Source organism: Plectropomus leopardus, chromosome 5, assembly GCF_008729295.1.
Source record: "Plectropomus leopardus isolate mb chromosome 5, YSFRI_Pleo_2.0, whole genome shotgun sequence".
NCBI lineage: Eukaryota > Metazoa > Chordata > Actinopteri > Perciformes > Serranidae > Plectropomus > Plectropomus leopardus.
In genome coordinates this window covers 32,036,329-32,170,899 of record NC_056467.1, presented here as the reverse complement: position 1 = coordinate 32,170,899, position 134,571 = coordinate 32,036,329, and the positions used below count along the sequence as shown (strand labels likewise).

Genomic DNA, 134,571 nt, shown 5'->3' with positions numbered 1-134,571 from the left:
TTTTGTTGTTGTTTTAGGTCTGTTTTTTTGCTTAAACAAAAAAGATTTTACTCTTCAACAAAACTGTTGACTTTAATTCTAACCATCATGACAGTCACGTTGGTTGCTATGTGCTGTTGTGTTAACATAACCACAGTGCTGCTTCATCCCACCATGTGTATTTGTTGACATCACAGTAATGGCATCACAGAGTGTGAAAAGCTGACGTATAAGAATACCTAAAAAGCAGACGCAGAAGGTCACTGACAGAGCAGCACCAAGTGATGAATTGGGATGAGAACGTGTTGGAGAATGAGTGTTTACATTGCAGCCTTTTGCACCGCTGCAGGCTGCAGCACTTTGGATCAGTACTGGACCAATTAAAAAGAAATGTTGTTTCCGTTAGTCACTAGACAAAAAAACCTGAGAAAAATGGGTCCAGGTTGGACAATAAGGACGTTACCTTTTTACATTCTATGATTAGTACAGAATCGAACATTCAGGGTGATCACTTGTAACACTGATGTTTGGTTATGGCAGTAATTTAGTCCTTAGTTCATGAGGTATTTTGTCAGTGAGTTACGGATCATCAGAGTCATTAGGATCTGTCTTCCATGCACCACAGATGTCTCTATTTCATGAAACTCCATTCAACAACTGTCCAGATCCAGTTTTTAAAGTAAAGCATTGGACTGACAAGTGAGAACATCTCAATAGCCCCAGTGCCAATGCGACCCCTGCCAAGTCCACTCGTAACATCTCCGTTCATGCAAGTAGACATTTTTCAGGGAATTGGGTGACGCTCTCCTGTTTCGCCTTTTGACTTTATTCTTTTAAGGCATTTATAATGAGCTTTTATCATAAGATGAGCCGGCTGACAGCCCGTCAAGGGGTACATTGTGCCTTGTGATGATTTTATAGTCGCTGCTAAAGAAGATACAGTAACGAGATGGTCTGTGAGCCTGACAGCGGTTCCTTCTTCATTACTTGCCCTCCCTTGACAAATAGTGATGCGCTCGAAGTGGTTTAACTAAAGAGGCGTATCTCCCTTGGCTTCTCTTCAGCAGCCACAGAGGCGTGATGAACTCTCTTCTGCTACAGGAAAAGGAATTTGTCAAAATGCAATATTAAGTGCTGCATAAAGCCTCAGAAGCCCTTTGAAATGCTGTAAGTGTGGGACTTTGGACGAGGGATGGGGATCTTTATTGATACCATTATCAAGACTCCTTAATGATCTGAGTCCTTATCAATACCTTTATCGATACTTCTGTTACTTAGTGTTTTAATATTTTGATTTAAATATTTACAAAATCTTGGCATCAGTGGTTTTAATTATGTATTATAAAATGATTAGAGCTCTTGATAGGACGTTAAAACAGGTTGTAATTCCATCTTTACTATCCATTGTGTATTGCTGGGAAAACAAATTTCTCACCCAAACAGCTGCATTTCTCAAGTTTTCTCAAAAAGGAAATTTTCTTTTTTTGGATTTTTTTTTCTTTTTAACCCAAAGACAGTGGAAGGTACTACATTTAGGTTAATGTGATGCCCAGTGTTGATGTGCTTGGCCATGGAGGCTGGCTTGGGTTAGTACCTGTTTGCATTTCTAAAGTGACTGAGTGTATGAGCTGACTGTGATTTGGATGTGAAAGGGATCAGGGATAGTGTGTCATCTAGGTAAGATGCCAGCCCAATTTTTGACACCAACTGACAACAACACAGGTTGTGATTCGACAATTCATTGTTGCATTTCCAGCAGTTTTTCAGGCCTCAAATGTGGTTGTTTTTTAGGGATCCATGACTGCCGTAGCAGACCACAGCTGAGTGGGTTTTGTAACTAAACATAGCCCCACATTAATCCTTTAAAACCTGGATCAACATCACTTTTCTTCTGCTGCATTCACATACCTTTTATAAGCATTTAAAGCTTTGAAATCTGAGAAAATTGGTTTGCTTTTTTAAAAAACATGGGAAAAAAGGTCATGAACATCTTCGCTAGGACTGCTACACAAATTACATTTTTTAAAAAACATGAAGCCTATTTGCTGGGGTTTCAAAACATTGTTGCAAAGTATCCCCTGCATAGTGATGTGCAAATGTAATGCATCTGTGGTTTTTCAGTAATATACCATGACAACCTTTTTTTTCTGGCAATTCAGTTGAAATAACTCAATTTATTCACCCGTATATTTATCTAATATATGAAATGAAGTGCTTCCATTAACCCTTTAACACGTGGATTGTCATTAGTTTTCTTGTGCTGTGTTCGGACACCTTTCACAACCATCTAAACCTCTGAAATCCGAGAAAATTGGTATATATATATACGTATTTAGAGTTATTCTACAAAACAAAATAAAAATAAATTATATAGTACTTCCTTACGGTCAATTTAGTGTTTGTTTAGTGTTTGTTTTACTTCTCCTTTTTGTTACTTATTTTCAGGTAATTTTTTGTAAATTTTTGTACATTTTCTGCTAATGTTTTGGCCATTTTTTTGTCATTGCCTTCTTCCTCTTACATCTTTAAAAGAAATCAAGCCAATTTGCTAAAGTGTTAACACCACTCTTTCTCGGTTTTCCTTTTCCTTATTTCTTCTGCAGGGATTCCTCTAAACCACTGTTTAGACCTTGGCTCACTAAACCAAATAAAATTATTAGCTTGGGTCACTGGCAGGGAGAACCAGTGTTTGTCTGTTGTGAGTATCAATCACACCGTTTCCGTGTGAATGTTCTCAGCAGGGTGAAAGGTCTCATAAACAGCCTGTGATACATCAAAAACACAGGCAGTTAAAGGTGAACACAGGGCAGTCCACCCCGACTTCTGACTGGCGCTACGATCACTAAATAAATGGCAGGTGGATAAAGTGATACACTGCTGTGTGTGTTTATCTCTCTGTGTTTCACAGATAATCCTTTTCCTGGTGGGCTGAAAAGCCACTGAAACAGCATTTAGACAACGTGACACTAAACTCTCTGGATCGGAACGAACATAAATGAAATTCTTTGAGCCAGAGTGTCAGTCTCTCTCTTTAAAATGGTCTCGCCTGCCGAATCTTTGGTGAGGGAAACATTCTCTCAGGCGATAACACACTAGTTTCTCCATAAAAACTGATTCTCAGCCTTGTTTGTGTATAAACACCATTTCCACTGCTGCACTGTAATCCTTCACACTCACACAGTGCCACATATTTACACCCTGGAGATGTGCTGCAATTGCAAGGGTCATTTTATTTGACTGCCTCATTCAGAGCCAATAAAAATGTAGCAACTTTCAGGTCACCAACTTATATAACCTCATCACAGTCCTCTCTGGTGTAAGAAAGTTTGAGAAAGTTTTGTTTTGTCCTCAGATAATTTGAAGTTCATCCGACCAGTTCTCACTCTGAACTTCTGACACTTGTCTTCACCTTTTGTCTGAATGTGGTGGGTTGCATCAGGTGTTCCGGGTTGCCTTTACTGTAATGCCAACAAATGCACATGGTGGGATGAAGCGGCACAGTCCATATGTTTACACAGCAGCGCAGACAGTCATGATGGTTAGGATTAAGCAAAAAAGTCACAGACGGTCAGCTTTAGGCAAAAGTGGTACATGGTAAGGTATAGAAAAAAAATCCAACGCATCCACATGGAAAACAAACTCTGAACTCCCGCACGAAAGTCTGTTGTTTGTGGGACCCATCCATCCACCCACCTGCTTGTCCTACAAGCACACTCATGCTCCTTATATAACATGATTACCAGCAGCGTTATAACCTGACACTGTCCTTCAGCGTTTCATGCACACTTGTCTGGTTCCGTCTAACTGCGTTGTCAAATGACAGCACCCGTGCACATTGCTAGACCTGCCTGGTGCTGTCCAGCTGTCCACCAACATGCAGTGACAATGTCACTGGTTCTAGCCAAGCATGTTCTCATCTGACACCATCCAGCCACTTTCCGTTTGGACATGAAAAATGGCTTTTGGCGTCACGCTCGTACACAGAAAGCACTGACACGACAGAGAGCGCTATTTGACGGGTTTGGAGTGAAAACCAGCTGAGGGAGTCCACTGCAAAGCGGCAACATGCGACAACTTGGGATGAGAACATGTTGCAGATTTTTATGGAAGGCCAACAGAAAAAAGTGTTGTCCTGCTTTTTATGAAACAGACAAATAGTCGGTTTTCCCAGCAAAGACAGTAACCCGATTGCACAACAACACACCCTCAGACTGAAGCTCTTGTGAAGCACTCGTCACTGGCATAGTGCATGCAGCTCGATAATTCTTTAACACCTCACTCAAACCCTTTCATTGTACTTGCAGATAGATGTCAGTGTTGTCTGACCTCTGCAATCTACCATCTACTGCCTTTGCAGCACTGTAACTTTATATTTCTATATAATGCTCGAACATACCAACCGTGACGTCCTCTGTCAATCTGCAAACATTCCAATACCCCAAACTGCGGTAAAGCTTCCATTAATAAGTGGTTCATTGTTGACAGGCTAAAATAATGTTTGCGGTTAAGGGTAAACGCTGCAGTTGCGCCTGCTTGGAGCAGATGTAGCATTAGTGAAAAGTAATAACCCATTCTGCAGACAGGCACCATGGGAACAGCAGCACCACTCTGTCATTGTCAGAGTGGAGTTAAAGTGGATCTGACTGGCCTTCAGTTTGCATATTTTTATTCGTTGATCTAGTAGAATGTATTTTTCACAGGCAGCACTGAGGCTGTTACAAACATGGAACGTTCTGCGTGAGTGTATCACATTCGAATGAATGAGAGTCAGTGTCATTTTGTTTGCACACTGAAGTCAGTTTAGTTTGTCTTGCAACATGGCGCAAAAGCATTTAAATAACAAATGCAATACATATGAAATTCATCTATTTATGTCAGTCTGCAAAAACACGCTTTAGTACTCAGGTGCAAAATGTACTCAAGTGACAGCGGCTGACGGATTCTAATATTTCACAGAAAATGCCAGTTTTATATAAATCGAGAACAGGCCAGTCTCTCGTGGAGACCTAACAGGAGACGATGTGCCACTCAGTGTTCATCTCTAGACTGTTCTTTTCATGCTGCAGGAGCTGTGCAGCACCTTGCTGAGTGCAGTCAAAGACTCTCTGATCTGAAGCTCTCAGTAGCGCTGCCTCAGGCGTTGCACTCGGCTCAGATGTCATACTTTGCCACTGCACTCAAAATTTACAATATTTGAGCTCTAACCACATTTACCGCTGACCTTTCAGAGTGAATCCAATCAGATTACAGAAAAGCTTAAATTTAAGACAGTGCATCAGAACTAAAAGTCTGATTTAAAAATGAGTGCGTTGGTTCTTCCTCAGTGTCATAGAAGAAGTATTACATGAATAATAATAACCATATAAATGTAAGGTTCTGAGGCTTATTATCATCCATAATAATTTTTCTACAACACGTAGCATAAATAAAACAGCCCATGTTTATTTTTGATATAACTTTCTCGTGCTGCTCATGTGCAGACATCCTTTGACTTTGACAAGAATAAAGCCAATGACAGTGTGAAATTAGCTGTTGGGGCTATAATCATCAGAAAAAAAGATGCTGGCATTGTACACTTCTGAAAACCACAGATATGTTGCATTTGTATGTTCATATGTAGTACATATGTTGAAATTTTTTATGCTTTAAAAATGTTGTGGTTATCATGTGGTTAGGTTTAGGCACAAAAACCACTTGGTTATGGTTAGAAAAAGGTTAAGTTTTGCTTATAATAGTTTTGTGCTTATAATATTCCAGTTTTTGGTGGCAATATCCCAATTGGAAATGCAGGAATATCTCAGTAGGTAGTTTTCCATTAACCCTCAAATTGTGCAAATTGAAATTGCAAATATAAAATTTGCTTAATAGAAACATTAAGCATAATTTAAAAATTGCATTGCATGAGGTGGAATTGCAGGCTATTTGAAAAACCACATTTTGCAAAATTACAATGGAAACACTTCTTTGGCTTTTATTAGGTCACATGATGCTATGGTTATGTGCTTGTCATTAGGAACTGGCTCCCTCAGGCATGATGCAGCAGGAGCTAAAAGATGCGTTATTGCATCACATAACTCTTCAAAAGTTGTGCAGATCATCCGGACGTTTTGACTCCACAATTCCTCTGTGAAATTATGGACTGTCACCGCCAAGAAATCCCTCATACGTGGCCGCTCCCACGTATAAGGGGCTTGTGACGAAGATGCATAACATCGCTCAGTGAAAAAGCAGTCATCTTGCAATTGTGTTTCATCAACATTCCGAAAAAATTGCTTCAGATTTGCACAAATCTGTAATGGAAACCCACCTACTGAAAAACAGCCACTTACTGTAGCACTAACCCCGCTGGAAAAACAGCAACAGTCCACCTAAGTACACACAGGCTCAGCCCTCTACTGGACTATATGGGTAATTCTCCTCTAAATACAAGCAATCATTTGCACAAAGTAGAGGGCTCTGCCTGTGTTTAAAGAACTAGATTTAGAAACTGACATTTCTAATAGGTGTCATGATCCACCATCTCATTCATATTTTCTTCTGCCGACTGGGCTGTTGTAAAGCTTTGTTGAAAAAAAATGTTGTATGAGGGAAGAAATGTACAACTTAATTAAGAAGTATTTTGCTGATTAAACACCTTGTTTCAATTATAACAACATTGAACCCATCAAAATATACCCAGAGATTTGGGGATGCAGAAAGAAATCTGGCAGATATTCAAAAAAAATCATGTTGGACAAAGTTACTTGAAAAATAAAAATCCCAAATATCTGCCACAGTTTACAGACAGACTTCTTGGTTCAATTTAGACTTAACCATACTTATTGCAATGAGGGATTATTACCAACACTACATTACTATCCTAACACTGCAGCTCAGCAAAGAAGCTGTCCTGCGAAACAGACAGATTTCCATATTAAGTACCTCTTTGGAGATCCCCACTTAACTCTGCTAATACGCTGCTTCGTATTTCCTTCAGCTGGTATTGAGAAGTATTTTCATACAGAACAAAGAACGTGGATCTTGTTCCTCCTCTCTTACAGTGATGTTTGTGAGGTATCTCTTCACAGCTAGTAAGTACAGGAGGAATAATTGCAGACACTAATAACTCCTTCAGTTTACATGTGTTTTGTTTTGAGACAAACTTTAAAAAGCTTCAAATCTTTCAAGGGCAGAGGGTTTGTAAATGTGTGTGGGAAGTTAAAGTTAAAATGTCATCAACTGGGAGAGAGGAAAAAGCTCCAAATGTTTCTCTCCAGCTGAAGATGGCAGTTGAACTTTTCCAACACTAAACTCTGTTGAATGACATTTATGCTGCTGGACTTGTGGAGTCTCTCTTGGCTAACATATTTCAGTGGGAGTGCTGAGCAATAAGTCTCGTTTAGCATGTTAACTATACACACACGCAAAGTTGCTCATTACATAAGCTGACATTTGCCTTCGCAATCATTTTAAAACAAGCGTTCATTCCCACGCGCTTTTAATAAATCATTTTGTCATGTTTATGTAAATATGCAAATACTTTTTAAACAACATCCCTCACATCTCCTCTCTCTCTTAATTTCTGTCTGTGTCTCGTTGTGTTGAAATTACCAAAACTGTTCGACATAAATCCCAATACTGTGATAAAAATGCAAAAGCTACTGAACGTATTTTCTGATTTTTACAGATCTCTTACTTAGAGATAGTTTTTACCTACATATATTATATTTTATGGCTAAAATAAAATTGCAGTAAACACAAAGTTTTCATAGCAAATCAGCTGTTTTTATGCTGATTTCATACTATAGTGGAAAGTCTGCCATCCACTAGGCTAATTTATGCTATGTTAAATGTCTTAGGTTTATGCTTGTAATATTAGCTTGTGAGGAAAACATGTCAGGACAAGTGTTGGTAAAGACTCTCAGTCATCCTGGTCATGGTAATTCAAGGTGCTATCTCGTAGGCGAGTGGACTTGCTTGAGTTTGCTGACTTTTAATTCTTTGCAACCAGAAAAAAGTTGCAGAACTCAGAAGACACATGAAAAAAGTGGTCGTTACATCCCGTGGTTGGCTTATCAATAGCGCAGTATTGCGATATTGTATTTATCTCTACAGCCCTGTAAAGCCGACACGATGACGTCATGATGACATTTACTGAAGACGACTCTTCCCTACAGAATATGCTTTATAGAACAAGTAGAATAAATACAGCAAGCAATGTTTAACACTCATCACGGACTGATTGCAAGTGTATGCAACACTATGCTTTTATTGATCAAGACATAAGCAGGTTTCCATTAAAGATTTGCGCATAACTTAAGTGATATTTTCAAAATGTCGATAAAACATGAGTGAAATATGACTGTTTCCATTGAGTGATGTTCTGCATCTTCTCTAGTGATAACATTCTAAGAAGCATGGTGATGGATGTTCAAAACATCAGCAGCTTTACTTCTATTGCAACCACCGCACTAGCCATCAATATTTCCAATCAATGGTGTTGTAGGCGTGTTACGGAGTGATAATGGAAAGGCGAGCCCCTTTAACATGGGAGCGGCCACTTATGAGGGATTTCTGGGAGGTGATACTCCGCAATTTCACAGAGGAATTCACTCAACTTTTGAAGAGTTATAAGATGCAGTAACACCTCATGTAGCTCCTGCTGCATCATGAGGGAGCCAGTTCCTACTGACAAGCACATAGCCATAGCATCATGTGACCTATAAAAGCGAGAAAAGAGTTCTGATTGCAGTTTTGCGAAATGTGGCTTTTTTGAAATACCACTTTATACAAGTGTGAAAACAGTTTTACAATAAATTGAGGGTTTTTTTTTTTGTTGTTGTTGTTTTTTTTTAATGGACGTGTTTCCATTAAGCATATTTTATATTTGCTATTTCAATTTGTGCAGTTCGAGGGTTAAAGGAAACCTGCTTACTTGTGAACTATAGAGGTTTTTCTCAAATGATTCCACTACAACCTCCATTTATTTCCTTAGGCTCAGCTGTCGTCCATCATACTTTATTGTATTTTACTCACCAACTGAATTGTTTAGATGTGTGGGTGATGTACAATGCGAGCACACAATAAAACTAGTTTGAACAAATCCCCAAATTATCTCACCTATCTCACATAAAAATGTTTTAATTCAGAAGAGAATACATTATTTAAAAAGCCAGTTACATCTACGTGTGTAACTAAAGCAATCAAAAGTTGAACTAGAAAGTAGGTTTTACAAAATGTAATGGACATTCACAGCAGACAGCCTCACTCATAAATTAAATTTGCTTGTTGTGACAGCTCTTTTTTTTGCAGGGTGACCCAATTACAGCTAAAAGGATTTTTAGTTTTCATCACATTTAATAAGAAACATACCAACAGACTGATTCAGATTCAGTCTGTCAGAAGAGGATTGATGACATTCAGAAAGCGTTCACTCTCCAGCTGGTTAAAGCTGAAGGTCTGACGACACAAAGGAAGCAGCCTTGAAGCCTTTTATCGGTGCTCGGCTGCACCCTGACGCCCCGCGAGGCTCTGCGGTTTCTATATTTCCACAGTGTCGCCCTGGTAGACTCATTTTCTTGCGACGGCTGTCTCGACCTCGCCTCCTGCGTGGACCTCGGCCGAGCGGTCTGGTTGTTCAGGCTGATTAGGGCCAGCAGTGTCGGCCTGTTAGGAACAACAAACCCTCTGAAGCCCTGACCTGCGGCTGCTCTGCGAGGGAAGATGGGAAAATAGTGGCTGTGCTTCCTTTGTGTGTCCATCCACCTGTTACCACTGTCATTTTATCTGGACTTTTCTTGGCACCTTATTCTTAATTTTTTTGGTGGAGCTTTTTTTCTATTTTCACCTCTACTCAAACATAATGTTATCTGTCCGTTTTCTCCATGTGAAACCAGATAAGATAGATTGGATCATATCAGCAGATTTCAGTCTACAGGATTTCAAATGAAAACTAAAATCTGGCTTTTTGGTTGTTATTTTTTTTACACATTGTGGACCTTGGAAAGTAGTATTTATATTGAGTGGAATATCTAAAAGAAAACAAAAGTGTCTAAATCGACAGAAAAACCGCCATGGCTGTAACATGAATACTGGGTTTTGATAATTAGACCGATTAGACTAGTATCCTTGACACATACAGTATAATCTTGCCAAAATGATCCATCTTTTCAGCCTTTCCCAATCAGTTTACCTGACAGTCTATCACTCTGCCCTCTCTCTGTTTCATCTCTCTCTCTGTGGTGTTGTGCTGAGCACAGGATGTACTGCAGAAGTGTTGAGGTGTCATCTTTCCTGCTTCTCATCTCCTCCATCTCTTTTTTCATCTTTCCTTCACCCCTCCTTCTCTTTTTCTCCCACTCATCTCAACCTCTCATATCTCCCTCCTCTCTCCACCCCTCTCCTCCTTTCTGTGATTGATCTGCTCTCTTGTCATCTTTGTTTTCTCCTGTCGATCCTCCACCTCCTCCTGCTCGTGAGGAGCTCGCTCAAGAGACACACACAAGTAAATATGAACACACATGTGCACATTTGCATAATTATGCTGCATTCATGTGACGTCTGTGAAGGTCAATGTTTCTGTGTTGGGAAGACGTTCTTTCGACTTTGTTGTGTTCATGTGCTTTGAGGTCGTAAAGTGGGAACGACATGGAAGTTACAAAGAAGATGTGTTGCATTTGAATGCTAAGAGCGTTCAAACGAGGTTGATAGCTGTTTCCAGTTTATTTACATTTTCTCATATTGTTTTATTTTTCTATATATTTTATATATCATATATATTTTTTGTATTTATTCTCGGTCACTATGCATGGACAGCAGTTAACAATAACAGCATAACGCACTTAACATGTGATCAAAATGTATATTTAATGAATTAATAACAAAAAGTTTCTTGCCATTGACCAAACACTGACTTTTGCCCGCCATGTTTATGCATTTATGACATCAAGTCGGCAACTCATGTTATGAAATAATGTTATCAATATTTGTATACTCTCCTGGCATGATTTATAGTTAAAAGTTTGCTTGCTTGCTGCAGCTAATACCTTAAGTATTATATTTCCGAGGAGCACATGAAGGCAGCATTTCTCTGCAGACATCCACAGTGAGCCTATGAGTGCTGATTAGTGTTGCTGTTTATAAATTGGTGGCCGATGTTAAGAAAGGGGGTATCTGCAGAACAAGAGGAAGCATGTTTGGAATATAAATATGAGCTGTGCTTGTGCAGTGTTTCATTTGAGTCTGTTAGATCTGTAGGAACAATGTGTGTGATGTGTGAAACTCCACAGGAAATAAGTGAAAACAAAGATTCATGGTTAGAAGGAGAGAGACGATATGTAAGAGCCAGTGGGTGTTATGCTTACTGCCTCATGAAGCCCGAATTCTGATATGATAATCCACTTTGTGTTTGGTCCGCAGTGTTCTGTTGAGCTGCCAACTCTTGACATAAAAGAGTTGAATATAATTTTCAAACCAGCTGACCATGTCGTGGCATTATGCAGCCGTCAGTTGGTCTCACAGTGACGATCCCAGTCAGCTGTGACTTGGTGATTTGCAGGACAGCAGTCATCTTGACATCAAGATCAAACTGGATAAATATTATGGGAAAAAAAATGGATAAGCATAATGCAAAAATTCCACAGATAGTGCCACCTGTATTTGGTTTTTACTTAAGCTCTCATCTTTGATATGTTAATGTTTGAAATTCAAGATTTTTTATTTTGGCATTCAACCTGTTTTCTATGAAATTATTTCTTTTATTTGTGTCTTATCTGCCTATAAATGCTGTTACTCTTTTCATCTTCATTTTTTAAATGAGGTTAATTCTCTTCTCCACATTTTATTCACTTATTAGGAAATTGTATTTTTAACCTTACACCCTCAAATGTTTCTGTACACAGTGCTATCTTATTATTTGTGTTTTAATGTTCCTAATGTTCCAAATTTTGGTTATGTCAAAAGGGGCAGGGGAGGGGCTGCATGGGTTTGTGACACTGATTTTATTATGTTAACCTTTTCAATTAAGAAACACTTTGCGCTTAAGCTTGAAAAGTGCTTTATAAATTAAGATTATTATTTTGTATTATTATTATTAATGGAGTTTCCTCAGTGTTGAATTCCTCAGGGCTTTTTTGTTTCTCTCTCTCTTTTTGACATTTCGAATTTATTTCGACCTGACGGTTTCATGGTTGGATACACTTTTACTTGTTTAGGTTTTAATCAGAGATATGTGCTCAAGTTAGGGCTATACACAACAATTAGATTTTGTTGTAGTTAAAGACTATTCTGAGACAGTCTTTTTAGTTGAAGTTATATTTCATTAAAATGGCTATAGAAGTGCATGTGATGGACTGAGTAGTAGTGCAGAGTATCTGGCCTAAATACTTGACACAACACCAACTAATATTTGAAAAATAGGATGAGCCAGGAACTACAAAAAGTAGTCTCATTAAAGTCCAACTACAGTCCAAGTATGGTTACCTATTGGCAAAAACAAGGCAATTATAGGGAGGCATTATCAGTGCAGTTAGGAGGCATTATCAAGATACTTTCCCAAACTTATCAGGAACCAGCTGCACCACGTTTTGATGGAGTACAGTATTATTCTTCCATGAACCCTTAAACCACCCAAAATAGAACAGAATGTAATAAACATGTTTTTCAGAGATAAGACATGATCAGAACAGTGTATGATTAATCAAAAATAAAAACAGGAAAACCACCACAATTTGGCAGTTCAATACGAATATTTGCAAATATTTAAAGTTTGAACGGGGCTCAGCAGGACGTTCAGTGTGACAGTGGCATTCGCATAATAAACACGAAGTACGTAGTATACAAGGCAATGGCGCTGACGACAGATCAAAAATGTGCAACATTTTTTGCCGACACTAGATATCAAACAAAAGCCAGAGACTGCAGCTTGTTAACGTTCTCTCTCACAGTGGTGGTGCCAAGTATCTTCTCTGTGCAGCATGTCAGCTTGAATCAAAAAGTTGCTTGAAAGTCAAAAGCACCACTCACTCTGCAGCAAAATCTGCAGACAAAAATGTCCCCTGAAGTACACTGCACAGCACACTGACTTACTTTTCTTTAAAAAAAAAAAAAAAGACTGCTCAACTTGAAGCTATCTCAGTCAACTGATGGGTCTCCCACTAATGATTTGAGTCTCCGACTTTAAAGGGGCAGCCCTACCAGAGTCACCACCCGATCACCAAAAATGCTGGAACTGGACATGATAAAGTAATGCACCCAAATTTGTACATATCCCACATAGGCCAGTAACTTGTGCATAATCCACGAGTTTGGAGGGCTGTGATCATGTGACCAATTTGCCAGTGGGAGTGAGCGATCCAGTTAAGTTAAGTTTGGGGTGGTGAATTGGTCACAAAACACAGGACTTTCACCTGGAGACGTGTGTTCCTAACTGTAAGAACTTTATGTGAAGGGTAATTTTAAGGTACATCATCACCCTTTTTTTTTTTTCCTAAACTTAACCGCTTCAACCTAACCTCTGTAACTTCCCATTAATTGCGTAACTTTATGCTGAGTAAGTGACATTGTTCATGGGGCTCTAATTCTCGGATGTTAAGCAAACCATTTTGTGTGCATTTTTGCTGGATATCATATGAACCAGGATACCTTGAAATTTTATCTCCAAACAATGCATATGGTTAGGTTTAGGCACTAAAACTGCTTGGTGATTAGGAAAAGATCATTTTATGGCTTAAACTACATGGTTTTGGGGGCACAATATCTACCGGACAAGCAGCACAAAAAAAAAAAAACAGCTGCACTTTCCCAGTAGGGAGCACAGCGATGTCTCTATAAAAAAGAAACAGTTGCTTTCTGTGTCCACCCTCCTAGAGCTACAGCAAAGTCTTCTTAAAAATCAACCACTTTTTGTGGCATCACCCCCTCAGGAAACATAGAGATGTCTATGACAAGAGCGACGCTTTTGTGGTACTGTCCCGGCAGGAAACGCATTAGTGGAAAAACAACTGCATTTTTGTGGCACCCTCTTCTGTGGAAACACAGCAATGACTCAGTAAAAAAGCAACTGCTTTTGTTGTTTGTTGGTTTTAAAAAGTGGTCTGCAGCCTGGCAGCCGTCTTGTTCCATCCCCTCCACCTCCCCAGGACAAAGTCAGCTCATATATCACGTTAGAAAAATTGATCTTATATGTATGACATGCAAACATAACCTGATCATAGTTTGCAGAAGTGCACAATTCTGACATTTTTTTTTCTGGCTGTTGGGCTGGTACATGTCTACTGGCCACTGGCCTGCTTTCAAACCTTTATACCCAGTTTTTTGAAAATACTTCGGACACTAAAAGATAGTACTCCAAATGTCGGAATTGCACTGTAACAAATGTCCCTGTAAAATTACAGTAAATTACCTGCAGCTGTAGTTCTCAGCATCCTACTGTTATTTTAGAATACTTTATTAACACAATATTATTTTTCAATTACAGAAATAATACCACTTTCCCACCCAAATTAGCATGTGCTCGCAGGTTTTTTAAACATGGGTAAACCCACTAAATATGAGTGATTGGATGTATTTCCGCTGCCACTGAACTCCCCACTGGAAAGCGAGTCGGCCTCTCTGTCAGCTGGTGTGTGTGTGTTGTCTTGTTGTTGGTGTGTCCGTGCGACATCACAGACAGGCAGGAGAATAGAACAGTAGACAGCAGCAGGAACAAAGATCTCTGAAAACTTTTCAGTGGTTTATTCCCTGTTACTTATTTGTCTCTCTTTCAAACTCAGTGCAGACGTATTTGGATCAGTGTTTTAGCGCTGTTTAGGAGGACATGGACAGTAATTAGTGGCGTTGCGTTATTGCATCTCGCCGGTTCATGAGCTGACATTACCTTGTTCACCTGAATGTTGTGTCCCCATCAATTCCGATCATAGCTGGAGGCGATAAAAACCCAGCGGGTGTTGACAGGTTTTTTTGTGCAGTGGGAATGAGGCTTAACATTATATCACCATTCAATTTATTTTAATGTTTTACAGTTGAAAATATGTTTACTGTGTAACATTGGCTCCAAAAAGCATCAAGATTTTTAGAGTTTTACTGTATTTTGGAAAAACTGCCGTTAGAATTTGGCGGTAACATTCATTGCAATTTGTTACATTGTAGTTCTGCATAAAACCCAATACAATTGAACAGCACCACAAAGCCTCCAAAATGACCATAAGGTTGAACCTGCTATAAAGAGCTTAAGAAAGGGCTGTTGGCTGGAACTATTAGTTTCAGCTACATGGACCTAATTAACAGGCAATCCAAACATCTGAAAAGCTTTCCCTTTTTCTTCATAGCCGAGTTTTAACTTTGAAGTTTAGATGTCAAATTATTTCTCACTGGAGCTGGTGACTAACTGTTGATTGTCAGAAAGAAAACCCACTGATTATTGAAAATTGAACTGGGGATTCTCCTCCAGCTGGACTTATTTCAAAATGCATAAATGCTAATGAGAGTAGAGTGTTTGGATTCTTAATTCTGTTACTGAGACTCTCAGTGAGAAAGCAATAACAAGAATGATTTTTTTGCCACATCCATGTGCCCTTCACTGGTGATGATGATTCCCAGATGAAGCCAGTTATGATGAAGAGAGCAGCCAGAGATGAGACTTTTTTTCTCTCTTTGCCCTTTGCAGCATCTATTAGATTAGATTTTACTGAAAAGTACTGAGTATTCTTCTTGGAGTAAATGAATCAGAAGCTGAGCTGGGAAATGGGATGACTCAGCCAAATCTAAATTTAGTTCTTTTCAAAAAATCTTGCTTAATATCCAGTTTACCTTCAGCCTACGAGGAGGCCGTGAGGAGCAGGTGCAGGAGCATATGTCCTCGCATTCATCTTGGCAGAGATATTTGTCGTCTTGATTGTTCCACCTCTGTTGTAGAAGGTGAAAGTTGGAAATGTGCATTTTTGGCAGAGTTTACGGTCATTTTCTGAATCTGAAAATAATGATCATCTGGTTTCTTCATTCTGCCAAAACATGGAGACAATATTAAGGAAGTGTGGGTGGTTTGTATTTTGAGTTCCAGGGAGAGCTGAACTACTACCCCTGATTTGTCATTGCCTTCCTCTACCTTCTAACTGTAGTTCCATCAGTGCACATCGTCATATGTCTAATACTGGAAAGTAGTAGAGAAATGTAGAGCACGTAATATCGGTGTTGTGAGCAACAGCAGGATGTTAGCTGCCCAACAGCAGCAGAGTGTGCAGCCGCCTGCAGCTATAAGTCCAGTTTTAACCTTTTTCTTTTTGCTCTTCATTTTTTGATAATTATGGCTGTGGTCATGCATTTGGCATACATTTTTGTAAGAGTGTGTATTTTTGTTTCAGCTTGGGATTTCCAGCTCAGCTCCTACAATAAGTCAAAAATACACTGTAAAAAAATTGTCACATTCATGTGCAAAAAATGCGCCATTGAAATCCCAACCAATTTTTGATCCCAAAGCTGTCAAAGATTAAAAACATGTATTGTATTATTTCTGGGTGTCATTCTGGAGTTTTAGCTTAGACTTTGTCATTTTTACTATTTTCCGCCCAATGACATCTTTTTTTTTTTTTTTTTTTTTTTTTTTTTACCAAGGCATATGGAGAAAATACACACTATTTCTACTAGACTGCAGTAGTGTACACGAGGGCAGAATTCAAAATGCTGTCAAAAATTCAGTTTTTGATTTAAATTCTCACACACATCTAAGATGACAGCAAAATATTGTTTATTGTATTATTTAGCAAGGCGGCACGGTGGCGTTGTGGTTAGCACTGTTGCCTCACTGTCTGCGTGGGTTCTCTCCGGGGTCTCCGGTTCCTCCCACAGTCCAAAGACATGCAGCTCAGGTTAATTGGTGACTCTAAATTGCCCTTAGGTGTGACTGTGAGTGTGTGTGGTTGTTTGTCTATATGTGTCGGCCCTGCGATAGTCTGGCGAATTGTCCACGGTGTACCCTGCCTTCTGCCCGATAACAGCTGGGATAGGCTCCAGCCCCCCCACGACCCTTATAAGGACGAGGTATGGCATGGGACTGGGGCTATGTGCAAAGTTTGATTTCTTTAATTATTTTTTTTGTGCATGGGAAGAGATCCCTAAAAAAGAACAAATTAAGACCAAACTAAGACACTCTAAAGTACCTGCAAAATTAACACTGAATATTGATGTTCTTGTCTGACAGTTTGGTCATGCTGCATTTGACGCCACATTTCTGCAATTTATTTGACTCTTTCATGTGGAGCAACTTCAAGCATGTGCAGCAGCGGCATTGAGCTACTCGCCAGCTTATGTTAATGCATCTGAGCCGCTAACGGCAGCCAATCAGACGGATTCTGACAAAGACGCCAGCGAGACGGCACAGAAACTACACTGTTAATGCTATCTACAAAGATGCTCTATTTTCCTTTTCTGTCAGTTGCTCGTTCCCTTTGTCCTCTCATTCTTCTGTCTGTCATTGCCATCTTCCTCATCCGCATCCTCCTCCTCCTCTCTCTCCTGCTCCTCCTTTCTGCTGCTGCTGTTTCGTATTGACATGATAATCCTCTTGTCAACTACAAACGGCAGCCTATATTTGTAGAAACAGCAATAAGCAAGCTTATCTGTCAGGTGTGTGTTTTGTGTGTGTGTGTGTGTGTGTGTGCTTGTGTGTGTGTGTGTGCGTGTGCTTGTGTGTGTGTGTGTGTGTGTGTGTGTGTGTGCGTGCATGCATGCATGTGTATGTGTAGTACATGTTTTTATGTATTTGTGTGTTTAGTTTCTGGGATTTTTCTTGTACTTTTGTTTGTGTGTGTAAGTATTCAAACTTCAATAGACCTGTCTGTCTGTTTACACCTGAACATATTTTTTATTCAGTTCCACAAGCTTTATTGTCATGACAAGTCTGCGTTCCATATAAAACTAGAGCACAGTCCTTGTAACGCGAGGAGAAATATTGAATATGTTGGTGAATAAAACACTCGACAACTTCAGAAACTATTCAGACATTCAGTCAAGCTGACACACACAAGCAGAAACACACAAACTACTGCGTTTACAGCCACAGCTATCTCTCATTTTCTTTCTCAAATTGTGTGTGTGTGTGTGAGAGAGAAAGAGAAAGTTTCTGAAGTGGCTTCTTTTGGACCCAGCCACCAACCCAAACTGCCTCCTTACGAGACCGCTCTGGACTGCTTCCTTTTTCACTCCTGTCGGCACATTCGTCATGTGATCGCATCCTTTCAAAATCCATACATGAATTACAAGCTCACGATTATGTAAGATGTATATGAATTTTGGTGCATTGCTTTTAGTAGGAAAATGTTTACGAGGAGAACAACCTGGTTGAACATATGTTCATTTCAAGTCCTCACTGTAAACATCCTGCTGGTGTAAATTACAGTTTTGTGTTCAGTTTAGGAATGATAACAATTAATCTGTCATTAAAAATGTGGTCAAACGTGAAATTTAAGTGATTAATCGATAGGCTATGAAATGCTGTCAAAGTATTTGCAATATATTGCTTTTAGCTTTGACGGAGGAAATTTACAAAATTTACTTTTGTTTCTCAAGTGTAAAATCACAAGAATAAACCGCAAACTACATAAATGTGGTGTTTGAACAGTTCACACACAGCCACCGATGCATTTTATTTGGGGGCTTGTCGGGATGGTTTCCCACACTGGCTTGTTTTCGGAAGCTTGCTTTAAGCGCAGAGTGCAGATGAAGTGCTGATGGCTTTTTGTGTTTCACCTCAGTGTTGTGGCTGTGTGTTTTTCTTCCTGCGCAGTTATTTGTTGGATTGCAAACTGTGTCATTGTAGCTTTTTTTCTCTTTAGCTGTTAATTGATGCGTAGCTTGATGCTGGTGTGTTACACTGATGCTTTAGTGTAGCTTGCCCTTTCTTCTCGTTGCCTATATTTGATTTGTGTGTGTTTTGTGCTGCTGTGTTGTACAGTGTTTTTTTTTTTTCTTTTGCTTGCTTCCGTTTTTTTGTGTTGGTGTCTGTGTTGGACCTCTTTTCCTTTTTTTGTGGTCTTGACTATCTAATGTTTGCTCTCCACAATGAAGTGTAGTCTTAAAGAGTTTGATGCGCCACCAAGCGTTGATAAATTTGATGATAAATGTAGTAGATACTGGAAAAATCAACATTTCAGCAATGCTGTGGTTAACGTTTGGTGAGGTGTAGGCTCAAAAAAACATTATAATTGGGAAAACGGTAAACGTTTTGGTTTAAAATACCCAGTTTTGGGGGCTCAATTATGGCAGGTGCGGAAATGTCTCAGTAAAAGACAAGCACTTTTCATGCCACAAAAAATCGTGACAAAATATCCATGTTTGGTTACAGTGTCTTGCCAAAGTCACTTTCTTCATGTTGATATTAGACGTACGAAGTGTACAGATGTAACCTATTTCTGGTTTGCAGAATTGTACAATACCAACATTTTCTTAAGGCCACTGAGCTGCAGACGCACACTTGGCCTCATCCTCTCACAGAGCTAGACTTGATTTTGGCAATAATTAAGTTGTTTTAATCTTCTTTTTTTCTTTTATCTGACACGTAGCACTTTGGAATGAGTCTCTTAACACCCCACACACACACACACTCACATTAGCATTAGCCAGCAGAAAACGCATTCTCTGCAGAGAGCTGATTGGTGTTTCAAATGTCGGCTTCATTCCCTCTGTGCTGTCTTCATTCAGGGATTATGTAAAATTATTCAAGATTGACTCCAAAAGACAACCACACACACACACACACACACACACATACCTACACACATAGGCACAGACAATCCTGTATAAACAGCAGCAGCACTCATAATTTAACTTGTAAAATTATTTAAATTCAGTATTCCCAAACAGGCACATGATTGGATTGTGAGTTTTTACATGTATACACACACACGCACAAGTGACATTCAGGGATATAATTAAACAGGGTCAGATCACAACAACACACTTAGTCACATAATTAGACTGTCTCTTACAAAACACATGCACAGACACACACACTAACACAATGCTTAAAATCACGTACTGTTGAAATGTTGAACACTCTTGTGGTATTTTAGCAGACTCTCTCTGCTGGGACCTGGCTGCTGCTTCCAGAGTCACACTGAGACGGAGATGAGATGAAGTGATCTGACTGATGACTCTGATTGTCTTCACCCAGCCACGATACACACACACACACACACACACACACACACACACACACACACACACACACACACACACACACACACACACCCTGTTGGGAGTGCACAATTTTCCACAACCCCCTCGAGTCACCTCAGCGACAATCTGAAATCTTTCAAATAAGCCTTTCAACCGAGTTGTTAGTTTACAAGGAAAACTGAGGGCAAACCACTGATCCCTGTGGTTAGGAACTGGCACAGGTGTGTTTGTAGGTGTGTGTGTGTGTGTGTGTGTGTCACACACTCCCCCGCTGTACGCCTGAACCTCTGTTTGATTAGGACGGTGACTGGCAGCAGTAATGGTGCAGCAGTTTGTCAGAAGACGAGCGGAGAATCTGTAATGGGGTGATGATGTCACCACAGGGGGTCCTGCAGGGCATGCTGGGAAAGGGAACATCTGTCTCGCATGTTGAGATACTTTTCCACCAATGATTCTGTTTGACACCATGTGATTACTGCTGTTTCATGAACATTATTGAAGTGGATCTAGACTTACATATATGTAAGTCTTTCTCCTCTGCTGAGTAAATATATGTTAGTCCTCAAATATTTCACAGCTTTCAGTGCAACAAACAAAAACTCATTCTTAACAAGCTAATTCATCACTGTGTAACAGTTCAAACAAGTAACACCTGTTTTGGCATATCATACGTGGATTTGGTTTTAAATGGAATATTTCACCCACAAAATCATTGCTTTTATATCAGTTACTTAACCAGTGAAATCATGAACAAAACGTTGTTTTCTTGCATGCCTCCATAAAGAAAAAAGAAATTAAAAAAACAAGAAAATTCTTTATGAACTGAACCGTAGTCTGTATATAAAGATGCATGATGTGTCCCAACTTCCCTCAGCTATGCCTGAGTGAAGCTAAAATATCTGGGATATGGCCGGCCGCTGCCATATTGCACTGGTGATGACGTTTGAAGTCGGCGTCTGCGTAGTAGATCATTCGCGATGGGGGAGTTCCCGCCAAAACATCTGTCCAACCAATTGCAATCATGGTGGAAAAATTCCCTTTTTGTAGAATTGAATAACTCATTAAAACCAAACTAATCATAAAGACGATCACTTAATCAAACATCAGGGTGATAAGAACTACCTTCAGTGACAGACACCATCTTTGGTAAAAGTGTATTTGCTGTGTACTTTGAGTTGTTAGTTTGGCCTATGTCCCATCCACTAACATGGAGGGGGAGGGCTTAATGACCGATACTGCAGTCAGACACCAGGGGGCAATCAGTCTATGAAATAAACTAAAAGGGGCGTCTAACAACAGCAAAACTAATGGAGTTGAATTCAGCGTCTGTGCACGCAAATTTGATCAATAAAGCTGCATGATTCTGATTTTTATTTTGATTCTGATTCTGATATGGGGACCAGGTTCCTCGGGTTTCCAATATAGATAAGGTCCTCACATGGAACTAGGCCTCTCTCTCAGTAGAAAGATGCAAGTACTTTTTCAGTTAGTGCTACATGGAGGACTGGCATTCGCTGCCAGAAAAGCAGCGAATGCCAGGCATTAAAGGTGTGGCAACCAGTGCTAACATGACATATAATATACTCGCCTGCAGCACACTCTAAACAGTTTTAAAGGCATAACATGTCAATCACAATCATTTACCTTTTCTGTGCCACAGAAGACCTATATGCAGAATTTTGATTTATATTTCATCAGCGTTGTTAAGTTTTAGCGTTTAATCCTTTTTTTTCATCCTCCATTTTCGCTGTGCAGGAAGCAGTATGGTGCCCACGTTCTGTTCACAGTCCTTCGCTATTACAGCTGAACCAGTCACAAGGGGGGATCTGGGGATCTAGGCATTGGTTGATGATGTTCTTTTTCTGGAGGCCAGGAGTGGCCCCCAGAGACTAAAGTCCCCCCTTTATACCGCCCCTGCACTTTTACACAGAACCAAACAATGCTGGCATCATCGCCAGTGTGCGATTATACACTGCATCACAGCAATCCCGCCCTCAAAAGAGGGCATAACATGACATATAATATACTCGCCTGCAGCACATTCTAAACAGTTTTAAAGGCATTTAAAACATGTTAATCACAATCATTTACCTTTTCTGTTATGTTGTGGCAGATCTCATCCTCTGCTCAGAGGATTAAGAGCTCCCGAATCTCAGTGTTTTTCCAGTTTGTTGAGATTTTCGGCCACTCTTCTTCTTTGAATGCTTTTTAAATCTCCCCTGGTTGGTCGCACACACAAACGCGTCATCAAATCGTCATTTTACAGAACAGGTTTCAACACTGTCTCATCTAAGAGGCGAGAGCACTCTGTCCCCCTTTTCTACAATCGGATGTTACATACAATGGCAAGGCAGCAAAATGGCAAGGTAGCAGAACAGCTTAATGATCCCACTTTGAACAGGCAGTGTAAATGCAGCTTCAGCCCTATCCCTAACCCTAACCCTGGTATAAGTTGACTATCTGTTCGTTTTCTAGCATCAAACACAGTTTATGTGAAAAACGGAAGAGCATCTTTTAATCTTAAAAATTAAACAGCTTCAGCTTTCATGGTCATATCAACCAACACCTCAATAATTTTTTTCTTTTGAAAAGTCAGCACATTAATCTGGTGGCTGCATCGTCTCTTCAGTTTATTATTATAAAATGCACCGACAGAGAAAAACATATTAGTCAGTGTTTTACTTAATGTAGATGTAACTTTGAAATTCATGCAGGTGGTAAAAATAAATAGTCTGAGCTGATAAAAAGAAATCTGAACTAATTTCAAGTTTCGTATTGCTCTCAGCAGTGAGGGAGGAAGCAATCTTGGTAGATTTCTAATGACAGTGTGTGATCTCAGTAGGCTTCAGGACCCCTCCAGTGACATTATCACACCATTTGCATTTCCCAGGCTCCCCTGGGAACAGCTCGTCTCCTGAACAAACAGGAATACTATTATCACTGCCAGCCACCAGCCCAATCAGAACGGGTATAAGTTGGAGATGGTGATAGTTCACTGATATCAATTAGAGATGCTCTCATGCCTCCACTGAGCAATGAAAGTTGTGTTAATGCATCACAAAAATATAAACGGAATGATGGGATTTTGTCTTTTTTACACACCGAGGGGAGTTTGATTCCTCTGAAATATTAGACATTAGATGAACTAACTATCAGGACAATTAGTCTTGAGTTCAGCAGCTAAAGGGCTTCCCATACATTTATTACTCATTTATTTGCAGTGGCCTGCCACATTTAATTCCTGTACCAACACAAATAGATTTTTGATTTTTTCGAGATCAACTGTCCATTAGGAGCACTGTTTAAATGTAAGTACTGTTTGGTTATGCACATAGACTGTATATAAAAAATGGACAACATGAAAGCTCCCCCAAAGTGTAACTTCTCAAACTTGATCACTTCCTGGTGTCTGACTGCAGTATGGATCATAGAGCCCACCCCTCCATATTAGTGAATGGACATAGGCCAAACTAAAAACTCAGAGTACACGCCAAATAAATTTACTACTGAACTGCTACTGAAGGTAGTTCTCATCACCCTGATATTTGTTCAAGTGTTTGTTTTTATGATAAGTTTGGTTTTAATTTATATACATTTTATTATTAATAGTATAATTTTTAAGTTATACAAAAGGGGGATTTTGCACCATGACTGACAGCTGTGATGTGTGCGCTCGCATTCAATGGAGCTGCTCAGGACTAGTCGGACAGGTGTTTTGGCAGGTACTCCCCCACTGCGGATATCGCTACTGCACAGTCTCCGGCTCTCAATGACATCACCTTTGCAAGATGGCGATGCCCGTATCCAGCATATTTTAACCTCACATCAGCACAGCCGGGATAAGTTGGGGCATGTCGTCCATCTTTATATACAGTCTATGGTTATGCATCGCACCACACTCCAGTGGTGCAGAGAGTACTGTTGTCAGACAGACAGACAGACAGACAGACAGAACAGCAGAACACAGTAAAACTGAAACTTACTTACTGGCTCATAGAGCATGTGTCTTATGTTATGTGTTGAGCATGTGTGAATCACTGCAGCCGAGTGTGCCCAAGGGTGGCAGAGCGGGTAACTTCCGCCGGCGGAGTGACCAGCTTCTGGATTAGGGCCTCGCTAGCTTCAATCGCGGTCTAAAACGTCTAATGCTGCGGCTCTTATAGACTTTCCAGATGTTACTGAAGATAGTGGTAGGAGTCGTTTTGCGGGGGTTTTGACAAAAAAACATAAATCATAACAAAAAAGGATTTACTGATTTACATACATCTTTTTCCCGATGTATGTCAATGGGGAAAATATTTTTCTGGGCCAGTGGGCATCACGTGACCAACTCAGACAGTTTAATTCCACTGTTGGCCACTATGTAAAATTTGCATCAGAGCCTGCCACACTTCCTGGGGGCTTACTCTGTCAAGATGAAGCCACATCCACTGTCTGAAAGGGGCATGACCATGGATTTATTTGCATGACCAGCCAAAGCTCATTTGCATCTAAAGCTACAGGCACAGAAACATCATTTTTATAGCGCTGAATCAAAGGGTATTTGAACATGCTGAAGCATGTGATCTGAGGCATGTTTTGGGGACCTCTTGAACTACACACATTGTCAAAAAGAGGCATAATAGAGCCACTTTAAGTAGCCTTTTATGTACCAGGGTGTTGCCTCAGATCAATAGACGCAGCTCTGCTTGTTGTCCCCTGTTCTCAGCCTGTGACCAAAGGTGATCGCACCTTTTCTGTCAGACCCCCAAACTGTGGAACGCTTTGCTTACTGAGTTAAGACTCGTTTCGTCATTAACATCTTTTAAATGGCTTCTTAAGACTTCCTTTTATAGGAAAGCATTTATGAATTTTTAATGTTGCTGTTGCTAGGTTTTATCATTCCATTGACACTACTTTTTATACTTGTTCTTTTTAAATTTCCCAGTATTCATATATAATCATTGTTGTCTGCATTTTATTTTATTGTTGTTTTAGTGCTACCTTGTTTTTAACTGTTGCTTTTCTAAAAAGCACATTGTAACCTTGTTAAGAAAAGTGCAATATAAATAGTTTAGTATTATTATAACATGTTTGGCTTGTTAACAGCTGGACTTTTTGTAGCTGCTATGTTGCGTTCTTTATGGGTGTGTTATAGCAGTGGTGTCTTACAGCCACGGGAGCGTCTGTGTCAATTTGTGTACTTGCCATATAATTTGTGTTCATGTGAGCCTTTTTACTAAATGATTTATGTATCACAAATTATAACTTTCCAGTGCATTTCATGGTGTGTATCGTTAGTGATGAATTTATTGATAAATATGTTGTTAATATTGGGGGGGGGGGGGAAAGGGTTGCTGCCCCTTACTTCCTGTATTTTTCAGGATGGATTGAGCACCCACTCGCAGAAACATATATTAGCACCTATGTTCAGGATGAGTTTTGCCTGTGCTTCCTTCACTGACCCACAAAAATGTCCAAACTTAGAGAGGGAGCACAGACTGAAAACAAAAACAACTTGCTTTGAGCACAGGTAATTGAGTAGACTTTAGAGACTGTTTGATTATGAGTGAAGTCGTAACAAATATTTAAGTTTGGCCCAATTTTGTATTTATACACAAAACCCCTACACTTAGGCTAAAATAAGCAGCAAGGGCATTTTTTTGTCACCACAACTAATTAAGCATTTAGAAAATCAGTAGCATATTAAATGTGCACAGAGATGCGTGTAATGTAACCAGTGGTACTTTTGAAGAAAGTTTTTCAGTGCCCTAAATCTTTTTAAAAAGGGAATAATTATAATAGATAATTTCAGTTACATTTTCTATTTGAATGTATTATTATCATTTAATTAATGTATTTATTTATTTTTCAAATATTATTTTATGGCTTGGAATATTGCACTTGAACTATTATATGTCAGATTTGATAGGGTTTGGGATGGATAAGGGGTGTGCTGGGTGGGTATATGGGTTTTGGTTTAGGGTCATGTTTATGTGTCCGTGTTTTTTTATGTATTTATTATGTGTGGACCACAGGAGGAATAGTTCCTACCCTTGTAGCAACCAATGGGGATCCAATTTCACAAATAAACAAATAAATAAAACATATATAAAGAATGACTCTACACAAAGCCATGGCTGTTTCCCTTGAAAATGAAACACAATGTACACTTGGCCTTTGCAGTGTTACCTCATACCATCTGGCTGCCCTTGATTATTACCACAATAAATCTTGTCCAGGTCCAGTGGAGCTCTAAACCGCTGCCCAAACCCTGTATCTGTGAATGTGAGAATGTCAGTGAGGTTTAAGTGAGAGGCAAACTGCATTTTCAGTCTACCTTCCCAAAAATATAAAAGAAAAAAACTCCACATTTATCAGAGCGGCTGGGTGCAGGCAGTAAACTTCCATCCCATTATTCGCTGCTCTGAACAAGGCACACGCCCCCAAATCACTGCTCACATGCTTTTCCTGCGATCAAACAGGAGCAAACACAATGAGCTCTCTGGACAAAAGCCAAAAATCACTGATTTGGAGAAGTGCAATGTGCGATCAAAGGTTTATTAAATTGAATTTTTATGAAAGGCAAACATTATTTTTTGTTTGACTTTGATCTTTGAAGCCTTTGAGGCAGACTCCTCACTGCTGGTGAGCTGCGTTCACAGCAAGCAGAGCTGCCGGACAAGGATCCTGGCTGCAGTGGCACTAATATGGCACTAATATAATATGTTTAGATATTTATGACCACAGAGAAAAAACGAGCAACAATGATGGACACCGTGTGAGCTTGCATGTGTATCCACAGTGTGTCCTCTCTCAAATAGATGTCCAGCCTTGTAGATAATAGAGAAACATTTTTTTAGCTTTCAGGACTTTGTCTGCTTTTTCTAATAAAGCAAAACATTGATTCCCTCCTCAAAAAATCTTGCTTTACTGACTTGCTTATTTGCTGCAACTATCTCAAAATACCTGACTGATCCATTAAACGGCACTGTAGTACTTTGCTGTGTAACTAAAATTACCTCTGTAAAATCTATTTTGTTATGTAACTGTTTTTCAACTATGCTGTGGTTAATGTGGTTAGATTGAGGCACAAAAACACAGTTTCTTACGGTTTGGATAAGATCATGTTCGGGATTCAAGAATCCAATTTTTATGGCACAATCCCAATCAAAGTGATGTCATTGTGAAAATACCCAACCACTTTTTGTGGCACTATCCCCATTGGAAAAACAGCAATGAGAAGCTACAAAGACCCACCCATGTTTGGATTCCTAAAAAGCTGCTAGAAATACAGCAATAACTTACTAAAGTAAACACCAATTTTGCTGTTTTGATGAAGGTTCTCAGTCTTATGAGGAAAAAATGTTGTGAGCTAGGGATTTTATGACTCAGGAATTCAGGAGACTTCGATGAATTCCACACAGTATTTAATAAAGACTCAATCGTGGAGAATCACAGTTAAACATACAGAGTGTGGCATGGTATATGCCGTCTGTCCAGAGATTCTGAAGGTGTCTATGTCATGGTCTAGTTCTTAACCACAACAGTCCTCCCTTGGAGGACACCACTTGTTCCCAAATAAGGATATTGTGCATTCATCCATGCGTGAGAGAAGATTCTATTGGACCCTAGGTTTAAACAAACAATGTGATCACCCTGCGCATCCCCAAGAAGAGACACTAAATCTAATGAGACAGATAAAACAAGATAAAACTGGCAACCGTGGGGGACAAGTATCTGACCTGAATGCCTCTTATAGGCTAGGTATTGACCTAACTATTGCTTCACCAAAAATTCTCTTATCACAGTCATTCAGGTCATGGTATCCACAGGTGATATTTCATTGGCAATTGGACTTGTTTCAGTTCCTTAAAGACCTTTTGCCACTCATCTAAGAAGCTTCTTCAGTTTGTGCCTTACTAGAACTCTGCCTGACAAATACGGTCTGGGGAGAAGGTGGTCCTGCTGGACAGGTTGCTGTCCTGTAATGGGCGTTTCTTCAGTCCAGTGTTATTTCTCTTGCCTTGTTGGCGAAAACCTGTGAGTGTTTGAGTGTGGTGCAGTGTTGCCAACCAAAGGAGCTAGGATACTGGTGTTTTGAAATCTTGTAGATAACTGAGTTGATGCTGCTGATGATGGGTCTGAATGTTGCTCCTGAAATGTGTATCTTGGGGAGTCCATAGATGCATGGGTTGGCTTCCCCGGGGTACAGTCAGTAAAATGATCTTCCAGTTTTTGCAGATATTCTATCACCTTCTTCTTGTGGTTGCTGGTAGGATCATGTCTCAGAGTCTCATAGGTGGTAGTATCACTCAGCAGATTGGTGACTTTGGTGTGGTAGTTTGCTGTGGTATCTTCTGAGTGATGCCAGTGCCTTTCTTTCCTCAGTGGTGAGGTTGGATGGGGGTGATACCTTCAGCTGTAGTTGTTCTGCCTCTGTGTTCGCCAACTTGTTGTTTTTAGTCACTGACTCTGTTGCTGTGCAATTTTGCAGTTTTTCTCCAACAGTGAGCCTTAGCTACTTCAATTTAGAAATGCTGGTATGATACAAATGTATCTGTACTCTGTACCATCTGCAGAAATTTATGCCAACATGTTCTTCTGGCGACTGAGCTAGAATTGCCCCTTTAGAACAACACGCACCAATGGCATGACCAACCCGTTCTCACTCCAAACTCTTCAAATATGTCCACTCTGTTAGAACTTTTTGGCGTACGAGCATGACGCCCTATCTACATGAACACCCAGGTATTTGTATGAGGAGACCACCTTGACTGACTGTCCTCCAATCAGGATGGGGTTTGCTTCCACTTTTTTCCACCTAAAAACATTCAAAGCAGTGTAGAGCCATGCCTGACTCAGTAGTAGATTTGCTCCAGTGTATTCAGTCTCACAATGCCAAAGCATTGCAAAGAGCTACTGCATGTTTTACATTTCATTGGATGTCTGCAGAATTGCTTTATCCCCATGTGGATTCTTGTTTTCATTTCAGCTGTAAGGGGATAATTGAGTTTTATTTTTGCAGTAGTCTGAATCAGTCAAAGCGCCTTAGGGATTTTTTTGAAGGTTGAACCTGCTGATGGTCAATATTTTGTGCCAATATTGACTTGGCTGATTTCAAAGTTTGGGCAACTTGATGCCAAAACATTCCACACAAACAAGGATGGAGTGTTTTTCTGAGACTGTAATCTTGGCAGGGTGGAAACATCCGAGTTTAGATGGGTGGTTGCCAGTCTTGTACCGCTGAGTCCCAACAGAATGCAGGTTTCAGTCTAAATAAGCTGCCGCAGTTCAGGCCTGCTGACTAAGAGGAGAGACATGTGACAACTCAATACATGTTGCTTTGTTTGTTTTTTAACACCTCCTCGCTGGCAACAGCCATGCCCGGAGGCATTATATTTTCGGGTTGTCCGTCCCATTCTTGTGAATGTGATATGTCAGGAAAGCCTGGAGGGAATTTCTTCTAATTTAGCATAAACCTCCACTTGGACTTGAGGATAAACTGATTAGAATTTAGTGGTCAAGTGTCACTGTTACCTTACAAAACATGTTTTAGGCCGTAACTCAAAAATTCATACAGAACCTATTTTTATAGTTGCTTTTTTTTTTTTTTTTATAGCCTAGCGGGTTCATCTGTGTTTAAATAAAATGTGCATACATGTGCATGAGGTTTTTTTTTCACCCAAAAATACACTGAATACCTTTAATTGAATTCTGTCAAAGTCTGCATGACATATTATACAAGTCTGGACAGACATGGATGTAAACTGCAACTCGACTGGTTGGGAGGGACATACAACCAAGAGGCTGTAATTCTAGCTAAAAGATCTGGTTGGTTCCCATTCCACTCTGGAATGATGAATATGATTAGGAATGACTGGTGGCATGGTAAGATTTGGATGGTGATGGGTGTTTTGGAGTCATCCCGTTCCTCGCTTAATGTCCTGGCATAAAATTAAATATTCAATGATTGCAGGAGCAACAAATTTAGGAAACAATATCATAAACATAACCAGCAGGCTGACTGAGAATGTGACAGATTAAACGTGTGAGATCCTCTCGTTGGTTTAAATGGAACCGAATGATATTGATTACAGCTCACAGTTAAAGTATGCAGCTGCCGGCTTTACCCAGTGTGGCTTGTAATGAGCGTAACAGTGATGACTTTAGAAATGAAGTGACATTTAAATATAAATGACAGTTTCCGTGACATACAGTCTACCAGTGTATGCAGAATCCATTAACATGTCATTGGTATAAATAATAGTGATTGATGCTAACTGAAACGGCCATTTTTCCTGCCGGCTTCTCCTCTGCATTCACACATACACGCGCACACACACACACACACACATACACATTAAGATACAACATTAAATAAAGTTGTGCACTATTAGTGGATTTTTCCTCCTCTAAGATGTAAAAATGTAGTTTTATCCATAAATTCCCGATATGAGTGCCCACTGTCATCACTGAAAATAAAAAAAAATGCTCATCAGAAGAAAATCATCATTTTACATTTCTGCAAACCATGAATATGTTACAATTCCACATTTCATTAATATCATTTACATGTTCATATGTATCATATCATTGTTTCTAAAGTGATATAATAACTGAGCTGACTTTAGTGTGACTCCTAAGCTGCTGACCTGCTGAGCTGCAGAGCACTGTTCGCGCCCAACAAATAACAAAACAGGTTGTCATTAACTGAGTCATCGCTGTGTTTCCAGTGGGGATAACTTGCAACTTGATTTGTTTTACAGAGACATTGCTGTGTTTCCTGAGGGTATAGCTGCACGAAAAGCTTTTTTTTTTGTTTTTAAATCAAGGAATCACTTCTTTTTCAGCTCGGATTGTGACCTCAAAAAGTAGGTTTTTTAAACACGTTCTCATCCCAACTCGTCACATGGTGCAGTTCTTTCAGTGACCTTCTTGCGACCTGGGTCTACAAATGATGTTTTAGGTATCTTTCTGTGTCAGCTGTTTATGCTCCTGGATTCTGTTAACGTGATGTCAGTAAATGTGCATGGTGGGGATGAAACAGCCTGTTACTCTGATGTTACAGCAGGAATGAACATGGTCCTTATGTTTACACACTAGCGTGGACGGTCACGATGGGTGGGATTAGACAAAAAAGTCACGGACGCGTTCTCATCTGACCCCGTCAAGCTGCAGTTGGACACGGAAGGTGGCTTTTGGCGTCACGCTTGTATGCGGTGCTATTTGACGAGTTTGGAGTGAGAACAGGCTGGAATTTTACAAGCAGCAACCTCAGAGGAAAAAAAAATGAAGCCAGTGCAGAGGTGCCAAAAACTGCAAATCTTCTAATGTCTACTTGAGGCTGGCTCCAAAACAGAGTCAATTTGCACAGACAGATAGGATTAGGAAAAAGAGGTACCTGGTAAGGTGTAGGAAAAAATCCCATCACATTCAGATGGGAAAGAAACACTAGACTCCAGCATGAAAGTCTAGGGTTTGTTAGACCCGTCCCCCACGCCTCCCTCCAGTCCTAAAGGGACCTTTGTGCTCCTTATATAATGTTGCTACTATCAACATTTCATCCTGATGCCGTCATGCCGTATATTATGGACACACAACAGTTTCCGTCTGGCCGCGTTTTTTAAGTAACGCCATCCGTTCGCTGGCGTATAATAACACAGCTGCTTCTGTCCAGCAGCATTCTCACCTTACGCTGTCCAGCAGCAAATCATGTGGAATCAGGTGGTTTTTGCCTTCACTGCTTCAGATTTGAGGTCTGAATAACAACGTTGCAAGTTCTTGCAGAACAATATTTTTGTGATGATATGATTCTGAGATCCCCATCATTAGACATCAAACTTAATCTATAACTGCTGCCTTTATGTAATAAAATTCTTACAGTCGGGTCTTCTTAGTTGGCGCACATCACTTTCTTCACAAGTCATTTTATCAGTGAATCATAGCAGAGTAAATGATGAATTAAAGGCTTCTGCCTGGAGCTGTTGCGAATCGTTTGTGCTTTACCAAGTGCTTTCTAGTTACCCGTGGAGATGATTGCTTTGCTGGACTATAGCTTCAAATAAATCACCCGTTCTTTCTGTCTATTATTAAAGCCAGAGTCTTCCTGTGGAGCTACTCTGTGGCTGACAGTTGGCTGTGCTCTGCAGTGTGAACCACAGCACACACACACCCAGTCAACAACACACACATTAAAGGGTTATAACTGTGTACGTGGCGCGGTCACCAATTATTTCATTTCATTTTGTGCTATTATTTCTGTTCCATTAGGAAATACCTGCACCACCTGACACTAATAACATTCATCTGTGAATGGTAAAATACAACCTTCAGGCATCAGATGATATTTGAGCTGTGGACAGAAAACATTTTCCAAATCACTTCTGCAGATAAGTTTCTATTGACATGTTTATTTAATTAAATTTAATGATCCAGATATGGATAATTCTGCAAGTCAAGTCTCGTCTTCAGCTCTGCTAGTTTATTATTGTAGGTTTTATGTACTTTTGATGCCGCTGTTGTCTGTTAATTGTGTTTTTAGTCATTCTTTGGCATTAATTTACTTCCCTTGTCATTATACACGAGAGTAATGCACATTAATCAAGCTTTGTATAAACGTCCTTTTAAAAAAACTAATTTTCGCTGGTTCAAAAAGGGGAAAAAAAAACGTTTAGTGTTAAAACCAGTGGTGGAGGAAGTATGCTGTTCCTTCACTTAACTAAGAGTATTAATTGCATATTGTGAAAATACTCTGTTACAAAGTCAAAGTCCAGGATTGAAAATTATACTTTAGTAAAAGTGTGTAAGTATAGCAAGAAAAATATACTTAGTTTTCAGTAAATGTACCCAATGCAGAAAATCCCCAAAGAGAAAAACAAAGCAAAATGAATTCAAATTACCACATAATAAATAAATAAATAAATAAATAGAAATAGAAAAAAAACTCAAATGTTTACCAAAAGTTGGTAATTAATTTCTGGCATTTGGCTAACTGAGTAATCAAGTAGTGGTTTTATCTAAACTTGTGTAAAGAGGGTTTATTTTTTTGACAAAAAAAGCAATTTAGAAACTCTCCCAATATTTTTTGTTTTTTTGCAAAAATATTAATTTGTAAAGTAACAAGTCACTAAAACTGTCAGATAAATATAGTGAAGTAAATAGGTACAGTATTTCTCTCTGAAATAATAAGTAAAAACGAAAGCGGCATGAAAAGAAAATACTCAAGTAAATTTAAAGTACTTTAAATTTGTACAGTACTTAGGTACTAGCATATGTACTTAGTTACATTCCACTACTGCTTAAAACCATTCAAACAAAATGTAGTTGCCAGAAAAACTTAATATACAACTCCTCAGAGGCTCTTTAAGTACAACCAAAAACTTTTTTTTTGGCAACCAAAACATTATTTTTAACTTTGATGAAGTAAACACACAGTGAAATAGTGGCAGCTACAGCTATGCCTGCACTCTGGGAATCTGGGGATACACCATGGTTGTTACTTAAGGCAATACTGCCATTATGTATACTGTAACTTTAAGCCTTTTTAACATTTAAACATTATATATAAACATCAGCTCTCTGCACAGCTGTCGTGAATTTAGCAATAGTGACCTAAACCGTTGTTTTTTTTTCATCATGGTTATTTCTGCTGTAAAGTTGTACAGTTTAACAAAGACATCTATGCGGATTTACTTTGTTTTGGAGCCAGCCTCAAGTGGACATGAGAGGAATTGCAGTTTTTGGCACTTTTGCATTGGCTTCATTTCTCAGCCCTGGAGGTTGTGGCTTATAAAGTTAGTAAGTCACACTATCCAGATTTGTGTTTCATGTGTATTCATGAACCTCAGGGAGACATGCAGCCTCATTAGAGCAGCTAATGGGGCTCATGCAAACAATAGCAGATTATACAAATAATTACATACATTCAGCATCATCTGGACTGCACAGTTAGAGCAGAGACTACAGCTCCATTCTGTCTGCAGGCATGTCATCGGTATGAATGGTGACACACAGACCGTATTAATATGTATGACTCCTACTCAGACTTGCACCAGTGCAGCAGCAGCAGCAGCATCATCAGCAGCTGGCCCTGTGGATGTCAGTTATTATTGATTTTAATCCCATTTGAAATGCATCATTCAAGCAGCATCAGCAGCAAGCTGACTGAGGAAGAGCAGCACTGTGAGAAACACACACAGATAGACAGACACACACACACACACATGCACACACAGACACACACATATACACACGCAGACAGACACACACACACGCACACACAGACACACACACACAAACACACACAGACACACAAACACACACATATAGACAGACAGACACACACACACGCACACGCGCACACACAAACACACACACACACACACATACAGACAGACAGACACACACGCATGATGTGGCAGATGTGTTTGGCTCAGTTTCACAGTGCCTGATTTGAGAGGGTCATGATCACATCATCAGTCTGTAGAATAACGTGTGACACATGAAACTTTGCGGACACGCTTCAGCACTTTGTGAAACCACGGTCTTTGTTCTAATCTAGTCGCGCTATGATCAGACAGAACTTACTTATCAAACTGAACACCAGGGGGAATATTACACGAGAGGACATGAATAAAGCATCCGCAGCTCTTTATGAGCTCTAGTGATGAAATATTGTCACATAAATGACAACAGTAGAGCAATTAGTATTTCACAATAAAATCCAATGTGGCTAATCATCATGCATTCACAAGTACTGGAACCATCAAACCTTTGGCAAGCTTTGTTTTGCTTTCTTTTAAAAATATGGGTAAAGTCAATGAGCAACTTGGCAAGAGGTGTGTCAAAAAATTGCACGATAAATAGTAGATATGATTTTTTTTTTTTTTTAATCTAGGGGAAAATGTCCAAAAATATTTATGTATAATTATTATAATTATATATTTAAAATTATTTTTACAGAGTTATTATTGTTATAAATAGTAATAGTAGTAGTAGTAGAAAAGCACCATTTTTTAGGTAATTTCCTTGTTGTTGTTGTTGTTGTTGTTGTTTTGTTTTTTTCTTTATGACTTTTTTGTTGTTGTTGTTGTTGTTGTTATGTTAATTTTAGGTAATTTTCTTGTTTGTTTTTCTGTATTTATTTTTGCTTACTTTTTGGGTAGTTTCTGAAGTTGCTTAACTGTATTTTTCCCATTTTTTGTGAAGAAATTAAGCCAGTTAGCTTAGGTTTCAAAGTGTTAAAGATGCATGACTTCATCCATTCTTCTTTTGTACATCTTTCTTTGCATGAAATAGCATCTCTTTCTAAACCTTTGTCAGAAACTCTTTCCTCTTCATTACTGTGGCAGTAAGTTGTGCAACTCAGTTTAAAAACACAGCAAATATTTAAACTCTGTGACTAATGTTTGATGGATTAGTTGCACAATGACTTTGAGTGTTTCAGAATGTCGTGTTCTGACAGATTCGTCTGTCGGCGTTAACTTGGAGAAGATGTGCCTTTGTTAAGAGAAACTTCTCCATGTCAGATAAGCTGTGTTCAGCTGAGTGTTGTTGACTTTAATGCTGCGGAGTTGATGCTTATTCACTACTTTGCGATTTTAATTTGGCTAAAATCAGATTAGTTCAGCCATGTTAGCCTCTGTGAGATGCAATTGGAGACATTTTCTACTGTGAACAAAGTTTTGATTGTCAGAAGATTTTCCTTCTGTATCTTTAAAGGATTAAGTTGATGTTATTAAAGTTTTCTTATATGCCATAATTTTACTGAGGAGGAAAAATAACAGCAAATGTATCTCTCTTACATGTGTTGTGTGTGTATCAAAGCCTGATATCATATTCCTCTGTGCCATAGAGCTCTGCTGTTGTCCAAAAACTTAACCCTTAGAAACCTGGAGCGACATCACTTTTCTTGCGCTGCTTTCAGACCCTCTTTCTTTTATAAACATAGGGAAAAAGGGCAAAGAGCAACTTGGCAAAAAAGTGTTCCACATTTTGCAAGAAATTAGTAGAATTAAACTTTTTTTTTAAAGAGTTAGGGAAAATTTTCAAAAAAAATTGCATTGCTAATTTCTTTTAATTATATTTTCTAAAACTGTTTTACAGAATTATCTAAATACAGTTTTCCAGATCATTACCTTGTTTGTTTGTTTGTTTGTTTGTCTTTTTTTTAACTATTTTTTTCTCAGGTATATTTCTTGGACTTAATATTTTTTAATGCTAGTGTTTTGGTCATTTCATCCTAAGTTGCTCATTGCCCATTTCTTCCCTTTTTTTGTAAGAAATCAAGCCAATTTGCTTAGGTTTTAAAGGGTTAAAAAAGTCGAGTTGTTGCATATGGTCAGCTGATGTTGTTTATTCCACTCAGCTCATCAAACTACAGTGTTAACATTTAAGTAAATTCCTGAGCATGCTCGGTGATGTCTAAACTATTCAGATCCAAGTTCAAGTCAAGTCAAATTGTTTGAGAATTAACTTCATGAGACAAAAGAAAGATTTGATCATCTCAGATATGGCTGCATTATCAGGAAACACCTGTGTGCAACAAATTATGTTAATATACAGCTCTTTGCTATCTGGATCGTGCACAGTGCCTTCTTGTTTTAGCAACCCAGTTAGCAGAAAAAAATATAGGCAATGTATGTTTCTACAAAATACGGATACATTACATTTGCATGTTACTATGAGGCAAAGACTTTTCAACAATGCTGTAGTTAGTGTTAGGCACAAAAAATACTTGGTTAGGGTTTAGAAAAGATCATGTTTTGGCTTGAAATACACACTTTTTGGGCACAATCCCTGCTGAAAAAGCGGTGATGTCTCAGTGAAAAAAATCAACTGCTTTTTGTACCACATGTTCAGCAAGTTGCTTCTTCTTTTGGTGCCTAAAGATCACAACTGGTTTAGTTATTTGTTGGTCTGGAACAGTGATCTGCGGCTTGCAGGTGTCATTCCAAGGTGGCACGCCATCCAGCTCATATCTCTTTATGTTGTTGACTCGCTCCCTCAGCGTCAGAAGGCCGATCTCAACAAGTTCACTGCAGTTTTTCAGACAAATGGAACAACACTTGCGATGGCGGCGGGGAATACCCCTGAGGGCAAGTGCCAAGGGGAAGTCAATGAGGGCATGTTGAATAACTAATGAAACGCAGCACAAGCATCTCAACATGAACATTAATCACGCTTTAGCTGCAAGCAAATTTTGTAGGAACAACTAAATGAAATATGTTGTCAGCGAACAAATTGTTCTGGAGATAATTGTGTGGATAAAGAAAGGTCATGTGGGTGGCATGAGGTCTCTAACAAAACATACTCGCTGTTGAAAATTAGTTGTATACAACTGTAATAACTATTAGGATGTGAAAATGACGGCAGGGGTAAACTGGATACAAGAGAGTAGAACTTAAAGCCTCTGGGGACCCAAATCACCAAAAACCTTTATAATATGTAATTTAGCATCTTAAATGCATAATAAAAAGCATAAACAATTATCAGACATTGGTCTCAATCCAAATTTGAAATATTGTCATTTTATTTTTTTCACCATGGGTTGATTTGGGTGTGGTCATCCCTGATCCATAATCATGTAATATGAATAAAACCGATCAAAAATTCAAAGTCAGTCAAGTTTGACTAAAACAGACGTCTTTGTATTCATCATCTCTGTGGCAGAGAGAGACTTTTTAACTGCAGTAAAAGGTGGTATAGAGCCACTATAATCATCAAAACTCCATTTTCATAGCCTTTTTCTGCTGACAAATGCATGCAGCAAGCAGAAAAAACGTTTCTCTAGATATGCTGCGGCTGACACGCTGCTGAGAAGCACCTGAGAAGCAAAAAAAACAGGTTCAGCGCTGCTTACACACTGCTGCCGCGTGCAATATGAAATGGGCCTGGAACAGACAAAGCTGTACCACCCTGACTCTGCTTTGCTCCATGGCTGTCTTCGTGGAGACGAGAGACAGTTGACAAAGATGGGATCCAAGGCGGTGTCAATCAAACCGTGATCTGCCACGCCCACACTCTGCAGAAATGCTGTTATCCTCAAAATGAGCTGTTTTCAACTTGGTTTTCTAATAGTTGGGAACATTTATTTTCACTGAGATTTTCGGAGACACTCGGTGAGACACTCAACTTTGACATAAGATGTGCATTCTCACTAGTTCAGTATTTCAAGCCTCGTTTCTAGAGGTTTTAAACCACAGAGCTGCAGAGGGGTGTTTTATTCTGCACACTGTGACATGTGCTCGCCACAGCAGCGTGTGATGTATTCGGCTACATGGAGCATCTTATGGGTTACAGCAGCAGAGAGCACGCATGAGATAATGAAAGCAGTGGAGTTAATTGACATGGAGAAGAAAGAGTCTGGAATATTTACATTGTGGTGAATGTGAAGTGGTCCTACTCCCGCTGTTCTCTGTTTCTCTCTGGGTTCAGTCTCTGTTTCTGTTCCAGCAGTGTACAGCTCCTTTTACCACAGTGGCCTCCCTTTTTCCCTTAGCCTTGAGAGTGTGTGTGTGTGTGTGTGTGTGTGTGTGTGTGTGTGTGTGAGCACATGCGTGTTTGCGAGCACATGCGTGTTTGCATGTGTTTCAGTCTGTGAACGTGTCCAAAGATGTGGCACAACATCCCCACCAACTGGTTGAAAAATGCAATTTCTGCAACATCAATTGGCAGTTTTCTGTCTTGCTCAGCCTCCTCTCCCTCCTCTCATCAGCCTCGTCCTCCTCCCATCTTCCACTGTTTCCTCCTTCTGTCCTCTACAAAAACTCTTCTCATCTCTCCTTTCCTCCATTTGCTTCCTCAGCCTGTTTATTCCCTCCTTTTCTCCCCTTTTTTTCCCTTTCCACCCTCTTCGGCAGCTCCGTGTTGATTATCTCAGACTCTACACCGACATGTCAGCTGAAATAATTAGCTGGCACCTCACCTGTGTGTGTGTGATTGTGTTTTCTGCTTCTTTTACTTTGAGTTTGTGTGTTTGTGATAGACAGCGTTAATAAGATGTGTTGTCTCCGCCTACAAGCAGTAAACATCCTCTCGTCAGTCGACCTCCTAACCCCGCAAATGTAGCTCAACTTGTTCCGCTGTCGGCGCCATATATATTATATTGTTTTTGTTACTACAGCACTAAAGCTGCAGATGTTGTCGTCAACATTTTGTCGGTCAAAGAAATGTTAGATTAAGAGTTAGTGGAAGTGAACTCGCTGCAGACTGCATGGCGGCAATCTGTGCATCCATGCTCATCTCCATTTCTGTTTTTGTTGGCTTCTTCTGGCACGGCTAGATCCGCAAATCTCCAATTGACTTGGATGTTTTTAGCAACAATAGCAGCGGGGTGTTCGTGTTGGTGAGTTCAGTCAGTCTACCACTTCGTTCCACACTAAATTATCGCAACAACTATGGCATGTCACAGGAAATATTTGTGATTATAGGAATTGTCATCTTGTGCCCTATTTAGTTTGAAATGTTAGGATTTAACCCTTTGAAACCTCAGTTTTCCGGTCAGTTTTCTTCTTTGAAGACTCAGTTTCATTTTGCTGCTTTCACATGCTACTTGACCCTTTAAAATCTGAGCAACAGCATTGGTTTGATTTATTTAAAAAAAAAAAAAGAAAACATGGGGGAAAATGCCAATAACCAAAAACCAACCTGGCAAGACGTGTCCAATGTGACAAGGAAATGACCTTAAGATTGGAGATAAAAAGTAAGTAAGTAAAAAGAAATAAAGAGGGGAAAAAAGAAGGGGGAGTGGCAGGGATTTGCATGCATATTTAAAAAAAAAATATTATCTGATTTTTTAATTATTTGACAAACAAATATACATATATTTTCAGCGCTTTTTTGGGTCATTTTCTTTTAATTGCTAGTTTTCTTTTCTTTCTTTTTTGTTTATCTTCAGATAATTTTGTCGTAGCATTTTTATTTTTTTTACAGATTTTTTACACATTTTTGGCCATGTCTTGTTTAGTTGCTCATCGCTTTTCTTTCCCTGTTTTGAAAGTAATCAAATCAATTTGCACAGGTTTGAAAGGGTTAAAGTAAAATGTCACAAATGTTTGGCTTGACTGTGATGTAATGTGGTTCAGACCTTCATGCAACCCCTCAACAGTAAATGCAATAATTTTATTGATCCTCTGACTTTTCATCAAGTATTAGCTGGTCAATCCTTATTTTGTCAAATACTTTCAGAAAAGATGACGTTCAACCTCAACTGTGGTTTGGCTGTAGCATGTTAAGCTAATGAAGTACGGGGACATTAGGACCGAGAGTTGCCAGTTTTTTCGCCTCAGATGTTTTCAGAAACGTGTTTTAGCTTACTGTTTGAATGTAATATGAGATAATTGCTCGCTGGCCAGATGCCATTACTTGGCATAGTTTTGCATTATTGCTGCATTCATGTGATGTTGAAAAGTTGTGGTTTCTGAGTTGGGAAGTCGTTCTTCCGACTTCATTGTGTTGTGCTTTGAGGTTGTAAAGTGGGAACAACATGGAAGCTATAAAGAAGATGGGTTACTTTTAAATGCTGAGAGCGTTTAAACAAGAGGTTGGAAGCTGTTTCCAATTTATTTAAATTTTTACATATTATTTCACATTTTTTAATATATTTTATATGTTATATATATTTTTATATTTAATTCAGGTCACTGTACATGGACAACAGTTAACATTACTACCATATTACACTTAAACTACAAAACTTGATATTTGTTATTCGAATTAATAAAAGAGCTTCTTACTTTTGTCCAAACATTGACCTTTGTTATGAAATTACGTTGTTATCTATGTTAGTATACTTGCCTGGCATGCTTTATAGTTAAAGGTTTGCTTGCTTGCTTGCTACAGCTAATAGTAGCTCATACTAATAGTAAATAATAGCTACTTGGACCAAAATAATGAAATTTACCATCAATTGTTAACACTGTTTTCATGCTTTCCACCATTTCTGCTGCCCTGAAATGTCACGCAAACGTCACAACTCTGCAACTCAAATATCATTGAAATTCCCAATTCCCCACTCCTGATTATGACTTTGGAGGGCTGTTCATGTGCTTGTGACTTGTAGATACGATACTCCCAAGGAGCATGTGAACGCACCATATGTCAACCACTGTTCTGTGGCACAGTGCATTGTGGTAGTTGTAGGTTTTCTACCTCTTGATCAAAAGTGTGCTTTTTCTCTGTTTTCTCTGTTCATGTACCACCAATTTTCAAAGTATTTGTGCTTTTCTCCTGCAAAGACATCCTAGTTAAAAGTCCATCTTTCCAGCAGTGAATGCTTCTTTAAAGTAATAATATTAAGATGCACAAACTGTGAATTTATTGCTCCACGTTGTACCCGCCTCTTACCCACTGTGAGCTGGAATGGGCTCCTGCCCCCTGACACCCTGCTGAAGATATCTCAGTGAAGTTAGCAGAGAGATGACGTAACTGAATTTCATGTGAATTTCATAAAAGTATGACTAAACATGCAAATACTCTCATTAGTGCCTCTGTAATCTTGGAAGTCAGTGTTCTTCTGAGGAGGCCCAGAAGTCATGAAACTCAATCAGCATGTAAATTAACACATCAACTCTCAGTCACACATTTCATTATTGTCTCTTGCATGTAGCCAGGATGTGTCACTCAGCGTGCTCTCACCATTTTACAGATCCCACATGTGTGGGAATGTGCATATAGACATGTATTATTAATAAACATAGCGTGATGAAATATGAAGGAACAGAATAAAAAGAAAAGGAGGATGAAAGAGCAAGATATCAGAAGGAGAGATGCACAGAGAGATGGAGGTAATTCGGTGAGACGGAGGAATAAATGATCTTATAGTAACAGAGATGGAGGAACAGATACAGACCGATGGATGGAGGCAGTTTTTCAGACAGAGAAAAAGAGTGATGAGAGGATGGCTGCAGAAAAGAATGGAAAGATGTGATATGACAGGAAACAGCTGAATGGAGCTGACGAGAGGATGCAGACGGAGACTTGAGTGGAGGGATGGAGAAAAGGAGCGATGCAATTGCAATGTGAAGCGCTTTAAGCTGAGGAGAGAGAGCAATGAAAGGACGAAGGGGAGGGTGCGGAGATGGAGAGGAGCTGCTCCGCATTTTTCTCACGCTGCGCTGACCTGACTAAACAAATTAAATCTGTTCTCAGAGTAGCAGTGTTCCTTAGAGACCCAGCGCCACACTGCGCTTAAATTCCACTCCGAAACGATCTCATCTTCTAAAGCCGTTAATACTTTGACAGTGATAATTTGCCAATAAATAAGCGAGTCCGTGGTGGAGATGATCGGTCACCTCTGTCTCACACCTGCAGTGTTTTCTGGAGCTCTTTACATGCATCTCACAGAAATGCCTCCACTTAAAGAGATGGTTCACCCAAAAATATCTACTCACTTTCTTGGTGATGGAAAGTCGGGTGAAGTTTTATAGTTCACAAAACACACTGCCGGAGTTTCACAGGGAAAAGACGTTGCACTCATCTTCCAAAGAATTGAAGCAAATGGTTGCCAGGATTTTAATGTTTAAAAAATATATAATAAAACCACAAAATGTCTCTATACTGCTCGTCAAAAGTAAGTGTCCTGAAGCCCCGACATGCCAAGTTGTTTTGAAAACATCCTGGGCATCATGTTTTTAGCCGTGTTTTTAGCCGTGTTAACCTGTAGCTCCTACTTTGGATTCACGAATGTGCACTACTGCAAGACCAACAGTAGCTTGCAATAGCAGATCATTGTATAAAGATCCTTATTTTGTAAACATATTTTCTGATCAACAGCATCCCACCGTGGACAAGTCGAAATTATAATTTATTGAACTAGCAGCTTTGCAGCTTTGATGAGTTGTAGATGTCAGTGTTTTTTTTGCCTTTTAGATCTCTTTTAATGCAAATTCTTCGTGCTTGTGAATTGCATTTTGTCTCCTTTTGTGTCTCTTTAGTAATATCATTGGGACCAACCTGATTAAATAAAGGTTCAATAAAATAAATTAAAAAATGTGGAACTGTGAAACTACTTCAACTTGCAACCCAATCCCCAAACAAATTGCTGGCTTTGAAAATTCCTGTAAATCCTGGAAATGTCACATTTGTACATTGTTATGTAGCAAATACATTGAAACTACATTTTAACAATGCTGTAGTTAGATTCAAGCGCAAAAACCACTTGGTTGTCGTTAGTAAAAAATCATGATTTGGCTTAAAATACAAGGTTTTGTGGCACAATTTCAACACATTCTCATCCCAACTTGTCACATGGTGCTGCTCTGTCAGTGACCTTCTGCGTCTGCTTATGACGTTTTAGGTATCTTTCTGCATCAGCTGTTTATGCTCCGGGATGCTGTTAATGTGATGTCAGCAAATGCACATGATGGGATGAAGCAGCACATCCTTTTGCTTACACAACAGCGCATTGCAATGCAGACCATCACGACAGTTGGGATTAGGCGACAAAGTCACGAATGGTGAGGTTTAAGCAAAAGAGCCACATGGTATGGTGAAGTAGAAAAAACATCACATCTACAAAGGAAGTGAACACCAACTCTCACATTAAAACCAGTTCTGTCCAGTCGTCCTCTCATCTGATGCCGTCCAGCCACCTTCCAGGTGGACACGTTAGGTGGCTTTTGGCACCACGCTTGTACGCCAAAAGTACGGACAGAGTAGACGTATTTGACAAGTTAGAAATGAGACCGGGCTGTAAAATTCACACAAGGAAAGCTGCGATGTCTCTGTACAAAACACATTTAATGCCAGTATCCCCAATGGAAATACAGTGATGTGGTGCTCCAAGACACCCATGTTTTTACCCAAAAAGCTGCTGCATTAAAACATATAGGTTGCTAAAACACAGCCAATTTTGTTGGTCTCTACCAGTGATCTTCAGCTTGGCATGCATCTTACTTTGGTGCCGTGCCATTCACCATCCCCTCAACCACCCGATGACAAAGTCAGCACATCGCTACACATCCATTAAAACAGGTACACATCATACACATGTGGTTCGTGGTTTGCTGAAACACACAATCCCAATGTTTCCCTCTGGCGTCTGGGTTGGCATTCACCCTCGAGCCTGCCTGAAACATTCTCACTCAAGTGACAAATCTGTGGATCTCAGTTATGGCTCATTATTGCCCGCATGTCCTCTGTGCTCCCGTTCCCGTCATGTGCACACTCTTCAATTACCCATTGACATTTGAGTGTAGTCTCAGTTGGGTTTTGAATTATCCCGATCATTTCCACCGAATTTATCTTGTTCCATTACATCGCTGCCATTACTTCCTCGCATGTGGCCCGTATCCTGCACTCTACCCTGTTATGGGGACATGTGCAGACTTCCTGTTCTGTATTCTGCTCGGCAGTTGAGGCACACTTTGAATATTTCAGCACCGTAAATAAGAGAGCGTGTTTCTTTCCGCTGTTATTTGCAATCGACCTTCCTCCAGTCACTCGGCAGCTAACTCAGGGGAACCTTTTAGAGAGTGTGCACATGTGAGAGTACACACACATGCATGAATGTGTGTGTGTGTCTGTTTGTATGTGTGTGTGTGTGTGTGTGTGTGTGTGTGTGTGTGTGTGTGTTGGCGTGCCTTCCTTTTGCGTATGTCATCCCTGCTTATGTGCGTTTTCTTTTTCCTCTTTGTGTGAATTTATTCTAGGCTCCCCTGAGCTGAATGGAGAGAAATCAGTATCAGTGTAAATGTATTCCTTTATTGCCTCGGCTGGAAAACTTTAGTCACATTTTTATGCACAAAAACATCTATGGAATTTATGAAGCGAGGCAGATAATTTGTGTTCTGTAATGTTCTCTAACGTTGTAATCATGAGAGTGCAGTGAGCTTAATTGATCATATAAGTAATGTTTGCTTCCACTTTCCCAGGACAACTTACTCTGCAGAAAAAAAACACAAGCTGCACCAACTTTAACTTTAATTTACCCCCTCCCCTCGTCCCTCTGTCACCCCCTGCTCTGCCTCCCTCCTGCCTGCCCTCATTATTCGTCCTCTCCTCTTTCATGAAGCATTTATAATACTTTTATTCTGGAGGTTCTGGGCTCCTTGTGTCTGCAAAGAAAGCATAAAGGAAGGATTTCTATGTTGCTATATGCTGCAAAAAGTTTATAAAAGCATAAAATATTCCCTGATATTCACAGAAACTTCACATTTTCTGCAACTGTTATCTCACATACTGTGTCACTGTGTGAAATAATCTTTATTTTACAGCAGTGGTACTCAACTTATGGACTGCGGTCCAAATCTGACCCCTGACAGGGTGTCAGGTGACCTCTGCACCCACCCACAAAAGTACTAGCTAAGCAATGTTCCCAGACATGTCCTAAAATCCTGAAAACATCCTAAAATCCTAGAAATGTCCCCCAAATCCTAGGAAAGTCCTCAAATCAGAGAAACTTTCTAAAATCAATCAAAATTCTAGAAATTTCATAAAACCAATAAAATCTTCTTAAATCCCAGGAACATCCTTAAGTCCTAGAAATGTCCTAAACCCAAGAAACGTGTGGGGCCACTGTCATTTTGCAAAAGTGGCCAAGAAGCAGAGTAAGTAGAGTATCCCGATTTATATAGCGGGGGAAAGATGACTATCTTTGTCAAACAACAGAATCTTTAAATCAAATTGAAATAAATAAATAAATAAAATTAAACCTTGAAGTAATTTACAGTCCCCCTGCAAGAGTTTCAGCACCCAGTTTGAGAGCTACATGTACTAAGTTCTGCTGTGCTCTGCTTCTCTCTCTGTATTGCAGCAGGACAGTAGCCATGGATGTCGTCTCGTCGCTGGTTTGCCCTCTCCTCCTCTTTGTCCTCCTGTCCTCCCTCCCCTCCTGCACCTCCTCCATGCTGTGTCCGAAGCGGTGCACCTGCCAGAACCTGCTGCCGTCCTACACAGTGCTGTGTGCCAAGACGGGCCTCCTCTTCGTCCCGCCCAACATCGACCGCCAGACGGCCGAGCTGAGGCTAATGGACAACTTCATCACAACGCTGAGGCACCGCGACTTTGCCAACATGTCCAGCCTGGTCAGAGCTCACTCCTTTACATTCATGTTTTGCTTTGATTTGCACAATCGCCATCTTCTGCCAAGCAGTTTGATCGGATGTGATCCAACTGCTGCCTTCTTTCTGTGTTGTTTTTGTGGTTGCCAGGAAGCTGCTGTAGTCAACAGGTGCTTTTTTAAAGCTTAAAGTCAGTTGTATTTGGAACAGCAATTTACTGAAAAAATATAGAAGCTATATAGAAGCTAAATAATGTTGCAGCTGTTGATAACTGCGGTTATCCCAGGTTTACTCAGTTGACAGTTTAAATGTTGGCATTGTATGTTACTGCAAACCAATGATATTTCACATTTGTGTGTTAAAACTTAATGTTTCTTTCTGTTTTTAAGATGCTGTGGTTAACGTGTGGTTAGGTTTTGGTGCAAAAACCACTTGGTTATGGTTTAGAAAAGACAATGTTTTAGCTTAAAATACCCGCTTTTGGTAGCACAATCAAGGCATGAAATGCAGCAATGTCTCGGTAAAAAACAGCTTGGCGGCTGAGCTGAATTATGGGTACTTAAATTTCCTGCATATAGAGCTCACAGTCACCATCATGACTCAAACTTCATGCACACTAGCTGACTTTTATTTTTTTGTGATTGACTCAGTCATGGGTCAAGGCTTTACAGAGATGTTAAGAGGAAAAAAAGCTTTAACCCTTTGAAACCTAGTTTGACATCTGTTGTCTTGTGCTGCAATCAAAGGCCTTCCACAAGCATTTCAACCTCTGAATCTTGAGCAAATGGATTTCATTTCTTTCAAAAATGCGGGGAAGAAAGCAATCAGCAACTTGGCAGTAAAAAAAAAAGAGAGAGAATATAGTTTGAGAAATATCAAATAACTAATGCGCTTTTCAAGGTGTTACCCTGTTTTTGTTTTCTTTTGCTTTTTTTGTTGTTTTTTGTCGCTAATTAAGGTAATTTTTTCATAACTTTTTACTAATTTCTTGCTCATTTGGAGGTCATTTCCTGTTGTGTCATTTATTGTCTTCTTTCCATGTTTTTGAAGGAAATTAAGCCAATTTGCTCAGGTTTCAAGGGGTTAACCATCCAAAAGAAGAGGTCTTTTGACAGCGGAGAATTAACATGTGGTGCATTTGACTTTTATCGAGGAGAATGGACTTATTTTAACTTTATTTCACCAAATCCACCATATCTGAAGAACTTTCATTTATTTGCCATAACAATAATGTTAACTGAACCTCTGGAAAACTCTAAAAACATGAGTTAATAGAGGACTTTGCAGTAACAAATACCAGAATTTTCTTCTGGTGATAGGGCTATTTTAAAGTTTTTTTTCTGGTCAGGTGGCCTCTGTCTCTTTGGCAAACAGCTCTGTGAAATGGCACAGCTGCAGGAGCTACAGCTTTAGCTACTTGGACTAATAGATTAATAAAAAGCTAGTTACTAGTTTCAGTGAAAATCCAATAAATTGTGACCATTCCTTCCATTAATGGACCCAAAAAATGTGTTGCATCCTAAAATTATTGACAAGCCTTTACAAAAAACAGTGTTCACAATTCACTAATGACAAAAATGTACTGTTATTATCAGTGACCACTGTTAAAATTCAGTTTTTTTAGCCCAGTGACAAACCAGGAATGCATTACAATTTTTACGTATATTATTAACATTTCTCAGGGGTGAGGTGTATGAGCTGACTCATTGGGAAGTGGAGGTGATTGTGGATGACGTCAATTCAAACAACTTTATTAATCCCACTGGCAGCAATTAGTTGAGAGCAGCATGTTAAGACTCCAAATACACACACAAAAACACACAGAGCAGCTTTCACGATATACAACCAGGCAAGTGCACCAGGAGCCAAGGAGTTGATATAATGTACAATATAACAGTATAATATAACTCATATTGTATACAGGTGTAAATCACCTACAGGGAATTTAAAATTCAGACTGCTGAAGGGATAAAAGATTTGGGATGGTGGTTCATTTTTAACACAAGAAAAAAAGAAGCACATTCCAAACCGCAACTGAAAAACTTTCCCAGGTGCACGACACAAAAAGCAATGTATGACAATAATGTCCTTTTCAGATACTTTTAATTCTGGGCTCATGACAGCAACATGACCAACGTGTTTAAACCAACAGTCTTCATCAGCGTTGTGAGCAATAGATGGAAACGACCCCTATATAAAGGAAGTGTGCTTACAAAATAAAACATCAACAACAAATAAATAAAAAACCATTTCAAAAATGTCTTGCACGGTAGGAGTAGCAACCAGATAGACCAAACATGTTAAAGCCAGGTCCTATTTAAAAACCTCTCACGTGTATATTTTTGGTCACTGCAAATTTGACAATGTTTCTCCACCAATAACAACAACAACAACAACAACAAATAGAAGCAGAGGAATCATGCTGTGTCTTCACTTGTACAAGAAATGTATCCCTAATAAATCAGTATAAAGCTACAGAGTGCATTTAGTACAAGATATCAAATTACAGCCTTAACGGCACCATCCAGTGGCCAAAGACATACACACATAAAAAAACAATACATTTTTATATAAAGAGAAGAATGTTCTCTCTCTTAGACTCCCACTAAGACACATCAAACATCAAACTACAAAGGTGTTTAGGATTCACAATACTTATGACGTGTATGCTGTTGTAGAGATAACTGGGGTGCATTACAGATTCCCCAAAACCAGAAAAACTATGAAGAACAGATGAAGCTCAACCGTACAAAGTATCCATGTAGGGCAAATAAGGTCATATACAGTAGAGCTACAGCATACATCCAGTACAAGATATCAAAAAAGGCAAAAAGACATACACATCAAAAAGAAAAAAAATAGTTATTTAAAAAGATATTTGAATTTTTCTTGCACACATGTGAACAGAAAACCTCCATCAAAGTGTAACTTTCTGTAAGGGCTTTAAGTCTCCTGTAGGTCTGCTATACGGTATCACAAAAGTTTTATCGTATCCAATGTCCTCAAGTGTGTGTGCTCTCGGCCACTGCAGAACTGACTGAGGTGATCAATCAGTCAAACCCAGAAAATGTGATCAGAATCAATGTATGCTGCTTTGCTTTGACTCACACATAGAATGTAACCGTACAGGGCATATAAATAGATATAAAACTACAGAGTACATTCAGTTAAAGATTACCAAGCACAGCCTGAAACAGCACCAAATAGTGGCCAAAAACACACACCACATAAAAAATAAATAGTTATATGTGCAGACATTGGTTAGTTTTTAAGCCAAATCGTGACCTTTTCCTTAACCATAACCACATGTTTTTTTTTCCTTAGCCTAACATGTTAACCACAGCATTGTTGAAATATTAAGTTTTAACATATCTGATACATAATTCCATGCTAATGTATAATGTCCGTGGTTTGCAGAAATGTACAAAAGGGCACCAGGTTGGTTTTTGCCTTTACAAAGGACATTAAACATTTATTTCTATATGTCTCTTGCAGTAAATATGATGTTATCCACACCTGGAGGAAATTTAAACCTCCATTTGTAATGATACGGCCAGCTCGCACACTGCAATAAATAGCAAGGATGTGCTCAGATGTTAAGCAAACAACCAATATTTATTAATATGAATTAGGCAAAAGGTAGTGGGATGTGGACATGAATATTAGGGGTGAATGCAGGTGTATGGATGCGACGATCATGTGTGGTGCGTGTTATAGAGGTCAAAAGAAACAAAAGGAAAAGCAATGTAGGGCGGCGTGGCTGGCCGACAACGAAGCAGAATGACAATGGGACCAACAGCAGCACGGCTTAAATAATCAGAAGCACTGGCCAGGTGCCCCTGATTAGGCAGTCAGCTCCACGTGGCCCAGGACCTGGAGACACAAAATACACACAGTATACATGCCCAGAAGACCAAAACCGCTACAACCCCAGGCCCTGACTCTGGGGTCGTCACAGTAAGCACAAGGTCGTGTAAGGACTCTCAGAGGGCATTTGTGGAAATGAACGATATCTCTATTTGAAGTTTAAGGGCACGAGGAAGACTCGGACAAATGGTGCTCAAGAGTAAATTGCACCACTCGATATGAGAGTAACTTGCAGGATGAAGTCAGGAGCAGCACAGTTGATGAGTAATGGTGTGATCGTATCTAATGAAGACTTTTCAAGCATTCAGCATTAAAGAGAAACACAGCCAGGAGAGACTTTTCATGTTTATTTCACACCAAACGCACCAAACATTAGGAACATCTGTTCCTTCCAGCACAACATATTGACTGAGGTGAAATCAATGATGTCGTACGGACTTCGCCAATTAATCCTAAAGTAATCATGGAATGGAGGTGGAGAGGCCTCACTGTGTGCAGCATAAAAAGAAAACCACCAACATCGTGATATTTTAATGCCAAATAGTGACACTCGTCGCAGCTGGAGACTTCCGTCGTGTTTTGAAAAGTAAGTTTCCTCTCCAGTGTGATCACAGCAGCGCAGATGATGTTTGCTCACACACAAGGCAACGTGGGAAATGAGCTTTTAATCATTCGCTGGCGAGCGTGACAGAGCGCCACAGATGTCTCTGGGCGATTCAACAGAACAGGCTTACAAAGGTGCAAGTGTAGATTGACCTTTTCTCTGGTGTATATTATTAGTAATATAATTGATCTAATTGAGCTAAATAGTTTGATTCTTTCTAAAACATGGGTTAGAAAGGCTATGAGCAACTTGGCGTGAAATGTCCTTCAAATTACAAGAAATTAGTAGATTTAGAAAAAAAAAAATTTTATATACAAAAAATGTCAATCATTTTAGAACATTACTATAATACCTAAGCATTTTTTCCAGGTGATTTTCTCTTTTTTTGTAATTTTCAGGTCCTTTTTTTTCATTTCATACCACTGGTTAGACAGGGGGTACCAAGATAGAATTTTTTTTTTTAATTAAAAACTGTATTCATTCTTAATTTCTTTTCATTTCAATTTTTTTCAGCACTTTTTTGGGTCATAGGATTTCTTGTTTTTATCTTTTATTTTTTATTGTAATTTTATTGTAACTTTTTACTAATTTCTCACTAATTTTGGGTCCCTTTCTTGAAACGTTGCCCATTGACTTCTTCCTGTGTTTTTTGAAAGAATTCAAGCCAATTTCCCCAGGTCTCAAACAGTTAATGAAGCTCAGCGCATCTATAATTCCATGTCTCACCTGAACTGCTGTGCTCCAGTATTAATTACTAATATTATTATTAATGAAGGGTGACGGGGTGTCGTGGTGTTCAAAGGCCATCCTGTAACCTGACTGCCGGTCTAATCCCCACAGCCCTGAGCGTCCAACCTGCTGAACTGTTCTTAAGTGAAACATCAAATCTTGATCATCTCTGGGGTGGTGGCCTATCTGCTCACCCTGACCTTTGACCTCCCTGAACGGGAGAACAGAAAGAGTGTCACTCTAAAACATGGTTAGTGTTTGACAGTAGTGAAACATTGCTTAAATTATTGCTGATATAAAATTTATTTATTTAGTTTATTTAATTGACAGGGACAATGCAAATTAACATTGTATAACTTCAGCCTGTTACAAACAAGCCACAGTCACGTATAGAGATTATAGATATTGCTGGTTTCCAACTTCTGTCCCCAGTTAGGCTTTTAGCAAAGAGGAAGAAAGACAAGCTATCAAGCTGAAGAGGTCTTATGACGATTGTATGATTGCTGCTTGCTGTGCCCCTGGTGTGTCTACTACTATTTTGCCTGCTGCTGATAAATTTGAATCAAATATGCAAGTTTTGCAGACATTTGAAACAGTTTGAGAGACAAGAATTTTGAAAAAGTATCAGACTGAGCAAATTGTACTGCTTTAGTAGGTAACAGTTATGCCATCTCGTGTTTTTCTTAATCCATTATTTGGGTGGCATGCAACAGGCTTAATTGTAGTCAAAGGGGCTCCACACTGTAACACAATAAGAAATATGTGAGAAAAATCATTGCATGCATGTACAGTTGTGTTGCTTTGATTGGTATGTAATCTCTAATTAGTTTGGACGCAATTTCGTTTTTTACCTAGAAAACACCAAAAAATTTGCCAGTTATATTCTAAAAGTTTTTGCCCTTTGAAACCTAGAGCAACATGATTTTTTATGTGCCTCTTTTAGACGCCTTCCACAAGTAATAAAACTTTGAAACCCTGAGCAAATTGGTGTGATTTCTTTTACAAAAAGGCAATGAGCAACTTGGTGAGAGATGTTCCCAAGGTTACAAGATATTACTAGATTTAGAAAATGATTTTTAGAAAGTTTGGGGAAAATGTCGAGGGGGAGAAAAAAGAGAAAAGGCTAGGGAATAAACATATTTATAATAATAATTAAAATTATATAAATATTAATATAAAATGTATTACATTTCTAAGCCTCCTTTCCCTTTTTCTTTTGTTTTTTGTGTTTGTTTTTTATTACTTATTTTCAGGTCATTTTCTTTCTTTGGGTCATTTTTTCTTCCATTGCTCATTGCCTTTTTTTATCATATATTTTTGAAAGAAATAAAGACAATTTGCATAGGTTTCAAAGGGTTAAGACAAATTTCATGTGCTCTGCGCAAACTAATCTCATGTTTCTCTGTGTGTTCAGATCCACCTGACCCTGAGTAGAAACACCATCAGTCAGATCCGGCCGTACGCCTTCGCCGACCTCCAGGACCTCCATGCCCTCCACCTGGATGCCAACCGCCTCACCATCCTGGACGACTCGCACTTCCAGGGCCTGGTGAACCTGCGGCACCTCATCCTGGCCAACAACCAGCTTCACAGCATATCAGAGGGAGCCTTTCAGGTACCAACACGACACATGACATAAACAAAATAATATGTGATACCAAACAACATGTTCTCGTCCTAAGTTGTCACATGTTGCTGCTTTGCAGTGGACTTCAAGCCTCTACGTATCACATTTTAGGTATTCTTCTGCATCTGCTCTTCGTGTTCTGGGATGCTGCTGTTGTAAAGTCAATGCACACGGTGGGATTACGCTGCATTTGATAAATGTTTAGGCAACTCAAACACATGGCAACCAACATCAGAATGACAACAAACATAAATGCTGGCATGGATGGTTAAATAAGCAAAAGAGGCGCACAGTAAGGTGTAGAAAAAGACATTACGTTCAGATTGGAAGCAAACACCGGACTTTCATGCAGAAGTCCGAGGTTTGTTGGACCCTCCCACACTTTTTATTGCTCCTTATACTGTGTCTGTTAGGGACCAAGCAGTCGAAGTACAATACCTCGGGTTTTTAAGTTCAAAAAAGGTGTGTATATTTTTCCAAATTATAGATTTAATAAAGCAAGTAACTGAGGGCGACAAAATTGTTATAGGCCCTTAAAAGAGATCAACAAAATACGACTGCTGAAAAATGCAGCTCACAAAAGTAGATGTTAACTCAGCAAACAAACCTAACAGAATGAGACACTGGGACAACATGCTGAATATACTGGCTGATTGGACCAAATTAAACACACATGGGGAAACTACATGGACTTGATCAAACACTTTTAGTGTTTACTTTTTCTTGTTATTTGTTTTGTTTTTTTTTTAGTCATTTTATACATGACTCAAGAATATCTACAGGTTCAGTTAGCTGACAAAAAAAGCACAAAAAAAACATGCAAACAAGACATAAGAAAAACAAAAAAGATAAAACAAAGACAAAAACCAGGCAGAACAAACTATACATCTATATACATAAAGGGTATTGAGCCAAGGTATCAAACAGAAATATTTAAAGTTTTACAAATGTCCAGTGTTTTCTCACCTTTGCCATCTTTCAGTCCGTGTAATGTGTGGATATAATGTATTTCTATTTTGAAGTCCTGTATTTTTGGTTTCTTTTGAATCCATTTCAATGTATGAATGTAATATTTTCCATACAAAAAAAGAAATACATTCAAAGCGAATTTTTCCTGACGAGAAACTCCATTTTTATCATACAAAAAATATTATATCAATAGTTTGGCCAAAGGAGTTGTAGTTAACTTAAACAACACAAAAAAACCCTGACGCCACGAAAATTTCAGAATTATTTCAGACAAAAAAGTGAAATCTATTCTAATCTAATCTAATAGTGTGGGTGAGTGTGTGAATCAGTCATGCTTTTGTGCAGCTGTGACGCCATTCTGTGGCATATCACACGCATGCGACAGAATCCATCCGTCTGCATTCTCAAGTGAAGCGGCATGCTCACGTATCAGGCTAACACGGCAGGTAGCACCCACCGGTTCGGCAGTGTGTAATAAAAATTCAAATGGTTCTTTCAGGCCTCATTCTCAACTAATGGCATCCAGTGACGTATCGTGGATGCAAAAGGTGCCTTTTGGAGTCAAGATCAGACGCCGGAAGCACTGTCATAGCGGCGGTATTTAACAGCTGCGGAATGAGAATAGGCTGAAACAACAGAATCATCATTGCACGTTTCTGCAATCCATGGATTATGTTACATTGTTCATTAACATGGAGCTGGTATTTTCAAACACTACATTTCTTTATGTTTAAGCAACACTGTGTCTAATGTGTGGTTAGGTTTCTTCACAAAAAGCACTTTTATGTTTATGCTCAAATTAGCTGTTTTTTTTTGTGGCACAATCCTGGAAAGACAGTGCAATGATGTCACTGGAAAAAACCAATCACTTTTTTTTACATTAGTCCTACATTTGGTAAAAAGCCACAAGAATTGCAGCAATAACTCACTAAAAAAAGCACAATGCCAACATTTTTTTCTGTCATTTGGACCGGTGCGTGCGTGCGTGTGTGTGCGTGCGTGCGTGTGTGCGTGCGTGCGTGTGTGTGTGTGTTGTGTTGTGCTCGACTCCACTGAGAAAGCTCACATGGTGCTGCCAACAAACCTTCGTCACCCAAACATTCAGAGATGGAGTGTCGTTTGCCAAGTTTGAAAAAGTTATTGCAAAAGTCAATTAAAGCTCTTCAAACTAGTTGTGGCACTGAGGGTGAAGTGCTGTGTAAAAGTGGCGCCACATTTCTGGCTCTGACTCTGAGTTCCAACAGAACCAGCTGGCCACGCCCGCCTCCTCTGCTCAGCTGGACACCTATTTAATAACCCGGCCCTAAAATAAACTGTGTTCCCCTCTTCATTACATGACACCATCCTCTCTCTGCTCATTTAAAACTCAGTGCTGAAGCACCAAAGTGTCCCCCCAGGACGGGTTCTCAGACCTCTGCAGGCCTTTCATGAAGAGACGGCAGAGCGATGTGAACTCTGAACTCACTAATGGACCAGACCTTCTGCACCTCAGCCTAAACTTTGCCCTCTCTCTGTCCTGCCTGCTGCCTTTGATTGTTCAGCCAAGATTCTCACAGATTTTAGTGCTTTTGTTTTATTTATAGATAAAACTATTTCCTTAAAGGGTTAGTTCATCCAAAAATGAAAATTCAGTCATTTATCTCCTCACCCTCAGGATGCCGAAAAGTCAGGTGAAGTTTTAAAGTCCACAAAACACTGGCGGAGATTCACGGGTAAAAGACGTTGTACTTATCTCCCAAACAATTAAAGCTAAAGGTGACCAGGATTCAAACGTTAAAAAGATACATAATAAAACCACAAAATGCTTTCACACTGATTTCTGAACTTATTTGAGTATCCTTAAACCCCGGCGTGCCAAGTTGGTTTGAAAAACGTCACTGGCAGCATGTTTTTAGCCTTGTTGTAGCCTGTAGCTCTTAGTGTGGGAGCTGCATTCATGTAATCACACTTGTGTGTGACCAGCGAGAGCTGGCGGTACCAGTGTTTACATGCTACCTGGAAGCCCCCCCACACACACAGAGAGACTTGTGGAGTTAGCAGCAAGCAACAAGTCCCTTTGTTGGATTTAAAACCACTGTGTGTTCCAGCACATTACTATCTCAAGTCGCCATATGTTGCCACTTTGCAGTCGACTTTAACGTCTACAAATTTCGCTTCAGTAATCCTTCTGCGCCTTCTACTGTGATGTCAACACATGCACATTCTGGAATTATGGTGCATGTGGTCATGTTTAGGCATAAAAAAGCACATGGCAACCAACTCGAGGACATCAACAAAGGCACATGGTGGCATGGATGGTTAGGATTAGGCTAAAGGGCACATGGTAAGGTGTAGAAGAAAAACACCACATTCTGACAGAAAGCAAACAAACACTGGACTTTCGTGCAGAAGTCTTCCTCTACCTGCTCTGTAGAGACCCTCGTGCTCCTTATATTACATCATTATCGGCAATGTTTCAACTTGACGCTGCCCATCGGCATATCATGTGGACGTAACAGGCTCTTTTCGGCCTCGTCTCACCACTCCGACCATGTTGCGGTGCTGCAGCAGGTGCCCTCTGGTGGTCTGGCCATCTGGTGGCGTACAGTGACATTAAGAACAGCTCAGTCCGGCCACATTCTCAGCTGCGTCAAGCTGCGTATCATATGGATGTGAAAGATGGCTTTTAGGCGGAAGCGCTGCAAAAGTGATGTTTTTTTTGACCTTGGAATAAAAACGGGCTGCCATTTATCTTTTGATGTCCGCGCTACTGCCGCCTGCCACTGCAGAGGTCATTCCTCTCACGCATGTGCAGAAAGTGCGTGGCCTAGTCGGCTGTTGCCTGTAGTTTTTGCGGTTTGTTCAGCGCAACTCTATGGCCGAGACACAGGTGATGTGAGGTGATACCTTCGTCCCACAGTTCTTTAATGTCAATTTGGAGTGCCTGGGTCTTTCGTCTCCTTATCTTAACTAGACTTGAGCCCTTACTCAGTTTTCTGGGGACTGTAGAACCCCAGTGTCCAGTCTGTTAAAGCCGATTGTTTCATACACCCATCCATCCACCCTGAGACTGAACATAACCATGAGTCACTGTCAGAACTTTGTACAAGAAAAAACAGCACAGTCATTTTGTTCTGGAGAGCGCAGTCATGCATTTTAGGCCATTTAGGACGGATTTCCTGCTCACAGAGCTCTTTGAACTCCTCCCCACAGCTCCTAAAGTTTTCTTTTGTCATTAAGAAATGAGATTGTCTTTGTTCAGAAGGCATTAAAGCGCAGATCATTGTAATGAGAAGTGAGGCATTGTGACATTCAGACTTTGTCCTGATTGTGTGAATTATGAGAGAGCAATTACTGCCGCGACAACAACACTTTGGCTGATCAACAGGCCGTTATCGCTCTCCTTCAACCCTCCCTTCCTGTTTGCCCCCCCCCTATTTCCCTCTCTGTATTTTTGCTCATTGTAATGTGTGCTGACTCGTGGCATTTCAGTGGTGTACTGATTGTGAGAATTGTATGGAAGCAATTAGAGAGACATGTTTTGAGTGCGCAACATTGACCAGGGTAATTGTTTTCCATTTCTGTCTTTCTCATTTCCTGTCCTCCCTGTTTTCCTTGTATTTCCCTTTCTTTCCTCCCCTTTTTTCTTCCTCTTCCCTCTTTGTCTATCCAACCAAGCCCTCTGTCCGTCTCCTGAAACGTTTTACTTAACACTGCCTCTGCGCAAAGACAACATGATGAATCCATTAAAGCCCAGATATTTTATGGGTTGGCCTTTTTTGGTCGGTTTTTTTTTTTTTTTTAAATTGGTGATGATGCTCTCTGCTCACAGTCTCCGTCTCTGCCTCGTCCTCCTTCCTCCTGCAGGACTTCCTGGAGACTCTGGAGGACTTGGATTTGAGCTACAACAACCTGGTGGACATCCCCTGGGAGACCATCGCCCTGCTAGTCAGCGTGAACACCCTCAGCCTCGACCATAACCTCATAGAAAGCGTCCCCGAGGGAATCTTCTCCAACCTGCACAAAACTGGCCAGGTCAGAGTCATGTCAAAATATGTAACTGTGTGAGTTGAACAGAAAGTGGTAGAAAGCTCACAAAGGCATGAACGTTTCACTGGAAATCCAAAACGAAGTGTTTGTATTTCGCACCTTGCCTTTAGATTAAACTTCATTTAGAGCCCACAAATACTACACTACACACTTTTTGCACATTTCGGTAAGATGACCTAGCTGCAGACACATGGACAAACGTAAGCACATGCGCAGTAGACCCCTGTCTTCTTGGTTCTTTGTTACCCCTGAAGTAACAGTCGGAATCAGACAAATGTGTAAAGTTTATTAAGTTCTAAAGGTTTATAGACGTTCTATATATTTTAAATTGCAAACTTTGCAAGTGATAAAATATATGTTAAATTGAGAAGTTAGTTACATTGGATCTCAAGAGTCTCTGATTAGATTTTACAAGTTAGTCAAGTTATTTAAATCATTTATTTAAATTTTTTGTTCTAAACAGGGTGACTAGATTATGCCTCACCGGAAAACTATGAATGCATATATTTAAAGACAGAATGAATAAAAAACATTTTAAAATAATGAAATTATTTATTAAAATGACAACAGGATTCAAACAAATGATGGGATGTACAAGTGCATTTACACAAGCACTGTATTTTAGTCTTCAAATAAAATACCATGTAGTTTTAGCTCAGTGACCTCATCACGCTCAGTACAGCATGGCCTCCTCCTCTCCTGTCCTCGTCTTCTTCGTCAGCAGCACAGTTAATACATCCATGATGCTAACGTCTCTGTGTTCTTCATCTTCATATAAGACGCTAACTTGCAAACAGCAGCTACATTTGACTCAAATCAACAACAATTCCATTAACAACGATTCCAACAATTCCAACAACAACGAAAAAACAAAAAAGTCCACAAAACTCCAAAAACTAGCTCAAAATACTTTAAAAATTTACCCAGTTATCGCTCTCTATTTTCTCCTGCTCCTTCCGCCTGTGATTTCCTGGCCACCGCGACTCTTGTGCATGCTCCTGTGGAGATTTCTACTGCGCATGTGCCTACAGACCTCCGCCGTGTCTGCAGCCAGGTGCATTTTGACCTTCACTAAAAATCCAAACACTGTGACCTTAGATTATGTTACCAGTATAAGCATTCAGCACTGCAAAGGGGGAATGATATAAGATACAGCTATAGCTTTGTTTATAGTTTGATAGATGTTTTTAGCCTCCTTTAAATCACGGTTTTACAGCACATGCTCTGTGTGATGCAGTCTCAGCCACTTTCACCGAACCTTATTGGCAGTTTGTCTTCAAACAAGCGCTCATAAACTCACTGTTAACTACCAGTGCACCACCAGACAGACAAACTCAGAGACCAGCTGGGGAAGAAAGCAGAACATTAAGATGCTCAACCCACTGGAAAAATAGAGAACAAGAAAAAAGAAAGAAAAAAGAACAAGAAGAATTACCTGAAAATTAGAAAAAAAACAATGACAAAAAACATAGACACATACAGATAGATAGATAGATAGATAGATAGACAGATGGATATAGAGCTGCAGATGGACCTCACAGAGACGTATAAAGAAACCCTACTACTCTACTCCGTTACAAAGATGCATAAAAAATGGGTATAAGTATTACTGAAAGAATATTCAAAAGCTGCAAGTGATTCTGCATATGAACTCTAAATCTTGCAGAGACCAAAATATTTGAATAGATCCAGAATAAAAGGCTCATCAAAGAGCTTCAACGCGTCTGTCTTCTGGGAGTACATCTCTTTAAAGGGAATTTTTGTTGTGACTTAAGCTTCCGAATTAAAAAACCATTACGAATTATGTTTTGTTCAACTGTATCGGTCCCCCTGATGAGCTGCTTTTTTTAAATTTAATTGATTTTCAAACCAATTACATATAAAACTAAAGCTTCAGGCAAGATTCAACATAACAGAAATCGCAGCAGCAGCAGCAGCTTGCTCCACATGCCCAGTGCGACCAGGTCTGTGCTGCAGATCCATTGGAGCAGCTGGGTCTTCAGCATCCTGCCTGGGGTCACATCGATAGTAGATGATGGTAAATGTTGCAGCCTTTACTGACTTCCAGACAGGATGGGGATTAGTACCACTGACCTCACACTGATGATGTCGTGAGTTGCAGTCCCGGGTGTTTTCTCAGTCAACCAACCTCAGCCAGGATGGAGAAATACAATCTACAGAATATTAGAAACTAAGACAAAAAGTCAGAACAATGAATTTCATTACATTACATTATTTTATTACACACACACACACACACACACACACCGACCTGGCACTGAATAAAGATTTGGCACTGAAGAAAGTTACACTCACAAGTTCGTTTTGTTATTTTATGAATAAGTGACATAAGAGGATACCTAGTGTGTAATGAGTAGAGAAAGGCACTGACAAAGCGGCGGTGTTTTTGATGACTGTGGAATAAGAACAACAGGTTGGTCATAGTGGACAAAAAGGTAAAACATGAAAACAGCACAATAAGAAAGTTGCAACGTGTTCTCAGCCCCAAAATGTCAATTACAACAGCTTATTCAGTGGCCCTACATATCAAACTATGCTGCTCTAGGTGCACCTCTAGCTTCACTTAAGGACGTGTCAGTTTCTACTCTTTACATGCTACAGTGTCTTCTAAAGTAAGCTTAGCATCTTCATAGGAGATGTAGCTTTCTCCAGCAGTACTACTTCAAGTTTAGGTAACAAAAATACTTTGTTAGCTTTAGAAAAAACCGTCATGGTTTAGGTTAAAATAAGTATAATAACTAAACAAGTGTGTCACTGGACAACTATCGCATCTGACATCCGCCAGTAACTACGTTAAATGATTGAAAAAGCTAAAGTTGCCCTTTGGTTTCACACAGGTCACACACACTTGTCTCCTTAGTGAAAGTCCAGTGTGTGTTTGACCAATACTTTTTTCTTCCTTCTACTACATTTGTTTTTAATAAGTAATAAAGGGCAGTACAAAAACAATAACAAAAACGGGGTATTGTTAGGCAACCTAAACATGGGGGTTGATATATAAGTGTATATATATGTGTGTGTATATATATATATATATATATATATATATATATATAAATCAAGTATCTCAGGGTTTTGTTCACAAGTAAGGGTAGGATTGAGCATGAGATGGACAGGCGGTTTGGTGTGGCATCCGCAGTGATGTGGATTTGCGTAGGACTGTTGTGTTAAAGAGGGAGCTGAGCCGGAAGGCGGAGCTCTCGATTTACCAGTCCATCTATGTTCCATCCCTCACCTATGGTCATGAGCTCATACAAGCAGCCGAAATGAGCTTCCTCTGGAGGGTGGCTGTGCTCAGCCTTAGAGATAGGGTGAGCAGCGCGCACATCCGGGGGAGGAGCTCAGAGTAGAGCTGCTGCTGCTCCTTCGCATCAAAAGGGGCCAGTTGAGGTGGTTCGGGCATCTGATCAGGACGACTCATGTGCAGTGATAACAGAAGCCCAGAGCCCCTGACCAGGCTGCTGTATTTGACGCCCTGGGAATGACAACAAGTTGGATAATTATATTCTGTGCAGGATTGCTATCTAGCAGCTGCTGTTTAACCTGTGACACCTCCCTTATTAAAGAAAATGTCTTTTACTGTCTTTCACTTGTTTTGTGTTTTATTATTCCTGCCTTCTGCCCTGTTAAGCACTTCTAGTTGGCCTTTGTGTTTTTGGAAATAAAGATTGTTCTTATTAGACGTGGTTGCATCTGTGCAATGAGTAATTTTACTCTACCGGCACAAAATAACATTTCAACCCCATTAACAGTAATCAATTTCAATTTACGCCCAAACAACCAACAGTCACCGACGTGCAAGATGGAAAATCAGCCAGGTTTTTGATAAATAGTCAAGCATTTATTAAAAAGGGCTGAAATGGGTTCTTTTTGCCCTGGAGACACAAAACTTATGGACCAGCTTGTGTAACTCTAAATCCATCCGTGTGTACAGGTGAGTGTTTGCTCACACACTCACAAATGAACACACCACGCGGCTGCTGCCCATGAAATAACATAATTGAAATTTGTAAAGTGCAGCATGGTCGCTGCTCTCAACAGCTATTAACTTCTTGTTAAGTCATCATTGTTGTTGAATATTTCTGCTGGGACTTTGGGAGAAAATAGACTTCCCTGTGTTTGTTGCTGACGACAGTGAATGTTTGAATCGCCTACATTATTACCAGTCATCAGGTGCAATGTTTTGGCCGACAAATTGCTGTTCCAATTCCCAGAGATGGTGCTGTGGCTGAATGACAAAAAAAAAAACACCCTGGAATAATTGTCTACTGTTAGATCTCATTAGTGTGATGTTATTTTGTGATGCGGTGCAGTTTTACTTTTCGTGTGAGCCCAGTTTCCTTCAACCTGCCCCCCATCTTGCTTTACTTTAAATTAGATATGTTTTTCATGTTGGTCAGAATGCCTCAGAGAAGAGTACAATCATCTCCAACTCAGCTGCTGATTTTGCATGTCTAGCTGGAGAGAGATAGTTTGAACACATTAATATGTACTCCTTGTTCACAACACATTATGTCATGGGCCACATTGCATTCCGGCACAGTTTCTGCTGATAAAGACATCTCTTCTTCCTCTACAGAGGACTTTTCTTCCTGCATAAAGAGTACTTTGATCCTTATGGTGAGATTGACCTTAAAATCTGACATTTAAAGCTGCATTAATTGATCCTGGCCTCAAGGGGGGCAGAATAACGCTTAAACATGCTGACAGACACGTAGCCCTAACATATAATCACTTTCTAAAGTTGTTATCGATAATGTGTTAACAGGCGATTGCCTTTTAACACATCCAGCAGTTTCAGAGCAACATTATCAATCATCTGGAGTGGTGTTGGTGTCAACCTAATGGATCTAAATCCAATATTTACTTTACTTACTTTTTTAGCATTGTTTTTCAGTCTGCGCTAACTCCTGAGAGATGATTCTGGTTCTTTAGCTGCTAAATGCTTCACTATGTACAGCAGCTCGTCTCTAACTGTGTCTGTCGGCCGTTTGGTGCTGAGCAGGTAGTGTGCAGGGGGTTCATGAGAGTTTGTTTATTAAACTAAACTGAATGTAACACCAAAACTAGAAGCTGAGTGAGAAATCAAAAAACTCTGAGTTTGTCACCAGGAGTAAGCCCCTCTGATGTTAATGTCATTTGACTCATTGAAAATGAACTCTTTGAAACCTGGACCAGCATCACTTTTCCTGTGTTGCATTTAGACACCTTTTGCAAGTGCCTAAACCTTTGAACTTTTGATTTGTTTCAAAAACATGGGGAAAAAAAGCAGTATGCAACTTGACAAGAAACTTAAAAAAAAAATAGCAAATTTAGAAAAAAAATATTGAGCTAGAGGAAATTGTCCAGAGTTATATATTTTTAATAAAATGTTATCAGAATTATATATTCCTAATTATTTTTACAAACTTTTAATCATTTTATTCATTTTCTTGTTTTATTTTATTAATTCATTCATTTAATTGTTTCTGTGTGTCTTTATTTCTGTCTTTATATACTACTTGGGAAAGAGGATGCAATTTATGGCCCAAAAATGTCCTTTATTTCTTTGGGTTTTTTTTTTTAATTTGGCTGGCGGGTGGATGCTAATTTCAAGGGAATTTTCTTGTGCCTTCTTTTTTTTGGGGGGGAGGGTCATTTCTCATTAAGTTGCTCATTGCCGGCTTCCCTTGTTCTTGAAATTTGCCCAGGTTTCAAAGTATACATGGGTGTAGTTAATTTTTAAGTTCTAGTAAAAAAAAAAAGGAAAAAAAGTGATATGTTCTCCAAATTTTAATTGTCAAGTACATTTGCGATGGTGTGAGTGTCTGGATCTGCCTGCCCACCACAAGGCTCAAAAGGAAATGACCGTTATAGACTGATTCCTCTTCATCTGTCTCTGTCTTTATCTCTAGACTGGACATGACATCCAACAAGCTGAAGAAGATTCCTCCAGACCCGCTGTTCCTGCGGATTCCGGTGTACGCCAAGATGAAGGGTTCTCCTCTCACAGCGCTGGTGTTAAGTTTCGGTGGGAACCCGCTGCACTGTAACTGTGAGCTGGTCTGGCTCCGCAGACTGACCCGAGAGGATGACCTGGAGACCTGCGCTTCACCCAAAGACCTGTCTGGCAAATACTTCTGGACCATTAGAGAGGTTTGTTTACATTTTTGCTTAAATATCTTAAATGACCATCACTGGGTTGAACTAATTTAAAACTTCAGCATTGTTTTAGGACACTAGTAGCTTGGCCACACAATTGCCCCAAAAAATGATGGCAAAGTACCATTCTGGATATGTTACATTTGCATATTATTATGTAAAGCATAGAGCATCCAAAAACCATGTGATGCAGGTACTGGACAAGAAGAATACCATTTGAAAAAAGACTGCTATTGTAGCGCCCCTATGTGTAGTTAATTGTGACACATTCACGAGTGACCTTTCAAGCTCACACTCCTCTTCAAACTTAGTTTGACATGAAAATCAACGCTGGATCACGTGACAGTCACATTGTGTTACAGGTGAAAACAATATGATGACCTGATTTTATTTCTTATGTAGTCAGAGGTATTTCCTACAATTTTTTTTTTTTTGGGGGGGGGGGGGGTTGTTTATATTTTTTTATTTATTTCTTTTTTTTTTTGTAACACACATACATCTCTATATGCAGGACTTCTGGGTTTAATTTGCTGGTGTATATGTTTTATACATGTGGTTTTTCTCAGCATGTGCCATTTTAAACTTTTAAAACATGTATTTGTAGATATTGTATATGTTATGTGATGTATTTTAGCGGACTTAATTACTGTATATATTTTTTTTACCTGTAAGAGCACGTGACTGTCAACAGTCAAACAAAAATCAAACAAGTAAATGACCCGGGAAAAGTGTTTAAAAAATATAATAATTATTCAACTTAATTTTTTATATGTAATTATGATAATTACAAATACAGTTTTTCCTTAGCTTTTATCTTTTTTTCAAGACCTTTTTCATAATTTTTAATTTTTTATAATTTTCTAAAGTTTGTTGTTGCCTTTTTTTCCATGTTTTGAAAGAAATCGTGTCAATTTGCTCAATGTTAAATACCTGTAAAAGGCATCTAAAGGCAGCACAAAAAGTGATGTTCTTCCAACTTTCAGAGGGTTGAAGGTGTCACTGACAAAATGTATATATAGAGATGAAGATTCAGCATTACGGTGATATTTAGATGCCATGTGTGTTACATGAACCACTCAAGCTGGTTTTTGGACAGGATTTGTTGAGTCGTGGGCCTGCTTTGATAATCGTCTGCAAACAGAAGAAATCTAAAGCGGCCTCTGGTTCATCTTGTTACCTTTCTGGGAATAATAACACAAATATTCTTCTTGATAACAGGAGCCCCGAGTCGTCATTACCCTGCTAATTCTGTCACCTAAAGAAATGTATGATTTAAACATGGTGGTCGCAGAAATTGCATTCTGTGTGTTTGGTTTTATAATCCACTAAACCCTGCAGCAAAATGTGTTTCTGCTGTCTTGACTTCTCGCCCTCTGTGGATGCATGATCGCTTTGTTTCTCAAGGACACTTTGAGCAGGGCAGATGGTTGGTGTCACAGAGGAGTGAACCTTCTGGTAAAAGTGTGGAGTCATGGAGTTTGATATGCAAAAATGCAGCAGAACCATGACATTGCATTATGCATTTATCCCTGATATCGTAAACACGGTCCCTTCTATAGTAGAGTGTAGAGTGAGAAGACAGAGAGGGAGTATTCGAGGCTCTGTTTAATGCTGCAGTAAATACCCCGGATCTGCTGTAGAATAACAGAATATAAATAAAATAAAATGATAAAATGAAGCCATATGAGGCAAACGTGAAACGCATGTGGTCACACTTTACACTTTTATACACATAGCTTTATTTATGTATGTGTTTATGTAACAAGGACAGTGCACATTAATAAACATTATTGGAGTGTAGCATTAAAGCTGTTTTCCATCAGAAGTCCCCAGAGACATGCTACAAAAGCAACAACAAAATTATACATACTTTTTTTTAGATGTCCATGAGAGAGCATTTTTTATATTTAGCTTCAAGAAAACAAAGTATAACTGTTTTTTTATTTGTATTGTTCATTTCAAAGTTAAGTGGGAAGCATGCAAAAATACACAATCATGGGCAAAGTGGCAGCTCCTCTGCTGTAGTGATGGTAGTAATAATGATGTAGTGATAATGATATAATAGGTCCTGGGATGGTGTAAGGCTGGTCGGATGTACTGCCAAATTTTCGTAAACAACATTGGAGTCAGCCTGTTTTAGTTAAATAAATGTGCAGTTCATATGCAACATCTCTGATGGACATTTTCTATAGTCATCATGCCAGAGGCACGCTCCATCTGTGGCATTATGTATGCCCTATTATTATTATAATATGGTGACCAATCAGAGACACATGTACAATAACCATGTTGTTTAATCAGCATCTAGACATAACACAGCTGTCAGGTGGAAAATGGATTTTATTGGCAAAGTGCTCGCCACAATGGAATTAAACAAATTCGTGGGCAAACATTAATGGCAGAAGAGTCTTTTGTGTGCATAGAAAATTCATTTAACCCTTTGAAACCTGAGCAAATTGGTGTGGTTTCTTTAAAAAACACAGGAAGAAGGCAATTGGCAACTTAACAAGAAATTGCTCCAAAATCAGCAAGAAATTAGTAAAAAGTTACAAGAAAAAAAACTAAATAAAAAGCACGAAATCCTATGACCTAAAAAGTGCTGAAATACTATATATATATATATATATATATATATATATATATATATATATATATATATATATATATATATATTTTTTTTTTTTTTTTTTTTTTTTTTTTTTTAAAGAATAAAGAATGAATATAGTTTTCTGGAGATTTTTCGCTATTTGTTTATTTTCTATCATTATACCCTCTGGCTGGTGGTATGATACCATGCCGGGCAGCCGGACAGCATCAGTTGCAGCGGTATGATATGCCACCAAACTGTGTCACTTATAAACTCTGAGGGTAACAGTGTAAAATAAGGAGCTGAAAAGTTCCTTTTTTAAGTTCCGGGTGGGAGGAGTGGAGGATGGGTCCAACAAACCCTGGACTTTCACCCAGGAGCCCGCTATTCACATCCCATATGAATGTTGATCCAAACCATGATTTTCTGCATAACATAAATATGAAATGTTTAAAAAATGATTCATGCAGGCACATATTAATGAAAATGCGGCATCAGGTTGTCCTGTCTCCTTCATTCTATTTGAAAAAAAAATGAAAGCAAAAATTTTTTTTTTGTTTTTTCACCCATTTTTCTTGAGTTGAAATAAGAGATTAACCATTTCAAAAGTAGATCAACATCAGTATTCTTGTGCTGCATTTCAGATGCCTTTTACAAGCTCTTTGACCCTTTGAAATGAGCAAATGGCTTTGATTTCATAAAAAAATAAAATGGATTTGCAAAAAAAAGTATAAGTAATAAGATAATTATTTTCTCTTTTTTTTCTCATTTATGTCTTGTGAATTTTGTCATTGTCGTGTTTTCAAATCTAACCAATTTGCTTAGGTTTCAAAAGGTTAACAAAACTTAGCTAGAGTGCCTGCTAACTAGAGAAACAGCCACACTGCTGCACTTTTGCTTTGCTGAGGAGTGATTTTTGAATATTGTTGATATACTGATGTTCGATTTCTGCCATATTTTGAAAACAAGCAGCCACAAAAGCCTTAAAGAGCAGCTCAAATTGTACAAGGCAGTGTTGCTGCATATTGGAGTTAGATGTTGTCAGACTAAAGGTCGAGGAGCCGCAGAGAGATCTTTTCTTCACCTGCTGAGAAAATAACGGTATACGATCGCAGAGCTATACTGATACTCAGAGAGATAAAAGAATGAAGTGGTGGAGTTCAAGATGTTACCCTAAAGCGGGTGATAAAGAGGGTCTCGCCTCACCTGGAGATCTTCAGGAGCTGACCCCTCTGGGCTATTTGAGAGCTCCAATGATAAGTGGAAGTGCACCATGAGATAAAGATGGGATTAATTGGTATCATCTCAGAGAGGATGATGTACAGACCTTTGCCTCACCTCGAGTAATAGTCGTGGACCTCCCTCAGAGAGGTGCTGTAGGATCACTATAAGAGGATTAGCCTTGTAAAGAGGTCGATCCAGAGACCTTTGTGCCACCAAAGTGTCCAGGCTTATTAATACCCCGAGAGTTAATAGCCTCCTTCCCCCTGCAAGGACAAATGAGCCGCCACTGCATCTATCAGAGGTCAGACACCAGCCATCAGCCGCCAAGGGCATTCCTGCTTTGAAATCGATGAAAGCTGCTCGGCTGTTTATTTGCATCTGCACCATTTCTTCTCCGACAAAAAGCTAAAAAAACATCAGTTTTTCAACATTTTTGAAATAGGTTCTGTAATGGGGGTAGTTGATTAATTCAAACAACACATCTCTTATGTCAGGTGTCAAATTTCAATTCAAATATACATCTTAAAACTACAATTAATTAAAAAAAAATGTTTCATTTTTTTCAAAAAGAAACCTGATCAAGAAGGAGAGAGTGTTTTTGTGTGTGTGTGTGTGTGTGTGTGTGTGTGTGTGTGTGTGTGTGTGTGTGTGTGTGTGTGTGTGTGTGTGTGTGTGTTATGTTCCAATAAAAAAAAAAAAAATAAATAAAAAATCCTGCATTTTTAATCATTTGAAACAGGTCAGTTTTGACATAACAGGAAGGTTAAGACAAGAAACATTTTACACTCTTTCCCCTCCAATGGCCATTTTCACATTCTCAGACTTTCACACCTCTACACACTCACATCAGGGAGCAGGCCGGTTCAATCAGAGCCTTTTACTCGGAGCATCACGGGAGCAATTGAGGGTTAGAATGTAATACAAGACTAAAAGGCACTGGTGATATATTTGAAGCTGCAGCCCCAGCGGTCATCAGGTCAGCAATCTTCTCTGCTGGGAACAAGACCCGAGAAGGGCCCAGAATAAGGTTTGAAGATGCACTGAGTGGTAGAAATGATGAGTAAGCCCTGGTAAGCTTTGGTAGACCCTGCTTGGCCTCGCAATAATACTCCACCAGGGTTTTGGCTGGCTTTATACTGGCTTAGGTGCCAGTGGGTGGGTTTTAAATATTGTGAGGGCAGAAAAACTCACTTAATCTTCATGTGCGCACAATTGAACTCCTTCTGAAAGTCTGCTGTTGGAAGCAACACTACTTAAAGCCAATTGATTGACGTTTTCTCTCAACACCTCAGATATTTTGTCTTACTTCTACACTCTCTCACTGTTGCTCGTGTTGGTTTTCGTGGTTTCGTGGTTTTGTGAGTTTTAATCTCCTTTGACTCTTTGAAAACCTGGATGGACATCATTTTGCTTATGCTGCATCCTTCCACCAGCACTTAATCCTTTGAAACGTGAGCAAATTGGTTTTGATTTCTTTCAGAAACATGGGCAAAAAGGTAATCAGCAAATTATCATGAAATGGACCACAAATTTAAAAAAAAATAGTAAAAGGTGACAAAAAAATGAACTTCAAATTAGCCCATAAAAAGATCAAGAGAGAGAGAGAGAATAATTAGAGAGTTATCAAATTAGTAGGAGAAAAAATCAAGAAAACTATATGTCTCATTATTAAAATTATAAACTTGAAATTAGGTTTATTATTATTGGAAATTTAGGTTTAATAGTTGTATTTATTATTTTTATGTTATTTTTATGTTATTATTTTTATGTATCCAGGTGATAGCATGTGCTTGTTTCATTTTTTTTTGTGGTAATTTCAGGTAATTTTCCTTACTTTCTACTAAATTCTTGCTAATTTTGGGGTCATTTCCTGTTGTGTTGCTCATTGTGAAAGAAATTTAATTCAATTTGCTCAGATTTCAAAGGGTTAAATGATCAAGGACAATCCACTTGATTATACGGCAGGTTTACTGCAAATGTTTTTAATAGAGTTTGAGGATTAAACTCTTAAAGTTCCACCAGCTGAAATCTTTGTTTGTTTTAAAGTCTGGAAACTTATATTTTTGGTCTTCTGTGTGTTAACAGGAGGAGTTTGTCTGCGAGCCCCCGATGATAACTCGCCACACCTCCAAGATGTTTGTGATGGAGGGTCAGGAGGTCAGCCTGCGCTGCAAGTCCATCGGAGATCCTGAGCCCTCAACACACTGGGTCAGTCCTGACGGAAAGCTGATCGGAAACACGTCCAGAACCGTCTGCTACGAGAACGGCTCTCTGGACATCCTCAAGGCCTCCGTCAAGGTAGAGACGTGATTTTATTGTAAAAACTGAAATACCAACATTTATTTTGCAGCTTTTTATGATCTACTCTTTTGTTTGGAGAGCATTTGAAAAAAAGTGCTTTCTTGAGGGATTAGAAATACATTTTTGGTCATTGTAAAGCATGTTAAAAGCTTTTTTTAAACTAAATTTATTCATTAATATGATACAGTCAACATTTTCTTTTACCAATCAAAGTTCCTAAGAAGGAAAACTTATTTCAAGATGAAAGCAAAAAGGAGAGAAAACAAAGAAGGAAGGAAAGAAAGGAAATCATTTAGTCAGATACAGAATTGTAGGTTTCCCTCTCTGTATAAAAATGTCCTTTTTCATTTGCAACTGTGTGGTCAGTTTTTTCATAATGTGCATCTGTCTCAGTTTTCTAGTCCTTTTATTCACAGCGGGGGGGTGATTTTGCAACCAAGAAATAGTTATCATCTTCCTTGCAATTAATAATGACACCTAAAACATTTAAATGATGCCCATAGAGTATGCCTCTTGACATACATCACAACATATAATACAGTCGAGTCAACAGTAAATCAACATCTTAAATGTCTGATATTCTCCCCAAACTTTTGCAGTTTTGAACAGTCCCAAAAAAAATGTGTATGATCGCCATTCATATACAAATAAAAATGAAAAGCCTTATTGTCATTGTATAGTCACTCATTTAGGTTCAAAAAAAACACACACTGCATACAATATTAGAAACATAAGGCACGCTGCAAAAACCACATTGCACACAGTATAAATGAGAAAGCTATAAATGTGTCAGAATCAATAAATGTAAAGCACCAGAGTCAACACATTGCACATTCCACAGTAGTTATTGCACATTCCACGGCCTCTCGAGCATGAGACAAACCCAGACACCACTTGAGGGCCCCGCTTTAATATTACACACACTCAGATCACTCTGCACACAAAATGCGTTTCTCAATATCAAGCTTTAAAAATGATTATACAATAATATAGTTTTCTACTTTCATTGAGTTTATTTCTTTTATCTAACATTAATTAATTTCTTTGGGTGATCACAGCCTGAGATATGTCAGTGATTAGCAGCAACATTGACAGCGCAGTTAGTGGAAATAGCATGTATTTTCTACATATGCCAGACATGGTAAAAATGATGTCATCAAGTGGAAAATAGTAAAAATGACACATGCCAAGTCAAAAGCCCAGAATGACACTCAGAAATAATACAATGCATGTTTGTATGCTTTGATGGCTGTGGGATCAAAATTTGCAGTTTGAATGGGTTTCAATGGAAAAAATGTTTACCTTTACAGTATGAATGTAAAAAAATTTGTTTACACTGTATATTTTAGACTTATTGTAGGAGCTGAGATGGAAATTCCAAGATTAAACAAAAATACACGATATTGCTAAAATGTTTGCGATATGTATGAAGACAGCCAAAATTATTTTTAAAAAAAGGAAGAATCAAAAGCGCATAAAATGTGCCAAACAGACCCAAAGGGTTAAAGCTTAATACCATACAATTGTGTTTATTATCAGGAATATTGGCATATCAACTGGTTTGCTATTCGTTTTCCACCAAGAAATCTTATTAAGCTCCACTTGTATGCTACATTTATCAGTGTGAAATCTGTTACAAGAAAATACATCTTTGTTCAAATGGTTTTTGACTACCAAAGCATCATTGGGAATTAGGCGAAATTAAAAAAAATAAGGGATTGTTCATTAGAACTGGTTTCATAGGGAACTCACCATCAAAATAAAAGTGAGGTTAAATGTTGGGTCTTCTCTCTTCTTCAATGGTTTCCAGGATTCAGGAAAGTTCACGTGTATAGCATCTAATGCAGCCGGGGAGGCCACCGCTCCTGTTGAGTTAGTCGTCAACCCCTCACCACACTTTGACCCTAAACTGGACCCCGACCCGGGGCCTTCGGACATCCCCACTTCTATCAAGTCCAATGCCAGTGGGGGTCAGGCCCGGTACGACCAGCAGAGGGTCAGTGTGTCCGATCTAACGTCCAGTTCTGCTACCATCAGATGGCCCCCACAGAACCACATACCAGGAGTCCGCATGTACCAGATCCAGTACAACAGCTCCACAGACGATATCCTCATATACAGGTAAGACGCTGTGTGTGTGTGTGTGTGTGTGTGTGTGTGTGTGTGTGTGTGTGTGTGTGTGTGTGTGTATGGCTGCTGCAGGTTTGATAGTGTGTTTGATTTCATTCTGCTCTTGAACTGATAAGCACGCAGAAACCTTCTCCTGAATATTTAATTAGAAAGTGTTCAGAGTATTTGTCCAAATATAAGACAGCAGGTGTACATTTAGATATAATTGTAAGAAACCTTTTGAGAAACAAAGATCTGCATGAAACACATAACGTTTCCTCCGTGCATAATAGTAATGCAGTTACTTAAAAAAGGGGGATGATCCTGATTGACCAAGAACAATGATCAAGTGATTTTTGTGCGTAAACTCATGTCAGCTGAAGTGTTATTAAAAGGTAAACATAAAGTTCCTGCCTATCTACAAAATGACATGAACATTTAACATATCCATGGTTTGCAGAAATGTACAATGTTGACATTTTTTGGTGAATGGGTTATGATTGTCTCCCCCAAACTGTTAGACATTACATATTGAACAGTAGCGTCTTTGAGAGTAACCCACCACTCAGAACAGTGGGAACGAGTGCTTGTAAATGACAAAGAATTGCAGTGAGAAAGAGAAAGGTGCATCTCTTCTGGCAATCATATTTGTCTAAAATATTTAATAAAACAGTTTCTGCCTCGTGGCTGGCGAGTCTTGATGCTCTGATAAGTGCAGATTCAATTTACATGCCATAAATTGAAATAACTGTAAATAGAGCATTGTCGTCAGCTCCAAGAAATCCTCCTGTTCCACACGGTCCCACAGTTACACGCATGTTTTTATCATCATGTTCCAGCTCTCCACTGAAGCTTTATCATATCAACACTGAGTGAAAATTCAAACGCAAGAATTTATGTTTGCACTACATTGATTTTCTGGGTGTCTGTTGCATCATTGTTGACACGATTCCCTAAACTCAGCCTGACATATTTGGTGTAGTTGGAAACTTTGTGATGCTTACTAGCTTTTAAAGTAAAGCTCTGTGGGTTTGAATGATGTTTGGCTGTACAGAAAAACTGTATTTTTCTTGGTATATCTGAATCTATGCGGGCAGCTTTTGGAATATAGTCTCAGATGGCTTAACCCTCTAAAACCTGGGGCAAATTGGCTTGACTTATTTAAAAAAAAAAAAAAGAACATGGGAAGAAGAAAGCAATGAGCAAATAAACAAGAAATGACCCAAAAGGTAACTAAAAAAAATTGTAAAAAAGGACAATAAAATTACCTGAAAATTAACAAAAACAAACAAACACAAGGAAATTACCTGGAGAAAATTCTTAAAAATATAATGCTTCTGTAAAAATGTTTTAAATATATAATTATGATAATTATATATATTTTCTTTTTTGGGCAATTTTTCCCCAGGTTTTAAAGGGTTAACAAGCAAAGGGAAGGATGTTCTGAGTCACATATGGCCGTCATATTGGAGGTATCATATTGGAGGTCACTGCAGTAACAGTATGAACCGCTGATAGTATTTCTAACATCTAAAACACGGTCTCTCCTATGTGCATGCGCGAATGTGTGTGTGTGTGTGTGTGTGTGTGTGTTGTTTGGTTGTTTGACTGACAGATGAGTTTGTTTTGTTTGTGTGTGGTTCTGTGTATTTGGCCCGCTGGTCATGTTTATGTATTTATATGTTTGAGCCTTTGTGCTTTACCAGGTGGAGAAAAAAAAAAGATTTTTGCACGATAAAAACAGGTAGAGGAAGTGTGTGTGAGTAGGATTTCTGCTCCTCTCTGTCTGTCTTTGCTCCAAACACATATCATCCCTGTGTGGGTAGTTATCACCAAGGTCTCCGTCGTGTAGGAGGCAGTTTCAGGTTGTTTGACAGTGAGCAATAAAAAAGAAATGAGTAAACTGGGAGGAAAAAATGTGATTTGGCCTTCAGGCAACACATATCAGATCAATTCTTTAGCTACCAAAACATTGTTTGAAAAACATGAGAATTTTGGTATTATTCTCCTAATTCAGAGCTTAAACAGTTTGCTTTTTGAAGTGTAAATCCATTCTTTTACACAAAAATCAAGCTTTAATCCTTGGTGAGGTGTACAGCTAAAGTCCTGGAGGGAAAGTCCACCCAAACACAAACAAGACCAGGGTAAAACCTAGTATTTGGCTGGATCGTGTACAGTGGTTCCCAGCCTTTTGCCTTCAGGGACTTCTTTATTATCACTGAGTAAAGAAGTTTTGGATCTATGGCAACCATACCTAGCACCACTGAGCTAGCTGAGGTTACAGCTCAGTCGATGACGATGACATTAATGTTTTAATTAAATTAATGTTTACATCTCGCTCTGTCACGAGCACCAGGATTATTTTGAGAAACTGGATCATGATTTCTGGAAGGAAGCATTGCCATTGAGTTTTTGAAATTTGATTTCTTCTGGGGTCGTGAAAACCATAAGCCAAGTACTAATTAGTTCCATTATATTTGAGAGAAGTCAGACAACTCTAAGACTGATATCTCTAACACTCAACAGCTCACATCAAAACTATCTAGACTGATAAATAGCTATAGAAAATAGATAAATAGGTAAGAGCAAAATAATTTAGTTTTTGGTGTGATCTGTCTCATTGATTAATCAGACAGTAATCTGCCTCACAGCTTTGCATCAGCAGCACATGTAACTTCTATACGTCTCTTGACTTACACTGTCAGATGGATCACACCATTTCACAATGCAGGGGTGGGGTATCACATGAAAAGTTGTAATGTGTTTTATTTATATATGTGTGTATATATATATATATCATGTAAATTTGTACATTTTATTTTCAGTGATATGAGTCAGTAAATAAACTGCTGTACTAGGGCCTATTTAATGATAACTCTCAATCCTCTTGCAGTTCATTTTATCAGAATTTTCTGTGAAATTAAAAAACTACTGGCAGCTAGTTGCCAGCATCCTCTTATTATTTTACAGTGTCAATACGGTAAATTGCTTCAACAGTATATTGCCATTAAATGTATTTATTATTTATTATGGTATTTACTCATAAGAGCATCCACATTTACAGGGTTTTACTATATTAAAAAAAAAAGAAAAGTGTACAGTCCTCCTAGAATTTGGCTGTATTTTACAACAATTTGTTACAGTTTACATTTCTGCTTAAATCAGTATTTACCAGCGTTTAACATTATTTTACAGTGTCAATACTTTTATTTTTCAGTGATATTTTATTTTATTTTTTATTTAGTATATTTCATTTTACAATATCAAAAGTTACTCTGACATTATATTACTATTACATTTATTACAGTATTCTACAGTATTGTGTTTACAGTGCAATAATTGCTCCAAAAAAAGCATTAGATGTACAGTGTTTCACTGTATTTTGAAAAAAAAAAAAAAAAAAAAACAACAACATCTGTATATTAGAAATAGAATTTTTGTTATTTTGTTGTATTTTTACAGCAATTTTTGTACAGTGTGGTGTTCGAAAATTGTGTCAGAGTTCGGGGGTCTGCACAGGTGAAGACATAGAAAACAAGAATCAGCATTAAAAAAGAGCTGATTTAAAAATTGAAAGTAAAAGATGTAGCAGCATTAATATTGAAATTAATGAATAAAGCCAGACAGAGCATTAAGATTAATGTAAAGCAGTCATTTTCTGCTATTTTAAAGTGAATACTATGCAGAAAAAGGGGGTGAAAAATCAATGCAGCAAATAGAAAAAAAAGTCCATGAACCGTGCAGAGAAAAACAAATACATCTTACATAAAATATACTGTCCAAACACAAAATTCACAGCAGCGCAAATTAGAAAGCCATAAATTAAAGAGAACAAACACTGATGCAATAATAATTTATACTAAACAGGGCATTTGTGAGAGTGATGAAACTTCCCTGAAGGAATCTTTTGGTCCGTCTCCAAACTCCAAGTCCCGCCGGCAGCAGCTGATTTGCACACCCCAATCACCAGATGTGAATTTCAGAGCATGTTTCAGGCTGCAGCTGCCAAGTGGCTGAGTGCGGACCCCTCCATCAGCACATGATACAAAGTGACCACTGGATGGTCCCATCAGCCACTTAGCCAGCTCCGTAACCTAGCAACGTCATTCAGGATGTATAATTGAGTGTTATTATGAAGCATTTGGAGAGCTGACAGATGACTGTTTGAAATGTGTCCACAGCCTCAATTCTCATTTTAACCAAAAACTAAAGGCACTCAAGTGACCATTTTCCAGGCTTGAATTGGAGGGAACACGTGGTCAAGTGCAGAGCGTCCAAATGGATCATTTCAGACTGAACCACGGGGGTGACCTAATGGTTTCTCGATGACTGGGAGGGTGTTTTGCTCGCAGCAGACTGTTAGAAGCAGGCAGCCGGGTGTCAGCAGGCTAAGCAAGATGACTCCCTACAACTTCTACGCCCTGTTTGACCTATCGTGCGCTGTAATAACAAGCAGCCAAGTTGTGATTTCAGAAATGGTTATCACGTATTTTCGGAGCTGCCCTTTTACACATATAGCACTCAGCAAGAGACTGTCAGTGTCAGACGTGTTCTCACATAGTAGAAATTTGGTTTCGGTGAGGGGTGGCACCTGGATACAGTGATCAAGAACGTGGACATGACGCAAAGAGGAAATAACACTCAGTACACATTTACATGCACAGTTAAGTGGAGCTATTATAGCTCGAATAGGACATTTAACTGGACTATTGTCCTTGTCCTAGTATACAAGCACTGGGGGAGAATCTATTTGTCGACAGAATTGTGTCCAGCTCCACTACAGTGGGTGGAGATATGCTCTTTTAGCTAGTTGCTATTGGACCTTCTTCTGGTTGACCCATTAAATCACAAACCAAACAAGTTAGCAAGCAGCAAACAGGTTGCATGTTGAATCTGCTACATAATAACGAGCAAATGTAACGCGATTTGCAGAACCATGGAAAGGCCAATGTTTATTGTGGCTTGGTTGGGCATATATGATATGATTAAGAAATTGTACTTAGTGTATTGAAGTCTTTTGGAAATGTGGCTTGAAATAGTCAGAAAGCACATATTTGATCAAAGTTGAGTGTCTCATTAAGTATCCACAAAAATCTGAATAATTGAAAAGAATAAATGTTCCCAACTATCAGAAAACCAAACAGATAACAGCATTTCTCCAGACTGTGTGGGCGTAGCAGATCACGTTTTGATAGACACCTTTGTCAACTGTCTCTGGTCCCCACAACAACAACCATGGAGCAAATACAGAGTCGGCGTGGTACAGCTCTATTGGTTTCAGCCCTCTGACTCTGGCTGCGTACCTAAATCCAATCTGACGCTCTGCACTAAAATGAGAGAGCTGTTTTTCAAATTCCAACAGCACTGAGCGGTTAAGGTTACATGTATCAATACTAATGAAAGGAGCGTTAGCATCAACTGACAGCTGAGTTAACTTTTTGATTGGCTTCATCCATATTATGTAATATGGATTGGGGGATAACCACGCCCAAATCAACCCAGCTTCAGGAAACTGTGAAAAAAAAAAAAACTAAAGCGGCAATATTTAATATATAAATAAATATTTTGCAATATAATATATTTTAGATTTGGATTGAGGCTAATGTCTGATCATTTTGTATGTTTTTCATTATGCATGCAAGATCTTAATTACATACTGAGAAAGTTTTTGGTGATTTGGGTTCCAAGAGGCTTTAAGACAATAGAATGCAATAATCAGTGTTACATATTAGAGTAATATGATATATAAGTAGCTAATTTAATCCTCATCACAATCTTTTCCCTAGCCTTAACCAAGCATTTTTTGTGCCTAAAATTAACTGAACGAAGCACTCAGAAATCACGTTGTTCTACTGATAGGAGGCATCACATCAGAAAACACAGAATATACTAAAAAAAGTAAATTAAAAAGAAAAAACACTCACTGGATCATTCTGGAGCCCCATAACTAATGATGTACTTGGTCATTTCATTTGGGGGAGCAACCGACCCACATGAGTGTTAGCAAATGTTGGAAAAATGCCGACAAAGCCACAATTACATCTAACAAAAAAGAAAGGAAAAAACCTCTCAACACAATCCGCTAATGAAACGGGAGCTGTACTCTATTTCTTTGTTCTTATGTTTGTTTCCAAACTGTTTGTTTCTTTTATGGTTTTATTTGTAATGAAACGCTGATTAACATCATAAAGGAATTTCTAATTTATGCTTAATTAACATTAATGTTGCGTGACCCACATTTCTCATTTATTTAACTGATAAAGGCTTTAGATTGTTGGTAATTAAAGATGAAAAGATGAAAGCAGATTAGTTCGACTCTGTTACTTTTGTCTCCGTAACAGTGCGATGCGAACAGAGAGGGAGCCAGTTCTGAAGTTTTCTGTGTGTTTCCTGGGGTTCTACAGTATTTACAACAGGTGCTGCCGGGCCTCTCTCTTCACTCTGAGACAGCCTGAGGGCACAGAGATGCAGCCTTCTTGTGTTTCAAAGGTCAACAGTTTGATTCTCGGGCTTCGCTGGGAAAATCGCAGTATGGGAAGTGAAACAAAATCGTTCTCTCCTGCTTTTATGCCGTCTGTTGTTGTTCCTCTGAGCTCTGCATTTACACCCTGCAGTTGCTCCACTGGAGCCTCCAGCAGATTTAGTCTGAGGAGGGATTGAGCAGCACTCAGTTTGTTGATGAAAATGTAAAAAAAAAAAAAGGAGCCTGTCTGCTCATCAGAGCCATCTGGATGAGAGAGTGGTGTTAAGAAAACTGAAGACTCAAGCAGTTACAAGATAGCTTTCTCTCAGAAAAGCATTATTGCTGAGATCAATGCCATGTTTTTAATAACAGTATTGTTTGTCATCAATACATATCCCAAAACAGCAGGAATACTCAACTTACTTTGCTTTGGGGCCACTTTTGCAAAATGACAGGAGGCTAGGGGCCAGTCGCAGTGCCCCATACAAGTTTTTAGGATTTGGGACATTTCTAGGACTGTAGGATGTTTCTAGAATTTTAAGAAGTTTCTAGGATTTTAGGACCTTTCTAGGATTTTAGGATGTTTCTTGCATTTTAGGACACTTCGATGATTTTCAAATGTTTGGAGGATTTTAGCATGTTTCTGTGTTTTAATGATGTTTCTAGGATTTTAGGACATTTCAAAGATTTGATGATATTTCTACTTTTTTAGGATGTTTGTAAAATTTTAGCACATTGCTAGGATTTTAGGACATTTCTTGGATGTTGGGATGTTTCTAGGATTTTAGAATGTTTCTTGTATTTTAAAGCTGTTTCAGGACTTAAGGTAATTTCTAGGATTTTAGGACATAAGGTGTTTAGCTAGGTCCTCTTTCAGGGGTGTTAGGGATCCTCCACGGGGACTTTTTTGTTCAACAAGCTTTATTTTGTTGCTGTTTTATGCACTAAGGCACATTATGTATACTTAAAGTAAAAAACCAATTTTCAGAGTGAATCACTTTATTTTTATTGTGAACTAAAAAATGTTGGGGGGGGCAACCGTCACCCTAATTTGGCCCGGAGGCCATAGATTGAGTATCACTAATGTAGGCCCAAGCAATATCGCTGAAATCATTGCCATGATATTAATATCAATATTTTTGTCATCAATATCACAATGTGTCAAAAGTATCAGAAAAAAATCAAAAAATCAAATGGATGCTCTTGAACTCATTTTGTATATGATACAGGTCGCATGACACTGATCCAGTGTTTTCAGGGAAACTTTGTCCCTGCAGGCCACCATACTCTCTGTTTCTTTATAAACCGTCAGCTTTTTCTTGCTGTAGCTTTTTTGGCCTCCCTTATAATCCATGAGTCAAGTAAAAGCACCCATTTTAGCTCACAGTGGCAGTGCTAATACTTTTGACTTTACGTGAAAAACATTTAATAACATGATTGGAGCTCTCTGGCAGAGTTATTGGCCTCTCCACTGTACACTGTAATAGGAGAGACTCAGGACGCCCACTCTGCCCTCTCTGCCCCGCCTCTGCAGTCTGGTGCTGGGCTTTACTGAGACTCTGCCAGTCACAGCAGCTTCAGCACAGAGCTGTTCATCATCACACACTGAGGCACTCACTCTACTCTGCAGCACTGCACATTCATTGTCATAATTACTGTCACTTTATGGACTTTATTTGCTGAGCCTCACCACATTCTTTTCATCTCAGGCATCTTTAGTTCCCATGAAATGACATGTTTGTACATTTGCATGTTTTTATACAGCAGATTTGATACAACTTTCTATTTCGCTGTGGTTAATGTGTGGTTTAGTTTAGGCACAGAAAACACATGGTTATAGTTATAGGAAAGATCCAGTTTGGGGTTGAAAACAGCCAGTTTTGGAGGCACATTCACTGCTGGAACCACAGCTGCAGGTTGTTAAACAACATCCATGTTTAAGGACTAAAAAGCTGCAGGAAAAAAGAGCTACAGGCTCCTGAAAAATACCAATGTTTGGGGACTCAAAAGCAGCAAAAAGAGCTACAGGTCCCTAAAAAAAGTCCAAGTTTGGGCGTTAAAACACTGCAAGAAACATAGCAATAGCTTGCTAAAAAATAACCTGTTATTTTGTTAGTCTTGAACAGTGCTCTGCAGCTTGGCAGGCGTCTCGCCTTGGTGACACAACATCCACCGTCTCCTCCACCTTCCAATGAAAAGTCAGCTCATAGATTTTGTCTCTTTAGAAATGTTGCTTGCAGAAATGCACCATGGCAACGTTTTCCTCTGACATTGTTGGTGTGAGCGCTCGACTCGTCACATGGTGCCGCTCTGTCAGTGGCCTTCTGCATCTACTTATAGCATTTTAGGTATCCCTCTGTGTCAGCTGTTTACGCTCTGGGATTCTGTTACCATGATGTAAACAAATACACATGGTTTAATGATGCTGCTCGGTCCTTACGTTTACACAGCAGCACATAGCAACCAACGGGACCGTCGCCATGGTTAGGTTTAGACAAAAGAGGCACATGGGCATGTGACAGATTCCGTCCGGCCGCGTTCTCAAGTGACGCTGCCTGTGTGAGCCACACGTCTGCGCACCCAGTGCCATTTGCCACCGTATAATAACGACGCAATTGGTTCTGTCAAATCGTGTTCTCATCAGATGCTGTCTAGCCACATTCCGCTTGGACGCAAAATGGCTTTTGGTGTCACATTCATACGCCAAAAGCACTGACAGACCGGACGTATTTAACAGATTCGGAGTGAGAACAGGTTGGATGAGGTCAACTTTTAGTTTTTTTCAGGAGCTGTGTGTTTCATTAGGTCACCAAAGTGGCAATCTCCAATTTTGTTATCATCCCTAGCAGCTAGTTGTAGATGTTTAGCTGTTAACTGTTGATTTTTGTCTTGTTTAGACCCATGATGTTTCTGGGACGGTGCACTGTCCTCTTTGAGCAGTAGTGGTGTGTTGGTTGGTTATTGGGCATTTGGTTTGTTTCTCAGTTATTTGTGTTTATTCTATTTGAATTGGTTGATTGATTGGTGAATTAATTATTATTATCTTTTGATTTCTATTGTTAAAGTAGTTGTATTTTTGTATAATCATTAACTTACTACTTACTGTTTGTTTTTGTTGAACTAGCTTGTCACCTAGGCTTCAGCTAATAGGGATCCTTATAATAAACAATAAATAACCTCAACAGAGAGCTGAGAGGAATTGTAGGCTGGTGGATGGTGGTATAACCAAGCTGTAAAAAATATGTCCAGCAAAGGTAGGACACTTTTTGTCTTCTTTAACAGCTTCACAGTGCAACAAAAAACTGAGAGAACTGGCTGTAGATGCTGAAAGCAGCAACTTTCAGAATGTTCAACAATGTAAAAAATGCTAAGCCATAGTTTGTTTTATTCCTGAGGACGTTTTGTCAGCCTTTTGCTTGCATCATAACCATAACGACATAATAGGCAAAGCATGTCTCAAAGTTGTGTGTCTGTACTACATGTGCCATTTCTACAATAGCAGTACTTCATAACAGTGGATTAAAGTGTCCAAGAATGAGTCTGCCGCAGAGCTTTTGAAACCTACATGAGAGGCTCTCTGCACCTCCTCTGCAGCCTGCCCTGTCAGAGCACAAGAAGGAGGCATGCAATGGGAGTGTGTCTTTACTGTGACAAGTCTACAGCTACAGAGAGACATTTAGTTCAGTTTTTTATGTGGACAACATCAAAGTCAGAACTGCAGTGTCAGCAAAAGCAATGAAACCTGTGATAAAAATACCTGCTCGGTTGAGTTTCATCTCCAGTGCACATCCAGTTACATGCTATTTTTCTGTTTTCTTGGCTCAAATCTTACCAGTTCTGGTTCAGAGACACTTCTATCTTTTCCAAGCCCTCATTAAAATACCCCCCCACCCCCAGTGTGGATGCAGTCAGCTTCCCCACAAATGGCTCGCTCAAACTGTGCAGAGCTTTTTCTAACCTTTATCTCTTTGGGGAAAGTCGTGCAAGCGTGCCTGCTTCACATTCACATTTGGGAGCTGTCCAATACTGCTGAACTGCAGTAACTGTGTGAACTGAGCGGCTGCAGTCTGCTGGTTGTGCAGCAGCTCTGGGGTTCAACATGGAAGTTGTTGAGAGGTGGCAGGAGGGAGTTGGGGGTTACTGCTGCTGATCTCCCGGTCGGAAGACGTCGGCTCTTCCCTATAGGCTACTGCTGCCCTATCATTATGACATGACAAATGGGGCAATGAGATTTTTAGAAGTTCACGGAGTTCAGTGACCATCATCATGGTTATCACTGCTGCCCACAGCACAGGGGAACACAGTTCAAATGAGCAAATTATGCATTACACATGAAATAAATGTTAACTTTTTTTTTTTTTAAATTGGACACCGCTTTTTCTTTTCTCGCTCGCATCCTCTCCTCTTGTCTGTCAGAGCTGTTTCTGTCTGAGCTATTGGCTGTAACATGAGCTGAGGGAACACAGCAATCTGTCTACTATCACTTCAGCTCACGTTGCAGTCAAAGAATCAAATGCAGCTGCATCAAAAAGACAAAGGCCAGATGTTGGAAACAAAAAAACATTTATCAAATATAAATACCCAAAAGATATAGTGTAACAGTAACAATCAAGGCTATTAGTTCGACACTGATAATGATTTTATGCATATTCTGTTTGTTAAGATCCATTTTGAAGATCCATTTTTGCTTATATCCTATGTTTGTGTTTGTCTTTTTTGTTTTTGTTTCTCCAAGCTGCAAATGACTTTTCAAGACCAACAAACAACAAAGCATTTGTTTTTTAGCAGCCATTACTGTGTTTCTATCAGGTTTTCAGCCCCAAATTGTACCCCCCAAAACGGGTCTTTTAAGCCAAAACATGATCTTTTCCTAACCATAACCAAGTGGTTAGTGCCTGAACCTAACCACCTGTTGACCACAGTGTCTATGAAATATAAAGTTTCAATGTGTCTGTGTGCAAATGTAATGAATCCATGATTTGCAGAAATGCACAATGCCTCTTTAAAAAATAGAGTCAGAATGTGAATCGCAGTCTGACGAAGAGTCTGTAGCTAAATGAAATCTTAGCACCATTTTTTTTTTTTTCAAAATGCATTTGGCAAAACAAATTAGTAGCTTCTAAAAATACTTTTGAGGAGATCTAAAACTGTTAATCTGAAGATCATAATTTTCCAGAAAAGGAGTGAATCAGGTGGCAGTAAGGGGGAACAAGAAGGAGACAGAGAAGTGTGAAAAGAAAATCAGGAGGGGAAGAGGATTTACAGAGAGGAGAAAGCTGGTTTCATGGTGCAGTCCGACTGCATGGTTTCCATCTCAGCACCTCCTCCTCCTCCTCCTCCTCTGCGCTGTTTTTTTTTTTCATCTCAGCTTCCTCGCACTCTCAGGTTTTCAGTTCAACGTGCTGCGCTGGCAGAAAAGTCGAGAACCGAAGCGTCGAGATAACAGATCGACATTTCCTCATCTATGTCCCTCCCTCCTCTCTGTGTCTGTTGGACTCCCTGTGGGGAGGCAACGGGGGAGGACAGGAGGAGGGGAGAGGAAGTTGTATTTTTACAATATTCCCTCCTTCTGCTCAATTCTGCCCCGGGGCAAGAATAACCTGACCAGCGTTATCCTTCACCTCCCTCTCTCTCTCTCTCTCTCTCTCTCTCTCATACACACACACACACACACACACACACACACGCACACACTAAGGATTATGGGTCTAGGGAGAGATCAACCTCTGTCAGCACCAGGAAATGAATCTATTGATTCTCCCTCCTTTAATATTCTCTTCTGCTCTTCTTTCTCTTTCTGTCCTGAACCAGGAATCTGTGTGTGTGTGTGTGTGTGTGTGTGTGTGTGTGTGTGTGTGTGTGTGTGTGTGTGTGTGTGTGCGTGCGTGCGTGTGTGTCTGTGTGTCTGTGTGTGTGTGTGTGTGTGTCTGTCTGTCTGCATGCATGAAAGACTTTATAAAGCACAGTGTGAGAAAGTGTGTGTGTGTGTGTGTGTGTGTGTGTGTGCTGGCTTTCTAATTACCATCCTGCCCGGCTCTCGAAGGAGAGATTAAAGAAGAGAGAGAGCGGCAGAAAGGAAAAGTAGAAAGAGGCAGGGAGGCAGTGATGGAGGAGGGGCAGGTTGATGCGGTGCTGTGAACAAGAGAAGATGTTTCTTTGACTCAGCTGATACAGAGATAGGTGGATGGACGTGAGGGAGGAAGGAGGGGAAGAAGGAGGGGGAGCAAGGGTCGAGGAAATGACAGCTGATCATATTCCACTGAGATGATGAGGCATCAGCTTTCCTCTTTTCTACACCTCTCCTTTTTTTCCTCATCCTCCATTTTTCCATCACTCTATCAGCACACAGACCTTTTAGAAAGTCACTGTAATGTCATCTCCCTTCCCTTTCCCTTCCCTCGCTCCATCACCTCCGTATACGCCTCTTACCTCCTGCCCTTCCTTATCGTTTCTCCTCTTCCTCCTTTCTCTCTCTCTCCATCAGCCAAATGTCACTTTGTCCCACCAGGTCTCCAGTTAGAAAACCTCCAGTGCCAAAGATGACAGCCAGGCTTTTTAGGCTGAGATCAAATCAAAAGGTTTTGGCTTCTTTCAGACTCTGAGCTGCAGCTCTCAGTGTCACTGCTACAGACAGCAGGAGGTCACATCTTACATCGGCTTTGTGGCAACATAAAAGTTAAAGCACAGTGAGTTTAAGAGTTTCCACGAAAAAAACACATCGGGAACTATTTGTAGTGCATTTGACTTGTCCGACGCCTTAGTTTTTGACAGGCACCTCTACCAGCAATGAATTCCCATAAGCATCACCTGCACTTTGAGATTTATGCTTATGTCACATTTAATCCTTAGGGACTGTTTGGCACATTTTGCACGCTTTTTAATTTTTATTTTTTTGATCATTTTGGCAATGTGCATTCAAATGGCATACATTTTGGCGAGATTGTGTATTTTTGTTTGATCTTGGAATTTCCAGTTTAGCTCCTACGATAAGTCTAAAATACACTGTGGAAACTAGATTGTTACATTCAGACTGTTAAGGTAAAAAAAATGCTTCATTTAAACTCATTCAAAGTGACATTTTTGATCCCACAGCTATCCAAGCATAAAAAAAAATTGTAATATTTCTGGGTGTCATTTTGGGCTTTTGCTTTGGAATCTGTCATTTCTTACTATTTTCCACCTGATGACGTAATTTTGACCATATTTGGCATATGGAGAAAATACATGCTATTTCCACTAGGTGCACTGTCACAATCATTGTTTCTGCAAATCATTGACATGTCCCAGGATGTGATAAACCAAAAAAAAATCTACTTTGCATGTGGTATATGGAAAATAATTCAATTACTGTGTTTTGTTTTTTTCCATCTAAAAAACATAGTGGTATCTTGACAAAAACCTGGAATTTAAAGGGTTAAAATTCTGAAAATTAATGAGTATTTGATATTTATGATAAGGACTGAAAAGAAAAAAACTTTTTGTCCAGAAAATGAAATGAAAATAACAAAATTTGTTGTGATGCTGTCTCAGATTCTGTCTCAGATTAGTATTCAGTGTATTCCATTGAATGAAAATTTGTTTGTGATGGCAGCAAACACGGACGCAGCAGCTTTGCTCTCCTCAAAAACTGTGCACTGACAATACACTGACTGTGCAATATTTATTTCTTTACTGCTGTTACAAGTTTAGTTTATATGTTTGAGTTGCTGGGCTGATTATTTTGTTGTTTTTATCAGTTGAATCTTTTTAATCCTCTTTATTTATTCCCTTTGTACCACTGAGAGGAGCTGCACTTTAATTTTGTTGTGCAGCTGTTCAATGACGTTAAAGGCCTTCTATTCTATTCTATTCTATTCTATTCTAGTCTAGTCTAGTCTAGTTGACAGTTATTCCTGTCAGTGTGTGTGTGTGTGTGTGTGTGTGCGTCTGTGTGATTCTGTCACGGGGCAGCAGTCGTCTCATGATAAAGAGAGAGAAGGAATCACAAAACACTGCATGCAGCTCTGTAATATAATGAGATATTACCCGTTTTAAACAATCACATTTGTGGTAATGTTGCAGTGATTGGTCAAAATTGCAGGAATAATAGTGTTAATTGTTGCGATCACACCCCACCTGGAGGGACTGACTTTTGTACAACTTCACTTTAGAAATGTTGATATAATATGTAGATGGGCATGTGCAAATCTATTTGATTTTATTCAAATACATAGTGAGAAGACAATGAGCAACTCACCAAGACATGGACCCAAATTTAGTAAGAAATTAATAAGACATTACAAGAAAATTACCTGAAAATGAGAAAAAAAAGGAAAGAAATTGTATGAAAAAGTGCTGAAAAATAGAAGAATATATACATTTTTATCTGTAACAGTTTAAAAAATATAATAATACATTAAGTTTCCTGGAATTTTTTCTCTATTTTATTATTTAAATTATTCTCTTTTTTAAAGGTCATTTCTTATCATCTTTTACTAATTTCTTGTGAGACTTTTTTTTTTTTTTTTTTTTTTTTGCAAAGATGCCCATTACCTTTGCCCCAGGCGTTTGAAAGAAATCGATCCAATCTGGTAAAGAATCAAACACACGCACACACACACACACTTAACACACAGCAGCAGACCAGTATATGTCAGTATAGCGGACAGCATTATCTCTTGACCCCACTCACCTGCCTCAGTCTCTCCCACCAAACACAGCAGTGCTTCCTGAACACACCCACACATGTCTGCATGTGTGTAGTAGACTCCTATAGTAAAGCCAACCTGAGGCCATGCAGACCACCTTTTCCCACTAATGATGCCCTCTCTCTTCTCTCCGTCAGCTGTCTCTCCTTTTACCTTTCTCTCTCTGCTCTCTGCCTGACTCACTTTCTCTGCATTTTACACTGTCAGCGTCCTTCTGTCTCTGGTTCCATTCACATCTCAAGCAAGTCCTTTTCACACGTTAAAAATTAGCTAAAAAAATGTGAAGAATGTGAGTTTCTCCTCCATCCAACTGAGCTGACGACTCAGAGATGTTGGCGTTGTACTTTTCTGCAAATCACAGATATGTAACATTTGTATGATATTATGTAGAAGACACATGGAAGACACATGCTTTTAGAAACACTGTTGTTAATGTTTGGTTAGGTTTAGGCACAAAACCATGCGTTTATGTGGAATAAAAGATCAAGTTTAGGCTCTAACCCCTTGAAACCTGAGCAAATCAGTCAATCAGTCAATCAAATGTAAGTTAGATAAAACACTTCAAATTTTGATCATAAGCCTCTTGTATACACATCATGTCTTTGTTCTGCTCTTTAGCAGAAGGACAAATCTGTTAATCTGCAGTACAATATGTCTCACATTTACTCCTTTTTTTAAAACTGTGCAGTTCAGCGAGATTCTTTGTTACTTTACTACCAAAATAAATGTAGCCCATATCTAAACATGCAGATAGCTTTTTATAATAGATAACGATTTGAAGATATCAGCCTCTGAAACTTTTGCTTCTAAGTCAACAATGGAGATTGATATAAATATATTCATGCTGCGATTGAAACAATTCAATAGCATCAAGTCTTTCTCCAAACAGTTCTTACAAAGACATCTTCTTCATTGGAAAGTAGTGGGAGGAAAAACTGATGACACATCTGTGGCTTGTCATGACTAAGCATATTGTTCAAGGGGGCGAAAGAAGCACATTGTTGCTTAGTTTTCAAAGCACCAAAATCAATCAATTTGCCTCCATTGTGCTGTGACGATGAAAGAAAAAAAATCCAAACAGCAGATCTTAGAAACTCAGCAAATACAAACTAAATTGTGTGCATGGCTTAACATCACAGGGGCTTTGTTTGTTATTTTGTTGTTAATCTTGAGCTCACCCTTTACATGCTGCAATTATATGTATTAAGTTTTCAAGACTAGAAATTTTGTTTTCTGCACACTGGGCAGATCGACTGTCGGTCTATTCAGCATGGAAAGCTTTTATACAAGCATTTGCTGCATGTTAAACTTAAGAATCTAAGTTTTCTAATTGTGTTTTCATCCTGTGTATCAGTTTAAACATCAGTCTGCTCAGACAGACAGGAGGGAGAGTTCTTGTGGTTTCTAATTGTGTTGCTGATTGTCAGGGCAGTCATGCTCTTTGTTTAATGCCCGGTAAACACTGTGTGATTTTGGGCAGTCCCAGACAAAAGATGACCATCGTGAACGAAAACAAGGCAATATCCAGGGATTAATTTGTGCTGGATGCGGCTTGTTTTGTTGTTCCGGCTCATCACACGTTGGGACAAATGTCAAAAAAAATAGTAGATTTAAAAAAGTTAGGGAAAATGTCTAGGGAAAAAAAAGTTAGGGGGAAAATTTTTAGGGAAAAAAACAAATTATTTGAAATTATGTTACAAAATTATTATCATACTTTTTAAGCCTCTTTCTTTTTTTTCTATTTTTTAAATTTTCAGGTAACTTTCTTATACTTTTCACCACTTTCTTGCTATTTTTTGGGTCATTTCTTCTACTTTTTCACATATTTTTGAAAAAAATAAAGCCGATTGATCAGGTTTCAAAGGGTGAAGTTGCTCCTGTTTTCATTCAAACTATCTGTATGATACCAAACACACATTTTTATGATGTGAATGAGCCCTGGCACGCTACATGTGTGCCTTGACAGGTATGTCCTTTTCTTTATTACTATTTTGACTCATCCTCCTCATAATCTGCCTGCGCCTCTTCTCCAACGCTCCATCTTCTTTCAATTTCTCGTCTTGTTTGTTTTCTTTCCTCTGTTTTCTTTCTTGTCTTATTGTTATTCAGAGGAAGAGAGGCCATGAAACTGAGGACATGCTGAGGAACTCTCACCCTGACCTTGTGTCTTGAATTATCCATTTATGTTTCATACCGTTTCAGGACTTGAAGCACAAAAAACAAAAGATATTTCAGTTGATGCTGTAGTCGTGAGGATCGATTTCACAATGAATTCTCTGGATTCAAGTTCCATGTACCTTAAAAAAGCATATTTGGTTATTAAACTGGCTCACATTTTTTCTGGTATTGGATTATTGGATTACTGGTGAGCTCTTCTCCCTGCGTCCCTCGGTTCAGTGTCTTGAGATGGCTGACAGCCTGCCAGGTGCTTCCCTCAGGTTCAGTGCTAATTGTATAGCTCTGACTCACTGCTGTCAATTACACACTTGGCTTGTTGGCCGGCTCTCACCCCCGTGGGGTTTTGTATTGGTACACCTCTATTCAAAAAGCCATTCTTGGCATGCTTGCATCATGCCTCTGCAGTTCCAAGTGGTGGAAAAGCACTGGACAGTTCACAGGACGTTGTTTCTCTTCATGCAGATTTTCAACAAAACACAGTTATGTATTCTGCATTTTCTGCTAAGATGCCACATCAAGGGAACCCAAATCACCAAAAAGTCTCTTAATATGTAATTTAGGGACTTACATGCACAATTAAAAGCATTTAAAAAATGAACAGACATTAGCCTCAATCCAAATTTCAAATACTGTCGTTTTAGTTTTTTTCTACAATTTCCTGAAGCTGGCTTGATTTGGGTGTGGTTATCCCTGATCCATATCACGTGATGTGGATAAAGACATTCAAAAATTCAAAGTCAGCTGATGCTAATTTAATATGCCAAACTGAAATCCCTCAACACCGCTGGTCAACTCGGAGCGCGAACTACAGTGTTTTCAGTTGCTTTTGCAGATCTCTGTACAAAAGTTCCATTCTCACAGTGTTATCATATGAACGTACATTTTTTTTAAAACACAATAGAACGACTTTTCCATTTTTAGTAGGACCATTCTTATCAAAACCTAAGAGTTAATAACACCACAAGGCTCCTTCCACATCAGCACCCCACCGTCATGAGTCATAGTGCGCACAGCCGTCAGCTAACATACTTGAGAACATTTAATGACACAGAAAAAAAAGAAACGTGTACTTGTTCTTTAAATACATATCTACAAGTTCCAAATTTCTTCTTTCCATTTTAGTTTACTCTTGAATGAAACAGACAATAAGGCCTGCACACTTACAGGACGTCTGTTCCTATGGGATTAAGAAACAAACTTGTGTAAATCCTCTTTCTTGATGTACCTGGATGTTATGATGCACTTTAATAAAAATGAGTAGCAGCAGTTGGAGCGTTCCGGAAATGAAGGTTATCCTTTTTATATTCTATATCACCCTCGCCTTGGGCACAGAACAAGTTAGAGTTCTGCATAATGAAAATCAGGAAAGATCCCAGATAATTGCAGTTAAAATATGTCAGCATGGCAGTGTGTGTGTGTCATTACAGGTCGTAAATTATGCAATGCTCATAATGATATGAAATACTCCGAATGCCATATAGGACTGGGGGAGAGGCATGACCTAGAGCGTTGCCTCTGTGTTTGTTCATGACAGCTTGGTGAATAATGCAGCGGCTGCAGCCGTATGAAATAGAGCCACTCAAGATTTGATATGAGGCGCGGCACTAAATCCGACCCATCACTCCGAGTTACATTTCATTTCGACCACTCCGTGTTCACAATCTATATGTATGAAATGGCCTTAAGCCTCCATTCATTTTATGCTCCATTATTAAATGATACAGTCCTCGGCTGAGGGAAATGTAGTTCAACGTGCCTCCAGAAACACCAACATAGATCTTTGATTTTCTTTACAGGAAAGGTTGTGCAGAGTATATCCTCTCAACTGCCCAGCAAGCCATCATTTTCACATTAATCTGGATAGAATCAATAGCTTACAGCAGATTTGATCAAGTCAGATGATCACTACTGACATCCTAACCTCACATGAAAAAGGACAGCATCCACTTTAAATTTAAAAGGTGCATCCCCACTATACGCGACCAATGCGCCTCAAATTGCGTACGCCCTGCCCCACTGGTCGCTTGTATCCATCCACAATCCCCTGCCCTCTTCTCTACCACAGAAAGTTATTTCCTGAATTTATGCAGAGCTGTTCAGAATGTCACTGGAGCTGCAGCTTGACTGGCTGTTTCGATGTGAGATGCATTTGCATTTTTGAAATTGTCGGCAGCTCAGTTTGCGTTGCAGGTATCCCAGCATGCTTTGTATGGGAAATCAGTCGCTTCCCAATACAAAATGAATAGGAGTGGATTTCTGGTCACGTGCAGTCGGCGTATAGTGGGGGATGCAACTTTAATCTTTGGTTATGTGAAAGCACAAAAACATCTTGGTTATGATTCAGAAAAATCACGTTTTGGCTTAAAACACCCTGGTTCGTTGGCACAAAGCCGCTGGAAATGCAGCCACTAGTCGCTCAAAACCAGGTGCTTGTTTTTTGTTGGTTCCAGATAGTGGTCTGCAGATTTGCAGGCATCTTACGTTGGCGTCTTAAGTTGGCTCATATACTGCGTCACTTTTTTAAAATGTTGATATGATACGTGTGAAACTTACAAATGTTGATGTATCCATTTGCAGAAACGCACAATGCCAACATTATCCTCAAGTGATTGCTGGGTTCTTCCCAGAAAAAACTTTCCTATATGACAATAGTTGAACACCAAATAGCATCTGCTTGGGCTTCTGCTCACAAACAAACAGCCAAGAAAGACAACTTTATCACTCAACAAAACTTCCCAAACTGTCACACAAAGCATACCACAAATGAAAATGTCCACTGGGGTTTGAAAAAAAAGTTTCTTTTTTTTCCTTTAGCTCACCATAATGTGCCTTTCTTTGCCCTTTGAGCCACACAGGGGAATTGATGTATTTGCTGTGTAAAGTTCTGTATCCAAGCCTAAGGCCGAGACATGAGTTACCTCAAGCAACATCGAGGCCGCAGGCAACAACAGCAGCTGTACATTTATTGTCTGTGTGTGTGTGTGTGTGCGTGCGTGCGTTCGTGTGCATTCGTGTGCGTGCGCGTGCGTGCGTGTATTTGAAGGTAAGAGAGCCTGAGGCCTTCATTCAACCATTAGCCTGACCCAGAACACTGCAGCACGTATAGACCATACCTTTATAATGCTCGGGCTGTCTCTCTACACACACACACACACATGCACATGCTCGTATGTTCACACATACAGTCACAGTCACATACTGACAGTCAGTACGTTTACATGATGTTAGAAGGCCGAATTTTTGTGTTAGTCCGACTAAAACTGGACCTTTAAAATTCATGTAAACAAATTACAAAATTTGTGTTAAAATTTACATGTAAAATTTAACACACCCAGATAATGGGATTGGAAGTCAAGCTTTTCTGTCCTGTAAACACCTCAGTCTGTGGTGGAGGAGTCAGACATACTTCTGTCAATAAACAGATTCTACTCCATAGGTGCTTGTATACTGAAACAAGGACAGTAATCCGATTTAATATCCTAATTGAGCTATAACCGTAGCTTTACTAAACTGTGCATGTAAGCATACTGACTTGGGCATTTCTCTATAAAGACTCTATCTCTCTATCTCTTCTGTATTTTTACTCTCCCCTCACCGTTTCCTCTCTGAAACACACACACAGAATTGCCCAGCAGGTCATGCTGGGCTTTATAATTCCATTCCTTGTCTTGTCACCTCCGCTCTAGTGTTGATAAATAGGCACTACCCTGCACTGGCTGACACCTGAGAAAAATATACAGGGCACACACCTACACACAGCGGATGCACACAGACCCACAGGCACACACTGACAAAGGACACATGCATCTGCAGGAGCACAAACACACACGTATGGAGAGAATATGGATGTAAACACAGGTGTCACGCAAATACAAAGACATACACAAGCATGCATTCTCACTTTGTCTCTCTCACTTTCCCTGTCTCTTGAATTCAGTTGTAATCCATAATAAAGCACAGGAACTGCCAATGCCAAATGTACAAGGTTAACAATGTGAGTATAATCATTTAAAGGGGCATCAACCATATAACGTTGACATAGCAACAGAAGCAAACAGTTGCCTGTTTACCCAGCATTTACAGAGCAACTGTCCTGATGTCCAGTAGTGAAAGGAAAGTCTGAATACAGGAAAAAGTGTCCCTTAAATGTGGAAAATAAGAATGTAGAGGTGTTGGATGGGCACGATAGAGCAACCCAGAATAAATGTTGGCATTGTATGTCTCTGCAAATATCAGATACATAATATATGCACATTATTTTGTCGTCAGTATGTTCAAAGTTTACATTTTTATCAAAGCTGTGGTTAACATGTGGTTAGGTTTAGGCTTAATATACCCATTTTTGTGTCACAATCTATGATTTGATAAAGCACAAATGATTTTCAATTCAGTTTAATTTATGTGTGATATGCTGTCCAGCAAATATTGCTCTATCCTTAGACCCTCACAGTGACTAAAGACAAACTCCCAAAAAACAGCTTACACACTAGTTCACCTCTGGGGCCATTTACATGGCAATGGTTGTTGCATGAAACATTAAACTTTGGTTTGGTATGGTGTTTTGTTAGACAACAGTGTTTTTGGGGCTTGAAAACACAAACTTTTGAAACTGGGCTCCAGAGTGTAATTTTTTTTAAATGCCAACGCTCTTTCGCTGCATAAACTGGTAATGTGTGGTTCCTGTGAGAACAGTGGCATCATGGCCACACTTCACGCATGCACATCATTTTTCAGACAAATAGCCATGCGTGAGCAGGACGACAACAATGACAGCAATGGCGGACACTACTGAGTTTATTCATGCTCCCTTCAGCAAAGTATAGATTTGTTGAATCGCTACTGTGATCATCAAAGATCACCTCTATGGTGTGTTAGTTACACCCCAAACTAATGGTCTGGCATTCATACTACAGTGTCAGTTGTTTTTGCGGATCCATGCATACGAGGATCATTTTCACAATGTTATGAAAGCGTATTTTTTTTAAAAACGAAAGGAAAGACCATTTTTTAGTAGGGCTGTTCTTGTCTAAACATGGCCGTAGGAACGTTGATAATGATTTGTATTACACATTAAAATGTAACATATTAACGTTTTCCAGAAATGTACAATGCCAACATTTTCTTCTGGCAACTAGACTGAGGAAAAAATAATGACCCTGTCAAGCACAAGGACATGTCCTTACATCTTGCTGTTTCCCTGTTGTGTATATGTGTGTGTGTGTGTGTGTGTGTGTGTGTGTGTGTGTGTGTGTGTGTGTGTGTGACAGATGAGTGGGTCCAGCATTAGCAGTAATCTTGGTGTTTCAGCGGGTGGCCTAGTTCACAGCTCTCATGTTTCTCTGCTCAATTATCATTCCATCGATAACATCTCCGCCTCTCTTTCTCTCTGCAGCCCAGAATACTCTGTCTTTGTTCTTTTTTTTTCCTCAGTCTTTTTACAAGCTGTTCTTTCGTCTTTCCTCCGTCACTATCTGTACTCAAATTAGTTAAGGACTCAGAACAGGCTCTCGATCATCTTAAGGGTGGCACAGTTAAAGAACTTCTCTGCTGTCTCTTTGTTTCGGAACAGCCACAGCGAGGCCAGTTTTCTGCCACACAGCAGCTTTGTTTCACAACTTGAAACCTCACTTCCTGCTACAGTGAAGAGTGACATGACTGATGAGTAGACAATGCATCATCACATGTACTTGTGATTGATGTGGTTTTATGAGTTTTTGGACAACAGAGTCCTATGGAACAGAGGAAGACCATATATCAGGCTTTGATACACATACATCACTTGTTAGATGATACATTCAGTGTTGGTTTGGGTCTTTTTTGGAATTTGTTGACAATAGCAAAAACATAGAAAAAAAAATTTGAGCTAACCTTCTGTCCACCCCACATTTCCCAGCAAGAAAGAGCTCCACTGACATATTTTGTCTTTTCCTGTCTATTTGTTCTAAACAGAATATTCCAGCGTCTGCCCTCAAACAGGCGATTCAGACTCCCTTGAATTTAAACACAACAGGCTGAAAATTTTGTTTATACATCCAACACGTTCTCATTCCAACTCATCACATGATGCTGCTCTGTCAGTGACTTTCCCCGTCTACTTATGATGATTTAGGCATCCTTCTTCGTCAGCAGTTTACGCTCCAGCATGCCGTTACTGTCAACTAATGCACATGGTGGGATGATGCTGCATGGTCTGTGTGTTTACACAACAGCACATGGCGACCAACGTGGACCATCACGATGGTTAGGATTAGATAACAAAGTCACATACACATGGGAAGCAAACTCAGAACTCCCGCATGAAAGTCAGTTTTTTGTGGGACGGATGCACCTCTCCACCATCCCGCCCTATTACGTGGTTACTGGCAGAGTTATTACTTGTATATTGGTGTTTCATGTTTACGTGACCGGTTTTGTCTGGCCATGTTCTCAAGTGACGCCGCCCGTGCACGTTGTATGTGGATGCACTTGGTGTTGCTCCACCCGCCGCCGGTGTATGATAACAACACTATTGGTTCTGTCTGAGTGCGTTCTCACCTGATGCTGTCCAGCTGTGTTTTGGTTGGATGCAGAAGGTGGCTTTTGGCTTCACACTCGTACGTCAAAAGCACTGACAGAGCGGCGCTGTTTGACAAGTTCGAACTGAGAATGGGCCGATATATCAGTCTGTCCTGTTGCTAAACCAGAATCAGTGTGCTTAATGGGTATGAGCTGTTTGTGTATGTATGTCTGAGTCGTGTATGAAACTGGTGCAATTTGTGACGACTTGGAATGAGAATGTGTTCCAATAAATGAGCTGATGATGGAGGAGGTCATGATAATGTACGTTTTAACCCTTTGAAACTTGAGCAACTTGGTTTGATTTCTTTCTTATTTCTTTATTTCTCAGGCTTCAGGGGTTTGAATTGCTAAAGTGTGGAAGGCATCTGAGGGCGGCACAAGAAAACCGATGCCACTCCAGTTGTTACAGGGTTAACAGAAATATCATTTGTAGATGGCTGTGGTCTGTGGGGCCATTAAATACATTGTGACATGTTGATGGAGAATTATTGTGACAATATAATCAATTTGTTCATTTTTTAAAAACCCTGTGGTCATATCTCACTTGAAACACACTCCACTGTCCCCACAACCTCTGTTTCATCCATATCAATCAGCTGCAGCGATCAGGACAGAGACCGTTGACTTGTATTTACTTTGGCAGACTATAGCAGAAAGTGGAGATGAAACGAATGGAAAACGGGCGCGCAGTTTCAGGTCAATAGATTTCCATCATCTGTCCAGTACAGTGCTGACTGTAACAGAGCTCTACAGTCTGCATCACTGTCGGCTTCTGACCTGCGACTGAAAAATGGAGTTTGTATACTGTCTTCTTCATCTTTCTCCTGTCATCATTGTTTCTGTTGTTTCTTCTCCTCATTTCTCTTCATCCTCCACTGATAGTTCTTTATTTTTACTCCCTCACCTCCTATTTTTCCTCTTTCCCATCACTTCTCCTCTGTGTCTTCTTCGTCTGGCTTCTCTTTCTCCATATTTCCTCTTTCCACCGTCGTCTTTCTTCACCTCCCTTCTGCCTTTAATCTCACTCTACCTTGTACCCTTTGAAGTGCTACGTCCCTCTCCATTCCTGATTCTCTTCTGCTCCATCTATCTGTGTATATTCTCTCCACTTCAATTTTCCACTTCAACTTCAATCTTTTGTTATTATTGGAAAACTCCTCAGCTCTTCTCTTTGTTGCGTTGGATCTCTGTTCAGCTGTTTGTCTGCAGGACCACTGGAACTCATTACAAGCAGCAGAGCCGCAACATCAAAACAAGAATCTTAACGCGTGTGCATGAGGACTATCCGGTCTTGATTAGATAGAGACGAACCGGGATAGAAAGATAATAGACAGGTCTTCACTCTGCTGCCACACATGTAGTTTAAAGGTAAATATAAGATATATCAATACAAGATCTGATGAAAAATTTCAGGAAGCAAAGATAAAACTCAACATTTCAAGTGGCGGAGATAAAAAATAATGAATAAAATTCATCTGCACTCTCTGGAGAACAGATCTATCACACAAGACGTCATTTGAGATGTACTGATATAGCATTAAATACCAACATCTAACGTCCCATTGTGAGGATGAAATTTAGGGTAATTAATGTGCATGTAATCTTAAAACAGAGCACTAAATTTCCAACATGTTCTTACTCCTAACTTGCCACATAGTGTCAATCTGTCAGTGACCTTCTACTTATGACGTTTTAGGTATCCTTCTGTGTCAGCTGTTTCCTCTTTCCTTAACCAAGAACAGAAATCCCTATCACAACATCTACCAAACTTCATTCAAGTAAATAGTATTTTTGCAGGTATAGACTCAGCATATTTTCCACATCTACTGGCTGAATTAGGGGTTTATTTCAACAAAACCATAGTTGGTGATTGATAAATTAATGTTAAGACGAGTCAGGATCTTTGAGTATTTGTATCTGTCGACTGTGAATGAAGTGTGTTCTGCGATGAGAAAATGATTTTCTCATTTATTTAAATGGCATCTGGTTGGTCTGACGATAGCAAATTCTGCTCTTTTCCTGGTTAAACAAAAAAGGACTATCTCTGTCGGAGTCATCTCAACACGTTCTCATCCCAAATCGTCACATATTGCTGCTTTGTAGTGGACTTTCACATCTACATGTTACGCTCTAGTTATCCTTTTTCATCTGCTATTTACATTCCAGGATGGCGTTACAGTGATGTCAACAAATTCACATGGTGGGATAACCACATGGCTGCAAGTGGTTATCTTTAGACAACACAAGCACATGGCAACCAACGCTGAAATGTTGACAAACGCACATGCTGGCACAGATGGTTAGGATTAGGCAATGTCTGAGGTTTGTTGGAGACCATACCACCCGCCTCATAGTGACCTTCATGCTCCTTATATTACATTGTTACCGGCAGTGCTTCAACCTGACGCCATTTAGTGGTGTTTCATGTGAACGTGACAGTTTAAACCCGGCATTCTCACCTGACACCAACCATCTGTGTATCATCCGACTGTCTGCCAGCATACGATAACACTGTAAATGGTTCTGTCAGGTTGCATTCTCAGCCGATGCCGCCCAGCAGATGCAAAAGGTGTTTTTTTATCACAATCTTGAGTTGAAATCACTGTAAAAAGTGGCTGTATTTGCAAAGTTTGGAATGAGAGCGGGTTGATAATTTCATAATGTCATCAGACACTTAGATTAACAATCTGATGCTGTCAATTGCAAAACTTTTAGTCAAGATAAATTTTCGGTGCGTAATTGCCTGCAGGAATTTGCCAACCTTGCTCAATCAAAAACTTCAAGCTCACTTCAAAAACTTGTTCCAATTAGTCACTTAGACACAAAAACATGAGAAAAATAGTGTCCAGGTTGAAAATTGGCCTTGAACTCCCAGAAATGAAAATGACTGTTGTGAGACTGCATAGCCAGATGATGAACCACTTGAGATAAACCATGTCATTTTTGACACTTGAGACCTGTTATGACTTCAACTTTGATTATTTATTCATTTGGCCTTTGCATTAGAAGAGCTTATTTTAATAGTCACAGATTTGAAAGACTGTCTTCTCAACTTCCAGTTTTCCTCTAAAGACCTTACTTGGACTCGCCCTAAAGACATAAAGAATTTACAAGATGGCAAAAAGAAACAAATTGTGTTTGCTGTTGGCTTATTTCCAGGTTTAACTCTGTGTAGCTGAATTGTTAGAGCATGACTCTGAGACCGCCGGGGGTTGGGAGATTCAATTCCCCACAGCCAGCAATAGGGAAAAGTTGTGCTATTGTCTGATAGTTCAGATAACAATGGAGGCAAACACCCAATCCAGCAGTACAATAACATAAGAAATAGTTTTGTAAAATAGGTTTTTACAGAGTTTTGTTATTCTTAAAGTTATTGCACGAGGAAGAAATTACTTGGACATTGTATAGCAAAAAGTCCATTTGTATCTAAATTCAGTTCCTTCATTCGTCTGGTTTAATACACAGCAGTAAACCGATGCTGTCCTCCTCCAGCACAGAATAATCACCAGAGTCAGAGTGGAAATTGATTTGGGCTGAAGTTTACTGCCTGTAATTACTGTAACATTAATGTGGCGCTTTCAACAAAAACATGAGGTGAATTTTCCTACTAGTTAATCTGACTTCTGCAGTGTTCAATCCTGTGGTTTAGTGTGCATAACCAAATGAGAGCGATGACCTTTGACAGCTGAAAATGAGTCTGTGTTGTCTACCAAACAACATTTGTGTTCAACAAAATAATTGAAACTGCAAGGTACATTTACTAGCTTTTTTAAGCTTTCAACCACATCTCATGGTTCTTTCTCCATCTGTCCACTGACTCCTGAAATGCACCGTGATGATTTTGATTTTAAATTCACAGACAGAAATGTGCTTCATCAGGAGTGAGATAATGTTAATAAAGCAGAGAAAAAAAACTAAATCATTACAATAAGAAAAGTTGGCACCGTGGTTTGAAGAGATGTGCGATGCCAGTTTTTCTTGTTCTGGTGATTGTGTTGTGTTTTCTGTGCGTGGTTAAATTCAGATGCCTCTCATCAGCATTTAAACCCTTGAAATGTGAGCGTATTCCTTCTTACTACAAATTAAGGCATCAGTGCTGCATGGCATGAAGGGTCGGAGTTTTGGCAGTTGAGGTTTGGATCGGGTGTTTATTATATTTTGAATGTATTTATTTTTTAAACTTTTTTTTTAGCTAGACCATAATTATCAAAAACACATTTTAAAAAAAACATGCTTGAAACTTTTTAGTTTATGTAATGAGTTTAAAATTTATAAAAATTTTTGTGTCTTTTTTTTTGGGTGCTGGACTTCTTTCAATTTTGCCACAAAAAAAAGTGACAGGAATGCTGTGATCAAACCAAAAAAAACAGCTGACAATGTGTATTTTTTCATCAGGGAAAAGGCTTGAACTAACTTCATGCTCTTTGAGATTGTGAATGTCACTTCTCTGCTCTTTTTGTTGTCAGTAAGGATCTAAATCTGAAATAATTATTCTTTCTCTTGCCACAAAATAATCAAATTAAATCTCTGTCTTATCTTCTTATCCAGGATGATCCCAGCCAACCACAAGTACTTCCTGCTGAGTGACCTGGCGTCATCGCGGGACTATGAGCTGTGTGTTCTGGCCGTCTACGATGATGGCATCACCGCTTTAACCGGCACCAAGCTGGTGGGCTGCGTGTCCTTCAGCACAGAGACGGAGTACGGACGCTGTCACTCCATACGAGACCAGGTGAGTGTTATAGTGCAAAGTCACAGCTGTTGTCAGTCTGACAAGGCACATAGATGAATAGCAGGAATAAGCACTTTATCTCACAGAGTTTCTTTGTCATTTGGATCTGAGGGGCTGTTTACATTGCAGCGGTTCTTGCATGAAATGTTGTACTTTTGTTGCGGTTTGGCCTTTAGTTCACAAGACACGGCATTTTGGAGGCATGGAAGCACACATTTTTGAAACCGGGTTCCAAAGTGTAATAACTGTAATAACTGATATTTGGAACCCATATGCATTTACAATATAAATAAAAAAAATTCTGTCAATATTGAGAATTTGGAATATAACAAACTCCAGTGCAAACCTTTGTTTAAATGCCTTTAGCAAATGCTTAATCAAAACTGAGACATTCAAGGAGATTTTGATTGTTTCACACATCCAATGGAGTTTGTAGCTATGCTGTTCAGGTTGACTGAAAAGTTTTTTTTGTTTTTTTTTCCAAGGTCAAAGATGAACTAAACTCAACTGATTATAAGCTTTCAAAAAAACCTAGTTTCTTTTGGTTTGAGTTTGTTTTCATCTTGTGATTTTGATCAATCATCACAGTGAAAGAAGAGGTCAGAGTCAATAAAGCAGAAAGTGTTGCTTATAAATCCTAAGACCTGCAGAGCAGTCTAATTTTCTCCATGGTTTTCATCTCTTTCTCCAGTTCCTGGGAGGAACCATGATCATCATCATCGGGGGGATCATCGTGGCCTCTGTCCTCGTCTTCATCTTCATCCTCCTGATGAAGTACAAGCTGCATAGTAACCACTACAAACAGAAAGCCGCCGCACGCCATGCCAACGTTTGCTCCCAGACCAACGGAGGAGGTGGAGGGGGAGCCAACGTCCTCGCTGTTCCTCCGTCCTCCTCCTCTGCAGGGCAGGGTAACGGCTGAAAACACGAAACAGGGAATTAAAACTCTTCTTTGTCATCTGCCCCTAATAATCCATCTTGTTGTCTCCTAGGTGGAGGCGCTACTAAAAACTCGCAGCCGTCATCGTCGGTGGAGGGGATGGGAGGAGCTTCCCTTCGAGGGACCACTGTAGTGGATTTAAATCCCAACCACGATGATGATGCCATCTCCCAATAACACACAAGAAACTGTCAGTCAGACCCACAACTCACCAATCTCTGAGCCCAAACCAATACTCCACCTCCCTCCCCCTTTTTTTAAATTTCTTTTGTTGCTGGTGCCTGGAGCCAAACTCCACTGTACGCCGAGGAGCAGCTCCTGTCATTGGTGAGTAGCTGCTGAGGATGAATGTGGGGGTGACGGGTGGAGGTGAGGGGGGGCAACCACGAATATGCACGATCCAACCACCAGAAAAAATGTTGGTATTGTACGTTTTCTGCAAACCACGAATATATGTTACTATAGCACATTATTATGTAGAAGATACACTGAAACTTTGTTAACATGTCAGCACTGTGGTTATGGTGTGTGGTCAGTGGCGTTACAGCGGGCCCCAGTGCATGATGTTATGATGGGCCCTACTGACAGATTTGGTGCCTGAACTAGCTACCTTTTATTGTATCACCACATAACCAAATGAAGACCTGACATTGGACAATATTACCATACTACCCAACAATCATTATTACAAATCTAAATATGACAAAAACACCAAAGAAAATAAGATACTATTTACATATTTGACAGTTTATGTAGAATAAGCATATCATTTTGTAGATCAATTGCTACATTTTTCTTTTTTTATCTCAGAAAACCATGGCAGAGTTGGGTTTTGCCTTTTTGATGACATAAAGCAAATAGCAACATTTTTTATTTAACATAAGTTATTCTTTGAACAACGTGTATTTCTGATGAGGCAATTTGAATCCTCACAAGCATCCTCACTCCACACAACACATCACTGGGCCTCAGTGCAGCTGCTCTGCCTGTAGTGTCAAGTTAAGTTTGGCAAAAAAAAACCCACTTGGTTATAGTTAGAAAAAGATCATGTCTGGGCTTTAAAAGCCAGACATGATGGCTGGAGAAGCTATTGATGTGTCTTTGAAAAGAACATCCATGTTTTTTTTCTAGAACATAATTTTAATTATATAATTTTAGGTTTATGAATGTAGCTCATATACATATACAGATATATAATGCAAGAGTATCTGTGTGAAGGGGGATTCAGACCATATTCAACTTTCCATATATATCCCTATATACCTTTGTATTTATATATGTATATTTCTTTATGTATCAAAAATCTCTTATCTTGTAATCTTAGTACTTTTTAGGTCATTTTCTGCTTGTTCTTTTACTTTTTTTTCTTTTTCTTTTGCTAATTTAATGTAATTTTCTTATAATGTTTTCCGAATTTAAATAGCAGACATTTTAGCAAACTATTCATAGTTAGCTGCTCTCTACAAACCTTTTAGGTTTTCAGGTGCAGTTTTGGTCTGCTCATAAAGGCCCAACACCTGCAGCATTGTGTTCAGGGGTCTGGACCTCTGGTGGGACCTTTAGTGTGCTCACAGACTTTGCACATGTTTATTTTGCTGCTGCCGTAAGATGTGAATTCAGTGAAATATAGCACACAGTAGTGCACTCAAAGAGACGAGGAATGATCGAAAGAGAGAGAGAGTGTGTCATCTAAAGTCTGTTTGAAATTGAGATCTGAAAACAGACGAGCGCTGAGAGAGGAAGTGACAGAGAGGACGGGCAGTGGGCTGCTTTGGTAAACCATGCAGACAGAGTTCATTCAGCCTGCATGGCTGAGCACCAACTGAGCACTCTTCCATTAAAAACACACTTAAATGAACAGTCACTCACCTGAATAGTCTCTCTCTCTCACACACACACACACACACACACACACACACACACACACACACACACACACACACACACACACACCTAGGTGTTGCAGGCACGTTGTTCTGCTCCCATAGGTTGAAAGGAACAGGCACTCACCATTAAATTACACTGTTCAAAGAGCAGACACACTGAGATTTATCTGGTTACAGTCAGATTTGTTTCATGTTAACCCTTTGAAACCTGGAATCAACATCACTTTTCTTGTTGCATTTAGACGCCTTCACAAGTATTAAAACTTCGAAATCTGAGCAAATTAGTTTGCTTTCTTTTGGAAAAAGATTCAAAAAAAGACACGCACATCCCGTAGTGGGTGCTGGATCCAAGATAAACCAAAATGTGAAAAAATAGAGGTCCTTACACCGGGGAGCATCACTTATTTTCGCAGAATAGAATCCTTTAATGGGAGCTCCCCAGTACAAGGACTTCTATTTTTTCACATTTTGCTTTCTTTTGGAAACATTGAGGGAAAAGGCAGTGAGCAACTTGACAAGAAGTGTTTTGCAAATTGCAGGAAATAAGTGGACTGGGGATTTTTTTTTAATTTAGGGGAAAATGTAAGAATAAAAATATCTATCCTTTTTTTTTTTTTTACAGTTTTCTTTTTTCAGATCATTGCCTTGTTTGTTTTTCTTTGGGGGGGTGGTCTAGAACATGATCAACTAAGTCAGGAAAAATATCAAAACTATATTTATGATTGTTAGAATAATGTCTCAAAAAAAAGGTTACAGAAAAACATAAACCTTATTATTATTGTTATTCTTAATTATTTTTATTAATCATTTTATAGGTCATTTTCTGATTTTTTTTTTTTTACTTTCTCTCTTTTTCTTTTGCTAATTTCAGGTCATTTTCTTGTAACTTTTTTTTTTGCTCTGCCTTCTGTTCATGGTTTTGAAAGAAAGCAAGACAATTTTGCTCAGGTTTCAAAGGTTAAAAACAACCAGCATGTTGTTTGATGGTCTCGAACAGTGGTCTGTAGCTTGACAGGTGTCTCTCCCCGGTGACACTGCATCCACCGATATCCTCCACCTCCCGATGACAAAGTCCGACAAAGTCTATCGCTTCGGAAAAGTTGATATGTAAATTGATTGATCTGACTTGTAATCTCAAGAGATTATTTGACAGTGAAAACAAACATACAGGTTTTCTCACCATATCATCCATTATTACTCTGTCCCTGTCTCACTGCATCTGAGTTCAAGACAAATTTCATATGGTATCGCATCGTATCACATCGCATCGCATTGCATCATACCATAATGTATCGTCCCGTAATGTATTGTATGGTATCACTTCCTGTCCCTACCTTATGCAAACACATTCTGTTACTTCCTGTTGCCTCTTCCTCTCAATGCAAACGAGTTTTGTTTCCCTTTCAGTGTCTCCCTCCCTCCCTCCCTGCAGCCATTTGTTTGATTTTAATGAGCTGTTCTGTTTTGATGCCTTCCCTCTCTTCTCCTCTCCTTTCATATCTGAGTTCAAGGTCACTTTGTCTGTCTGTTATCCCCCGCCATAGCTTTCCTCTTCACCTTGTGATATTTCTGTTACCAATTTCCCTCTCAAGGTGCAATGTATACCCCATCACAAGGTATCTATCAAAGATTTTCTCCCCCTCACACAATTTATGAGCTCTTTCTTTTCTTTTTTATCTCTGTGAGTTGTGTCTAGTTCAATGGATGGAGCGTGACACTGATGCTGTCGGGGCGAACGGCTCCTTTCGCTGTTTAACAAAACAGGCTGAACGAGTCATTTGTGCCTGTGGCTCACATGTCCTGTGTGACCTGACACATGCAAGCTTTGGATTCATTTCACAAGCAGCATGGCAGAAACATGACGGAGGACAGATCTTTTCTGTAACACCAGATTTTACTTTAGCCTTTGTCAGTATTTAAAGTTCAGCACCGTTTGAAAATTCCTGTTTCTTTGGATTCGCAGTGGAAATGTTTGAAATGGGTTTGAAGGAAACTGTACTTATACCAGCTATAAATGATCAGATATTATTCTTTAGATAAAGATAACAGAGATACGTGTGAGTTGTTTTGTATCTTGGGAACCCTGTTTAAAATTCAGATAAAATGGCAGCGGTTCTGTTATAATTGCAGCATCAACTTTATAAATATTAACAGTGGCATAACATTTTGTCAAATATTAGGCCCCTGCTTTAATATTACATTTAAATATTTTTCACATCCATTGACTTAATTTTTTAACCAACATAAGTCCTAATCATGAAAATCAAATATTCATTTATTTTCAGAATTTTAACCCTTTAAATGCCAGTTTTTGTCAAGTTAAATTTTTAGATGACCCCCCCAAAAAAGGACTTATTTTCAATATAATACATGCAAAATAGATTTTTTTATGATTAGCACAACCTGGGATATGTCATTAAATAGAAGCAACATGATTTTTATGTCAGGAACTCCCATGGTTTAATTTGACTGGGCTCCTAAACACATTCTTGTCTATAAACAGACCCAAAATAAAACCCTCCTGAGGCTCACCCTGTGAAGGTTGATTTGAAGAAGCTCGACATCATAACCTACGTCATTGTGAGTATTTTTACTTGTGCATTGTGTCTGCATCACTCTGCAAGTACACCTGTTTCTGTGAAGTGCGGTAAAGTTTGACTGAACTCATCAACCAGGTCCAGGACTTGATAAGTCTCCAAACTCTCTTTTCTGTAAAATAAAGAAAATAAAAGCTTTGTTTCCACTAATGGAAATGGATGTAAGTTTACAAATAAACAGGGAGTCTGCTTTGCAACATGTAGTTACATTTGTGGGGAGGTGCACATTAGGCTGCAGTGTAGGCGGGACTCTATGCAGTACCTACGCTGTATGTATGGCATCAGTTTAATGCAGAAATATAAACCCCCCTTTACCCAAAGCAAATTGGTGCATTTTTTTTGTTTTAAATAACAGGGGGGGGAAAGCAATGAGCAATTTAGTAAGAAGTGTCCCAAAAATTACAATAGAAATAATAGATTTAGAAGATTATTATTAAAAGGCTAGGAGAAAATGTCTAGGGAAAAAAAGGAAAAGAGCCAAGGAAAACTATATTTATAATTATCAAAATTACATTCATTATTTTTTTCCCAAATTATTTTAGTTTTTAAAGCACTTTTTTATTTTTTATTTTTTAACTAATTGTCAGGTAATTTTCTCGTTGTCATTTTCTTTCTTTTTTTAAAACCAATTTCTTGCTAATTTTTGGGTCATCTCTTCTTTGGTTGCTTTCTTTCCATGTTTTTTGAAAGAAATCAAGCCAATTCGCTGATGTTTCAGCGGGTTATAGCAGGGACTGGTACTCGCTTCATTCAAAGACAGACACCTTCTTCCGTGAATATGTATATTTCAATATGACTCTGGCTTTTTCAAATGCAATATCTAGAATAAAAAACATCATATTATATATGGGCTAACACAATAACAATAAAGAAATGCAAACAGGTACCACAGGCTCATACCTGTCATTGGATTAGTTTCTGTTACTGTGGATGAGGTGTCAGCCCCACTGCTTCCTGTCCCTCAGTAGATATAAATAAGTATGTTGGAGGTTATTTTTCAATCTACCTTCCACTCAGTCCTGTCCACCCTGTCACCGGAAACTCTGAAAATATGAAATGTGTTTTGGTTCGGAGGAACAGCTTCCTGTGATCCGACAGATTTCTTTCTGTTTTCTTCCATCCTTGACTCTGTCTCCAGAAGTTCATTCTCCATCTGTTGTTTTCCTCCTCTCTTCTCCAACGGTCTTATTTCACTCTTCAGTTGTTTTCTCCCTCTGCTCTCTTTTATCCACCCTCCATGATCCCTCATTAAATTATAAGATTTAACTGTTGACTCCTTTCCTCCCTCCTCCTTACTTCCTTTTTTCATTTTTCTTTCATCCCTTTTTTGCTTTTCAGTCATTTCTTTCTCCAGTCATCCATTCACTGCCAACTATTCCTCTATCACACTTTAATATTACATCCTTTTTATCTGCTCATCATATTGCCCCTCCTTTCCCTTCCGTAATAACACACATCCCATCTAAAAACACACAGTTTGCCATGCATATATATATATACACACACACACAAACACACACACAACACACTTTATCTCTCTCTCTTGCACACATTTTTTTTCCAATGGAAGCAATCTCAGCAGCCCCCGCTGGCCCTTAGGCCATTTGTTGTGGGTTTAATATCTACCACACACACAGTATACGTGCACACACACACATACGTACTCTCTCTCTCTCTCTCTCTCTCTCTCACACACACACACACAAACCCAGGCAGTCTCAACGCGCCTGCTTTCTCTCCAATCCATATGAACTGAGCTGGTGTTTGTTGGTTAGCCTGACTCACCGCTCCTCGAAATGCCATCAGTACCCTCTCCTGCCACACACACACACACACACACACACACACACACACAGAGAGAGTCATATTTCCATCACTTCAGAGGACATAACGTTGACTTACGCTCATTTTCTGGAGACTTATCCTAACCACAAACAAGGTTTTCACCCTAGAATTTACGATTGATGCTATAAGGACTTTAAAAAAGAAGACGAGTCCCACTTAAGGGAATATTTCATCCAAAAAACAGCATAAATTGTAAAAAGTACTCTCCCCTCTGTCTGTGGTCCAAGGAAAAAGTGCTCTGTAGAATGGTGTTTAGGAGAGCAGAGTGCCCCGAATAATGAAAGCATGTCAGTGTCACCAGATGTCGACGCAGTCCAAAAGAAAGACAGCAACAAAAAAAAAATGTTGATCATGTTTTTTTCTCAGCCTAGTCACTAAAGGAAAATGCTGGCATTGTGCATTTCTACAAACCACAAATATGTTATATTTGTGTTTCATACATATCATATTGTTTCTAAAGTCAGACTTTGTCATCGGGAGGTAGAGGGGATGTTGGATTGTGTGTCACCTAAGCAACGACTGCTAAACTGCAGACTGCTGTTAAGGCCAGGAAACACCGAGCCTATGGTCACCTGTGGGTCAAAGTTGGGCCGTTGGTGAGCATCTGTGGCCCTTGTCGACCCTCATCTTTTTTGTTTTTTTCACCGATTCATCCTGTTAAATCATCGGCAGTGGCTATGGAAATCCCTCTGATCGGCCCTGAAAAAGGTAACAACAACAACAAGAGCTAAAGTCAGCCATGCCTGATGTAATCCTCTACTGTCATGTGTGATTCATTGCTACAGCATACTGTATCTTTGTTACTAGAGAGCAAAGCAAGGTATATACCTCTAGAACATGTAAAATATTAAAAGCAAGAATCAGCTGTGTATTCAATTTCGTAAAGTTATACAGACAGCAAAAATGAACGTGTGTGTGGAAAAAAATAAGAATCTAAGATTCTAAGATCCGATGATTCAACAGGATGAGACAGGTGACACAGGTGCAGAATGTACGTGCTGGTTGGCAGCCGATTTGGTGTGTTCATATTTTTGGCCGAGACACAACGATGTGAGGTGACACAGCAGGGGGCTCTCGCCGCCGCTGGTTCTCTGATATCAGTTTGGTGTGTCAGGGCTTTTAGGGACCAACAAATAACAAAACCAGTTGTGATTAAGTGAGTCATTGCTGCATTTCCAACCTTACAGCATTAGACTTCGGTGTTTTGTAGCATCATGAGGAAAAAAGGTGACACCTGCACACTTACTCCATGCCACACAAGTTTATTTAAGACAATGTTTTGAGCCTGCTTGAATCTTCGTCAAGTCAAAATGTTTGAAAAGATGAAACCACACCTATATTTATACTTCATGCACACCAATAGGCTGACGAGCTCTATGGTGGCAGGTGTGGTTAACCATCTGAACCACTAAAGGTGGTTAAACTATTGACAATCAGCAATTGAATAAATTTTATAGAAAATACATAGAAGAAGTACATCGGGAAAGAAAAACAGTGATGTCAAGGCCATATTACAAAACATCAAACATATCTCATTTGATAAAAAAACATCATATCAAGATTCTTTATATCAAAAAACTTTATACTAAAACCCATCATCAGTCTGCATCACCCATGTTTTAAGTTGTATTAAATTAAGGTTAATGGAGAACAGAAGTAATCTCCAATACATACAAAAAAGACCTAAAAACAGATTAAACCCCAATAATGGAAAACAGTCAGATTCCAATAAGGCGAGTCATCACTGCATTCTCAACGGCTTTTAAGGCATCAAACTTGTGTGTGCCCAAAAACTGTTGTTTTTTTTAAGCTAAAACATTATCTATTCTTAAGTGTTTTATAAGCCTAAACCTAACCGCACATTAACCACAGTGCTGTTGAAACATAAAGTTTCAATCTATCTGCTACATAATAACATACAAATGTAACATATCCAAGGTTTGCAGGGACGTACAATGCCAACATTTTTCTCAGGCAATTTGGCTGGATAACAATGGTTCACTTTTTCAATAGTTAATCAGACCACTTTGTAGTTGTCTAACCCAACCCAACCCAACCTAGTATCTTGAGAAATCAGGCTACATGGGACGATTCCTTACATCACAACTTAGGTGTAATGTCAGTGCTTAGTCAACCCAGGGAAGTCGTGTGTCCTTTATGTAGCAAGACAGGAAAGTTGTGGAGTTCAGAAATGTAGCATTTTTCGATTCTACAGCCCGATCTCATTCCGAACCCATCAAATAGTTCTGCTCTGTCAGTGCTTTTGGCGTACGTTAAACCTCAACATGGCTTGGCATCAGATGAGAACGTGCTTAAACAGAACAGGTGGCGTTGTTGTTATATGCCACCAGACAGCATCGAGTTTATCCATATGCATCGCACACAGACAGCGTTACTTGGGAACATAGGCGGACGGAACCAGTCGCATGTGCATGAAACACTAAAGGACAGCGTGGAATAATAATGCTGTCAGTAACCACATAATATAAGTAGCGTTAGTACACTTATCAGCTGATTTTCATGCGGGAATCTGGAGTTCGTTTCCCGTGTGGATGTGAGGTTTTTTAAACCTAACCATCCGTGACTTTCTTGGCTAATCTTAAACATTGTGATGGTTCCGTTGGTTGCCATGTGATGTGCAAAAATAAGGATCGTGCTACTTCATTCCACCTTCTGCATTTGATGACATCACGGTAATGGCATCCTGGAGCGTAAACAACTCACGCAGAAGGATTCCTAAAACGACACAAGCAGATGGTCAGAAGGTCACTGAGAGAGCCGCACCATGTGACGAGTTGGGATAAGAATGTGTTGGACTTTATTGTGAGAGACTTGAGTCTTTGTCCCATTATAGATGTGCTATTTATCATTTGAGTTTATTAATAGTAACAGTGATCTTTCCCTAACCTTAACATGCCATTTATCGATGTTTCAGAAAGACAAAATCATTCAAAATATTGAATTAGACATTCAGAAATGTTTCAGAATCAGCTCCAAAATAAAAACACAAAGAGGCAGATTAATATCAGAGGGAGCAGCACACATAGAGACTTTTTTCACTCGTTCAGTGCAAACATTATAAGTGTAAACACTGGTACTCTGCCTTATTTACTGTAATGAGATTGCATAAATATGGAGATAAGATCCCATCAATAGCTTTGTATTAATGTGTGCAGGGCCGGCAGCATTATTGTACAGAACATAATGCTCTGTGCTGTTAAGTAATAAACTGTGGTAAATGGAGTTCAGAGAATTTAGGTATAGAGAGAAGATATGTTTATGTATCTGAAGGACTCTTGATTTTCCTACAGAGATGACCTTTTGCAGATATGAAGTTCCCGCCAACAGCGCACACAGACACATGAGCACAAGAAGCACCTCACCGCACAACAAAATACACACATTAATTCACCACATGCTGGCTCCCTCCAATACAAACCCACCATCCCACCTCAGCGATTACCACAGAGGAGGAGAGAGAGGGTGGAGAGTCACAGGCAGACACTGGCAGATAGCATCGCTGTGCGCTCTGTAAAGCCACGAGGCATCAGGGCCTCATTCAGTGTGCTTTTATTATCCGCGCCTGGCACCAAGCAGCACGATGGCACAGTGACTAAACTGTTAGCGACTGCCACAGAGCTCCCACTGAGGCCGGCAAGCAGCGGCGCCGCGCAGAGTCACAGTGACACCTGCTGGTCGCATCATGCAGTGGCTTTTATTTTTACCCTCGTATCCGAGGAGAGAAAAAGAACACCGTCATTCACATTCATGCAGTCACACGTTCTCACTGGGAGCTACCCACCAGTCTGCTACTGGAGAATGCTGGGAAATATAAATTAGTAAAGCCAGTATGTTCAGATACGACGTATTCATCAAGATTTCTAAAGGTTTTAGGGAGTGTTCCTTTGGTCATTCAACAGAAAAAAACTGTCTTTATCTTTTCCTCCCACAAAAAAATAACTTTATTTGTTCAACAGTGTGTTCATCAGAGCTGATAAAATAACACACATCAAATATATGTATGTATAAGTTTGGAAATTGAGAAGCCCTGCCTGCAGCAGCCGTGACAACAATCATATAGGTCATTTTCATTGTGCTAGCTCATGCTTCCTCGCCTCCTCTCTCCGTCATTCTCCTTCTGCCATCACATTTGTTTCTAATCCTATAAGAGGCAAAACAGAGCACATGCATGATTTTCCATTGCATATTGTATCAGCATGTACATCATGTTTTATATATATATGCTGATGCTTAAGAAATAAGTTTCCAGTTTGACCCTTTTATCTGAAGTGAGAGCACTAGGACACAGTGTTGTGATCACCTACTGTACACCGCCCATAGCCTGTTTTTCACAGAGCGCTAAGAAGTCCCGTCTTTATGCCGCCTTTGCATTTTATACTGAACCAAACAAAGCCTGCATCATGCCACTCCAGCATGTGCAACCCATTCTCACTCTGAACTCGTCACTTAGTGCAGCTCAGTCAGTGATTCTGGTGTATGAGCCTGATGCCAAAAAAAGAACGAGGCGTCAGATGAGAAAGCTGTTGGACGAAACCAGTGGCATTGTTATTGTAGCTGGCAGACGGCCGGAGGGCACCGGGCACATTCACATGCAGCACATATGGGTGGCATCACTTGAGAACGCGGCCAAACGGAACTGGTCACATGCGTATGAAATGCTCATGGACAGGGTCGTAATAACACTGCAGGTGATGGCATAGCAGAGCATAAACAGCTGAAACAGAAGGATACCTAAAACTTTAGAAGTAGATACATAAGGTCACTGACGGAGCGGAGTGGTTACCGCTAGGTGCAAAATCACTTGGTAATGGTTGAAAAAGATCATGTTTTGGCTTAAAATACCCACTTTTTGTGGCACCATTCTGGTAGGAAGCACAGTGATTGGTTGCCAAAACACAACATGGTTTGTTATTTGTTGGTCTTCAACAGTGATCTGCAGCTTGGCAGGCACCTCTCCTTGTTGACACATCATCCACAATGCCCTCTATTCCTCTATGACAAAGTCCGTTCATATGCATGTGATCATAACTGCGTCCCTTTGGGAACATTGATGTAATTAGAAACGTACACATGTAACATATCGGTGGTTTGCAGAAACATACAAGGCCAACATCATAACAGAATAAGCGAATAAGGTTTGAAGTTTATATTGGTGTATTTATCTGCCCGTTGCTGCGAGGTGCATGATGAATTTCTGAAAAAGCTTATAAAAGTATTTATCTACGTGTTTATATATCCAAAGTAGTTTAGTTTCACACTTTTCTACACAGCTGCGTGCTCTAAATAAATCTCGTAAACAGAAAGCAGTGAAATCCCAACACAGGCTCTGCTGTTTCCTGATATCTATTTTTACGAGGAGGCCTTTGAATATCATTTGCAGCATAACATCGCCAGTGGCCCCTTATAAACCCTTTGACTAAAATAAAACAAAGTCAAAGTCATTTTAATCTCCATCTGAGAGAGACCTGAGTGTATGTGGGAAGGAAGTGGAGAGGCAGATAAAGAGGGACAGACGGGCGGATTGTGGGTCTGTTGAAGGAGAGAGAGAGACATCCAGAGAAAGACAAAGGGAGAGAGAGAGAGAGAGAGAGAGAAAGAAAGAAGGGAGGATTATGGACTTATATTTAGTTAGTGAGACAGAGAAAAATAGAGAGACACAGCCAAGCAAACAGAGAGAGAAGTACAGATGAGTCACTGAGCCCCGAGACACTGTTATTGACAAGAAGAGATGGAGGGATAAAGAGAGATGGAGGGAAAATGAAAACTCGTGGATGTGGGGGAGGTGGATGAGGGATGAAAGAGGGATTGGGAGGAGATTGGATGTGAAGATGAGGAGAAGTCTGCAAATAGAAAGCTGGAGCCCAGATTTACAGCTCACTGAGTATCTATATAAATTACTTTTATCATTGATTATTGTTTCTTTATTGTTTATTCCTAATTACTTACTATTATATGTGAGGATTTGCTGTTTCATATCACTGTAAATTAAAGTTTTGGTTGGACAACATGAGCCACATGAAGAAGTCACTTTGGACTTTTCAAACTTGATTTTTTAATTTTTTTTTTTCATTTTTATTTTTATTACTTCTTTCATAAACCAGAAACAGCAGTATTAAAACTTTTACATAGATCACTCACTTGCTCGGAAACTTACTCCCAAGAATGACAAAAGAAGAAGACAGAATAAATACATCTGAATATTAACACAATCCAAACAATAGAGAGAACATTTAAAGAAGACACCTACATACATAATCATGTACAAATACAGTAAAAGTAGAGGTACATGACAAAAAATAAGACAATATAATAATAATGTAACCTGATTAACCAAAGTCAGAGCTGTGCCCGCTCGGTACTCGGCGTGAAGTCAAACACATTCTCAGTTGGTGTTGGCCTCTGCAAGGGTTTTCCCTTGTCTCCAATCCTGTTTGTGATTTTCATGGACAGGAATTCAAGGCCCAGCCGGGGGTAGGAAGAGGTCCAGTTTGAGGACATCAGAATTGCATCTCTGCTTTTTGCAGATGATGTGGTTCTGCTCGCTCCATCACACCGTGACCTCCAGTATGCACTGCGGCGGTTTGCACTCGACTGTGAAGCAGTCGGGATGAGAGTCAGGCCCTCAAAATCTGAGGCCATGGTTCTCTGCTGGAAAACGGCGGACTGTTCCCTCTGGGTGGGGAGTGAGTTGCTGCCCCAAGCAGTGAGTTTAAGTATCTTGGGTCTTGTTCACGAGTGAGGGTAGAATGGATTGTGAGATAGACAGGCCGTTTGGTGCGGCATCCACAGTGATGCGGGAGTTGCATCGGACTGTTTTGGTAAAGAAGGAGCTGAGCCGGAAGGCGAAGCTCTCGATTTACCAGTCCATCTATGTTCCAATCCATCACCGATGGTCATGAGCTCTGGGTAGTGACTGAAAGAATGAGATCGCGGATACAAGCGGCCGAAATCAGCTTCCTCTGGAGGGTGGCTGGGCTCAGCCTTAGAGATAGGGTGAGGAGCTCCAACATCCGGGAAGAGCTCGGAGTAGAGCTGCTGCTCCTTTACGTCAAAAGGGGCTAATTGAGGTGGTTCGAGCATCTGATCAGGATGACTCCTGGGCGCCTCCCTCTGGAGGTGTTCCGGGCACGTCCAACGGTAGTTTGCCACGGGGCAGACCCAGAACACACCTGAAGGATCACTATCTTGTCTGACCTGGGAACATCTTGGGGTCCCTCAGGAGGAACTGGAAAGCATTGCTGGGGAGAGGGATGCCTGGAGTGCTCTGCTTAGCCTGTTGCCCCCACGACCCGGCCTCGGATAAGCAAACGATAATGGATGGATGGATGGCTAATAATAATAATAATAATAATTTATTTTCTCTGTAACCTAATTTTTTGTGCATAATTATAATTACAATAATAAATGTAGTTTTGACTTTCTAGTTACTTGATAATTTTCAAATGCTTTTCCCTCTCTCTTTTTTTTGTTTTTTTGTTTTGTTTTTTTAGCTAAGGCCATTTTCTTGTCATCTGTCAAGGTTGTAAAGCTTTAAATGCTTGTATAAGGCATCTTAATGTAGCACATGAAAACTGATGTTGATCCAGATTTCAAAGGGTTATTTGTATGAGAATCAGCAAGTTGAGTGCATAGTCTGGAAGGAAACTATTTTCTGAGGTTGCTGAGAGTCCGCTGATTTGTGTATGAAAATAGTTCTGGATTTATTCAGAAAAATCTTCTGACTTTCCAGCTGTGAGAATTCATATTAGAGGAGGGGAGAGAGAAGGGGAGGAGGGATCAGCAGTTTTTGGCGTCAGACACCGACGGTGGATTGGTCAAAAAAAACAATGGACTTTCAATTGGGAGCCTGCTGTCCACTTCCTGTATGAATGTAAAGCCAAACCATGATGTTTTTTTTTTTTTTTATTTTTGAACCAAACCATGTGTTTTAGTTGCACAAGAAAATAAATGTAAATATGATTACAGATGTTTTTGGCGTAAGATACAGACACAAAGAGGCACCTCTGACAGCAGTATGATATGCCTATTATAAAGAACATTTAAAATAAAAAAATTAAATAGGAACGTACAAAAGTAATTTATTTGTGGTTTGCAGAAACATACAGCCAACATTTAGTCTACCGATTTCGATAGCTTCAAATGATGGAAGGTGGATTTTGTTATATTCGGACAAAGCCAGGCTAGCTGTGTCCCTGTATGTCTTTCTTGTTAGCCTTTTTACACAGAGATCACACTACAAATTTCCCTCTTTACGTCGCCTTTGCATTTCTACACAGAATCAAACAATAGCTTCACCACGCTTCCTCATTGTGTGATTTTAGACAGCATACCGGCATCCCGGAGTTGTCCCTATTATATGGCAGCTAATCTCGTCCTGTGCTCGGAGATCGTAATTGTTTTTACAATTTGGGACATTTTCAGGCATTGTTCTGCTTATTTAAGTTAGCTGCTAACAGATGTTGTTTTGGCGCTTATCCTACTGCAGAGGCTGGCTTAAAGATGACACAGCTCTGTTTCCCTCATTCCAAGATTGTACCTTTAATACAGATGGCGGTGGAAGAAAACTGCGTGAAATTCACGCCTTGAAGAGGCAGTATAAAAGGGGCTTTTCTTTCTCTCTGTCTGTCTATCTGTCTGTCAGTCTATCTAAGGGTCGACACATTATCGGCCTGGCAGATTATTGGTTTTGATATTTGGCATTTTGCCAATTTTCTAAATCGGGAGGAGGAACTTACTGTAAAACCACAGAGAGCTATTTTTAATTTATTCATTTTTTAATTTAGATTTTCACTTGACGTTATAAAAAGAAGTTGCTGGGAACTTTTATGTTGAGCGTTTTAGTTTTAACATTTACTATAGGCATTTAGACAAAGTTTTTATGATAATGTTTGTTATATCCCAAATTCTAAGTATTGATGAAAAGATTTTGATTTCAAATATCGGTCTCATTAATTACCTATAATAGGTATCATTATCTGCCCTGAAAAACCTATATCGGTCAACTCCTAGTCTAAGCTGTAATTCCATCTTTTTATTATGTTTTTTTTTCGGTTATGTGTGTTTTTTTTTTTTCAGATTTACTTACATTCAGCTTCACAACGCTGGAGAGAGAGGAGGTGGAAGAGGTGAGAGATCAAACACACACACACAGACACACACACACACACACACACACACACACACACACACACGCACACACACACACAGACACGGGTGAGAGGGTAACCACTCGTTGTTCCACCAGAGAAGCTCCAACAGAACATCTTGAGGGAGGAGTGAGGGGTGGAAACATGCCAAGCATATTTAACAGGGAGGAAGAAACAGAGGATGATGAGAGAGAGTGAATGAAGGAGAGATGGGAAGAGAGCAGCAGTCGGCAGCCATTAGCAGGCCTGGAGTCTGTCTGCCTCTAAGTGCTCTGTAAATATCGCCTTGCCTTAGTAAACAACATTATTCCTCTTTATTGGGCCATTATATAATGGCCTGATCCCGCTCAGTATGCAGATTGGTGTTGCTCCATTATGTAAGCTCTCTTCCATTATGTAAGCATTCTCATCCAGTCCTCCTCTCTTCCTCTTTACTTCTCCATCACTTCCTCATCGCTCTCTCCTTTTATTTTATCACTTTTTGACTCCCCTCTCTTCAGTCTTTGTTCCTTGGTTTTTCTCCTCCCTCCTTCTTTCTTTCCTTTTTGTTCACCAACTTCTCTCTCCTCTTTCCTCCTCCTCTGGTCTGTCTGTTCTCTCCTCTTCTTCATCTTCCTCCTTTACTCATCCTTAACCCTTAGGGACTGTTTGGTGCATTTTAACCGCTTTTCATTCTTCATTTTTTGATCATTTTGGCTGTGTTCATGCATATGGCATACATTTTGGTGAGACTATGTATTTTTGTTTATCTTGGAATTTCCAGCTCAACTCCAACAATAAGTCTAAAATACACTGTGGAAACGAAATTGTTACATTCATACTGTTAAGTCAAAAAAAAAATGTTCACATGAAACCCATTCATACTGGCATTTTTGATCCCACAGCCATCAAAGCATAAAAACATGCATTGTATTATTTCTGGGTGTCTTTTTCTGGGCTTTTTCCTTGGCATTTGTCATTTTTACGCTTTCCATCTGATGGTGTGGTGATTTTTGGTGTTGTTGGTTTTTTTTTGCTTGTTTGTTTTTACCATATTTGGCATATGGAGAAAATTTATGCTATTTCCTCTAGGTGCACTGTCACAATTAGTGTTGCTGCTCATCATTAACATATCCCAGACTGTGTTAATTTAATTTTTTAATTTAAACACACACACACACACACACACACACACACACACACACACACACACACACAAAAGAAACACTTAATTCTTTTTTGTGTTTTTGTTTTCAACTAAAAACATAGTGGCATCATGACAAAAACCTGGCATTTAGAGGGTTAAAATTCTGAAAATTGATGAATATTTGATATTTATGAATAGGACTGATGCTGGTTAAAAAATTAACTCAATGAAAGTAGAAAATAATATTAAAGTGTAATTTTTTTTAAAGCTTGATTTTGAAAACGCATTTTGTGAGCAGAGCAATACAAGTGTGCACAATATTAAAGCAGGGGCCCAAGGGTTAACTTACTTTTCTTGTTCCTCTACTTCTTCTCATCCCTGTGTTTTCTCTTCTTCCTTACCTCATCTATTTTCATCCCCTCATTGCTCTTCTCTTGTCTCCCTACCTTTCACTCCCATTGTCCTTCCTCACCTCCTCACCTGCTCTCCACACCCTTCTGTCTCCTCCTCTCCATCATCTCGTGTCTGCAGACACTCGACAGGCTCATTTCTTTGGATGCAGTGAAACAAACTGCTGAGGATCAAATCTGCTGCTGCTGAGCAAAGCACTACAAAAGTAGAGCAAATTACAGCTGTAGACCTTGCTTTATATTAATGTGTGAATACATTAACTGATGCTTGTTTATAATTCTTGTGTTTTCTCAGCAAGCACTGGCATTGTTTTTACTCTTCCATCAAAAGCCATTAAGCATAAATTTACATGTAAGAGTGATTGCTGACCCTTGTTTTCTTATTAACCTCTTTTAATTGGCTGCTTCGTAATGAGTGTGATGCTTACCGAGTGATAATCAAACTTCGGTGCCATGTTTTCTTTAATCTGCATCATTACATCAGATGTATATATGGCTATGTGATTAATTTTGTATTAATCTGCACACTAAATCATTTCAAAACACGGGGCTTTAATGTAGAGCTTTATATTGATCCAGGAGTTTAATAATGATTAGTTGCTCAACAGGACTTTGACATGTTGGACATTTGATCAAAATAGCAACTTTAGGGTGTTCTCAATTCCAAACTCGTCAAACATAATTAATTGGTTGGTGATTTTGGTGTGAGTTTGGTGTTTGGTGTGATGCCAAAAGCCACCTGTTGCAGTGGTATAACATGCTTGCGGGTGGCATCAGTTTACAATGCAGCTGCTCGGAACCTGTTGCAACGGTACGATACGCCGCTGGATGGCATTAGTTTGAAACAATGCCAATAATGACATAATATAAGGAGCTGGAAAGTCCCTATAGGGTGGGCAGGAGGTGCGGTCAATGGTCCAACAAACCCCGGATTTTCACCTGGAAGCCCGCTGTTTGTTTCCTGTATTAATGTTGAGCCAAACCATGATGTCTTTTCTAAAGGTAACCACATGCTAAGGTTGCGCAAATAAATAAATACAAGGTGACAGGAGACACATTTAACAGCTGTTAATTGACACGTCGTTCTGGAACATCAGCAGTTCACATGTGCAAGTGCATGTGCATGTACATGTGAACAGCTCTGACCAAGCAGAGATATTTGGGATGATAATGTTTTGGTTCTTTTATGAACTCAGTGGCCAGAATACATTTTAGCATTGTCATTTCTGCAAACAACAGATATGTTACATTTGCATTATGTAGCAGATGCGTTAAAACTTCACGTTTTAACAACACTTTGCTTAATGTGTGGTTAGGTTTAGGCACATAAACACTTGGTTATGGTTAGGAAAAGGCTTAAAATATTAGTTTTGGGGGCACAATCCCTACAGGAGAAGCAGCTACTTCTCTATAAAAAACAATACCTTTTCATGGCACTATCCCTGCATCAAAACCCACATTCGTTGGCTAAAAAGTCACCAGAAACACAGCGATAACTCACTAAATCATCAACGGTGTTATTGTTTGTTGGTCTCAAACAGTGGTCTGCAACTTGGCAGGCATCTTGCCGAGATAACACGCCATCCACCCTCCCCTCAATGACAAAGTCACCTTTTCAGAAACTTTTTTTAGAAACATATAAAAATATGTAAATGGAATGTATTTGTGGTTTGCAGAATTGCGCAATGCCGGGTGATCGGGCTGACTGATGGAGTGTCCCATCCGAATAATTATAGACTTTTACTGCATTTGTTTTTAATGAAACAACACTCGAGACTACATTATGCATAATTTTCACTTGTCAAATTTGTAAACAACTTTTGTTGCACAGTGGGAAACCAACAACTATTGGCCAATTCTTTAAAAACCTCAACAAATTGGTTTGATTTCTTTAGGAACCGTGGACAAAAAGGCAATGACCAACTTGACGGTAAATGTCCCACGAATTGCCAGAAATTGGTAAAGGGTGACGAAAAACTGACATGAAAATTACTTTATAAAAAAGGGTACAATTTTAAAAAAGAAAAAAAGGAAAACTGTCAAGAAAACTGTTTGCATTTTTTAATTAAAGTTCTATATTTAAAATTACATTCCAAAAATTATTTTAAAAATCTATACTTCTTTTTCAATTCAAGTTTCTCCCCATGTTTTTGCAAGAAATCAATACCATTTGCTCCAGTTTCATAGAGTTAAAGCACTCCTTTTCCCCAAAGATCACTTGTTGGATTTGTATATACATGTATATATAGTGTGCGATATATAATGATTATATTGTCATTTGCATTTACCGCACTTCGAGGGCCCCCTGCTGGCAATATTTTGACTGAAGCACTTTATTTTCCTGTACCTTTTTATTAGTCGTATCTTATCATGCACTGGAGTACAGCTTTACCATCTGCTTTATTCAGCAGACAAAGAAAAGTGCTTCGATGCCCATTTATTCGTCTGTGTTTCAAGTACAAAAGATTTTGTGGGTGTGAAGGGGGTAGTTTCCAAAGCAAAGTATAGGCAGGAAGTGGTTTTTAAAGTCTGGAATCTCAGTAGCTGGTCGAGCAGTCACTGACTCATCAGGACTGAAAAACAACTTTTTAGACCCCTGCAGATACTGTGGGTTTTTTCTGTGATTCAGGAAAGGGTGGGGGAGGATATCTGCAGTCTTCTTTCGTCCAAACAATGGGATGTCTCGAGATACAAAAGTATAGAACAAGCAAATGCTCAATTTAGCTGCACACTATGTTGGAAAGAACTATACATAAGGCCGCATAATGAAAAACATGTTCACTTTTAGGTGAGATAAGAGCGAGAAAAAAAAAAGGTAATCATAATGAGTTTAAGTTAACCCTTTGAAAACTGAGTGAATTTTTTTTATTTCTTTCAAAAACATGAGGAAAAGGCAATGAGCAACTTAGAAAGATATGGCCCACAAATTAACAATAAATTAGTTAAAATTTATGATAAAATATAAAAAAGCAATAAAAAAGTACACAAAAAGAAAGAATATGGCCCACGAAAAGTCTAAATATTAAGTTTTGATTACTTTTCAGAATTTTAACTCTTTAAATGAGTTGCCACTGTGTTTTGGATTAAAAATAATGACACAAAAATTAATTATTTTCAATGTACTACATGCTAAGTAGATTTTTTTTGTAAATCACAGCCTGAGAATGTCAGTGATTGGCAACAACATTGATTGTTACAGTGCACCTAGTGGAAATAGCTTGTACTTTGTCCATATGCATTTTTCTTTTCAGGTTTATCTGTTTTTAACATTATCAGGCCAGTCTCCAATTAGTCTCCATTTACAAAAGAATCAACTTTTTGGCAACAGCAAAAACTACAAACATTCACTTATTATGTTGTTGGTTAGACAATCTTGACAATGCCCCCATTACACAGAGTACAGGGTCAGGCTGAATACAAACTTTGGTCACAGCTGTGTGTCTTATAGAGTATATTTTTACACATCCACAATGTCATAGTAATGTTACTTTTTGTCTTTATTGATATGTTCATGCTTGTTCAGTGATTTCTTTTTTCTCTGTAATTTTACAGTTTTACACATTTTTCTACCAAATCAAGACTTCAAAAATATGCAAGAAAGGCAAGCCTTGTGTGTTTATTGGAGGAATTTTGAGATGTTAACTGGCTGTCTAGCTTTGCATCAGATTGTGTGCTGCAAGGGCAGTACACAAACTGTGCTGTTTTTTTCTAAGCCTGAGCACATGCTTTTGTTGCCTAAAACGAAGACAGTAAACATATAAAATAAGTTATTTTGCCAGTGTTATAAGTTTGTTTTGAAAAGAGATTTTATGCATTTAATGAGAGCAAACTGTCTTTCCAGTGAAAACAGAAATTTATTTTGAAAAGAGAAAACATGAACCTAAGTTGACCAGCTGTCCCTCAGCGTCCATGACTGACGCAAGTGTCAGTATGTGATAAGTTGGGAGTGAGAATGTGGTACAGAAAATAGTAGAGAAATGTTTAATTACTGCAACTTTATACCTATACTACACTGCATTTCAGTGGCAAATATTGTAATATTTACTGCACTCCATTTATTTGACCACTGTAGGTACTTGCTGCTTTAAGTCTCTGCTGGCTACCACATTAAAAAGCTACTGATTTTTATGCATCACTTATGATGAAACACTAACAAGAGCCATTTTCCTGCATTACAAGTACTTTTTACCTTTGGTACTTCACCCTTCGAAACCTGAGCAAATTGGCAAAAAAGTTTAAAAACTTTAAAGGCTAGTGAAAGGTGTGAACACAGCCCAAGAAAACTAATGATCCAGATTTCAAAGAGTTAAATTATATTTTTCTGTCAGACTTTCATACATATGAATGTAAGACTTGTAATGGAGTATTTTTAAATTGGGATATGGATTATGTTAAGCAAAGTATCAGAACACTTCTTCCACAACTTCCAGAAAAAAGTTCACTAACAACACTTACTGGACCATGAAACCTGGAACAGCATCAGTTTTGTTGTGTTGCATTCACAGGCCTTGAATTGAAACCTCTGAAACCTGAGCAAATTGGTTTGGTTTCTGTTGAATACATGGCTAATAATGCAATGAGCAACTTGGCAGCAAGTGTTCCACAAACTTGAGGTACTTTGAGGTAATTTTCTTGTAACTTGTAACTTTCTTCCACGTTTTAAAGAGAAATCAAGCCAAGGTTTCAGGTTTCTAAATTAAAGAATACAATCAATCAATCAATCACTCAATCTGTCCCTGTCTCCCTCTCTTGTCTCCTTCAGATGCCCCAGCAGGTTGCGCGGTCGCACCCTTCTAATGAGTCCCGATGATAAGGTGTTAGTCCCAGAGACACAGTCGACCCTCTGACGCCACCTCGTTCCAGAACCAGATGGGACATGATGTGTGCATCCTGCAGGCAGCCAGAGGAGAAAAAAACAGCCTTCCTGTTGACATGCAGGATGCTGGGATGAGACATGTTGGATACAGGTCAGACTCTACACTCTGAACTCACCTTGGGTGCTTTTCTGGGGCTGAAATCTTGGAGAATCCAAGTGAACACGGTGTGGAATCTCTTCTTCTTTTCTGATGGATCTATCCAATGATCAGACAGGGCTCTAAAGGGTGTCGTGTGGATTTAGCCTCTGCATTTGACAGTTAGGATTCATGGGGACGCTAAATGCTGCTCTGGGAATACACTGAACGGATTACAAAAAAACACCTTTTAGGACATTTTTCCGAGATCTTCTAGATTTTGACGCTTCTGTGGCACCGCTCCTCTCTTTCCCCAGCATACAGTCATATGCCAAAGGATTACTGCAGTATTATGACAGCATTACCACAATATCGGGAGAATATGCAGATTTCAAGAAGCACACCTCTCTGTTATCTCTTAGCAGTCAAAGAGAAAATTCATGTTGGGCCTTGGATTGAAAATACGAGCACATTGTCAACGTCTTGTCTCAAAGCATCAGAAATAACAAACTGTCAAACTAAACGGGGACTTTCTCTGGCACTTTAATCGTATGTCCTCACCTCCCCTCTCTCTCTCTCTCTCTCTCTTTCTCTGTCTCTCTCTCTCTCTCTTTCTCTCATTTTCATGAACAACTGAATAGTATACTCTCCAGTATTACCAATCAAACTCTTCTGGCTGCGAATGATTTAGATAATGTTGAAATAATAAGTGTGTTTGCGTCCATGGTGGATTGGTTCTCTCTATGTCGGAGTATTTAAAAAAAAAAACAAAAAAAAAAAAACTTGGCGTCCCGAGAATGGAGCCTTGAGGAACTCCTGCGAGGATTAATTCAAAGCCAAACTTCAAGCACAGACGTCCGGCTCTACATTTAATGGCGAAATGCAATGTTCTGTTAGACACTGGAAGCAACTGTACCTGTACGAAACACTGGTGAACTTGACCATTGGTGTTCCTCTAACTGAAGGCTGGCACTTGAGATAGTTAAATGTATTAAGCGGTTTTAAAAGATGGCCAGCAGAACTTGCGCTGTCCCGTCCCTCCCCCGTTCCTCCCCCACCTTGCTCCCCCTTTGCCGTTTGACAGTGTCTGTGTTTGTATGTGACATACACCTTACAGTCTTCGATGGTTTGATACCCATGATTTACTTTGAATATAACGAAACAAATGACCACAACAAGGAGAAAAAAAACACAACATGCGAAATGGGGATTTTATGCTTTCATAGATACAATTATGTGGATTTATAATGAAATAAAAGGTATTTTTCTTGGAACGGGTGATTGTCTTATTTTGATTTCAGCAGAATGTTGTGCATCATCTTCTTTTGACAGAAGCACATTATTTATTTGACAGAGGAGGATTCAGACCAGACATGTTGCCAGTGCAGTCTGCTTGTAGGCTGAGATAAAATGAAAAAAAGGTCCCTTTACACAGAACACCATGAACTAAAGAACCAAATATGGCTTTCTATTTTTGTGCTGTTAAACGGACAAGATACGGGTTAACTAGAGAACTTTAGAGGCGCTTGTAGGTGTATTTGTGAAAAATAGCCAAGCTAGATGTTTACAGTCTTCATTATGAGCTAGTCTATTCTCAACCAGTCGCCTGAATAAATGTTGGCATTGTGCATTTCTGCAAACCGCAGAAATGTAACATTTGTATGTTATTATGTAACGGATATGATGAAACAAGGTGTCGACCGTTAATGTTTTTCAGTGGCGATACCAATATGGATTATTAGTAGTTAATGAGACTGTTAACTGATGTTTGGAACTGGTATGCATTTACAATAACAATGGAAATCTTTCTGTCAAACTTAAGAATTTGGAAAATAATGAACTCCAACATAAAACTTTGTTTAAATGCTTTTAGCATGTTTAATCAAAACTGAAACATTCAACATGAAATACAGCAAGTTCCCAGCAACTTTTTTTTAAAAAAAACACCTGCTTTTGGTGCCACAATTGCTGCTGAAAATGCTGCGAAAGCTCATTTAAAAACACCCAGTTTGGGTGTAATAATTGCTTTTGAAAATGCTGCGATCTCTCATTAGAAAACACTCACTTTTTAATGCTACGATGGCCACTGAAAATGCAGCAATGTCTTGTTAAAAAAAATGGCAGCTAAAAATGCTGTGATGTATCATTAAAAACCCTGGTTGTGGTGCTACAATTGCCATTGCAAATAATGCAGTGTCTCACTGTACATCTTAAACAGTGTTCTGCAGCTTGGCAACTGTCTTGCCCAGGTCTCATGCCATCCAGCATCGCCTTCACCTGCTGATGATGGCTCAAGTCAGCTCATACATGAAATGAGACCTAAGCCGCTTCAGAAACATTGATGTGATACATATGGAATGTAAAATTGTAACATATCCATGGTTTTCAGAAACATACAGTGTCAATCTTCTCTTCTTCTCGAACAGAAACCAAATAACGTAATTCCCAAAATATTCTATTTCCTTTATAGCAGCATTCTGTGAAGCCTGAGTTTGCTAAATTGCAAATTGCAACTGCAAATTTGGACATGCGCCACAAAAGCTTAAAAATCAGTAGTCAGTGGTAGAAATGATCATGTTCTTTTCTGAAAACAAAGCTCTTTTATGTTCAAACCTGATTTGTATTGTTAGTTGTTGGCTCATTTGCATGGCCATGTTTCATTGCACTGACAACAGTTTCTGTGTTGTGTTTTAAACAAACAACTGATTGTGATTGCCACTGTTAAATGCAGAAGCAGAATTGCCGTGTCGTGCTTAGTCTGTGATAAATGATTTCAGATTGCCTGATTTGATGCTTCCATTTCCCAACAGAGAACTTTTAATGATGACAGGCAGCGCTGCATATCATCATCAGCCCTTAGAAAAATCTCAAAAATGTCAGCCTGTCACAAATAAGAAAAGCTTGTCTTCCATTTATAGACTTGCCTTTTTGAAGTTTTGCCATTGTTTAGCTTTGGGTTATTTTGGACTTTTTCTGCCTCACAAACAATACAGGGCTTCAGTAAGAACACCAACAACTGTTGCAGCAGAATCCTTCACCTCCTTCATCCTACACTTCCATCAGGAGCTCATTTTGTCAAACTGGATAGTGACAAAGAGGGTTTTTATCTTACAAAAACTCGCTATCAAGATGTGTAAGTTTGGACATCCTGAAATCAAATGACAGAGTTAACTAAAGTTAAAACCACACAAAACAATGTTTTTTATATCAACAATGGGTTAAAGAAAGCCAAGACGCCAGTCGAAAATTGTACGTTTGTGGAAACCACAAATACTCTACGTCTATACATTGAATATGTAGCATATCAATGTTTCTAAAGTGGCGGATTATATGAGCTGACATTTTGATGAGATGGTGGTTAGCGTGAGACCTAAGAGTAATTCCTGCCAACTTGCAGACCACTGCCTGCAAAGAAAAGGGGTTGGTTTTTGCAGGTACATTGCTGCATTTCCAGGCAGAAAGTGCCACCAAAAGCAAGTAATTTAAGCAAAAATATTATCTTTTCCTAACCATAACCAAGTGTTTTTGTGATAAAATCTAACCACAGCGTAAAGTTTTAACATTTCTGCTATGTCTTGTATCACATCTTACTGTTTCCCTCTCTGTTCTACCAGCTCATATCCCTTAAATATATTGTTTTAAAAAACAAGTTTAAATTTGTTAATGTGCTACATGTTTTCTATTCCATAGCTGTTTCATAAATTAATGCCTTTGACTGTAATATTTTGTATGGTATTTTGCATTAATCCTCACTGTTTCTTGAACATAAAAAAACCTCTCAAATCATGAAAACTTTATTACATTTGACACTTTGAGATCACTTTTGCTTTTGATCTGTTTTGAAATCAACCAGATCTTTGAATTCAAGTGCTTTTAACTGGATAAATTTGATATATACTGACGATTGTAATGTTATCTGTGGTTTGCAAAAATGTACAATGCCAACATGTTTTCTGGTGATTGGGTTGCCAAAGACTATATCTGATGTAAAAGGAATCACTCAGGGTAGCAACTGCACAGAAACATATCAGCCAGCTGTGTTTGCTCCTTTAGCTTGTAGTTTTGGTTTTGTGTGACTCGATACCTGGTCCTGTGTTTTGGTTCAGTCCCACAGCTCTCATCAGCTTTGTTTCCAGCAGCAACAGGCAGCTGTTTTCAGTTAAAAACAGTCGCCCTGTACATAATCCGTTCAGCAGTAAACAGCAGACAGACAAAGTTAAAGATGGTGGGACAGCAGCCTGGTTAGAGTTGATGGAGATCAACCCTTTAAGACCTGGATCATCAGTTTTCTTTACTATTTCTGTCAAAAACATGGAAAAATATATATATAATTAGGAACTTGACAAGAAATGTCCTGCAAACTGCAATAAAAGTTATTAAATATAAATAATATATTTAACATTATGTAACAGGAAAAATAAAATGTTTGTTTTTGTTGGGTCTTTTTTGCCTTACTTTTCCTTTTTCCCTTTTTTTTCTCTTATTTTCAAGTGATTTTCTTGCAACTTTTTATACAAATTTTTTGCTATTTTTTTTTGTGCCATTTCTTGTTATGTTGCTTGTTGCTCTCCCATGTTTTTGAAAGAAATCAAGCCAGTTGTCTTACATATCAAAGGGTTAAACCACAGCTGAGAGGAGAGTTTCTAAAAACCCCAAAAAATCAATTATGGCTGCTATTTAAAACATTTTTAAAAAAGTAACATGACTTCAACTTGGGTCCAGTTGATACTGCATTTGGCTGGGTTTTTTGTTTTCTCAGTCTGAAGCAGAGGTTTATTGTCACTTCAGCATTTTGCTTTCATACGTGTTTACTGCTGTTTCAGTCTCTCCCGTCAACAGCATGGTTTTCCTCTCGGTAAAGTGCAGACTTTTCCCAGAAACCAAGAGGTGGTTGAAGGGAAAAGAATCATTGTAGCTAAAATCCAGAAACACCTCTAACCAGTGTTGACCATTCACTACATAAAGTCTTATAGTGAAGGTGCTGACACACTTTATAGCAGGAAAATCACCCACACACTCCAGACAGTGCAAGTTCATTTATTGTGAAACATTTTAAAAAGCTCATATTTAAGTTTGTTTGTATTTGATTTTAGCAGCTTAAGCTCTTATATAGTTTCACATTATATAATGAGCCCAAATAATAAATTCTCTATGAATTTCTTTGAAAACCCAAGAGTCTTAAAATTATGTCTGACAAATATTTTAAGTGAAAATTTGCATATAGATTTCCACCTGTTTTGTGTTGTGGATTACAATTACCAGAACTAAATGTCATTTTTATCTAAATAATCATTACATCCACCAGCTGTGTTGAGAGTGTTTCCACCCCTCTCTGTGTCCTTATCCTCCACCTGTGTGCACACCTGCCCCTCACATACCCATCAACCCCCTCAGTATTACCTGGAACTGTAACTCAGAATTATTTAAAACTGAAAAAACACTAAAAATTCAAAAAGACAAGAAAAGAAAAGAAAAAAAGCACCCCAAACTCAAATTTATTTTTTTTAAAAAGAAGAAAAAACCCTATATAAACTCAAAATTATTGAATAAAAAAAACAAACAAAACAATTGTTCTAAAAAAAAGACAGAAAGAAAGAAACAAAGAAAGAAAGAGAAAGACAGACAGAAGGAAAGAAAAATAAAATTATCTAAATGGTTATCAAAATATTTGTCAATTAATTTTCTGTAAATAAGCTAATTGATTTATCAACAAATTGTTGTAGCTGTACCTGTATAAATTGTTTGGTCATTTAATTTATAGAAAAACATATCTTATAGGCTGGTATTATGAATTTTATGCATAAATCTCAATTTCTAAAGTAACTAAAGCTATAAGATAAATGTAGTAGAGTAAAAAGTACACTATGTCCCTCTTGAGATGTAGTGGAGTGGAAGTATTAAATAAAATGAAAAGAAAATACTCAAAGTACAATTATTTCAAATTTATACTTAAGTATATGACATGAGTAAATATACTTTGTTACATTACACAACTGGGTATCTGTAAATACAGAGTTTGGATGTAGTATCAGGGTTCTATTTTTCCCAAATGTGATAACAAAAGGGTTGCTGTGGCACACTACATTCAAACAAATTAAAGCTCACCTTTAGACTTGCCTTTTTATTTAAGTGAACATATTTTCAGACATACAAAAACATTGAAAATTATCATCATCATATTTGAAACAGCTTCAAACACATTAAAAGAAAAGAACATAAAGCTAATACAGCAGCATTCAAATGTAGAAGGGAGATCCTTATTTTTTTTATTAGATACAATTTTACTGATTATTTTAAACATTTAATAGCCATCTTGTCCTTAAATCCTGCTATTACTTCCTGCTAAGTCTGCCTGTTTTAGCTTTGATTTGTAACACCAATTTTGAACACCAGATGTCAGTATTATGTTAATTTTTGTCAGCGGTGTTGAAGGATGCAGAGAGGAAGTGGACATGATTTTGGTATAAAATAAATTCAGACACTGGTTGTTGAAATAATGTCCAGCTGATTCGAATCAATCTGCAGTGGATCACTGTGTTACTGTAGGCAATCCATCACTCAGCACATTATTGATTTAAGTGAAAAATGATTCTAATAACATATTCAGGGTTGTCTGGCAATTGAGAAAAATGACTTCACCTCCCTAAGTGATATTTATCAGGGTAATTTTTCCAGAGAATGTCCATCAGTTTGTCATTATTTCAAAGATTGGATGATATTAATCAGTTTACCTTTGAAGGTTTGATAATATGGACACCTTAAACAGCCTCTGTGCTGCTGTTTAAAACTGAACGCCTTCTTATTTCCTCCAAAGGAACATTTTACATAGCTGAAGTTCAGCTTTTCAGAATCAGAATCCAGTTTTATTGCCAAGTACATTTACATATACAAGGAATGTGACTTGGTATTTTTGGCTATGAACGGATTTCAGATGACATCACCTCCTGTTTTGGGCCTTTGACGGAATATTATTTAATTAGAAATCCTGAAGGTATTTCTTGAAAATAAGATAAGTAACTGAAATTAGATCAGTGAATCCTTTGTGTCATTCCACCTAGCTTTATAGCTGCGACTGTACAGTGCGAATGGTGCAAAAGTAGAGCAGAATACACCTGCAAAGACTTATGAGCAGCACTGATCACAGCAAATACAATACTCCAGGTTTGGCTGTGTTACAATAGTCGGGTTTCCATTAACCCTCAAACTGAGCAAATTAAACTGCGAATATAAAACATGCCCAATTGAAAAAACACATCAATTAGAAAAAAAACTCCCATTTGAGACAAAAAAGTTTTCTAGCTCACATGATACTATGGCTATATGCTTGTCAGTAGGAACTGGCTCCCTCATGATGCAGCAGGAGCTACAAGAGCTGTTATTGCATCACATAACTCTTCAAAAGTTGATCGGATCATCCGGAAGTTTCAAATCCACAATTCCTCTGTGAAATCGTGGACTATCACCTCCCAGAAATCCCTCATACGTGGCCGCTCCCATGCATAAGGGGCTTGCCTTTCTGTTATCACTCACATAACACGCCCACATCGCCTTTGATTGGAAATGATGGTGAGTGTGGTGGCTGCAATAGAAAAAAACCTGCTAATGTTTTGAACATCCATCTTCATGCTTCTTGGAATGTTATTGCAAAAGAAGAACTTGCATTACATCACTCAGCAGTCATCTGGCAATTGTGTTTTATCGACATTTTGAAAATATCACTTCAGTTTGGTAATAGAAATCCTCCTATTGTTGGTTTCTTTTAACCATGATGGGATCTGCCACTTACAGTACTTGACCTGTAGTTTCTGTACCCAAAACCATACCAGAGAGATTAATCGGAGAGGTGACGAATTAGAAAACTTTGTACATTTGATATTAATATATTCCAGATTTTGTAGCCACGTTTTCAGCATCAAAAATCCTAAGAGGTATTTATTGTCATAAACACAACATGCCAAACACAACAAAACTTGGTAAATACAATAAATGAACCTCTGAAGGAAATGATGGTAACTGACAGTTAAAATCGCACGGCGGCAGCTCAAACTGCTGATATCACATTTTGGAATAAAACTGCTATCATTCTGTGAGTATTAACGATTACTCAAATGTTACTTTTCCTCATGTGACAGTTTTGCAATTGCACTTTTTGGTATTCCAATATTTCATCTCAAGTTAAAGGAGCGATACAGTGACATAACTCTTCCCAAACCCACTCTGTCCTAGTTGTTCTTTTGGCTGAATTTCAAATCTTCCCTTCATCTGTCTGCCTCAAATATTTCATTCAAAAATACCAAGCGTCAAAATATTTTATAGTCAAGCTAAAAACACGCGATTTTCCTCTGAAAAGTCATACTTTTATACATATGTCTTTAGTTCAATAGCAAAGATGTCAAAATGTTGACATTATGTGTGTCCAAAGCACATGTCTGTCTTGATGTCATTGCGGTGTGGTCTCCTGCTCAGCAGCAGTTACTAGCCTCCTGCGTCTGTTTGTCCCCTCCCAGCCACAGAGGGGCGCTGCTGATCTTGGCACTCTGGCCCCGCGCCTCTTTCGACTCGCCCTGCATCCCCCCTCCCTCACTGGCCAGGCGCTTGTGGATCTCAGAGGCCATGGTGAGGAAAGCCCTCTCCACATTATCAGAGCTCTTAGCACTCGTCTCCAGGAAAGGGATCTTTAGAGACAAGGCTAGGTCCTGTAGAAAGACAGAGGGGTGTGGTAGAAAATGAAGCAAGCAGAGGAAGGAAGGAAGGAAATCACAAATCTGCCATATACAAAGTTATCGCAATGCAGCAATTGCACCATGTAAAGGTAGTTTACTAAGTTCTGCATTCATAATTCTATTTTTAAAGTAAAGCATTAGATGTAAAGGGCCGTCCACACCAAACTATAACGATAACGATGTGAGCATCCAGACTGATGAATGATAAAGTTCTGTAAACAGCAGCGCAGAGCCTGTGCTACGCGCTCCACGAAAATGGATGTTAATGAGTTGCTGCTGCTGAACGCTGCAAAGAGGTTGAGGAGAAACAAACAAAACTAGAAGTATATGGTTTCACAATATTGTTCGAAGAAAACAAGAAATGGGAGAATCAAACACTATTACGAGAGCTGTCGTCTTTTGAAGACAAGTTTCATTCAGACTTTGAGTCAACATGAGTTTGCTGACACACTGGCGATGGTAAAAGAGGACATCAGTAAAGACAAAACCATCTTCAGAGACCCCATCAGTGCCAGAGAGCATTTGGCTGCAAAATTACTTTTTTTGTGTGTAATCTGCAGCCCAATAATTGGTCATACAGCCGTTAATAGCCGTGACTGAGTGATTATACCATGTGAAAGGTTGTTACTACAACCTAAATGAAAGAGATAAGCTGCTGCAATTAACAAGCCAATATTGGAAGTGCCATCTACCGGCCAGAATCTGCTATAGTCAGGGAGACTAATCAATTACTGCTAACTAAATTCATAGGAATAAAAACAACAAGAAAACCAAACAGTAAAATAGTCCACAGCTCCATACATCTTTCTCAAAAATAATAACAGACATTTTGTGGTCCACATTAGATCTATGTTGGATGTGACATCTATGCTTCATGAAATCACTCTAGGAGTAATCCAAATAATATCGTTCGCCACTTTCGTTGTAGTTGTTATTGTTAGTGTGGACTCAGCCATCCACTTGAGTTGGAACAATTTTTAAAACTGTTTTTTTTTATATACAGTAGTTACAGCTATGTTTCTTGTTGTGGACCGCCCTTAACATATATAAATTTTGCTCTATTTGTATCTGCCTTCAGTTTTATAAATTTAACCTTTGTGCAGCTCTTCAATGAAGAGCTGCTAAACACACTGACACGCAAGAAAATCTTGTAGACGGTGCAATTGCTTTATACTCTGTTGTGTTCTTCTAAAACTACACAGTCATAATATATGAGTTTACAAGATGTATGGTATTACAGAACTGCAAAGTAATACCTCTTAAATAAGTGCTTGCACACAGTTTTTTAAACACAGGTAAAGCAGCTAAAAATAGGCTTTAGACTGCTTTCCCTGTACCAGTAGTGCAAAGCTGTGTAGACGAGCATGTGCATGTATGGGTTGTTTTGGTGTGTCATGTTCGACATTACAAACAGGCCAGAGAACAGGTTAACAGGAGAAAGCAGCATAGATGGAGTCCTGTGAAAACTAGTCACATCTCTTTAAATATCTCTTACTTAGCCTCTCTATCTTGGGGCAAGTTAGTTAACAGTTTTTATCTGCTCATTGCACTGTAGGTAACCTCTTACCTGAGCAGTGGCAGCATCCACCACTTTCTTACTAACGAGGTCCGACTTGTTTCCCACCAGCAGCCTGGAGACATTTTCACAGGCATAACGATCAATCTCATCCAGCCACTGTTTCACGTTGTTAAAGGACTCCTGTAGAGACAGGAAGAAAGGAGAGTGGAGCAGGATGAGGAGAGAAGTTAATGTTCAAACTCTCTCCTATTGTTATGTTAATGATGTGACAGAAACACACACAGACCTGCTCAGTGACGTCGTAGACGATGATGATGCCGTGAGCTCCTCTGTAGTAGCTGGAGGTGATGGTTCGAAATCTCTCCTGACCTGCTGTGTCCCACTGAGGGACACACACACACACACACATACACAGAGTGATATGGTATCCCGTCTCTGCAGGTACACGGAGCTTACATGACACAGTATTTT

The 134,571-nt window shown here is 39.2% G+C and overlaps 2 protein-coding genes across 2 annotated transcripts in view; one reads left to right on the top strand and one right to left on the bottom strand.

Annotated features, from left to right (window-relative positions):
* The first annotated feature begins 45,878 nt into the window (after positions 1 to 45,878).
* On the top strand, positions 45,879 to 123,821 carry si:cabz01090165.1 (uncharacterized protein LOC100333421 homolog). Its single transcript, XM_042486142.1, has 11 exons — positions 45,879 to 46,133; positions 52,724 to 52,924; positions 57,752 to 57,910; positions 63,842 to 64,090; positions 69,993 to 70,205; positions 72,019 to 72,329; positions 100,752 to 100,935; positions 101,627 to 101,846; positions 101,928 to 102,202; positions 117,300 to 117,349; positions 123,669 to 123,821. The coding sequence occupies exons 1-9, from the start codon at positions 45,954 to 45,956 to the stop codon at positions 102,050 to 102,052; spliced, it is 1,842 nt and encodes a 613-aa protein (XP_042342076.1). The 5' UTR covers positions 45,879 to 45,953; the 3' UTR covers positions 102,053 to 102,202; positions 117,300 to 117,349; positions 123,669 to 123,821.
* Positions 123,822 to 132,315: 8,494 nt separating this feature from the next.
* Positions 132,316 to 134,571, bottom strand: part of LOC121943024 (ras-related protein Rab-1B-like) — a 15,347-nt gene continuing 13,091 nt past the window's right edge. The window contains exons 4-6 of the mRNA XM_042486382.1: positions 134,387 to 134,482; positions 134,149 to 134,280; positions 132,316 to 132,554 (exon numbers count right to left, since the gene is read on the bottom strand). Coding sequence (XP_042342316.1) covers positions 132,321 to 132,554; positions 134,149 to 134,280; positions 134,387 to 134,482 — 462 coding nt within the window. The 3' untranslated portion in view covers positions 132,316 to 132,320. The remainder of the gene's footprint in view (positions 132,555 to 134,148; positions 134,281 to 134,386; positions 134,483 to 134,571) is intronic.

Coding starts and splice junctions, on each gene's coding strand:
- si:cabz01090165.1 (XM_042486142.1), top strand. CDS start 45,954: ATGCTGTGTCCGAAGCGGTGCACCTGCCAGAACCTGCTGCCGTCCTAC. Junction 52,925..57,751: donor TATCAGAGGGAGCCTTTCAG/GTACCAACACGA, acceptor TTCCTCCTGCAG/GACTTCCTGGAGACTCTGGA. Junction 57,911..63,841: donor TCTTCTCCAACCTGCACAAA/ACTGGCCAGGTC, acceptor GTCTCTGTCTTT/ATCTCTAGACTGGACATGAC.